Source organism: Xenopus laevis, chromosome 1L (genome assembly GCF_017654675.1).
Source record: "Xenopus laevis strain J_2021 chromosome 1L, Xenopus_laevis_v10.1, whole genome shotgun sequence".
NCBI lineage: Eukaryota > Metazoa > Chordata > Amphibia > Anura > Pipidae > Xenopus > Xenopus laevis.
This window is the reverse complement of record NC_054371.1, coordinates 37,079,795-37,201,690: the sequence shown is the minus strand read 5'-3', so window position 1 is coordinate 37,201,690 and position 121,896 is coordinate 37,079,795. Positions and strand designations below refer to the sequence as shown.

The 121,896-nt window shown below is 38.0% G+C and overlaps 3 protein-coding genes across 8 annotated transcripts; 1 reads left to right on the top strand and 2 right to left on the bottom strand.

Annotated features, from left to right (window-relative positions):
* Nucleotides 1-873: 873 nt before the first annotated feature.
* LOC108698068 (kelch-like protein 5) lies at nt 874-44,054 on the bottom strand. 3 transcript variants are annotated; one of them, XM_018229140.2, is made up of 12 exons: nt 43,397-44,054; nt 24,755-24,786; nt 19,363-19,545; nt 18,093-18,229; nt 15,818-16,014; nt 11,960-12,172; nt 10,079-10,265; nt 9,537-9,761; nt 8,379-8,541; nt 6,643-6,855; nt 2,931-3,102; nt 877-1,253 (listed from the first exon to the last, which is right to left on the bottom strand). In XM_018229140.2, the coding sequence occupies exons 3-12, from the start codon at nt 19,503-19,505 to the stop codon at nt 1,197-1,199; spliced, it is 1,707 nt and encodes a 568-aa protein (XP_018084629.1). In that variant the 5' UTR covers nt 19,506-19,545; nt 24,755-24,786; nt 43,397-44,054; the 3' UTR covers nt 877-1,196. The 3 variants fall into 3 exon arrangements, with proteins under 3 accessions (XP_018084635.1, XP_018084629.1, XP_018084624.1); XM_018229146.2 differs by lacking the exons at nt 24,755-24,786; nt 43,397-44,054 and adding an exon at nt 27,254-27,894 and having other exon boundaries at nt 874-1,253; XM_018229135.2 differs by lacking the exon at nt 24,755-24,786 and having other exon boundaries at nt 878-1,253; nt 43,397-44,053.
* Nucleotides 44,055-58,407: 14,353 nt separating this feature from the next.
* fam114a1.L (family with sequence similarity 114 member A1 L homeolog) lies at nt 58,408-79,116 on the bottom strand. Of its 4 annotated transcripts, none has more exons than XM_018229119.2 (14): nt 78,963-79,116; nt 74,592-74,878; nt 73,870-73,957; nt 73,298-73,405; nt 70,430-70,527; nt 69,605-69,739; nt 67,519-67,671; nt 67,257-67,380; nt 66,894-66,979; nt 66,141-66,296; nt 65,088-65,227; nt 64,470-64,542; nt 64,159-64,212; nt 58,408-62,023 (listed from the first exon to the last, which is right to left on the bottom strand). In XM_018229119.2, exons 2-14 carry the CDS (start codon nt 74,853-74,855, stop codon nt 61,928-61,930), a joined length of 1,575 nt encoding a protein of 524 aa, XP_018084608.1. In that variant the 5' UTR covers nt 74,856-74,878; nt 78,963-79,116; the 3' UTR covers nt 58,408-61,927. The 4 variants fall into 4 exon arrangements, with proteins under 4 accessions (XP_018084608.1, XP_018084618.1, XP_018084612.1 ...); XM_018229129.2 differs by having other exon boundaries at nt 66,894-66,976; XM_018229123.2 differs by having other exon boundaries at nt 78,883-78,985.
* Nucleotides 79,117-91,647: 12,531 nt separating this feature from the next.
* LOC108698066 (toll-like receptor 1) lies at nt 91,648-96,206 on the top strand. The gene is made up of 2 exons (XM_018229111.2): nt 91,648-91,808; nt 93,485-96,206. The coding sequence occupies exon 2, from the start codon at nt 93,527-93,529 to the stop codon at nt 96,011-96,013; it is 2,487 nt and encodes an 828-aa protein (XP_018084600.1). The 5' UTR covers nt 91,648-91,808; nt 93,485-93,526; the 3' UTR covers nt 96,014-96,206.
* Nucleotides 96,207-121,896: the final 25,690 nt, after the last annotated feature.

Below are 121,896 nucleotides of genomic sequence, written 5' to 3'. Positions count from 1 at the left end.
ACCTAACCAACATACCTGTCACTTGCTCTAACAATACATTATGTAGCTGATAACATGTGAAGATACTTACACTGTATATTTATGTCCCGTGTATGCTTTTAGATGATATTCTCAACATTTGGGGGCTTATTTATCAAAATCGGAAAATATCTCATTTTCTGAAAGCTACTCCGACCAAATCCACACAGGGTTCTCCCTTATTAATCAATACATTTTCCCCGAAATTAATTGTTCAGGAAAAAAAACTCGATAAAATCGTGAAAATCTCTGCAGGTCTGTGTTTGAGTACTGTTTTATTCGGCTTTTTACACTGTTCAGGTTTAAAGGGGTAGTTCACCTTCAAACAACTAGTTGTTTTCAGATAGATCACCAGAAATAATGTATTTTTCCAATTACTTTCTATTCTAATATTAAAGTGTAAAGTGTAATTTTTCACCTTCTAAAGTTGCTTTGGGAAGGGGGGGGGGGTCTCTGGAGACTGTTCTAAATTGATAAATTTAGTTGATACATTTCTTATCTTTGTTCCTGCTGAGCAGAATCCCTTAGTTTCATTAAAGGCAGCTGTTAGAATTGATACAATAGTTATTAATACTCCAGAGATGCTGCTGAGAAATGGATCAACTCAATGTTGCACAATTGTAACAGTTCAGAATCTGCACCTGAATTACTGAGCTGTCAGACCCAAACTCCAGAGACAGGAACATTCAACTTTAAACTTAGATTTTGGAAAAACCGTAAAAAATAAATAATGAAAAGTAATTGAAAAAAAGTCTTTATTTCTGGGGAACAATCTGAAAACAACTGAATTGAAAAAAAGTGTTTGGAAGGTGAACAACTCCTTTAATAAATCCAGAAAAATGTGAGGGTTTTTTCCCCCACAAAAAAAAAATGGTGTTTTACCCCTTTAAAAGGTCAATGAGATAAATTTGGACTTTGATAAATAACCCCCAAAATGTCTCAGTGCAATATAAATCATATATTTATGGTTTTGTACATTGAACCTTTAGATGTGAGCAGTCTACACAGTGACTGACAGAAATCTTTGTAAGATACCCTGTAATATAATTTATACAGAAATAAAATGTTACTGTATTTTTTTGTGTGCATTAAAATGCATGAAATACTAGATGGCTGTGGAAGATTAGCATGAATACTAAAATCAACGATCTTTGGGAATGTGAAAGAAAATGTGCAGTTTAAAGTTTTACTGTGACCACACATGCGGCGGCTCTTCCAAGGCACAACGGAGCAACCTGAAACAGAAGAAAAGTTGTGTTAATATGTATCAGTAATGAATTGGAAGGGGATAACTGGGTAGCAGGTAGGATATCCCTGATTTACATACTTTGTTTCTTATGTTGAATTTGAACAGGAGGACTAAATAGGAATAAATGTCATTTTAAAGGGGTGGTTCACCTTTAAGGTAACTTTTAGTATGTTATAGAATGGCCAATTCTAAGCAACTTTTCAATTGGTTTTGATTCTTTATTTTTTTATAGTTTTTATATTATATGCCTTTTTCTTCTGACTCAGCTTTCAAATTGGGGTCACTGACCCCTTATAAAAAACAAATGCTCTGTAAGGCTACAAATCTATTGTTATTGCTAATTTTTATTACTCATCTTTCTATTCAGGCCCTCTCCTATTCATATTCCAGTCTCTTATTCAAATCAGTGCATGGTTGCTAGGGTAATTTTAACCCCAGCAACCACATTGCTGAAATTGCAGGCTGGAGAGCTGCTGAATAAAAGGCTAAGGGGAACATTTACTAAGCTCGAGTGAAGGATTAGAATAAAAAATCCTTCAAATTTCAAAGTATTTTTTTGGCTACTTTGACCTTCGACTACGACTTAGAATCAAACGATTCGAACTAAAAATCGTTTGACTATTCGACCATTCGATAGTCGAAGTACTGTCTCTTTAAAAAAAACTTCGACCACCTACTTCGTCACCTAAAACCTACCGAGCACCAATGTTAGCCTATGGGGAAGGTCCCCATAGGCTTTCCTATCTTTTTTTGATCAAAGGAAAATCGTTCGATCGGTGGATTAAAATCCTTCGAATCGTTTGATTCGTTAGATCGAAGAAAATTCGGTAAATCCTTCGACTTGGATGTCGAAGGATTTTACTTCGACAGTCGAATATCGAGGGTTAATTAACCCTCGATATTCGACCAATAGTAGATGTGCCCCTAAACATCTCAATACAACTACAAATAATATAAAATGAAAACCCATTACAAATTGTCTCAGAATATCATTCTCTACATCATACTTAAAAATATTTCAAAGGTGAACCACCCCTTTGAATGCAATATGCACATTTAAATTAACTTTAATAATGATGTTGAGAGTTATGTTCTGACACAATTTGCAACTGATTTTAATTTTTTATTATTCATGGTTTGAGTATATATATATATATATATATATATATATATATATATATATATATATATATATATATATACACACCATTATTTATGGTTTATTTATGGTTTGAGCTTTTTAAGCATCAGTCAGCTCTACAGTTTTCAATTTCAGCAATCTGGTTGCTAGGGTCCACATTAACCTAGCAATCAAGCACGGATTTGATTAAGAGACTGGAATATGAATGGGAGAGGCCTGAATAGAAAGATGAGTAATAAAAAGTGGCGATAACAATGCATTTGTAGCCTTACAGAGCATTTTTTTTAGATGGGGTCAGTGACTGTTTGAAAGCTGGAAAGAGTCACAAAAGAAATACTAAAAAAAAACTATAAAAAAAGAAATCATGAAGACCAACTGAAAAGTTGCTTAGAATTGGCCATTCTATACTTAACGGTGAACCACCACTTTAAATACACTGGTCATAATTGCCATAATCGTACAACCTCTTTACAGGACTGAAATACATTTTCCCATTGAAAAAGCATGAGAAAGGCATCTGACCTGCGCCCACTCATTGGTCTGGGGGTCATAAGCTTCAACTGTGTTTAGATAACTCAGCCCATCATATCCTCCTACAGCGTAAAGTTTGTCACCCAACAGGCACATGCCCACTGCGTCTCTGCTGATGCTCATAGAAGCCACCGTTGTCCACATGTCAGTTTTGGGATCGTATCTGAAAAGGAGCATAGAGCTGTTATATCAATATTTGGTTTAATTAAATATATGATCCTCTTTCTATAGATCTACAACTTTATGCAAAGGTTCCATGAAGTTATTGAACATCAACAGCAGGAGAGCTTCAGGATGGGCATGTCTGGGTTAAAGTCATAAACACCTAACACTTGTAAGGGGCAGATTTATCAGTTTTTTTATGGTCAAAATTCTCAAATTTGACTAAGGAGTGATCCAAATTCGATTTGAGTTTTTTTTAAAAAATTTCTAGATTTATCATACTCTGGCCCTTTATGAATTCATATTCAACTATTCACCACCTAAACCTGCCGAATTGCTGCTTAAGTCAATGGGAGAGGTCCAGGGATCAATTTGGAGATATTTGCAGCCTTTCTGACAATTAAATCTTTTTGGGTGTTAAAACTCGAATCGAGTTTGATTTAATTTGATTCCAGTTTTCGGGTCGTTTCAATTCGTTCAGTTTTATTAATAAATTTGGAGATGTTTGCAGCCTTCCTGACAATCGAGTTTTTTGGGGTGAAAAAACCCAAATTGAGTTTGATCGAATTCGATTCGAGTTTTAAGGGTCGTTTCAATTCGACCAGTTTTATTAATAAATTTTGATTGGTCGAATTTTGAATTTATGGGAGTTGAAAAAAAGCTCACATGAATTTGAAATTCAACCCTTGATAAATGTGCCTCTAAAAGTTTATTTTTTATGTGATCATGAAAAGTAAAAATAATATTTACACGGAAAAAGTTCAATGAAATCGCTATTTGTACAGTGCCCAAATATTTACCAAGGAAAGAATCAGCAGGACACTCGGTTCCTTTTTTCTGGCTAAAGCCACAATTGCATTTTTGGATATGCCAAGTTTTTCATCCTACATTACTGGCAAGACACAAGCAAAATCTGTTGGCACAGCTGTGATCCAAGATATTTGCTGCCATTGGTGAAAATGTGTTTGAGTTTGCACAGCAAACATACAGTGGTGTGAAAAACTATTTGCCCCCTTCCTGATTTCTTATTCTTTTGCATGTGTGTCACACAAAATGTTTCTGATCATCAAACACATTTAACTATTAGTCAAAGATAACACAAGTAAACACAAAATGCAGTTTTTAAATGAGGGTTTTTATTATTTAGGGAGAAAAGAAATCCAAACCTGTGTGAAAAAGTAATTGCCCCCTGAACCTAATAACTGGTTGGGCCACCCTTAGCAGCAATAACTGCAATCAAGCGTTTGCGATAACTTGCAACGAGTCTTTTACAGTGCTCTGGAGGAATTTTGGCCCACTCATCTTTGCAGAATTGTTGTAATTCAGCTTTATTTGAGGGTTTTCTAGCATGAACCGCCTTTTTAAGGTCATGCCACAACATCTCAATAGGATTCAGGTCAGGACTTTGACTAGGCCACTCCAAAGTCTTCATTTTGGTTTTCTTCAGCCATTCAGAGGTGGATTTGCTGCTGTGTTTTGGGTCATTGTCCTGCTGCAGCACCCAAGATCGCTTCAGCTTGAGTTGACGAACAGATGGCCGGACATTCTCCTTCAGGATTTTTTGGTAGACAGTAGAATTCATGGTTCCATCTATCACAGCAAGTCTTCCAGGTCCTGAAGCAGCAAAACAACCCCAGACCATCACACTACCACCACCATATTTTACTGTTGGTATGATGTTTTTTTTTCTGAAATGCTGTGTTACGTTTACGCCAGATGTAACGGGACGCGCACCTTCCAAAAAGTTCAACTTTTGTCTCATCGGTCCACAAGGTATTTTCCCAAAAGTCTTGGCAATCATTGAGATGTTTTTTAGCAAAATTGAGACGAGCCTTAATGTTCTTTTTGCTTAAAAGTGGTTTGCGCCTTGGAAATCTGCTATGCAGGCGTTTTTGCCCAGTCTCTTTCTTATGGTGGAGTCGTGAACACTGACCTTAATTGAGGCAAGTGAGGCCTGCAGTTCTTTAGATGTTGTCCTGGGGTCTTTTGTGGCCTCTCGGATGAGTTGTCTCTGCGCTCTTGGGGTAATTTTGGTCGGCCGGCCACTCCTGGGAAGGTTCACCACTGTTCCATGTTTTTGCCATTTGTGGATAATGGCTCTGACTGTGGTTCGCTGGAGTCCCAAAGCTTTAGAAATGGCTTTATATCCTTTGAAATTGAACTCAGGTGTGATAAACCACAGTTAAGTTATTTTTTAACAAGGGGGGCAATCACTTTTTCACACAGGCCCATGTAAATTTGGAGTTTTTTTTCTCCCTTAATAACGTAAACCTTCATTTAAAAAACTGCATTTTGTGTTCAATTATGTTATCTTTGACTAATAGTTAACGGTTTTGGATGAGCAGAAACATTTAAGTGTGACAAACATGCAAAAGAATAAGAAATCAGGAAGGGGGCAAATAGTTTTTCACACCACTGTACATCTAGCTGAAGACTAGTTTCTGTTCTGATTTTTTTGGTTCATAATACATATATTTTTATTAGTCAAAATAAAGTGTTAACAAATATAGGTGTATGCCAAAAGATAGTCCTCATAGTGGTGTACTGAATTTTTCAATAAAAAGTAACTATCCTGGCAGGGAAGGAGGGACTAAACACTGATGTTACAAATTGTAACAACTAGTCCATAGCTTACAGACAGCATGCAGGAACTACATAACCCACAATGCATTGCACTGTGATGTTCCTTTCCTTATTAGAAAACACATGTGCAGGGAATTGTGGGGGTTGGAGGATACAGGCTAAGGACAGCTGGCTCTTGATTCACAGTAACAATAGTCAGCCAGCTCAGCAAAGTAGTCAGACAGACCAGCAGAAGAGCAGGGGGCTAGGCTTAGGGAACTGTTCCAAACCTTTAAAAACTCATGAAAAGTCTGCATCCTTGAATCTCAGGAAGGCAATAAACATATTCAAATGGTTCAACGGACAACTGTTTCCATGGTCGAGGTGTGATAAATCTCACATTCAAATTTACATTTGAAATGGGGGATTAAAATTCGAAATATGTGAATTTTGACACAAAAACAATTCGAATTTACTATCTGACCCTTAATAAATTGGTGTAAGCAATATGCATCACAGCAAACTTTCATACTAGGCAGACATGTTAAATGCATTTCTTTGTTGTTTAGGTGATGAAAAAACACAGTATTAAATTGATTCTCCCACTACTGTGTTCCAACATTTCATGCAAACTGAAAAGAAAAAAACTAAGATAAAAAGCTCTCATCACTGATCTGGATCATGCACACTGAAAATCAGGAGACAGGTGGTGTATTAGTGTGTATCATCCTGTTGGTACTCGGCTCACAGAGGCTCTCACAGAAAGGAGGTGGCCAAAATACTGCTTTTCATAAAAATTAATGGAAGATATGCAGTCTGTGTCATTTAGGGACCTGCCTGCAAATGTTTCCTATGTTTAAATCGAAAGAGATGGCAGGCAGCGAAGTGTGTTCATAATTCGTATTTATTCCAAACATTCAAAATTCTTTCCGTGCAGTACCTTGTTTTGTTACTGTTAAACTGTGGTTAAATATATTACCTTTCTACACAGTCTGACAATCGAGATGTCAGGTTGGAAGCGGGTGCATCGTGTCCTCCTATAGCATATAAAAATCCATTCCAAGTAGCAACGCCGACCCCACCTCTTCGCTTTGACATTTGGGAGCACAACGTCCATTTATTGGTGTGAGGATCAAAGCATTCTACAGACTTGAGGCATGAACTTCCATCTCTACCGCCCACTGCATAAAGCCTGAAATGCAATGGAAATAAATCAGTGGAATTCTGGTGAAGCAAAATTCTTGCAAAAAGTAAAAAACGTATTTTATTTAGGACCAACTGATAGAGGTAAAACAAGAAATATCTACAGTAGTTTAGCAAAAGGAAACTTTTGTTGACAGGGCAGGCGTCTAAATAGTGGTCTTATCCATTACAAACTAATGGAGGTCATTTTTTTATAAATACTGAGCAAATTTGCACCTGGGCTGTAACCCATAGCCACCAATCAGATGTTTCCTTTCCTTCTTTTACTTGCAGCTAGTTGATAACTGCTAATCACCAAGGGGCAGATTTATCAAAATGTGAGTTTAGAGCTTAATAAATAAAAACTCACCCACGTTCTATTCATTCCTATGGGGATTTAAGAATCGTATTTATCAAATGGTGTGTTATAACTTTCAACGATTGATAAAGACAATTTTAAAAATCCTATAGGAATGTATAGAACTTGGGCAGGGTCAGACTGGATTTGCTCTCTGCCAAATCTTCCTGCAGAATCTCTGTGTTCCAACTTCCCTTTATCAGGCACGTCGTGGCAAATACAAAGTGCGCGCATGCGCGGTGCACCCGGCAGGGGACCCGGAGTGCCCCCCAATCTGACCCTGAACGTTGGTGGATTTTTATTTGTGCTCTAAACTCACATTTTGATAACTCTGCCTGTTTGTTGAGTGTAATTGCCAGGTGCAAATGTGTCCAGTGTTTATAAATGAGCCCCAATTGTGGTCTGAATGACAGATTGGAAGAATAAGAAGGCCTGAACCTTAAAAGATATGGAAGAAATACAATAATAAACATACAGTCTGTACCTACTTCTTAGGGTCACTGAAACTGAAAACCAGGCAGCTCTAAAAATTCCTCTTCAAACACACAATTGCTCATCCTAGATCTCTTATACAGTATTCCTTTATGAAAACTATAAACCACTGGCATGAAATGAAGTTCAACACATAACCCCAGATATTTAGGGGCAGATTTATCAAAATCAAACGCTGACGAGAAAAAAAAAAAAAAACGCAGACAAAACTCGTGTGACTTTTTTTCTCTCGAATGCTTGCTTATTTAAGAAAAAAACAAGACAAAATATTCCCAGGCTTGGTTTTTCGTGGAAAAAAATCTCAAATGCCAGCGAGAGTCTCATTGTCCCATTCGTTTTCAATGAGGCTGAAAATCTAAAACGTTTTAATAAACTGGGAAAATAAATACAGTTGTCAGAGAACATTTCCCTTGACTTCTATACAACCTCACCAGCTTTCACTTGCCGAGTTTTTTTCTGGTGTATGCAGATCTAAATTACAGAAAGATCCCTTATCCGGAAAACCCCAGGTTCCAAGCATTTTGGACAAGAGGTCTCACACCCATACAGCAAGCACGAGTTACCACTCAAAGGTTAGTTTAGTTCTACACGTCAGGAAAAATACAGGAAAGCATGGGTGTTTTATCCACAAGGGAAAAAAGACCTAAAATGGGTTGGATTAGTAACGAGTCTTCTCTGCTTACTTTCCACTTAGTACAGCCACACCAACTGTGCTCCTAGGAGTTGACATACTGGCCACAAAATTCCACTGACGAGCCTGCGGATCCCATCTCTCCACTGTGTTGAGGTAACTCCACCCATCATGACCACCGACTGCATACATCGGCCCTTCCAGAACTGCAACACCTAACATAATCAAGAGAGAATATTGTCCCATGTTAATTTATTACAGTGCTAAAGTCAATAAATATTTATCAAAATACAGTTATAAGCATGTTATCCAGAATGTTCAGGACTTTGGGTTTTTCCAGATCTTTTAAACATTAAAAAGCAGATTTATCAAGGGTCGAATTGAAAATCCGAATTCAAATTTAAACGTTTTTTTTATGGTCAAATACGTCAAATTCGACTAGGGAGTTATTCAAATTCGATTAGAGTTTTTCAAAAAATTCTAATTAGTTTTTCAAGATTTATCATACTCTGGCCCTTTAACAACTCAAAACCGAATATTCATCACCTAAAATCTGCAGAGTTGCTGTATCAATGGGAGATGTCCAGTGATCAATTTGGAGTTGTTTGAAGCCTTCCTGACATTTGAGTTTTTTTGGGAGAAAAAACTTGAATCGAGTTTTTAAAATTCGATTCGAGTTTTCGCGTCGATCCTATTCACCTAGATTTTCATAATGAATTTAGATTTCATTGGAGTTTATGTGAGTTTTAAAAAACTCACATGACTTTGAAATTCGACCCTTGCTAAATATGCCTCTAAATAAACGAAAAAGGCTGGTTTTGCATCCAATAAGGATTAATTATCTTAGTTAGGAACAAGTACAAGTTACTGTTTTATTATTAAAGAGAAAAAGGAAATATTTTTTTTATAAATCTGAATTAGTTCATTAAAATGGAAATGGCCTTCCCTTAATTTAGAGCTTTCTGGATAACAGGTTTCTTGATAATGGATTTTATACCTGTATAATAAATGGATACATTTTAAGGTTAAAAACATAAAAATGCTGCCCTAGATTTGAAGTAAAAGAACACAGAATTGTAGATGGAACATAAAATACTTAAGAGGGGATTGACAGAGACATAAGACTGACCGGAAAGTGGGGGAGGCGTGGGGCCACTAATTTAAAAAATTAATTTCCCATCTAAAAAAATAAATGAAATCTCATGCTTACCAAGTCCATGTCTATGAGTTGACATTGGAGGCATAACATTCCATGTTTTAGTTTTGGGGTTGTAACACTCAACAGTATTAAGGGTCTTCAATCCATCTCTCCCTCCAACAACATACAACTTCTCATCCAGCACTGCAACACCAAACTGCAGCCTCCTGCCATTCATATTAGCCACAGGTGTCCACATGTTGGTACGAAGGTCATACTTCTCTATACTGGTAGCTCCTATATAAAAAGAGAAAGAAGAGAAATGTGCATATTTTAAGGCTTAGAACTACATGACCAACGCATTCTGTCATTTAACACGGTTTTCAGTGTGCCATGAAGGGAACATTTTTTAAAAAAGGGACAAATGTGGCCAAAATATTCCCAAAATCCTACAGTGTGCCATTGTCCATACAGTTTTTGATGAAGCTAAAATAATTCTGTACTGTAGCCAAAGCAGCCAGTTAGGACTGATAGATCCAAAGATTCACTTCCATTAAAAAAAGAGAGAGACTTTGTCTAAAGCACATGACAATTCTCCACATGACAATAAATACCTTTAGTTGCGTCCATTCCACCAACAGCAAACAGCATTCCAACTGTAGACTTTCTAGGCTTTGTGCGAGGGCTTTGAAGCATGGGTCTTCTTTCAGGCAACAAATGGTATTTCATGGCTTCCATAATAAGTTTCTGACATTCAATGTCGTCTCTAAATAGTGCATTATTTTCCATATCTGCAAGAAACTACAAACCAACAGCGCAAGAATATTTTAAATGATAATCCATCTGCCATCAAATACTTTCTATGAATAATATCTTAAAATTGCAAGTACAGGTATAGGACCTGTTATCCAGAATGCTCGGGACCTGGGGTTTTCCTTTTTCTCTGTAATAAATTAGTACATTGTACTTGATTCAAACAGATATACTGTCATTAATCCTTACTGGAGATAAAACCAGCCTATTGGGTTTATTTACATGATTTTCTAGTAAACTTAAGCTATGAAGATCCAAATTATGGAAAGGTCCGTTATCCAGAAAACCCCAGGTCCCATACCTGTAATTTAAGCTTTAGTCAAGCATGATGTATTCATATTTCAGTTGACTTACTAAACTCCAATCTTTACTGCAATGCTAAACAATGTTGTAAATATTTAAGATAAGAATTGCAAGATCTACAACAGAATGGAACAAATATAGTGCTCTGCCTGACAGCCCGTTTAATCCAAAGGAATAAAAGAATATAAGACATAAGGCATGGGTTTGGTGCAATGCTGTATAGCTGAACAGTTGGCTTTCACAGCTCATAATGGCAGACTGGATGAAGATGAATTAGCAGAAGGCCAAGTCTAAGATGTTAACAGGAACATGTGCCCATTAAAAAAAGTTTTATCTACCGGTACTATTAATTTTCAACTGAACCAAACAGTAGAACATAGCTTTACTGTTCGCACAAAGTATTTTTTATTTGCATGTTTCCATTTACAGATGGGTGTGCAGTTGGCCGTATAATGCACCTCATCCAAGGTAATCTTGATATATCACCAAAGGGAATAATAACTTTACCCATTATTTATGGCCATTAGAGGTACTGTTGTGCAGATACAGAGAACACACCATGAAGGGTAAATGATATTTAAGCCCACGATCCAGTATACTATATGAAATAACTATGCAGAAGTTGATGAGATATGCCACTGTATATTGCATATTAAAGGAATAGATCACTTGAAAATTCACATTTTAGATTGTGTAGACAGAATATTTGAATATGGACTTCCTTTTTTGTTTTTACTGTTATTATTTATATTTTTTTGTTAGGTAGCTCTGAGACTTGGAATTGTTTTCTGTTTTACTAGGGTCAATTATGCTAGAAACCAGGCAGCAGGTTGAGCAGTTGAGGTCCTATCAAGAAAATAAGCAATATAAAATATAATGAAAATAATACTATAACCTTTACAATTTTTTTGGTTGCTGGGGTCTGCAGCTTCAAATGTGATTCTGGAAGCAGACAACATATTTTTCTTTTACTGACCCATGACAGTAACCTTGTCCAGCTGATGATTGGGTCTACAGAGTATCAAGGAGTTTTACAATGGAGAAATATGGTTGTTTTGCAAGGTTTGCAGGATTTGGCTACCCGATTTTTGGCTAGCTTGGACCAATTAGATCCTTAGACTCCTAGGTCAACAACTGCATCACATAAGGGCCATTTGCTGATCTCCCTCTGGAGGACCACATCCAAGATCTGGTGTGACTCTTGCCTAATGGGGGTTTGAGAGCCTTCCAAATGGATATCTGCACCCCTAACAGATAGATCAGTAAACCATAATATTACCCCAGTATACGGGACAAAAACGTGTCCTATGCAACCTATGACTGGCAAAGAATACAAATTCATTGCAAAGAATACAAATACATTGATGTGCTCTATCTACCTGTGGTGCCAGCAGGGGTAACCTAATATAAGCCAGCAGTTTACTGAGGTCTTTTCTCCTCTGTTCCACATCATGCCGAACCCAGGTTAACAGAGCATTTAAAATGGTCTCTTCACTGGGGATATTCATATCATCACTTGCTAAAAGTTTGGCTATTTCCACTCCTGGCAATAAAAGAAACTCCTGGTTCCTGATCACTTCCATAAAATGTTCCTGTGAAGATGGATAAAATAATAAGCAAGTTTCACATTATGTTTTCTTACATGTGTGTCATGATAACTATCATACCCTCCATGCAAAGATTTCTAAATCTACTGCACATACAGGCTCTGTAACATATTTGGCTCTCTTTCACTCTAAAAGATAGATGGTGGTTGTAGGTTGTCAAGCTAGAGAGCTGCAGACCTGTACTTGACACAAACACTGTATAATAAGATATGTACCAGGGCAAAGTTGATCAAATTTACACATCTATTTTTATTATAATCATAAAATTACTTCTGTTTCAATAAAATAACTCCATTTGAAACAAATATACTTTGAGAGCATGCTCCTGATTAAATGCTAAGTTTCAATTCAAGCAAAGGTTTTAAAAACAAAAGTGTAAAAGTTCACTTATAATAATGATAAAAATACACTCCTTTATCATCTACATAGAATAGAGTGATTTAAAAAAAAATGTATAATAGCAACACTAGGTTCCTTATTACGTTATTCTATTTTAGACTTTAGTTCCCCTTTAATACTAAATGGAAGCAAACTACATACATTTAAAAAGTTTTCTAAGTTAATTTTATTACCCATGGGAATGAGATGTTGGACAGACAGCTGTTCACCTTTTCTTGTATATTTCAAGATCCATTCCTTATCTGAGATATATAAGTTTGGGAACTCCTCTCGGCCTGCATAATAATTTACTCCACTTTCAACAAAAAAGATAACAGTGGTATGTCTTTCATTTCAAAGGAACATCTGAGTACTGGGGTGTTTTCTGAACAAAGATTTTAAGTGAAACAGTGTTCAGTTGTATGAAATTAAATCAAATGTGAAAAAATTTGGGTACCGTAGTAATTTTGAATGCATGTAACTGTTCAATACTGATTACTGGCAACACCAAATTAATTGGATTAGCTTGTTTAAGACTTGAACTTCATAGACAGGTGTGTCCAATCATAAGAAAAGGTATTTAAGGTGGCCAATTGCAAGTTGTGCTTCTGTTTGACTTTCCTCTGAAGAGTGACAGCATGAGATCCTCAAAGCAACACTCAAAAGATCTGAAAACAAAGATTGTTCAGTATCATGGTTTAGAGGAAAGCTACAAAAAGCTATCTCAGAGGTTTAAACTGTCAGCTTCAAATGTAATCAGGAAATGGAAGGCCACAGGCACAGTTGCTGTAAAATTCAAGTCTAGCAGGCCAAGAAAAATACAGGAGCGACATATGCGGAGGAATGTGAGAATGGTTACAGACAACCCAAAGATCACCTCCAAAGACCTGCAAGAACATCTTGCTGCAGATGGTGCATCTGTACATCGTTCTACAATTCAGCGCAATTTGCACAAAGAACATTTGTATGGCAGGGTGATGAGAAAGAAGGTCACTCACACCACAAACAGAGTCGCTTGTTGTATGCAAAAGCTCATTTAGACAAGCCACAGTCATTTTGGAACAAAGTGCATTGGACTGACAAAAATGGAGTTATTTGGTCATAACAAAAAGCGCTTTGCATGGCGGAAGAAAAACACCTGCTACCTACTGTCAAATTTCGTGGAGGTTCCATCATGCTGTGTGGCTATTTCAGGGACTGGGGCCCGTGTTAAAGTCAATTAATTCAACACAATATCAACAAATTCTTCAGGATACTGTTCTAGCATCAATCACAAAGTTATAGTTATGCAGGAATTGGATATTCCGAAAAGACAGTGACCCTAAACACACTTGGAAATCTACAAAGACATTTATGCAGAGGGAAAAGTACAATATTCTGGAAAGGCCGTCACAGTCCCCCAACCTGAATTTCATGGAAAATCTATGGGATGCTTTGAAGCAGGCTTTCCGTGCTCGGCAGCCATCAAATTTAACCGAACTTGAGAGATTTTGTATGGATTAATGGTCAAAAATACCGCCATCAACTTTATGTCACTGCTGAAATACTACTGTTTCCATAAGGCATGTTATATATTAAAAGTAAGTAGCTCAGCCAATGATAAACAAAACTCCAAAGAATTAAGAGGGGTTCCGAAACTTATATATATATATTGCAGAAATGTTTTGTCAAATATAAAATTATAATTTTTAGAAAAACACAGGTTGTATTTGTTTAATGTATGCATGTCGTTGAGCTTAATTTATGTTTATTAAGGTATTTTAGCAACCATCTAGATAAATTCACCTATAATAAATCAAAAATCTCACATACATGTAACAGTTTTCCATACACATTCTTCCCATTCCCATAATTATCTTTCAGATACTGTATGTTATACCTATTGCTATCTTCCAAATCTCACATAAACATATTGTAACTGACACATAACCCGTAACTGTCTTCAACCTTAAGCATACGCATAATTATCTTCTCTCTCCCTCACATTCACAACAATTTTCCATCTCTTATGTATCTACAACAATCTTCCAATACATACATCGCTTATTCATAACGTTTTCATCTGGAACATATCCATAGACTTGTTTCATTTCTCAAATACTACTATTTTTCATATCTCATATACCTATAACTAACTTTCAGCTCTCAAATACCCAAGATTATCTGCCAACTAGATATATTCATAACTACTATACAAACTCTCCCAAACCCCAGCTTTAACTCTTATTTACTCCTACGTTCTTATTTTTATATAAATGTTCACTAACTCTTAAATATATACTCACATACTTGTTATGTATTCTATACTTTCAGGGAAAAAGAACACTTTTATGGTTGCCCATGGTTACCCAACATATTACAAATACCAATAACTTTTGGGTTTTTGTAAGTTGGAAATCTTTTTATAGAAAGTATGATACTGCCATTAAAGTTGCCTGACAAAAATACTTAGAAAAAAAACATTCTGAAAAGTAGAATTAAGTAAATTGTACTATTATAGTCTCCATAGAAACAGTTTTCTGTCCAGCACAGCTATTATTCATTATTTCTAAAATTAACTCTGAACAGCACTCAAGTAAATAACATCGCAAGAGATTCAGGGAGATATCCATCTGGAACTGCTTATTAGTTCTAAATGTGTCTCTCATATGAGCACATTTAAATATTCATGAAGAAAAAATATAAATAGGAGTAGTTGACAGCTGGGTGTTCATACCAAATAACTTTTATATGCATAAAACACCCTTTAAATTAATGGAAATCATTCAACTCTGCTCATCTTTACTTATACATTAGGTTGCTTTATCTTATCCTGGTCATTCGCTCTAAACCTTATACCTTGCAAACATCTTCACAAGAACACTCAGGGCTCATATGCATGTGCGTGTTAGTAACACTAAACTATGATATGTCTAACTTGTATATATATATTATTGTACATAATAATGTTCTACACATTCAATCTTCCTGCAACGTTGCAGGTGCTGCAAATTAGACAATGCACTTATTTTATAGAATATCATTTGAATCCCCTGAGTCAAAGTTAACACAGCATGTGAAGCATGTGAAGGCTATAGTAAAACATTCAGATCATTCACAGCCCAAAAAAAGAGCACATTTAGTTATTAATTAAACAAGAATAAATGTTCAAAAGTACATTGCACAAGATACAAAATGCTAGACGTTTTTCTTTAAAGGCATGATCTTATTCAATCAAAGACATGCCTAAAAGGCATAGATTGCAGCGCTTACCATTGTGTAGTTATGAGCCACTTTATGGAGATCGGTGCAGCCTTGAGCATCTGCAAATGAGCGAATGCCCAAACAGTTGGAGGGGTGAAGCTGTTTCATCAGGAATTTGCAGCATGCTTCTACAACCTGAGATAGTTGCAGAAGGCAGGCAGCAGAAAGCAAACATTCTATATTATCTTCTTTTAATTCAAGGCGACCTAGAGCGAGCATCAAAGTTATTGTACAGAACATATCACAACAATATCCATATTAAAAGCAATAGTTTTTTATTAATGGCAGATATATACACATATAGAATTTATTAAAAATATTAAACTGAAAACAAAAACACCAAACAAGAAACACCCCATCCACTCTTAAGCTGGCCATAGATGTAAAGATATTTAAATGATCTTTTCGTTATCGTGAGACCACGATTATCTCGCAACGATCGTTTAAATGTATGATTTGTCCATCAACTAAAAAGACCATTTCAGACATATTGCCAGGAAAACCAAGGGTAGCTGCCTGCTTGGCCCTGCAAACATAGATAGATTGCACTGGGACCGATAACATTTTTTTAACCTGGCCAATCAATTTTCTGACAGATGAAATCGTAAAATGTATGATCGTTTGATTCCCACTTCACGATAATTTGACGGATTGGTCGGATTTCGATAAAATCGATAAAGAAAAATCTTTGCGTCTATGGGGACCATAAAGCATCCAAATTATTGACCAATTCTTCAAGTACTCTTTTTTGTATGGGTCATATTCATATACAGCAAAAAAAATCCCTATTTCCCCTAGGTACTCTCCTGGTAATAGTTGCCTAGTGTTGGCTGGAGGGGTCGGCACCTCTCCCAATGGTATAAGCACAAAAATTTTCCAAACACAGAAGGCTAGTGTAGCGGGAATATCCCTTGCACGTTTATTCATATACGTCACAAGACTTCTCCCCTGTTAGTGAGCTAACTCTTTTTCCTGTGAATGAAGATTCTGTCTTTTCAATGGTGGCTCAACAGGGGTTTCAGATTTAGAGACTATGGTTTATCCAGCCTAAGAAACTGGGACATTATTAAAGATGTTTTAAACATTATTTGATCTTGAAGCTTTACCAAGTCAGTCTGGATATACACTCTGATAAACAGTTACCATATTGGAGCGGGACATGAATCTGGAACTGGGGGAAGAATCTTGGGAGACAACTTTGGGCCTACTGTTCAGTTAACACACCATTACAAGAAGATACTTATAAAGTATTACTAACCTGATAAATGGTTTCCAGACATTTACAAAACATAAACAATGAGCCAGTGGTCTACAACCTTTTTACCCGTGAGCCACATTCAACTGTAAAAAGTGTTGGGAAGCAACAAAAGCATGAAAAATGTTCCTAGAATGCCAAATAAGAGCTGTGATTGGCTATTTGGTAGCCCCTATGTGCACCGGCAGTCTAAAGGAGGCTCTGTTTGGCAGTACATCTGGTTTTATGCAACCAAAACTTGCCTCCAAGCCAAAAATTCAACCTGCTTTGAGGCCACTGAAAGCAACAGCCAAGGGGTTGGTGAGCAACATGTTGCTCATGAGCCACTGATTGATGAGACCAAGGCTGCTTTAGAGAATGTGGAGATGAGGGCTTTCACATCTGGTGGGACTGAACTCAAAATATTCTTGTCTAGAGTTTATATAGTGAATAAAGTACCCCCTTTTGTAAAATATAAGGATATTATAAGTTACCGAGGAGTTTCATGACCATATAAAAACACGAGGCCGAAGGCCGAGTGTTTTTATACAGGTCAGGAAACTCCGAGGTAACTTCTAATATCCTCATATTTTACAACTGGGGGTACTTTATTTATTATAATACACAAGTTTCGGTGAGTCATGTGACAGAAATGACATCAGAACTCACCGTTTATAACTGATGACATCAGAACTCACCGTTTATAAGGATATAATTTACAGGATATTCATGGCTTTTGTGTATTATACCATGATTTATTCAGAAACACAGATAACTATGGGTAACACCCTCAGTAAGACTTAAAAAAAAACCCTCATATTAACAGAGTCTCCACATTTTTTATATCTTTCTGGCAGCTAAAATTACAATTCCTAAGAAATGGCTGTCCCCCACCATCCCAAAGGCAGTGGCAGTATTCAGAAGTCACTGTTTTCCCACTGGTGAAGAATTCATCATATCTGGCCTTAGGGTGGGATAAGGCTCAGACCTTGTACAGAAAAGGAAAGATAAATACCACAAATGTTTATTATATTTACTGAAAGTTAATACCTGTGTATGAATATTGCACTAAGGCCCAAAGAGCATTTGGTTCAACACCTTCCATTTTAATTTCTTCCTGTCTTGCCTCTCTTACATCACTAGTGAACATGGCAGCAAAGTAGTCAGAGACAGATGAAAGAACCAGCCTGAAAATCAAAATTATTAAAATAATTTATATAATACATCGCTAAAATATTTCACAGTGCTGCACCACAGGAATCATGGACATAGATTTTACAACCTAATAGGATAAGAATGCAAAATTGTAAAAGTGCCACAAAGACCCAGACTCTAGATTTTCTAATTAAATGCTGCATGGAAGTGCACTATTGAAGAGTGCTTGAACATGGCTCTGTATCACCAAAAATGTGAGCTGGACCAAGTTGTGACTTGAAGACTGACAGCAGTGCAATTCTAGGTAAAGGACAGGTGACCAGAGTGAGTTGTGCTAGAGTACTGTATATCAAGTGTAAATATGGGGAAGCTTAAAGGACTCTCTAAAAAGATGGAATTAATAACAAAACAATTTTCTATAAAACAGAAATTCAAAATGCCCAACCAAAGGCAGTGATAAACAGATGCAAGACTTTTCTGTTCGTACATTTATTTAGTTCCCTCCTCAGTTTAATAATCTGATCACAACCCACTTCTTAATGTCTGAATTAATATGCAGTTATCTTCTCAGTTAGTGCAAAAAGCTATAAATTATGCAAGCCATATAGTTCCCAGAAGACTGTTGCAAATTTAGAAAGTGGAGCATTTCAGTGGCAGAACAATTTTCAGTAAAGTTAAGAATGTAATGCAAGCTACTATACAGCCGCTAATTGCAGCTGCAACAGAATGGAATGACATACAGTGGAACTTTACATCCCCTGATTTTAAGTTTTCCTTCATTTTACATTCTTGTTTTGTGGTCCCACCTATATATTATGCATAAATACATTTCCCTGATTTTATATTTTCCTGAATTTTACACATTTTTTTCTTGTCCCCTGAAAAACTTAAAATGGAGGTTGTACTGTATCTAAAAAGGCCTAGGACAAAAGAAAGGATATTGCAGGTACCTTTCAGTAAGACTGAAGCAACAAAACTTTCCCTCTTTCTAAAAAATAAATAACGTAGTTATAGAGACAGATTTTTAGGACATCAAAAGAAATATTTAAGCTAAGAGCGTGGGGAAACTACACAGGTTGTTGTCATCTGGAAAAATACAACTAAGTAAATATATAGAAAAAAACAAGTATATATTTGCAAAAAATAAGGAAATCTTGCGTTGTACCTGTGGGCTGGGATCCTGCGATCTCCTGCAATTAAGATGACATCACACAGCTGCTTGTGCCTAAGATAGTTCTCCATCCTTTTAAATGTCTGTTCTGCATGGTTGAGGGACTGGTAACACTCATCTGCTGTGCAGGATTCCATTGTTTGGTAGGATGATAAAGTCTGGTTGCTGTTTGAAGTCCTAAATGTATAAAACAAAGAAAGAAGTTTAGCTGAAGGTCTGAAAGTTCTGTGTTTACAAATGAAAACAACAAGGTAATAATGTGGAGGGAGAGCATGGAGACTTCGGTTTGGAGAGGCTTCTTGCATTACACTTACTGAGCACTTTTGTAATTTACATACATATTTTAGTGTTTGTGGTTTTTGATAGATTGTCAGTTGTAGACTGCCAATAGCAGGCCAGAGTGTTGTCAATCCTAGTGATTTGTACACTTTCTCCTCTGCACTGTATTCAGTTAACCCTCTGGTTGCTAACTCGAAGAAGAGCCACAAACCTGGTATTAGCAGTCCAAAGATGCAAATATCTTGGAAACTTCTAAATAGTATGAATGCAAACCACAAAAGTGCACCAAGTAAGTTTTCATCAATTTGTTTATTGGTCTTAGACCGCCTTTAACAGTGCCGTGATCTTTGCATAAAATGTCTGATCAAAAACAGCTCTGGGGAGAACTTTATATATATATTTACATTCATAATTAAATAAGACTTTTCCTCCTGTTTATTTTCTAAAACTTCTGCTGAATAGAATGATTTTTGCTTTAATCGGCAAGCCTTTCCACCCCATAATCCAGGCAGTTTCCATCTAGTCCTAAATTCAATCCTATTTGAAATCTTTCAGACATTTTTACTGGATTCAATTGAGTACATATTTGTACCAGATGGCAACCTTACCCTATTATTCCCTGCTAAAGTCCTTCTGTCAGCCATGCTGACACACTGGTGCCAAAGAGTGGCTTTCTGGAGATGTAGGGCTGACAGCTGGGCCTGTCACACACACTGGATTCCCAAGGAGCAGAGATTAATTCAGCAATGAAGGGAGCAGAGGAGGAGTTCGAGTCATTTGAGGTAAGTCCTGTATTTAAATGTGTGTGCAGCTAAGCAAGGTTAGCATCTGATTTATTAATGAACTCCACTTCAAACAACAGAAGGCTCAGGATTGTGTCTGGGTTATAGTTAATAAAAATAAAAAACTGTTCTTCATACCATATACGAAAGACGTGGAAATCTGTAATATGGTTAATTAAATATGGGGGACAGCAACATTTATTAAAACAAATGGTAGTTCATTGCTCTTCTGCTTTTTATGGCAGAACGTTACAGACACCTAGAAAAAATGGTTTTCACTTAGCACAGAAGCGCTCGGGTTTCACTGTTCAGGTTCTTCTTTGTGCTGCCGAATCCCTTGAAATAGGCAGCATTCTTATAAGAAGAGCACAGTAACCGAAATGTGCAAAAGAACAGCACAACAAAGCATGAAAAAGATGTCTCTTTCTTTCAGTAAAACAGTCATTAGTCCTCCTATGAAACCACAAGCTGCTCTTATCTGAAAAAGTGTGGAATGTAGCATTTAGACCACGCAGAGCAAGTTTCCCCTAAAAGGTTAGAGACAGTGGGGATATTTACAAACTGCATTTCACAAAATATTTGCACCAGCTTCACATCACTCCTGCCTCCCCCCCCAGTCTCTCTGGATGGAATGGATAAGCTACGGGTGGCACAGGCACATGCAGGGTGTACAGCATGCGTGTGGCTGTTACAATAAATGTGCTTTGTTACAGTTTTGAGAAGGGGTGCCACAGTTGACATGTAATGTGTTGATGTAAATACATTTTCATTATATTTAGATTTTCTATACAGAACACAGTATATTGTGAGCTTTAATATAACAGCTTGTGTGAGCAATACTGCAGCACATTGTTTGGAAGAGGTCCTAAACAAGAGATCTGGAAAACCCTATCCCCCATGATGCTGCAGTCTGGCAGGTTTCCCCAAAGCACTACAGTTACTAATGCCTAATACTGTACAAAATGTATTTATAGCAATACGGGAGTCTCAAGAGGCCAACTGCCGCTTGTTTGAGCAAAGTTTAATAAATATACTTTTTGCCTGTTTTCATCATGAAGAATTTTTTTGTTTCTTCTTGGGCTAAACAAGGAACACTACTCCATGTTTGGTAATTCTGAGGTAGAGTATTAGATTAATAAATATTAAGGAAGGGTCTCGGAATAGTAAGTGATTACTTACCACATAATGGAAGAGGCTCAGGGCACGGGAAGCGGACAAATATTCTTTGGAGCAGGCACTCAAATGAAGGCAATCTTCCACCAGGCAGTTGAATCAAAGTGAAACAGTTTATTGTGTCCACAGCCTTACGCATTTCGTGTTACAAACACTTGCTCATACATTATTCGATTACCAGTAGATTATTAGATTGCCAGTAAGCAATCCCCTCCCTTTCCCCTTTGTTGTGATTGTTTTGTTAGAAGGTGTCCACTATGCAAGGGGGTTATTTGTGCACTCATAATCTACCTCACAAGGACCAAACATGGAGTAGCTTCAGTTTCCCTGTTCATTTCAATAAATAAAAAAAAAACTATACTTTCTCTGCAATTAAACGATGTTTAGCACCAACCCTAATCACTGAATCATGTTGAACAAGGAGATATTCTGTCCCTTTAATAGATTATACCACTGCCTTTCAGTAAGTGCTAACCAATGACTGAAGTCGAATTTCATCTAAGCGTCACCACACAACAATAAGGATTTATTTTAAGGATTTAGTTGGTGTTAAAACTACTTTGCACTTCAAGAAATACTGGGACCTATTTGTAGACCATTTGAAATGTAACATTTCACTAAAAAACACCTTCAATTTTTCTTTTTAAGAAGGTGACTTATATGACCAAAACACTTGCTTAATAGCTAAAACTATTAAAATATGTATGGGGTCAATAAATCAATACGTATAATTTAGAAAATAAATGTTTCCGGCATCAGCCCCCCCCCATCATAATGCGTATTTAATTGCAAAGCCACTTATAAAATATCACAGGGAATGTTAATAAATAATCAAGGCATCAATGATTCTTAGTTGTTAAAATGTTCATACATTTCGATTAATGAAGCAGCCCTTTGATGAATAATACATTACATGCACTTATTGTTCATAATGCTTGAGAAAAATGAAGAGAATTTATTGACAAAAGTGCTCTTTTGAGCTTCAGAATGACTCAATGTGCAAAAGACAAATTGGCAAAAGATATTGCTCTTCAGAGTGAAGGCCTTCAGTAGAAGTTCAGCAATCTGACTCAGATATTTTCTGGAGAAATTGCATTTCTTTATGTGTATGTATATTTTTATTTATATAGGGCTACTTATGTACACAGAACAATACATTAATAAAACAAACAGGGATCATTAAATTAATAAATTACGGTTGCATAAATGATTAATAGCCTAGTGTCAAAAAGACAAGACAATGGAGGCCCCTTTCCTGTAGAGTTTATAATCTAAGTGGGAGGGTAATTTACAGACACAAATATGAAGACATTCTGCAGGTTACAGTGGTTGACACTGCAATGTAAGTGCCAGTTAAATGTTTGAAATACACAAGTGCAGAAAACCATTTGTTTGGTAAGCAAGGAACCTATACGATTTGATTATTTCATTTGAGTGTACATGTTTCAGGGTGGCATTCATATATGGACTTGACCATTTGTTTTGCTCCAATAAAGCTGTTAGAAGCTCTGACCAGGACTCTGATGTGTGTGGGGGTCACATTATCCACAATGGTGGTAACCCTGGCTGAAACTCCACTTCCTAACAACCCCACCTCGCAAGCCACACAGAAATACCATTTGTAAGGTCATCCAACTGCGAATTCATGCTAAGGGTTTGGGTCTGTTGTAGGTCTTATACAATTACTGCTGTTGATGTTGTTGATCTTGATATCTTGCCTTTACCGGACCATTCCGACAACTGTCTGTTCTAACTTTTACCAGAACTTTGAACACTTTTCTAGTTAATTGTTCAGATACCTCTCCGTCGGACTTGCTGTTTCCCGGAGTTGATTTTCTACTAAACACTGACAATCCCAGAGCCATGTGAATTTTATACTAAACTACTGCTGGAAAAACATTTTATACTAAACTACTGCTGGAAAAACATTTGGTGAAAATATAGTGTATGCAAAATTATTTCCAAGTAAAGGTATTTTACCATGTTGTAGGGTAAAACTTTGAATAAGGAGTATAACAAAAGCAGTGCAAAGGTGACACCTCTATTGGTTAAGTAAGACAATAATCACAGCAAGCTTTCACTTCTTTTTTCAAAATTTCAGCTTTGATAAAGTAGCGGAAATATTTTAAAAGCTTGCTTTGATTATCATCTTAGTTTTCCAGTAAAAGGTATCACCTTTACAATACTTTTGTTATGTTTCATATCAAAAGTTTTACACTATAACATAAATACATTTAGGGGCCCATTTACTTAGTTTGAGTGAAGGAATAGAATAAAAAATACTTCAAATTTCGAACTAATTTTTTGGCTACTTCGACCTTTGAATCGAACGATTCAAACTAAAAAGCGTTCGACTATTCGATAGTCAAAGTACTGTCTCTTTAAAAAAAACTTCGACCCCCTAGTTTGTCACCTAAAAGCTACCAAAGTCAATGTTAGTCTATGGGGAAGGTCCCCATAGGCTTAGCTATCTTTTTTTGGTCGAACAAAAATCGTTCGATCGATGGATTAAAATCCTTCGAATCAAACGATTCGAAGGATTTAATCGTTCGATCGAAAGATTTTCGTTCGATCTAACGAATATCGCTAAAGCCTTCGATATTCGAAGTTGAAGGATTTAACTTCGACAGTCGAATATCGAGGGTTAATTAACCCTCGATATTCGACCATAAGTAAATTTGGGGGCCTAGTTATGATTACTTAAGAAAATCATCAAGGAAACCGGCTGTGAGTTTCTGTACTCATGCTGGGTTTCAGGCTGAAAACGCTAAGCGATTTCCGTTGTTTTCCATGAACGGGATTTTGTTACAACAAAAAGCTTCTGCATCTAAAAGCGTGCTTTTTTTTACCGGAAAAGCAAACAGCTGAAAGTTAGTTTAGGTAATGTGCTGATGGGTCATGCATAATATTATTTACAGGCACAGTACCATAAAAGATTTTAGTGAAGGGCCTTTTCATCTTTGCATCAGGTAAGAGAAAAATGTAATGAGAAATAAAATGATGGACTTATAGATAGGCAATTAGGTAGATTGGCCTGCCTTAGAAAAGTGAGGGTACAATCACAAAGGAAAAGCCTAATCTATGAAAAAGCTTTTACTTGGAGTGCTATTCCTTTGAGAATACAGAGGAGAATGACAAATGAAATAACTGACCTGCTGACTTGTCTTTATATAGATAGACTTCCCTAGGAGAACGGAGATGAGAATGACAAATGGTAAAGAGATGTTCTTTGTTATTCTTACAAAACAAAAGCTAATCTCTTTGATAGTGCTTCCCAGGTGACTGAAAAATGTATGTAAAAATGTGGAAGCAACTAATGCCTTTTTATAATATAGATTATTTATATTTTTCCCTGTTACCAACGAAAGGAAAATTAACATTGGCCTGTTGGCCTATACATCAAACATGTGGCAATTATTTGATGGTGTGCTATTATGTAATGAGTACTCTTGGGAACTAAAAATCATGTATACAACCACATGGTAAATGTTCATGCACACCTGTGTTGTGATTATTCAATTTAATAACATAACTCTGCGACTTCCTCCAAATGACAGCAGCAAGGGAGTTAGTGACTAACAATAGCAAATGATTTCTGCCAACTGGAATAAATACAGTTCTTCCAGCGGTTTCTACTATCAATTCAGGAACATGTCCCTAGCTCAGCCTTTAGGTCAAATATCCTCCATAAATAAGTTTGTACTGTCATTGTTCCAATGAACAAAGCCGAGTAACACAATTTACACCAGGGAAAAAGTAATATCTGCTTAAAGATCTATAGAAAAATTAAGTTAGAGCAACAATGTAAATCTTCAGAGGCACACTGAGGGGCACAATTACTAAGCTCGAGTGAAGGGTTAGAATAAAAAATACTTCCAATTTCGAAGTATTTTTTTGGCTACTTCGACTACGACCTCGACTTTCGAATCGAACGATTCAAACTAAAAATCGTTCGACTATTCAACCATTCGATAGTCGAAGTACGGTCTCTTTAAAAAAAACTTCGACCACCTACTTCACCACCTAAAACCTACCGAGCAGCAATGTTAGCCTATGGGGAAGGTCCCCGTAGGCTTTCTAAGCAATTTGGGATCGAAGGAAAATCGTTCAATCGATGGATTAAAATCCTTCGAATTCGAAGGCTTTAATCATTCGAACGAACGATTATTCCTTCGATCGAACGAATTGTGCTAATTCCTTCGACTTCGATGTCGAAGGATTTAACTTCGAGGGTTGAATATCGAGGGTTGATTAAGCATTGATATTCGACCAATAGTAAATGTGGCCCTGAATGTCAGAGAGATTATTTTTATTGAACTAGTTCATATATAGAATAAAATATGTATTGAAAAATACATTTCATATTCATACTAAATAAATACTGTACCATACTACAGTGATCAGCTTTTTACATCAAAGATATATAATTATCATTGTGGTTTCCAAGTAGAACAAAATGATCACAGTTAAGGCATCATTCATGCATTGGATGTAATACTTTCTCTCCAGAAATGCAATTTCCTTCCAGTCATCATGTGGGTGTTGCTGAACAACAATTCCCTGAACCCTCTGCATGTTGCCAGTAACCATTTGGCCGTGCACAAAGAAGCCTTGAATCGTAGAATCTATAGCACTATGGTACTTTTAGAGCTATACTATCCAAACTAAGTGGGCAGCACAAAAAGGTTAAATCGGCAGCTGTGATATAACAAATAATTGTATATTACCAACATTCCATTTCCTGACACCACCACACCCATTTACTCAATTGTTTACTGTTAACTGCTAAAGACACATCTGTTTAGCACTACATTACCCTAGGCAGCAACTTCAGTCAGCCTACAGAAAATTTATAACAGATGAATTCAAACTTATTATTCAACGTATCATTTATTTCTCAGATAGAGATATATATATATATATATATATATATATATATATATATATATATCTATATATATATATCTATATATCTCTATCTTCGGAATCATTGCAGGAATACCAGCAAACAGTGCAGCTCCATATGTAATTATAATAATTGCAGTTCTTTAATCTATTCCATTCTAACATTTGGCAGTATGTTAATGTTGTGATAAACGTTTTCTGATATGTATGTTAAAAACTTTATATAACCAGTTTTTCCCTATGGTGAGATGGCTAAAGTTCTGCTGATGTACTCATTAGTATAAACCAGAGGTAGAGATGGTGGTTCTAGTTGGTCTTGCAGTGATATCAGGAGGGCATAGATTATATATGAACTTCAAGCAGAGTTTGAATAGAAGAAACCTGAAACCAGTTGAACAAACATAAGCATGATAAAAAAATAAAATAGCATCAGATGAACAGTAAGTTCATATTAGAAGCAGTCAGAGTTCTATGACCTGTATAACAGCATAGGAAGGGATAATTCAGGCTATCTATATATTTATATCTTTATCTATTTATTTTCTGAATACAGTAACATTTCCCCATCTGTTAAATAACACACCTATGTGGAAATATAGGTACTTATATTAATTTAGAGATGAGTACCGGATGTCTTAGAGGATGTCTACTGTATATAAGTAAATGTATTTTCCTCCCAACCAAAGGCTTGAATGAATACATACTAGTATGACAAAGACTAACTTGGTACGGAGTCATAACCTAACCTGCACGAGCTGCTCTCAGATTCATTGTCTTCCTCGCTAGCACCATCTTCTCTGTCTGGTTTGCCAAGCCAAGGTGTTCCGTCTGACGCCTCGGTGGTGAATTCTGAAGAAGGGACCGGGAGCTCGGGGGCTGATGCCATTGGACACAAAGGCAAATTCTGCAAATCCTGGTTGCTAGGTCTTCTGTAACCAAGCAAAGGCAGTGGGAGGTCACACGGATGCAGAAACTTTCTCTCTGCGCTTTCAATATCCTGATCCCTGTCCACGAATTCTTCCTGATGGAGGATGTCCACTCTGCTTGCAGGTGCTGTCTGATGACCGAACCACCTCCATCTGATTTTTAGTATTTGTTTCACATCAAAGTCTTTGCGAGAGCCAGACATTCTCTTAGAGAGACAGTTATTGTCTAGGCAACAGCATAGAAGCAGTCACGGCACATACAAAATGTACATGCTCTAACTGTCAGAATGAAAAGCCAGCTGAAATTTAATAAAAGGATTGTATTTGAATGCTGGCGCTAAAAGTCATTAGGATATCACCTGTCTAGTGAAGTGCAAGAGCAGATGTCCTGTCTGCTTTAAAATAAAGTAATCGGCTTACAGAGAGAAGTGCTTTCTTCCCGTGCCTCCGACTAGTTGCTTTCTAACACACTGACAGCGTTCATTAAAGTCATTCCGATGTTCTCTGCCTCCCCCTTTACTTACCCACAAATGACAGAACAATTCACGTGCTGGTTTTTTTTTTTTTTAGGTTTCATAGGTTTTTTCCACCGACGTTTCTAACACATGAACAAAAACAGAACCAAAAAATGTGCCTTTTTTTAAAATCCAAAATAAATATTTACAAATATTGAAAAATAGTTTAATGATTTGGGGACAGAACCAAAAGTCCAACACAGCTAATGGGTTGGACATATATATATATATTTACAAAAAAGTGCCCAAGTACAGACATTTCTAAGAGTAACAAGTCTTTATACTCAATAGCACAGAAATCAGTTTTTATTAGTCTTAAATCACATCATAACTTAGGTTATTCTGAATGTGCTCCTATTTTCATAATAAAATGATACTTGTTATGTAAACTTCTTCCTCAGACTTCGACTCATGCATTACACTGAAACAGAGTTAAAAAAGGCAAAGCTTTTAATTTCCAAGTGATATTGTAACGGTTTTAATGTTAGCACATCATTATACTGTAAATACAATCAGATTAGCTCCACAACTAAATATATTATTAAAAAAAGGCAAACACTGCAGAAACCATATTTGCTCAAACTTTTAAGAAGAAACAAAAACTTCATTTAAAGCTGTGTTAATGAGGCATATTTTTTTAAATTAAGCCCTCCTTGAAGATCCAGCCTTCGTTAAGGGCCCCCTTTGAGACAAGGTTACAGGTATAGCAAAAGACTGACATTTCAGCCATAGCCCGAATAATATCTAGTACAGTTATGGGAGCTGTTATCCAGGATGCTCGGGGTTTTTCCGGGTAATGGATCTTTCTATAATTTGGATCTTTATACTAGAAAATCATGTAAACATTAAATAAACCCAATAGGCTAGTTTTGCTTCTAATAAAGAATAATGATATAGTACAGTGCTGTTCAACTTCTATGGTACAGAGGGCCGGAATTTTTCTAATCTACATGGTGGAGGGCCGATAATGGAAGCCAGTGTTAGCCACTCCCTGTTTTAGACCACACCCACTTTAAACCACACCCATGTTACCGCAAGACCATGTCCACATTAATAGCACACCAAAAACCCAAATGTTGGTGCTCACTGCAGGGATCAGGGCCAGAAATAGGGGTAAGCAGAGTAGGCGGCTGTCTAGGGCGCCATCATTGAGGGGCGCACTTTTAGGGGGATTTTTTTCAAGCGTTTATTTAATAATTTGTTTCAGTAACCATGGTCACCCAGTTGGGTAAAATCCATCTCCTTCACCTTCTCCCTCTTGCCAGCAAGTAATAGCTCCTTCTGTGCAGTGCGACGTGCGTATACGTGTCAATGACATCACTGATGCGATTGTGTGTCAGAGAGAGGCAGAGAGCTGGCAGCCTGCTTGGTCTGGCTCCCGCTGCTTTCAGCCTTGCACAGTTGCACTGAACTGAAGACATTCTTTCTATTACTGTAAAGTGTGAAGCTTGCTGCTGGCACAGCCAGGTACAGATTTGGACCGGGGGCCATATGTTTGCTGTTGCTGCTGGGCGCTGGCACAGGTACATAAATACTTGGGGGCAATATGATGTGATCAGATTTATTTTTGGCTGCTGCTGACAAAGGTAAAGATTGGGGGCAATGTGATGGCTGCAGGAGGGCTGTATGATGGATGGCTGCTGGCACAGGTATGTGGGGTATATTATGGAATATAAATGTAAAAGTGTTGTACATTTTCTTGCTCTTTATTTAAAAACCATCATGGTAAGGAGGGAAATGGTAATGCAGGAGAGGGGGGCACTGATTGAAGCTCTTGCCTAGGGTGCCGAACTACCTTGTGCCTGCCCTGGCAAGGATGCCACTCATATGTGAAAAAAGTTAAGTCATATTAAGACATACCCATAAATCCATATGCCTCCTCCTCCCCTGTGTATAATACAGTACCCCAGCATATGATTAAACACTTTAGGGGCCCCTAACAATAATTTCCAAATGCTAACAAACCCCCAGAACAAATACCTAAGTATGACACACACAGGGAGCATAGGGCGGACAGAGTATGATACACACAGGGAGCATATGGAAGGCAGAACAGAGCAGGAGACAGGAATTAGGACCAGTCTAAAATGTTCTACATACAGTGACACAGTGCTGGTGCCCCATTAGCATTTTGAATAAGGTGTGAACAGGTGAACAATGTGGGCAGTTTCAGTCTGGGTTTCAGGTGTGAACAGTACAGGCTTTAGGATATAAACAATAGAGGTGTCACAAGTGTGAACAATGCAGGGGATTAGTTTGAATTTGAGGTTTAAACAATGCAGGGACCAGTTAATCTCTGTAGTGATACATTTTAAATGTTACACATGGTAAGCAGACACAGCAGGCAGACTTTGATGTGGAGGGCCACATAAGGGGGGTCCAGTTGGACAGCCCTGATATATTAGTTTGGATCAAGTACAAGGTACTGAGTTATTATAAACAAAGAAAAAGTAAATACTTTTTAAAATGTGGATTATTTGGAGAAAATGGAGTCTATGGGAGCTAGATTTCCAGATAACGGATCCTATACCTGTACAACAAATAGTTTTCACCCAAAACCTTAGGGCTCTGGGCCTTCGGGTGTATCTAGGAGATTCTCCACAAATCTTCCCCTAACTAACCTACATGCAGAGCCCCTCTAGCCATTACACAATGCCCCTAGCCCTCCTAGGGTTGCAACCCGGCCGGTATTTTACCGGCCTAGCCGTTAAAACACCTGCCAAGGCCGGGGCCGGTATTACAAATTAACCGGCAATTTAGCTGCCGGTAAATTTGTAATACCCTTCAAAAAGACCCCTCGGCCTACCCCCAATCCCCTGTAACTTATCTTTTCTGACTTTGACCCCCGTCTGAAAATCTCGAGCCGTAGCCACGCCCTCTTTTACATCACTGTCCCGCCCCTTTTACATCACTGTCCCACCCCTTTTGACATCACTATTTTGTTCCCGCCCCCCACCGGCTGGTAAAACATTTGGGAAAAGGTGGCAACCCTAACCCCACCAGGGGGCAGCCCAAAAGTTTGAGAATCACCACTATATGGCCAGAGGCACACAAATCGGATCATCCGGATCATGTGTGCCCCTGGCCTTAGAACACATGCTCACAGTTATTTTATATAGAGAGAGCTACTTGTATACAATAAAACATGTACAAAGCAATAGCTGTTTATGAGCACTGAGACTCTTCAGTGCCATTTTCATATTCAGGTACCTGATGACTGCCATGTTTATCTAAAAAATTATTGCTTATTAGTACGGTTGCCAAAAACCACATAGCTTTCCAAAATAAGCTTAGCACAACAAAAATACACATCCCTGGAACGAAGGCACTGCTAAATATGAAAATATTAACAAGTCCAAAGTCTGATGGCATAGTACACTTCCATTTATACAAAAGAAGCACATTCTACCATGCCTCTATCACATTTTACTTATCAGAACTTCATGGTTTCTTATCTTACTTCCTGTAGCATGTTTGTACTAGGAAAGAAGAAGCTCTTGAGCAAACACATTTCACATTTCCGTACCTGCTGTTAAAAGAAACCTCAGCTAAAATCAATAGGTGCAAAGATGGAGCTGTACTGAGGAATTACTGTCCTAGACCTGGACACCTCCATGTTCAGATCCATTCACATTTATCTTTGACATTCACAGACAGCAATGTCAGACAGAGACTAAGGGGGTTATTTATCGAAGGTTGAATTTTAGAGTTTTTTTATACCTCAAATGAACTCGCAATTCGAATGGTTTCTAATTTTTTTTTTTAAAATGAAAGTTTTATTAAGCAATTTCTCATATGCAACAACATACATAGATATATATCCAGGGAATAGGGGGAGTGGGAGTGGGAGGGAAAGAAAGAAAAAAAAAAAAAAAATGAAACACAAGCGTTTTGGCTGCAAGTCCTGAATTCAAAGAGCAGAGTCCATAAGTGAAAGTGTCCATCATAATCTATGGAAGGGATAACTGGAAAGTGTCCATCCTTCTTTTCATGGAGGCGTGCCTACGGATCGAGGATTCCCCCCAGTCGGAGTTAAACATGTAGAGCCAGTAATAGTTGTGGATCTTGTTCATGGGCCAGCCAGGGTAGCCAAATTGCGTCGAAAGTTTCCATGTCTTCTTTAAGGAGATGTGTAAGTTTTTCGCTTGCTGCGATGTACATTATTTTAGTTCTCAAGGTTGCCAAAGAAAGTGTAGGCTTTTTCCAGTGGCTAGCAATGATGAGCCTGGCTGCCATTAAGATGTGTTGGCTCAGTTTATGAGCGGTATTCTGAAATTTGTCTGGTTTTTTCCCTAATAGTAAGGTAGACGGGTCTTTGGGGAATGTGGTATGCAGTATCCTAGAAAGGAGGTGAACAACTGAGTCCCAAAATCTGGAAACCGTTGGGCAGGACCACCAAATGTGTTTCATAGTTCCAATTTCGGAGCATCCCCTGAAGCAGTTCTGATCACAGGAAGGGTAGATTTTATGGAGACGTGCCGGTACCAAATAGGTTCTATGTAGCAATTTAATGGAGGTCTCTCGAATCGAGACACAGGTACTGAATGGTTTCTAATTTAAGAAAAAAACAACCCGAAAACTCAAATCGATCAAGTTTTCAGCGATAAAAAAAACCTCAAACCACTCAAATTAATTTGAGTTTTTGGGGTGAAACCCTCTGGAAAAAACTCAAACATCATGAAAAATATTAACATTCACATGGTTCAAGGGACTTCTGCCATTGACTCCTACATGACCTCAACAGGTTTTAGGATTAAAGCTATTTCCAGGGTCTGGGTATATTAAATCTAGATTAATTCAGTTCAATTCCAGTTTTTTTTAACTCAGAAAAAAAAATTTGACTCAAAAATAACCTTGAAAACTTAAATTTTTTGTGGAAAACACAACTCGGACCGTAATAAATTGGCCCATAAATGTATAATTTGATGGAAACCTCAAGTAACTATATGTAGATCATAACTGAAGGTTTTTAGGTTACAAAAGATCAAATTCCTCTAACAGTATAAATATTTAATGCTTGGAGGTATTTACAGCCTCAAGCGTCAGTGTAACATGGGGTACACATTTCACTCAAAGCCAGTATATCTGTCAGTATACAGGAGGTAGCTCATATCTGCAGAATTATCCTAGAAGGAAATATTACTGATTCAATATCTATATTTTATTATGCCATTTGTCCTGGAATCTATACCTAGGGGGTTATTTATCAAAGAGAAAAATACGATTCATAAAATTTTAGTAAAATAGCTCTTTAGTGTTATAAGGGAAGATTTGTTTGGGTCTGAAAACAGGTTTCTTCTGCCATGTGAATTGGAATTACTTTAAAGGATAATTAAGCCTGATTTTCCAATTATGTCGATTAATAACGGGAAAAATTAACACTGAGTGAAAGGTCTCTTTAACATTCAGATTTTTTTTCTTCTTTTCTCTGTATGTGGTACAGTGCTCAACACCATCATGGAAGTAGCACTGAACATGATTTGTCTTTTATTGTGAATGTTATATTGTCTTTATAGCATACATGTCCAATGAGCCATAATAAAGACAGAAGAGATACTTTAATGCACTAAACATGAGCCCATCCTTAAAGGAACATTAACACCAAAAGATAAAAATGTTTGAAAGTAATTAAACTATAATGTAGTGTTGCTCTGCACTGGTAAAACTGGTGTGTGTTTGATTAAGAAACACTACTATAGTTTATATAATCAAGCTGCTGTTGAGCCATGGGGGCAGCCATTCAAAGCTGGAAAAGGAGAAAAGGCACAGGATACACAGCAGATAACAGATAAACTCTTTAGTATACAATAAGATTTTGCACAATTTATCTGTTATCTACTGTGGCTCATGTGCTTGAATGGCTGCCCAAAAGAAAAAGACCACCAGCACACCCTGACCTCTAGAAGTATATTAGTCCGGTGCTCAGTAAAAAGGGTTCGGCACCCTCAATTGCAATTGGGTAAAGAAGAAAATTACCGGCACTCAGGACTTAATGCAAGCGGGCCAATAAACACTGCAAATAAACACGCAGGGCTTGCCCCGCTTGCATTAAGCTTGAATGGCTGCCCCCATAGCAGCTTGTTTATATAAACTATAGTAGTCTTACTGAAGCAAACACACCACTTTTACTAGTGCAGGGCAAGACTACATTATATTTTCATTAATTTTAAACACTTTACATTTTTTTGTGTTACTGTTCCTTTGAGTGCTGTGTATGCTGAGGGGTGCTACACAAGTACACATACATTTATACTATCACATCTTATGCCTAGAGTCACAAGGAAATCACAGGAACATGTAATGTCAAAACAATTCTTTCATTATCAGTATTAGTGTCATGCATGGGTTAAAATGAAACCACCTAAATTATAACAGTCACATGAAAATGATGCAAGACCGGGTTGGATCCAATTTTTATTACTGCCGTCTCTTTCCCACACTGATGGTTCCATAAAGCAGTCCTACGTATTAATTTAAAACAGATTTAGCAACTGTGGAATAACTCGTCTCCCATAAGCCCTTTGGAAATAAAGTTCTTCTACACAATGCATTACTAAATGATTTATGGTAAGTAAGGGAGTTTTTAAAAGCTCTGCAACTAGTTTTTACTATTTCAGGGGCTAACTAAGCAACACATTACATTTTGTTTTGAATATTTCATGCAGATTTTGCCTGACAGTAGCAAGGCCATCTTTATACTGTATGTTCTAGTCAGTGATGAGCGAGGGGAAAGTGTTATACATGTCACACTTTTACCACAAAGTTTAATCATCTTTATATTTAAGCACTCGCAATTGTATGCATTCAAGAGCTAATATATGTTAATTGTTTTATGAATTAATTATGTACTTGGGACCTGGGTTTTCCGGATAATGGGTCTTTCTGTAATTTTTATCTTCATACCTTAAAGGAGAAGGAAAGCTACTGACAGTTTATTGCCAATAGATTAGCCACAATAGTGCAAGCTATAACACTATATTTATTCTGCAGAATGCTTTACCATACCGGAGTAAACAGCTCTAGAATCTCTCTTTGTTTGTTAAGAATAGTAGCCGCCATATTAGCTTGGTGTGACATCACTTACTGCCTGATCTCTCCCTGCTCACTCATATTTCTGGACAGAGATTACAGCAGGGAGGGGAGGAGGGAGGGGGAACAAACTGAGCATGCTCAAGCCCAAGCCCTGGAGGTTTAAGCTGAAATCAGGAAGTCTGATACAGAAGCCCATATGTACACAATAGAAGGAAAGAAATGCTATGATTCTTTTGACACAGGACTCAGAGCAACATTACTTGAGGGTTTAGTGGTGTATTTATATAGACCTTTCTGATAAAGCTTACTAAATTTTAGCCTTTCCTTCTCCTTTAAGTCTACTAGGTAATAATTTGAACATTAAATAAACCCAATAGGCTGGTTTTGCATCCAGTAAGGATTAATTATATCTTAGCTGTGATCAAGTACAAGGTACAGGTATGGGACCTGTTATCCAGAATGCTCGGGACCTAGGGTCTTCCGGATAATGGATCTTTCAGTACTTTGGAGCTAAAGTCTACTAGAAAATCATGTAAACATTAAATAAACCCAATAGGCTGGCTTTGCTTCCAATAAGGATAAATTCTATCTTAGTTGGGATCAAATACAAATTACTGATTTATTATTACAGAGAAAAAGGAAATCATTTAAAAAATTTGGTGATTCTGAGCTTTCTGGATAATGGATCCCATACCTGTATTCATTTGTTTCTATAAAAGTTTTACTGGCTACACTTGCAGCTAAAAGGTTGACTAAGCTGCCATTGTCACAGGTTGGCACACCCTTCCTAATCCTATTTCTGTAAGGCAGCACAAAAATGATATAGTGTAGTACGCAATATACAGGACAACCCATGTGCATGAGTGCTACAACAAGCATTCTTTTCATATGCAGGCATGGGATCTGTTTTCCAGATCTGGAAACCCGTTTTCCAGAAAGCTCCAAATTACGGAAAAGATGCCTCCCATAGACTCGATTTTTCCAAATATTACACATTTTTCTCTGTAGTAATAAAACAGTACTTAGTACTTGATTGAAACTAATATATAATGAACCCTTATTGGAAGCAAAACCAGCCTATTGAGTTTACTTAATGTTTACATAATTTAGATCCAAATTACAGAAAGAACTGTTATCTGGAAAATTCCAGGTCCTGAGCATTCTTGATAACCTGTATTCACCTATAAAACCCTCCATCTGGGCAAAAAGTGCAAGCCTGTGGAGTCGGTACATAAATCCTTCAACGCCAGATAAAACACCAAACAATAAATCACAGTGAGCCCAACTACTCATGAGAAGGAATGGTAATAAGAGCCAAAAATGGTTATATATATATATATATATATATATATATATATATATATATATATATATAAAGCATACACATTACCAAGTCCAGCTTTTTAAAGTACATAGAGAAAAAGAAATCCCAATAGTGTAAATAACTTTATTAGCGTAACTTGCACTCAGCAAACTAGTCTACTTCCATAGATCAGAAGACAAGCTGGCACATAAAAGGTGAATTGGCTCCTAATACATTTGCTCTGAGTTAGGGTGTGCGTGTGTAAGAATTATGAAGAATTTGTCAGTGCTATATAAAAAATATTCTGTAGGGTTCTAACAGTTGCTGTCAGAGGCATTTACTATGGATTACGGTCTAGCACTATAATCAGCCAACCGGGATCCATGTTAATAGCTTAAAAAAGCAGCATAGTCCACGAGTCAGTTAATGGGATACTCAGTAACAGAAGAAGAGAGCTTACAACCCTGAATATACACCTTTTGCGGTATCAGGCGCTAAAGGACCCACGCCAGCTTCAAGGGTCAAACAATCCAATGAAGAAACTGTCAGCAGCACACTGGGGGTTATTTATCAAGGTCCGAATTTATCTCAAAATACGGCTGCTACTCCGATCTAACCCGCTTGGGTTTTTAACGCTTATTTATTATTACATTTTCCTGAAAATTACCTTTCATTATTTTTTCATGAATTTTCCCCTGGGAGTTTTCACCTGACAGCTCCGAAAACATTGTGAAAGTGCCCGAAACCCCCGACACAACCAAAAATCAATGGGACTGTTTCCATTGACTTTTATACAACCTCGACAGGTTTGAGATGCCATGTTTTTATATTCTGGCATTTTAGCCCTCGGGTTTAATAAATTCTGAAAAATGTGATTTTTTTTTTAAAACCAATTATAACAAAAAATATCACAAATTTTTCGGATTTCGGGGAATTTTGGGTATTCGGGGCTTAGTAAATAACCCCCTAAATGTCTGAAAAAGTGTGAGGTTTATTGAACCCAAAACATACAAAAGAAAGAAGCTTTTTTTTGGGGTTCAATAAACCTCACACTTTTTCACACATTTTCTTCCCTTAAAGGAATCCTGTCATGGGAAAACATGTTTTTTTTCAAAATGCACCAGTGAATAGTGCTGCTCCAGCAGAATTCTGCACTGAAATCTGTTTTTTCAAAAGAGCAAACTGATTTTGTTATATTTCATTTTGAAATTTGACATGGGGCTAGACATATTGTCAGTTTCCCAGGTGCCCCCAGTCATGTGACTTGTGCTCTGATAAACAGTCACTCTTTACTGTTGCACTGCGAGTTAGAGTGATATCACTCTCCTTTCCCCCCAGGCAGCTCATCAGCAGCCGATCAACAGAACAATGCGAAGGCAACCAGATAGCAGCTCCCTATCACAATATAACATCTCCCTGAAAGAACAGCACTCAATAGTAAAAAATCCAGGTCCCAGTTACATTGAGTGAGAGAAACAACAGCCTACCAGAAAGCAGTTCCATAGTGCAGCACTGGCTCTTTCTTGAAGCACATGACCAGGCAAAATGACCTATGATGGCTGCCTACACCAATATTACAAGTAAAAAAATACACTTAGTTAGTTAGCTGAGGAATTACATTTTATATTGTAGAGTGAATTATTTGCAGTGTAATTTAGAAATAAAACTACACCATAAAAATCATGACAGAATTCCTGTAAGAATAAGAGCAGGATATGAAAAACAAAATATGTTTTAGGTTTAATGCACCTATCATCACTTATTTAGTTTCATACAATTTTACCCCAAAATCCACATTTATAACACACAAATATCTGAAAAACAGCCTACTCCACCATTTGACTTTTTTTTTTATGAAACTTAACTTTTCTCAAAACTGAAATATATCAAGTGTTTCAAATGTAACATTTTAGTAAACCTGAGCACTGTCTCTGGACAAAGCGAACACTTTTTATTTTATTGATTGTAAAATTACAGTAATTTCATACTTATAATAACCCTGGTGTTAATGTATGTGTCAATATATATATATACTAAAATCTAATTCTGATGGTAGTGAAATCACTGTTATTTTGTGCAAATGCTGCTACCCAGTGTCTCCGAAGCACTACATACTTTTGTGTGATATGCAGTTAACAATAAGGGGGTTATTTATCAAAGGTCGAATTTTAGAGGTTTTTTTTACCTCAAATGAACTCACAACAATGTTTGCTAATTTAAGAAAAAATTAGAATCAGCGAGTTTGGGGTTAACCAAATTAACCGGGTTTTTGGCAAAAAAAAAAAAACTCGAATCGCTCAAATTGATAAGAGTTTTCAGGTAAAACCCTTAGGAAAAAAATCTCGAACATCATGAAGGCTATTAACATCTTTAAATGGATCAAGGGACTTCTGTCATTGACTTCTACATGACCTTGACAGGTTTTAGATGGTGTATATTCGGATTCAAGCTTTTTCCAGGGTCGGGGGTATAATAAATTTGAGTTTTTATTAAACCCAAATATGCGATTTTTTGACCAAAAATAAATACATTTTAATGTGGAAACCACAACACAATCCTTAATAAATAACCACCAAAATGTTACACTGAGTATCTTAACAAATGGCATATTTAAACTATATGTTTAAATATGTTATACAGGTTTCAAACAAAACAATATATCACAGTCATTGCAAACTTCTTTTTGCAAAGCTGTTGCCCCTTGTTTAACATAGTATAAACTTTAAACACTAGAGGGAGATACTGCCCACGTATAACACTGCAGGGGTTATTTACTAAAATCCAATATTATCTAATTTCTTTGAATTAAAAAAGCTTGACCAAACTCCCATCCACGATTTTGCCTTATTTATCATTAAAATAACTCTAAAAAAATTGGATCGGAAAAAGAAAATCTACAAAATCGAGTGAAAAACTTAACCTATGATTTATTCTGACTTTTCTCCAGAATTGCTAGATTTTTCCGGGTTATTCCCCGAAAACCCTGATATCTTCAAATTGGGATAGGGATATTTGCTATTAACTAATAGATGACCTCAACAGGTTTGAGATGGGAGATTCAGATATTTTCAGGGTATAATAAATCTCTACAAATTGTTAGGTTTTGCCCCAAAAAGCCCAACCAGAAAAGAAAATCTAGTTTTAGTAAATAACCCCCCTGCATGTCTGCATATTGAACATAAAAATGTCAATACATATATCATTTTGGTTTAATTCTACCAATTTATAAATAATATCAAGACTAGTGATGGGCGAATTTGAAATTCACGAAATGCCACGGGGCGTCCGTTTTTTGGTGGCGAATTTTCACAGCAGTTTCAAATTTGCGCCTGGCGAAAAAATTTGCCCATCACTAATCAAGACATTTTTCAATATATCGGTTGCAAAGCAGAAAAGAAATGCCAATAAAACCATAATAGATTAATAGCAAAGACCAACTGTAAGCTGCATTGCATAGAGCAGGTGAATGTCTAACATTCAAAGTTGTTCTTCCCCTCTTAAGATCACTGACATACCCAGTGGGATACACTTGTCTTAATGTAAATATATATGTTGTTGAACATTGCACTATTACGGTACTTTAGTTTCTAAGAAAGCAAAGTGTTCATGGCTAGCAAAGAGTGTAAGTTGGTAGTAAGCATAATACACCTATAATTGTGGGTTAATAACTCACTAATGGCTAGCAGTGTAAAATGTGACCTGGCAACTACAGTTCATATAATTAAAGAAGTGGTTCACCTTTCAGTTAACTTTTAGCTTGTTATAGAATGGCTAATTCTAAACAACTTTTCAATTGAAACATCAATTTTTTATAGTTTTTTTTGTTTAATTACTTGCCTTCTTCTTCTAACTATTTTCATCTTTCAAATGGGGGTCACCGACCCTGTCTAAAAAAACAAATGCTCTGTAAGGCTTCAAATGTATTGTTATTTCTACTTTTTAGGACTCATTTTTTTATCCAGGTCCTCTCCTATTCGGATTTCAATTTCATATCAATCCATGGTTGCTAGGGTAATTTGGACTGGAACTGGGGAACTTCTAAATATAAATCTAAATAACTCAAAAACCACAAATAATAAAAAATTAAAACCAATTGCAAATTGTCTCAGAATATCAAACTCTATATCATACTAAAAGTGAATTCAAAGGTGAAAAACCCCTTTGAACAAATACATTAGTAATAGCCAGTGGAAAAGTACAGAACTCTCATAAAAAAGTGGTAAGTCTATGTTGCTAGGTAGCCTAATTTACCTACAGTCATGGGATGGTAATGACTAGCAATAAGTGTAAACAGGCAAGTAGAAGTATATAACAATGACACTTCGCAGGGCTTGCAGTAATTATAAGTTGGCAAATGATGTACACCCACTAAAGTTCAATAGTAAAGTGGTAATGGCTAGGAGTAAATGTAAGCTAGCAAGTAGCAGTGTATACCAATTATACTTCAAGTAATAGGGCTAGCAATATGTGTAGACTGGCAAGTAGTGGTGTACTTCAACTTTAGTTTCTTAGTGAAGTTGTACTGGCTAGCAAACCATGTATGTTGACAGGTGGTAGAATAATCCAATTACAATTCACAAGTAAAGTAACAGCAATAAGGGGCAAGTTGCAATGTACTCCAACAATAGTTCATTAGTAAAGTGATACTGGCTAGCAATAAGTTGTAATTCAAGTAAGTAATGAAATAACGGGTAATGAAATAATGGGTAGGTAGTGCAATACAACTCCATTCATGGGATAATACAGTAGTAACGGCAAACAGTGCGTTACAAATACAGAGAAATTAAAATGTTATGGGGCAGGTAGTGTAATAAACCTACAGGCACAGGAAAAAAGGTGTTAATGGGTAGGTAGTGTAATACATCTCCAGTTATAGGCTAGTGAAGAGTTAATGGGTATGTACAGTGTTACTGTATAGTACAGTGTTATAGGTTGGAGCAGCACTAGCATGTAGGAAGTAGGAAGTAACAGGACAGGATAGGGGCATGATAAGGTACAATTAGCCAGCAGGCAGAGCAAAGCAAAGAGTTAATAGGTAGGTAGAGTAATGCACCACCAGTTATACACTAGTGAAGAGTTAATGGGTAAGTAGAGTAATGCCCCACCTGTTATAGGCTACTAAAGAGTTAAAGGCTGGGTTCACCTTTAAGTTAACTTTTAGTATGTTATAGAATGTCCAATTCTGAGCAACTTTTTAATTGGCCTTCATTTTTTTCTTTTTTATAGTTTTTGAATTATTTGCCTTCTTCTTCTGAATGTTTCCAGCTTTCAAATGTACAGTAGTCATTGCTACTTTTTATTACTCATCTTTCTATTCAGACCTTCTCCTATTCCTAATCCAGTCTCTTGTTCCTAGCAATGCATGGTTGCGAGGGTAATTTGGATCCTAGCAACCAGATTGCTGAAATCTCAACTCCAGTTAGAGGCTAGTGAAGAGTTAATGGATAGGTAGTGTAATACATCTCCAGTTAGAGGCTAGTAAAGCGTTAATGGGTAGGTAGTGTAATACATCTCCAGTTAGAGGCTAGTAAAGAGTCAATAGGTAGGTAGTGCAATACATCTCTAGTTAGAGGCTATTAAAGAGTTAATGGGTAGGCAGTGTAATACATCTCCAGTTAGAGGCTAGTGAAGAGTTAATGGGTAAGTAGAGTAATGCCCCACCAGTTATAGGCTACTAAAGAGTTAAAGGGTGGGTTCACCTTTAAGATAATTTAAGTAGTGTTATAGCATGTCCAAATCTAAGCAACTTTCCAGCTTTCAAACCGGGGTCACTGACAACATCTAAAAACAAATGCTCTGTTAGGCTGCAAATGTATTGTTATTGCTACTTTTTATGACTCATCTTTCTATTCAGGCCTCTCCTATTCCTAATCCAGTCTCTTAACCATAGCGATGCATGGCTGCGAGGGTAATTTGGATCCTAGCAACCAGAATGGCAAACTGAAGAGCTGCTGAATAAAAAGCTAAATTATGGAAAAGCCTCAAATAATCATTAAAAAAACCAACTGGAAATGGTCTCAGAATATCACTAAACATACTAAAGGTTAATTTATAGCTGAACAGCCCCTTTAATGGGTAGGTAGTGTAAAACATCTTCAGGTAGAGGCTAGGGAAGAGTTAATGGGTAGGTAGTGTAATACATCTCCAGTTAGAGGCTAGGGAAGAGTTAATAGGTAAGCAGTGTAATACATCTCCAGTTAGAGGCTAGTAAAGAGTTAATGGGTAGGTAGTGTAATACATCTCCAGTTAGAGGCTAGTAAAGAGTTAATGGGTAGGTAGTGTAATACATCTCCAGTTAGAGGCTAGTAAAGAGTTAATGGGTAGGTAGTGTAATACATCTCCAGTTAGGCTAGTGAAGAGTTAATGGGCAGGCAGTGTAATACATCTCCAGTTAGAGGCTAGTAAAGAGTTAATGGGTAGGTAGTGTAATACATCTCCAGTTAGGCTAGTGAAGAGTTAATGGGCAGGCAGTGTAATACATCTCCAGTTAGAGGCTAGTGAAGAGTTAATGGGCAGGCAGTGTAATACATCTCCAGTTAGAGGCTAGTAAAGAGTTAATGGGTAGGTAGTGTAATACATCTCCAGTTAGAGGCTAGTAAAGTGTTAATGGGTAGGTAGTGTAATACATCTCCAGTTAGCGGCTAGTAAAGAGTTAATGGGCAGGCAGTGTAATACATCTCCAGTAGAGGCTAGTGAAGAGTTAATGGGTAGGTAGTGTAATACATCTCCAGTTAGCGGCTAGTAAAGAGTTAATGGGTAGGTAGTGTAATACAGCTCCAGTTAGCGGCTAGTAAAGAGTTAATGGGCAGGCAGTGTAATACATCTCCAGTAGAGGCTAGTGAAGAGTTAATGGGTAGGTAGAGCAAGAGAGGCCCAGTTGTAGAACGGTACAGTATTATGGGTTGGAGCAGCACACACACATGTAGGAAGTAACAGGACAGGATAGAGACAGGATAAAGTACAATTAGCCGGCAGCACTGTACATTTAAGCAGACAAAAGTTTTGTGGTGCAGCAGATTTATGTAACCCCCCCTGAAACATGACGTTACAACGTTCCGGTCCCAAGCCCAGTGCCATGTGATGATGCCCATGAGCCCACCCTTGCCCTGGTACCTCTCCAGTTCTGTGACAGGAAGCAGGACGAATCCTGGCTGGCAACACGTAGCAACCGGCAACAAGAGGACAGCGGAGGGACTTGTCTGTGTTTGGCAGCGAACTGAGCCGCAGAGCCTCCATGCCTCGTCCCCCACGGCTGCTTACAGACCCCAGGCTGACAACATCACACCCATACCCCCGTTAGTTTTCTGGCAGCACAGGGAGAGGGGCGGGCGGTAGTGACATCAGAACAAGGGCGGAGCTACAGAGCAACAAACATCTGGGAGGCGGTACTAAGACGTGTTGGTGAGGGAGCTGATGTGGACAGACCCTTCTGAAACCGGTTGCAAATGGTCTTTTGTTTTTATTATATGTGCAGCTGTCAGATTTGGATTTTTACCTGCTGGTTGCTAAGGTTTAATTATCCATGTAACCAGAGTTATGAAGCCAGAATGGAAAATAAAAAGGAGAGTGTCTGAACAGAAAGATAAGCAGCAAAAACACCATAACATAAAGTGACACCTCAAAGCCAGTGACCCAGTGACAACCAGAGCCAGAGAGCATTTACAAGCTGGTTGTAACCGGTATAATCACAGAAAACCTTCCATACCATTTTCGGGCCATGTGTTGGCTACGAATTATCGCCCCAACAATTTTAATACAACGGCGATCTATTGTTTAAGTCGATCGGACAGATTCGAATATTTCTTACGACAACATCTCTGCATGTATTGCCTGTCTGACGATATCCGTGGGTGATTGTCACTACTATTTCGGGGACATAACTTTTGTACGATTGTTGCCTTTCAATTAAATGGCCTGATTGTCGTTCGATTTATTTTTCCTACTTTAAATCTGATTGTTTGAAAACCATAAAATCGAGGGCCAACCGAGACGTGACTAAGAATAGGTCCATAGAAGTGATACTAAAAGATTATATAAAGGTGTACTTCCCTTTTTAACTTGCGCCATTAATGCGCTTGTAAATAGAAGAAAATTTGTAATTCATGGTTTTCATAATTATACACTTGATAGTGCCTCCCACACAATAACCCCCCTAAAGCCTCCACCTGCACCCCCCTGCACACTAGGGTTGTCACCTCACCCCTGTAATATGTGGGTGGGGTGGACTTGGGATGGGAAGTGGGCAGGCGAATGGGGATCGGAGAGTGCCGGGCCCCTCTGAAGATTTTTTTGCAGGGGGGCCCAGCACACTCTAGTTACGCTACTGCACTGGGCCCTGGCATTTCAGGTACACAGAGGTCCAAACAGCCCACACAGAGGGACATAAAGCCACCAACCAGAAAAACTGATTGTCCAAATATAATCATTCAGTATGCATAGGTTAATACTTACAAATCTTAGTAATATCCTGATATTCTTTGGCTTCTGTATGAGCAGGTCTTAGCCACCTGTGAGGAATGCAAGCAGCCACTGAGCCATTCCAAATACTCTCTCCCAAATGTGTTGATAGGTATTCAAGAGACCTGGGACCAGGGCCAGACTGGGGGTAAAAAGCAGCCCGGGCAAAAAAAAAATCAAAGCAGCCCACATGTATTGGTTTTTGTACACACTCATATATTGGGGTAAAACTGCAAAAAAATATGTGCATAAAGAGCTGCCTTGTAAAATATGTTTAAGATTCTGCAGCCTTGTGCCTTTATATACCTTGATAAATATAGTGTACGGCACAAGAACCATGACCGGGCCAAGTAGTGTTGGACTGAGGGCCCCCCCAGCCGCAAAGTCCAATCTGCCGGGAAACCACCTCCGTGCGTGTGCACACCTTTTCCCTTAGTGACTGGGGTCCGGGAGGTTAGGAGTAAGTACAGGGAGTGGGTCTGGGCTGGCAGGGGCCCCACCGAGTGTACATACCTTGTGGCGGCAAAAAACCGCCTCTTGTAACTTTAAGAGCCGAACTTCCGGGTTTTAACCCGGAAATTCGGCTCCGCTAGTGCAAAGAGTGCTATTGCGCTCAATGCACTAGCGATACTGCCCCCTGAAACCCGCTCCGACGCTAATTTTTAAGCGCGGAGCGGGAGAGGAGGGGGGCGGCATCTGGGCTGCTGCCTCAGACGGCAGCAGCCCCAGAATCGGCGCTGCATGTGCCTCCTTTGAACAGGGGAGGTGACAGGTCCAAAATACTTCTACAGAAGGAATGTTTTTGGATTCGTAAGCTAAATAACCATGCACCTATGGGACTCAACGAATATTGTTCATTTAATTGTTTTTTTGGATTAACGCTAATATGAGGCTAATGTAACTCCAGACATTTCACTTTGCAATTACTAAATGCTTTTCTTATTAAAATGTTGCTGTTTGGTGGAAGTTAGGTTGCAACCTTTTTGAAACTATGTTTTGTGTATTTACTCCACACATTAATTGCCACTTTCTGTAATTTTTCCTCTTGGTGCAGGGCTTCACCTGGTCATGTGACCTTGGGGGTGTGCACCTGTGGTGAGTGTCATACATTTTATTTATTTAAGCAATCAAATCCGCTCAGGTTTTTTACGCTTATTTATTAATACATTCTCCTGAAAATTTGCTTTCTAGGGAAAAAAAAATTCCATCCGATTTTTAAGATTTTTTTCGTAATTTTCACCAGAAAACTTCGCGATATTGCACGAACCCCAGCGAACATCAAAAAAATCATTGAGACTTCTCCCATTGGGGTATATTTATCAAAGAGTGAAGTTAATAGTGAAGTTCCGCCACTAGAGTGAAATTCCGCCACTCTCCATTCATTTCTATGGGATTTTTATAGGCATATTTATCAAAGGGTGAACTTTCAATTCACCCATTGATAAATACGCCTTTCAAAATCCCATAGAAATGAATTGAGAGCTGCGGAATTTCACTCTAGTGGTGGAACTTCACTCTTTGATAAATTTACCCCATTGACTTATATGCAACCTCGACAGGTCTGGGATGCCGGATTTTCTGATTCTGGCTTTTCCATCCTTGGAGTTTAATAAATTACGAAAAATTTGTGATTTTTTTTATAATAAATAATCACAAATTTTTCATGATTTTTGTATTCAGAGTTATTAGTAAATAAACTCATAGTGTATGGGTACCATTCTATTCCTGTTTCCTATTAAAAATAAAGGGAAGCACAGCCTTGATTTTCAGCTCTACTTAACCAAAATACAACAAATATTAACTACGGAAATAGTGAGATGGAAATCTAGGTTCTCTCTCTTTATGATTTTCTATTATGACACACTATTGTATTTTTTTGTATTTACCATTATTGCCTCCCCCTGTAAAGAGGAAATTTTGTTTAAAGATATTGTGGCTGGTCTCCCACTACTTAGTGTCACGGTCGGCACCCTAAATTCAGAATTCAATGCTAAGCACCCTGTTCTCGGCTCTTGCTTCCGCCTTTAACAGCCACCTTTCACCTCGGGAGGAGCCATTGGCTAATCGGATGCCGCCAGGTCTTATTAAGAGGGGTGCCAAGTGAAGGGTTCTGAACAAGCAAAGGGGCACGACGGTTAGTTTTTTGAGCAGAAGGTCACAATGTAGTCAAATCAGGCCGGGGCAGGCAGAGTACTAGAGGAGTCAGGCAGGCAAGGGTCAAACAAGGAGATCAATCAGAAGGGATACGGATACAGCAGAGTCGTTACCAGGCAGGGGTCAGAATACAGAAGTCAGAATCGCCAAAAAACAGGCAGGGGTCACAACAGGTAATCAGTCAGAAAACAGAAGCTTAAACAGCACAGAAGCACCAGGAACTCACTAGGAGAAAACCTATAACGGGCAGTGAAAAAATACAAATTGTGCCTTTAAACATATTTGAATTTCGCGCCACTGCGCACTGGCGTCAACCTATACAAACAGCAGAAGCGTGCCGCGTGCGTCCTAGTGCACACAGAGGAGAGGCGTGGTGGGTGGCGGGCTTCCCCACCGATGGCGTTGTGGGCGTTCCTGCCGATGGCGCGCTGGGCGTCCCCGCCGCATCACTAGACCACCACGTTACACTTAGGAGGTGTTCAATATACAGAGGGTTTATCTGTGGATTGGTAATTTGCCTTTGCCTCATCAATTTTCAAAATGTCAGCACATGAATGTTACTGTTTGCCCTTTTTAGTGCAATAAATTGAAAAAAAAAATAGATATTTCTTCATTGAAACAATAGTAAAAAGTATTTTTTAGTGCAATCCTGGTCTTTCAGTTGACTGTTTAGGGTACATTTTGAATGCTTTTCAGTGGCAGGAATTAACATAAATGTGAGTGCAAATGACAGGGAGTAGGTGACTGAGCTATTTCTGTTGATGACCAGATGAGGGAAAGCAAACCAGGGTGACTCTTAGGGGCAGATTCACTAAGGGTCGAATTTCGAAGTTAAAAATACTTCGAAATTCGACCCTCGAATTGAAATCCTTCGACTTCGAATATCGAAGTCGAAGGATTTAGCGCTAATCCTTCGTTCGATCGATCGAAGGATTTTTCGTTCGATCGAACGATTAAATCCTTCGAATCGAACGATTCGAAGGATTTGAATCCAACGATCGAACGAAAATCCTTCGATCAAAAAAAGGTTAGCAAGCCTATGGGGACCTTCCCCATAGGCTAACATTGACTTCGGTAGGTTTTACCTGCCGAAGTAGGGGGTCGAAGTTTTTTTTAAAGGGCAAGTACTTCGACTATCGAATGGTCGAATAGTCGAACGATTTTTCGTTCGATTCGTTCGATTTCGTTCGAATTCGAACGAATTTAACCAATTCGATGGTCGAAGTACCAAAAAAATACTTCGAAATTCGAAGTATTTTTCATTCGAATCCTTCACTCGAGCTTAGTGAATCTGCCCCTTAATGAATCCAAGTAGACATGTCTGCATTGTGTAAAGCACTGCGTATCTTGTCGGCGCTATATAAATAAATGATGATTGTGTAGCGACTTCTAGTAAAAAAAAGTACGTCTCTTTGGTAGTTGTGTTAATATGAGACACTCTATTGGATTGAAATAAAACATGGGCTAATTTAGCTCAGTTCACGCTGTCTGTAATTTTCTAACCACTGAACTACTTGAAAAAATGTGGGTAAAAATAGGGGAAATGCTTATATGCTAGGACTGTTAAGATTGCTTTAGCTTGGTTCATTGATTCTATTATGAATGCAAAAACCAGTAGCTGAACTGCAGGAAATGACTACTTGTTTCAGGTCTTGTAACGGAACTGCTGAATGTTTCACAATGCAGTGACAACCCACATGGATGAAGATGTCTAAATCTGCCATGGTAAAATTACTTATGGCAATAATAATCATATTTATTATTTGCATCCCTGAATTATTCAAGACACTGAAAGGTAAGTTATCACAACGTAGTTACACAGGCTTTAGATCTCAGTACATCTCTTAGGATAGTGCTAAAGATTGCAAATGACTATAGCGTACCTTGTTTTTCCTATCATGCCGGGATCATAATTAGGAGTGAATCTGGGAGAATCCAAGATGAATATGGTCAGTCAGTGACCTGGTCTTTCAGTGCACTAGATGCAGGGACCCAATAAATAACACAACGTTTGGGAATAGAACCCAAGACCCCAATACCTGAAGACAGCAATACTAACCCCCGTGCCACTGTTCTGCTCACATGTATACATTATCATTGTTTCAAGATGTTTTCTCACTAAGCATTTGATGTTACATTCATCCAGCTGATAATTTTAATCACTTTCTTGAGTTAGCCTGTCCCCCCCCCAAAAAAAAGATAAAAATGTAGAAATTTACAGACCTGTCTTACCCTCACTACAATCAAAATATAAGATCTTTGTACTTCTTTTACTCTGGCCGACATTCACGACTCCTTGTGTGGGTAAATGTAAAAGTATTATATAATGTAAACAGTGATATTCTGAGACAATTTATTGGTATTAACTTTTACATGTTTATGTTTTTTAATTCGTTTTTTACTGTAGAACCCCAGTTTGGAATTTCTGAAGCTAGCTGGCCACTTCATCCGAGGAGGATGAAGTAGAGGGCTCGAATAGGAGGATTCTAAATTGCAAATACAATGAGTAATGAGGTCCTAAGAAAAGGAATGCCTTGTGATGTTGTTCTGCATAGAAAATGAAGTTAGTGGGCAGAGAAGAATCATCTGAAATTTCTCTGGCCAATTCTAAACAGAGCGAGATTTATTTTTTTAAATCATTTTTTGATTGGTTGCTTTTTGTATTAATGCTCATTTCCTGTGGGTGACATCATAGCCCATGATTAAGTGCCCTTGTGGGTACGAAACGCGTGGGGCGGATGGAGATGCAAGTATACTTTTTAACTTTGACTAATAAAGATATATTTTTTTAACTAAAATATTTTGGTCCTGTGGATCCGTTTGGGTGCCAGACAGCCCTGCTCTTTTTTTCGAATTCTCTGATTATAAGAGAAAGCCTTGTAACTCTAGAAACAAAGGAAGGTAGAAAGAGAGTAGCGTTGGGGTACCCTGTGATTAGGGTGCCAAACTTCTCAGTTCTGGCTCTGAAAACATATAATATAAATGCAAACATCTATTCAAAAACAGATCAAAATCAATTTTAGCTACCGCATTTTCCTCCTATAAATGTGATAAAATCTTGTTGATACATATTCTAAAGGTTATCTCTTTTGTAGGAAACTCGATGAACTTGTCGTGTAGCGATACATGTTCCAGTGACACTACCCGAACTACTTTAATATGCTTTCTGCAGCAAAGGGATGGAAAGAACTTTTTGGAAACCATCTCAACAAACAAACAAAATATATCAAACATAGTCCTGAATGTGTGCATTAATACGTCTCATGATCACCCGCAGAGGTTTCGTTGTGATCCAAACAGATATTGGGATCATTTGCATATGCACATGAACTCAAGTGGTAGGTAAAATGTCAAATTTGGAATAAGATATCTCAATTTATAGAGTTTTTTGTTTAAGAAGCTTACATGACAACAATGTGCAGTTAAATTGATTTTGATATTTTTACTTAAAGGAGAAACAAACCCTTAATGAAAAAAACCCTACCCCCTACCATACATAGACCCCCCTCCCTCCTCCCCCTCAGCCTAGCTGCCCCCAGGAAAATGCCCCTAAGTCTTTACTTACCCCTCCGTGCTGATTCTGTCCAGCTACGTTCACGGCAGCCATCTTCTTCTCTTCAGTAATCTTTGGAATGAGACCGGCAAAGCAGCGCATGCGCAGTTGTGGCAATTTTCTGTTTCTCGACAACTGTGCATGCGCCAAAACTCACGAAAATTGCTGAAGCGCCGGTCTCATTCTGAAGATTACCGAAGTGGTTGAACATGGCGCCCATGAACTCCGCAGGACAGACTCTGCACGGAGGGGTAAGTAAAGAGTTAGGGGCACTTGACCGAGGGGGGGGGCAGCTAGGCTGGGGGGGAGGTGGGCCTATGTAGGGTAGGGGGGTAGGTTTTTTTTATTAAGGGTTTGTTTCTCCTTTATGTCTGCAAAACAGCTGAAATTCTAGCCATTTTGGAGTCATTGTTGAAATGCCTTCTAAGGTAAGGTTATCACCTTTAGGTCAGCACTATGAGGCACAGCACCGACATTGGTGCTTTGCAGCCCAAAAAATGTCCACTATAAGAAAAACCAGTCCTTGCTTGTTGTATATAACAAGCTACAAATCCATGTTGTCAACAAAGCCACTTACAGAAAACCTCTAGGCTGTTTAGGCTGTGTCATTTTTAGCCATATTCATTTTTACGGTTTAGTTCTCCTTTAACTTTTTAATGAAAGTATACATGAATCTCAGTGTTACCGGGCAGAATAACAAATAGTAAGCATCATACTATGTGCAGGGACTTGGGGCTAGAAAGATGAGGGGGTGAGTAAAGGCTAAATGGAGAAAACCAAGGAAACCAAAACAATAAAACATTTTTTTACATAGGTAACAGAGCACAAGTATCATTTGAAATAAGAGGAACATATCTTGTCCACCCCTACAAAGAGCATCATTTCCTTCTGGTGAATTCTAAAGAAGACGACAAAACTTCTTATAGTTTCAGCCTAGAAATACACCCACTGAATGTCAGTGACCGGGAAACAACAGACTCTTTTGATTCTCCTTTCCTCGGACAAGAAATGAAAGGACAGAATGGTCACATCAGTGTATCTCTACAATATGAGCTCTATGTGCCATGTAAGTTATAAGCTCTATTTACCTGTTAATAGTAATAATAATAATGAATATATTTGATGTAATATGATCTATTAGTGAATCTTACATTTTCCCTATGTCTTAGAAATGCAATCATTAAAGGGGTGGTTTACCTTTAAGTTAACTTTTAGTATGTTATAGAAAATACTATAGAAGCAACTTTGCAATTGGTCTTCAGTACCTTTTTTTTACAACTTTTGAATTATTTGCCTTCTTTTCTTTTAAATCTGCTCAGATTTCAGATTAGAGTCACTGACCCCATCTAAAAACAAATGCTCTGTAAGGCTACAAATGTATTTTTATTGCTACTTTTTATTACTCAACTTTCTATTCAGGTCCAATCCTATTTATATTCCAGTCTCTTATTTAAATCAATGTATTGTTGCTAGGGTGGGACCGTAGCAATTAGATTGCTGAAGTTGCAAACTGCAGAGCTGATGAATAAAAAGCTAAAAAACTCAGAAAACCAGAAATAAAAAAAAGTGAACAACCTCTTTAATAGTTAAATAAATTGCATTGTCTTCCAACTCACTGCCTGAATTCCTTGGGTCTGAATTCTGTATGGCCTGCTATTAAGGCTGGCAAAAGCTAAATGAGCATTGGTTACTCTGACTCTGGCATATTTTGCACGTTACCACTGAGTATCTGTAGATAAAGATAATGGGGCAAATTTACTAAAGGGCGAATTTTCGCCTGGGAAGGCTTTGCCACACTTCGTACCACTTGGTTAGGCGCAATTTCGCTACACTATACTAGTTCTCTGAAAAGCGAAGTTGCGTATCGCCAGCCAAACGCTGGTGCAGCATTTCAGAACGAAGTTTTGCAAACTATCATTTCTGCCTAGCGAAACTTCATTAATACACTTACATAAGTCCCAGATATTACAATGTCAGTTAGGGACAGGTTCAATCAAATTAAATTCATTAACCGGGATTACATAACACCGTACAGGCTGAATAAATTGTCTAAGCTCTGGCGAAATGGGTAACAGTATGGAAATTTCGCACGTTAGTGAATTTGAGGTGTAACGATCGTTCGCCTGAGCGAAAATTTACCTGACAAAAGGGCGCAAAACTTTGTTAGCGATGAACTCATTCGCTAGAGAATTGTCCTCTATGCCTGTTTCTAGCGACGGCCACTTCACCCTTTACTAAATTTGCCCCTAATGATGGTGCAAAATGTATGATTGAACTAATATCAATTTCAATATATCATTACATAATAGATACCATGTCTGCCTAAGTAGGCAAATTGACTATAAAGGTCTGACCACACGGGCAGATTCGGGGAGATTAGTCCCAAATCGACAAATCTCCTCTTCTTCACTGCGACTAATCTCCCCGATCTGCCTTCCGCCAGCTAAAATGAAAATTGCCTAGGGACAGGCACACGGAGCACTTCGTTTTCTGAAGTCGCCCGTCCGTGCCTCACACAGAAACTTCTGGCGACTTCGGAAAATGAAGCGATCCGTGTTCCTGCCCCCAGGCGATTTTCATTTTAGCCGGTGGAAGGCAGATCGGGGAGATTAGTCGCCTCGAAGAAGAAGAGATTTGTCGCCTGGCGAAAAATTACGTGATAAACAGCTTTATAAACATTTCAGAATGTGAGATATTACTTCCGGAGCATTTCTGGCCTTCCATACTGTCTCCAATTAATATTCCGTATAGACAACTAAAGAATTTTGCAGAGGCAGTTGTTATCAACTCTAAAATCTGTGATGTGTTATTGCTGCAATTTAATTATATTTTGTTTACTTTAAACAGATTATTTGGACACTCTTGGAATTTTCTGGCTGGTTCTCATTTCAGCGGTGTTCCTGCTTGCGCTCTACAGTGTTGTATTTAAAGTGAGGAAAATGTCTGCAGCTAAGATTTGTAAGTAGAAGGACACTAACTTTTGGCATCCCCAACGATTAGTAAGATTCCTTCTCTTTTAAGCCCCTTCATTAGCGACGAGCGAATTTTTTCGTCAGCCATGGATTTGCAGCGAAATTCTGCATTTCGGTATCTGCAAAACTGCGACAAAAATTTGTGCAGAACAATTAGCCAAAAATGCCACCAAAAGAAAAAAGTTGCCATACGGAAAAATGCCCATTGACTTTAATGCAAAGTTGTGCTCACCACTAATTTTTAAAACCATTAAGTAGGGGGTGCAATTAGGCTGTGACCACAAAATACATACAGACAGATACAAGAGTCCTCGGCACTCAACCCATTATCAATTTATTCAAGACATTAAAATATTTAGTGCATACAGCTTCTAAAAAATGTCTTCCCCTTTAAACAAAACAGGGATTGTTTGTCCATATATTGCAATATATTTAAGCTGGCCAACTACATCAAAGTCATCCCATATCTGGCCAGTCCTATGCTCAATTTTCATCTGATTCATTACGAATTCTATTGCTTCATTATACAATTTACAAAGGGACTAGGTTTTACCTGCAACTTACTTGCTGCTTTCAAAGTAAAACTCCCAAACTTGGCTGCCCTTTTATTAGACACCAGTGGGATCACCTGACTATAGCTGGGAAGGGTGGGAGCTACAACATGGAGCTGGTCACTGCTCCTGTATAACTATAACAAACAAGGGAAAGTTGTGCTCACCACTAATTTTTAAAACCATTAGGCTGGGGTGCAATGATGGTCCTCTCTGCACTCAACCCATTATCAATATATTAAAGGGGAATTCAACCCCCCCCAACTAATAAAAAGACTGAAACACTTGGAATTGGTGCTGAAAGAAGGGTTCTGGGTTTTAAGAGAACTGAGCCAACTTTTATGAGCTATGGCCTTTTATGAGCTATGCACCTCAGTAAAGACTGAGCATATTTAATGGTAATAACTATAAGGATAAAGAATATTTTAATTACATTTTCTAAAGGGAGATGTGCTGGAGTACTTACAGTATAAAAAAGTAACAAGGAGGGAGTTGAGGTTGGTATTAGTCTTGAAAATAAGTAATGTATTTGAAGTTGATATCTACTGTATATATGATTAATGGAGGAGAAGCAGCAGGTAATCAAATATAATAAGATATATGTTGTTAGACTATATGATCAGAAGTTTAAACACAATATCTATAGGTGTATTTTCTTAATCTTCATCTGAAGCCAAGTATAACAGTTATGGCACATAGAGCAGACCATACAAACATGGCTACTCCTCACCCCAGAATACAGCCTGTTTGACTGGCACTTGTTACCAGCATTTAAAAGCAGGCCTGCAAACTTTTTCCAGTAGGGGAAACTGAGCAATTGTGAAGTGAGTGGGACAAACCTTAGGTTTAATCAGTGACGTAGGTAGCTCTGGTGGTCAAAACACTGTTTGTACCATAACTATAAAGGCTAACGAGATTGAATAAATCAATTATGTGGCAAAATTTAAAGTTAAAAGTATACAGGGAAATAATAGTAATGTGAGTTTGTTATCTAATATTAACCTCCCATATACTGGGATGCTGTCTGGCTGTTTTATGGTGTAGTTTTTATTTCTAAATTACACTTACACTGCAAATAATTCACTTATATAACATTTTAGTCCTGAACCAACAAGTGCATTTGTAATATTGGTGTGCCATCTCAGGCAGTGGCGGAACTACCGTGGGAGCAATGGGTCCAGCCCGCGCGCCACTGAAATGCGGGCCATACGGAGGGGGGCGGTGGCCCGGCTGCGTGTCACGCATCAAGGCCCGTCCCCCTCTAGTTACGGTACTGATATCAGGTCATTTTGGCTGCCCATGTGCTTTCATAAAAAGCCAGCACTTCATGATTTAGCTGCTTTCTGGTAGGCTGTTGTTTCGCCAACTCAATGTAACTGAAGGGATCAGTGGGATTTTTACTATTGTGTCAGGGAGCAGTTATCTTGTTACCTTTCCATTGTTTTGCTGCTGGGGAGAAACGGAGGGGGTGATACCACTACAATTTGCAGTGTAGCAGTAAAGAGTGACTGAATTTTATAAGAGCACATGACCGGGGCAGCTGGGAAACTGACAATATGTATAGTCCCATGTCAGATTTCAAGATTAAATATTAAAAAAATCTGTTTAGTCTTTTGAAACATGGATTTCAGTGCAGAGTACTGTTGGAGCAGCACTATTAACAGATGTGTTTTGAAATAAAATATGTTTTCCAGTGACAGAATTCCTTTCAGCTTAAAGGAACAGTAACACCAAAAATAAAAATAGTGTTCAAAAGGCACGACAATATAATGTACTATTGCCCTGCACTGGTAAAATTGGTCACGGATCACCCCCTTTTGTTCCCACACCCCACCGGCCCATTCATTTTTTTTTAGAAAAGGTGGCAACCCTATGTGCAGGATACACGGTAGATAACAGGTAACTTCTGAAGAATCTAATACTAAAGAGCTTATCTGTTATCTGCTGTGTATCCTGTGCTTTTTCAGCTTTGAATGGCTGTCCCCATGGCTACACAGTGACGTATTTATATAAACTATAGTAGAGTTTCTGGAGCAAACACACCAGTTGTACTACATTTACATTACTTTAATACACTTTCATTTTTTGGAGTTGCTGTTCCTTTAAGCAGGTTCAATTTATAGGTTGCTGCCCTCCTGTGCCCAAACCATAAAATTACACTTACGTCTAACAAAATGGTTGAGTCCTTTTTCACAGTTTCTGTCACAATATGAAGAGTTATGTAGTGGTGACTGGATTTAGCTGGAGTTCTAGACTGTGTGTAACCATGTGCCACCAATAGCAATATCAATAACAATATATACGAATAAATGAAAGTAAAGGAAAGAAAACAAAGTTGTATACATGATTTGACTTAATTTTTCTTACCCTGTTTTTAGAGGACAAAAACAGTAAGGGCCATGTGTCAATGTCTCGCTCACTGTCCATAATCCAGGAACACTGAATGAAGTTAGTGCCAAGGACAAATGGACTAAGCTCAAGAAACGAACCCACTCTTGTTCAGTCTGTGAGAGATCTGTGGATGCCAAGAGAAACCAGGTCGAAGCTGGGAAGGACTTTGGAGAATCCAACAGACAAAGAAAAAATGGTACAGTAAAATGACTGGCACCCCAACATTGCAAATGTGCATGCTCAGCCTCAGCTTCACAGGTGCCATAATGACTGACACACCATTGAGCTTCAGTGGTATATCCAAAAAACAAATGTTTATCTGCTGTGCCCACTGCAAAGACTCTTCTTTCCAGCCACAACAACTTCGCTGCTTACCTGTACCTGCTGCAGAAGAGCAGAGCTTTGCTTGGTGGGCATCTTAATGTTTGGCTGCATCCCTTCTGGTCTGTGAGCTCTGTTCCAATGTTCTATCACACCAGCAAACTCACCCCAATCGATATGCCAATGAATCTTTTTTACAGATATTTATTATTGTTTATTGTTATCATATGACTGTCTGGTCTGGTATTATGAAAAAACAAATCAAACGTTTTTTATATCATCCAGCTGCAATTCCCTGTACCGCCACTCAACAAGCAAAATATTATTTTTTGGCATTCTTTTCGTTATAATTACAAACAATGTTTCACACTCACAACTTTTTAACTTGTTGTAAATGGGGTAAATCGTCTGCTTCAGTAACAAAGAATGCCATCTTCCGAGCAACAACGACACAAGCATTTCTAATGAAGATATTAAAGAGCAAACAACTTATTGGATGCCATGGGTTACTGCACATGGGCAAATGTAATGCCTTTTATTACAAACCATTAATTCTTTGACACAACCACACTCTGAAGATAATAGAATCCATGTAACCAAGATTGCCAACAAAGACTGCCTGCAGTTATTACTGTAGTAAGTGTACTTTAAACCTGACATACCTCTAGCTGAAACCCCTAATTAATTAATTCTCTTAGCATGCGTTTACTTGGGACAGTGTGCCAATAGTAGAACAAGAACCTCTGCTTACAAATGTCTCTGCTGAGGAACACACCTTCCCTGTATAAACTATGCAACGGTGTGATCTAGTATCTGGAATCCATTTTCCAAAACAGTAATGCTCAGGCTATTCTCTGCAGTTGATGGTGATTTGCTATAAGGTAATGCATTGTACTTGATGTTAATTAGCCCAAGATATATTCACTTTGATGGCAAAACAATTACGTTTTAAGTTTAAAGGTAAGCTTAAAGGTATTTTAGAGTAAAGTCATTATGCCTCAATAACATAAAGCTCGCAGATGCCAAGAATTTATTCTTGTGGTTTAGCAACAGTGGATTTCCCATTTGTTGAACAATAAAGCCATATAGACAAATACAAGAGGTCCTCTGCACTCAACCCATTATCAATATATTTAAGACAGCGACATTTTGTGCATACTGCTACTGAAAAATGCCTTACCCTTTAAACAAAACAGGGATTGTTTGTCCATATATTGCAATATATTTAAGCTGGCCAACTACAAAGTTAACCCTTTGTAAAATGTATAATGAAGCAATAGAATTCTTAATGAATCAGATGAAAATTAAGCGTAGGACTGGCCAGATATGGGATGACTTTGATGTAGTTGGCCAGCTTAAATATATTGCAATATATGGACAAACAATCCCTGTGTTGTTTAAAGGGTAAGGCATTTTTCAGTAGCAGTATGCACAAAATGTCGCTGTCTTAAATATATTGATAATGGGTTGAGTGCAGAGGACTCTTGTATTTGTCTATATGTATTTTGTGGTCACACCCTCATTGCACCCCAGCCTAATGGTTTTAAAAAAAACTGTGGTGAGCACAACTTTTCCTTGTTTGTTATAGAACAATAAAGCCACCCATATATTTAAAGACCCACTGGTTTACCAAGGTCATCATAGCCAGCCTTTTAGAATGGCCAGTGGAAAGTGGTTCTATAATGCACATGCTGTAAGGAAAGCAACAAAAAAATAGACGTCATATATTTTTTTGAAATATTTTTGTTTAATAATGTATTAAATTACAGAATTAACAAAATAGCAGTTTTTTGTGTAGGATATGTTCAGACAAAAAAAAGCTTTAAAGGGGAATTAGTTACTTTCTTTTTAGAATGCATCTCACTATAAGATGACAGACCTGATGAAAATATATTGCATAACAAATACAGAAGATTCCTAAAGTTAGAAGTCTTAAAAGGACCTAATACTACTGAATTATTGATTATACAAACTATAAAATTATGACAATCTTTTCTTGATTAATACAACAAATGTTTAGTAGAGCCTGTGTAGAAAAGTAATTAGATCATTCTGCATGATAATTTGTATTCTACAGGGATCGTTTCACTGGAATTTTTTAGATCAGATTCAAAATGGTCGCTCTACTGCGAAACAAAATGCCACATACAGATGGTATGATCCAGTGTCGAATTGGGCTGGTGGAACACCGGGAAAAACGGTGCAAGGTTGGATGCCGGGTCCATGACTCAGTCCAACCGGATATGATTCAGCTTTAAAATGCACTACACAAGTGATTTCTTAAACATTTTTTAGGATAATATAGTGAATGTAAACTCATTTTATAAATATGACATATCTTGCCTTAAAATAGGTTTTGAAATCATCACAATTGGTTTTTAATATGTTGTTACAAATATTCAGCCTCGATTCTAATACATCAAATTAGAAACTAATAAATTACATTTTTATAATTCATTTAATTGTGTTAATTTACCGAATTGCACTTTACATTGCGCTTTTCACCAACTAAAAAAAGGTTTGGCTAAAAAAAATGAGTTTTTCACCCAGCAGAAGAGTGTCCGAATCCTGCCTAGGAGCCTGTCATTAATTTTAATGCAAACATTAGCCTGGAGGAGGTGGTTGTCATCAGTTTTAATAATAATCTCCAGCAAAGGTACCTCCCTAGTGCAATGAGCCACACAGTGCTAATGTGTCTTCTTGCACTTATGGAGCTGGTTTAAAGAAAATATTTTGTCATCTGTCGAAGTCAACGTGAAGCTATTTCTATTTTATTTACATTTTAGGATTTGTAGTAGAATGTGCAGTTCTTATGGTTCTAATTTCTTTGTAAATATGCTGAAAGATGAGAAAAAGATGCATCAAGATTTTTTGGTAAATCTGTCTTTAAGTTAGATCTTGTATACTAACAATACGCTTACTCAATCACTTTGTTGTTGTAATTTCTGTAAATGGAGTTAGACGTGAACAGTGGAATGCAGAAATAGCTGATCCTGCTCTTTGTAAGATATTGGTTCTAACTTAATGGTTTAAACCTTTAGTAAATTGACCCCAAATTATATTAGTTTTTGTGATTTGCCATAGAGAATAAGTCTGGGAAGTGAACATCAGCTAATCACAGTAGAGCAGACAAGCTCCCTGCTTTCTGTTATGCTAACATGACATCAATTCTTTCACAAGTTAGAACATGGCTGTCCATCGTGGGGCCTGCATGCTGGATGTGGCCCTGCCAAAGAGTTTCAGGTACCCCAAATTGCTCAAAAGCTTGACTAACATGTTTGGATGGCTTGATTATTTTAATCTGGCATCCTAAACATAGTTACAGTACCAGCCCATTATATGGAAAAAGCAAGGCAGCACTGCGTTAGGGTCTTACTTTCATACTGCAACATAATGAGGTGCTAGATAAGTATAAGTAAATTATGATGAAGTCCCTGTTTTATTACTTAGTTCAGGTATTTATACGAACAATAAAGCACCACGCTAGAAAGCAATATTACCCTTGGGTAAATTAACTGGAGGTAGGACCCTCCCCTGACTCAGCCAGTTCAGACTCCACCCACTTTCTACGATGCATGCCATTCTTTAAACTATGGGTTTTGGGCAACCAGTTCCTATGGATATATATTTACACAGTAAGGTCAGATACACACCGTTGACATCCTTTGGTCCGGGGGCTACTGCTGTACCAAACATTTACAATCTCTTTGTTATATGCAGCACTACTAACAGTACTTACAAAGCACAGAATTCATTTCATAGCGAGAAAGACTGTATCAATGATGCATGTTCAGAGATGATGATATAGTATATTATAACAAAAATATTTAAGGTAATGATAGTTTGCAAAACTCGCATTTTACCCTGCACTGCTTTATAAATTAATTAGCGATTATACCTTTATAAAGGAAGCACCCTGTCCTTTCTGATCCACTTGCCTCTGTAATTTTAACTCCACTGGACAGAACAGGGCCAATATTTGATTTATTTCATATGTAGTGTTCCAGCCTTGATGAGCACCAAAGGTAAATGTTATGCGTTACAGAGTAATTCTGCCACAATGAGAGCCCCCTACAGTAGCCTCACCTCCAGCACTACGTTGTAATAGTTACAGAGGCTTATATTGAGGCTACTGGATGTTGTTAGGGGAGACTCTTAAGCAATAAAAAAATATTCAGTTTGTGGGCTGAAAGACACCATTTCAGATGCATGGCTTTAACATCCATGTGACTGGTTACTGGTAGTATTGTGGTAGATTGCTCCACCAGGGGGTTTTCAGAAATGTGCCTTATGGGTATATAACTCTTTTTCAAAAAATTTGAATTATTTGGATAAAATGGGAGTCTATGGGACACAGCCTTTCCGTAATTCTGAGCTTTCCAGGTAAATGGGTTTCCAGATAAGGGATCCCATATATATGAATCCAAAATCAGTGGCTGCACACCAGGAGCCTTCAAAAGAGTTTTTTATTGAAGCCATTAAAAACAGGGCAACGTTTCCTTGATAAAGGTCTTAGATGGAGACTAAAACGTTGGCCTGTTTTAATGGTTTCAATAAAATAAGGCTCCTGGTATGCACCCACTCATTTTGGATTTCTATTAAGTACAACATATGTGGGTAGCACCCGTGTCATTTTTTGTCTTAAAATGGTGTGCAGAAAAGAATGATTGTTTGTATTTATATAGTAGTGTGGGGTGATAGAGACCTGACTTTTAATTTTTAATCATGGAAGAATAAAACAAGATCAAGCTGAAAACCAATTACTACAGTTTTGTAAACAATTTCCCTTCTGAACAATGTCAGGAAGGATTATGGATACATCCCACAATAAATCGATTTAAATGAAATGAAATATTTGTAGTGTTTCGAAGAAAGATTGTAAAGCTGATATTTCCTTTAAAACACTGAAAAGCAAACTTTGGCTTTCCAACTGGTGAAAAAAAATACAACTCCCAGGACACCTCATCAGCTGGGAACGCGAAAGTTGTAGTTCTGCAACAGCTTAAACAAGATGGTTCCCGTGTGCTGGTTTGTTTTAAAGGATACCATGTTAATACATCTTACTTCGGTGCATGTGGTTTTCACATAAGGAAACTTACCAGTACAATAAAAAAATGTCATATATCAAAACGTATTTGGTTCCTTTTATCAATGTGCAAATTTGCTTACAACCAACATAAACGCCTATACAGCAGCTCAAGCTCATTCTACTCTGTGAGTGCCATGGTTACTCTCAGAGAGGCTTCTATGATTTGGAAGAGCTGGCTTGAATCTGTGAGAACTGGAGAACAGGAAGCAGCAGTCGGAATGCATCTTGGATGTAGGTGGAACTGTTGCTCCCCTGAGAACAAAATAGATTTCATCACCACAGTTATCTCTCAACTCAAGGATAGAGTCAAAATAATAACATACAGGCACAGTAACTTATGTAACCCATGTTATAATATGAAACCAGAATCATGTGCATAGATCTACCTTGAATGAATTTTAGGCAAGAGACCAACAGCCTCAGAGGGAGTTCCTGAGCTATGTATGTATATTTTTTATTTATATAGCGCTAATTATATAAGCAGTACTGTACAGCAGTATAATAAATTAACAGAACAGATATGGGTCATTACAATAATAAACACAAATAAATAGAATGTACACTTACATTATAGATTGAGTACTATGTGTTAAAGAGGCAAGCGTAAGGAGTAGGGATGCACCGAATCCACTATTTTTGATTCGGCAGAACCCCCGAATTCTTCGCGGAAGATTCGGCCATATACTGAACCCGAATCCTAATTTGCATATTGACAAAAAGTCACATGGTTTCCCTACCAACCCTAATTTGCATATGCCGGGCAGAAGGATTCGGTCGAATCCTGCTGAAAAAGGCCGAATCCTGCCTGAATCCCTGATTCGGTGCATCCCTAGTATGGCGTGTCATGCCTCATAGAGCTTACAATCAAAGGGGCTTTAATTATAGTGGGTACAATTACAGATCATATATAATTACATGTATAATTATAGTTAACTAAATATTAGATTTTTTGCCAGGGGTTTACTCGTCTATGCTGCTGGGATATCAGTCAAAGTGAGTCAAGAGCTTGTGAAAGTCACAAAAAAAAAAAAAAGAGGCAAGGGCATCTTTGTGGCAACTATTATAGAAACGTTACACCGAGCTTAGTATGATGGTTTGTTACCTGTAAGCAGGTAATGTGTCACATTTAGGAAATTTTATTATTACTAATACAATCATCCCCCAGATATTTTTTTTTAATAATTTTTCTATTGTATTAGAATTATTGGACATAAGACTGTTAATAAATGTATGTAAAGGGCCATTTACAACTTCTTTGTATTTGTTGGGGTAACTGCAGCAATTCTTCATTCAAGGAAGGCATTGTGCACACTGGTTTTATAAAATATAACACAAGTGAAAAAATGCCTTAGAATGGTTTCTTATCTCAATCACAGTGTCAATTATTTAAAGAGACAGTTCACATTAAAACTCACTTTTTTTCTACGACTTGGAGCCATAGGGCACACTGCAATAATCTTTATATCTGATGCTCATGCACCCAAAGCACTGTGTGCCATTACCCTTAATTGTCAAAATTCTGCAAAGATACTCTTATTAACAGAACAAGAATTCTCAACCATAAAAAAGGAAAAACACAATCATTTGATTACACTTACCTACACAGTCAGAATAGCCGCACAAAGGCACAATACATACTTTATTATTAATAATATAAATTCAGTATAACAACAAGCTAGAAATAGAAAGGGTAATTTACAACTGTAAAGGCAGTATACAATGTTAAAAAAATGGGTACAATCTGCCATTTTTTGCACTTTGCACACTGCCTTCCTCCCTTGAGGAATGCTGCAGGTCTCTGGGCTCTATTTCGGAGCAAGTGGCAACAGGACCCTGTCTAGGACTAGCCAGGGCCGGAACTAGGGGTAGGCAGAAGAGGCAGCTTCCTAGGGTGCAATGATAGAGGGGCGCTGGGCAGATACCTCTAAAATTGTCTTCTGCCTACCCCTAGTGTGTGTTTGCACCCCTCAGTCTTACACCCCTCCTCTTCCTTCCCTCTGTCACCCACCCCATTCCTCCCTCCTCTTTGTCGCTCTCCCCTCCCTCCCTTCATCTCTCACTCCCTCCCTCCTGTCACCTACCCCTCCCTCAAAGTCCCCTCACTGCTGTCAACTCCATTGCTCAACCCTCCCCTCCGTCGCTGTCCCCTCCCTCCTCTCCATTGCTCACCCCTCTGTCTCCGCTCCCTTCCGCCTGCGCAACGGGGGGGGGGGGAGTGGTGGCCGGCCGGGTTGCCTACGGCGGCCGGCCGGTCTGGCCCTGGAACTAGCCTGCACCTGCACCAGCTCTTGCCTTTTGCACCTTTTTACCCCTATACTTCTACCTAGGGGCATAGTCTTGCTTTAATGAGAAAGAACATTAGGACAAAGTTAAAGTAGTACTATTACCTCTAGCTGTATACTGTTTACCAATGGATTCAGGACTTCGGCTTTTGTCTTGCTCTGTAAAATAATCAAATATATTGAAGTCTTTGGGACTCATTTACTAAATCAGTACAAAATATGTGTGTACATCTGTGCAAATAGTGCAACAACAAGCGCTTATAGTTGGAAAATGAAACAAGTGTTAGTTACAGGGTTCAATTGCACTGGAGCATGTTTTGCATTGTGTCTAATGCACTAAAATAAGTACAGCCAGAAATGATGTGCATGAGACGAGTATAAATGAGAGCATGCCAATGACTCCGACTGATACTTACCGCAGCTGAAGTCAGGAAGTTGGAAAACTTCTTTGATAAAGAGGACACCTCTTTACACATAGCACTGGTAAGCCTGAAAAAAACCCAAAAAAACAAATGTCATAATGCAGTCACTACAATGCGTGCTCACATAAATATAGCAATAGTGTTACTTGGGGTAAAGTTTTATACTTGAAAGGACCAGTAACATCAATTTTTTTTATTACAAAATTTGTTAGTGTAGAAAGAAAAAAAAACCACAAAGACATATTGCTAAGTCTTTATTAAGAAATAACTGAAACTACGCTTGCGCTCCTCTTCAGAAAAGGCGATCCGGTGATCCATCGTGCGGCGCTCAATTTCTCCACCCTGTTTTCCTTATAGGAGATAGCCAGGGAGGAGAAATCGAGCGCCGCATGTTGGTTTGTCGCCGATGTTACTGATCCTTTAAGTTAAGATGCCATTTGTGGCTGAAATTAGTGTAGTGTAACATCTAACCCATATTAGTAATACAGAAGTGGTAGCAGCCATCTTAAAAGGGAACCCGTCACCCCAAAAAATTGTTCAAAATCCTATTTTATCACATTAGTCAAGCAAAATGAACTTTAATTACACAATATGAATGATATGAATACCTACTTAGTTAAGACAACTGCTTGATCTTTCACCGGCTTTTCCACTTCTTGCCCATGTAGAATTAACTCTGCTACTTTATGGAGCTGCTCAATGCAGCGGGCAGTGATTTCTGCTAGGCTTTCAATAGACCGCATGTAGACTTCCTGTAGGAAGGAAGGAATGAGGGTAAAAAGGTTATGGCTTATTTATTGAGTAATTTTTATAAATGTTTCTTTTACAGGAGCTAGTAAGTTAGGGATCATAGGGGAATAAAGGAACCTGTAGCATACTTTTTTTTACATCACCCTGGTTTACACCTTTCTACATAAAGAAGTAAAATCCATTGCACAGAATAGGGGATCCTGCTTACAAGGAAAATGCTCCCTCTTTTCCCAAGAAAACACTACTGTAGCTCCCACTTTTACACTAAGCAACTCCCATAGTTTAATGTCTATTTGAGAGGGAATATATATATACCTCTCTTTTACATATGGTGTATTTGCCTTTAGGCCGGGTCCAAATAGACACAGTACATTACAAGGCCTCTGTAGCTTCTGCCAGTAAGAAGCTTGTCTCTTGCTGCACCCCATTACATCACTGCTATTCTAAGAAATGGAATGCAGTCGCCTATCCCAGCCCTAGACCAACAATGGGCAACAACAACTCAATCTATGCTCTGGGCAAAAGTGTGAGATAGCCCTAGGGTTGCAGGTCTCTGTCGTCCAAAATACTGCGTCTAGACCTTCAAGCAACAAGGAAGGCAGAGTGCAAGGTGCAAAAATGGTGGATTACAACAGTTTTTTTGCACTTTGCATACTGCCTTCCCTAATGTAAACAACCCCTAGTGTTTTCTAAGATAGAATAAGCAGAAGTGGGAAAAAGCTGCAGTTTTCTTGAAGCCAAAGTGGACCATGTATGATAAAATCCATGCATAGTAATTGTTGCAACTACCTCCTAAACTTGTTCATAGCCTACACAGAGCGGCACAAAGTACAATTCAGCAGCTCATATTCAAGTGTTAAAGATTAAAAGGGGAAGAGAAAGTATACGGAGATTAAATGACCTGCTGGAATTCACCTCAATATTCTGCCTTTTCTTAACATCTACTGTTGTTTCTTCTTTGGCATCTTCACTGGACTCTTTTTCCTCCTCCATCTCTGATTTAGGAAGTGTTGGCTCCTCTTCTGAGCAAAAGCTTTGTGAGGACAACCAGTCATGAGCTTTTTTCCTAGCCTAGGTAACAGACAAATACAGGTAAAGCAATGTATACTTGTACAGTATATTTCCATACAGCATGTACTGTTAAATAAAATTTGCCTTTATTAACCCAATGTGACGTCACTTCTGGCTTTGCATGTCCCTCGGATCAGAGGGTAAGTTGGGCTATTACAGGTCGGGTTGGGTAGTGGATTAGTGGGGGAAAATTGTGAGTTGTGGGTCAGGGGTCGCAGGTATGGGTCAGGTACAGGTGTAAGAAAATGGACCCGCACAGGTCTCTACCACATGTACTTTCCAGCTGACAGAACACAAATCACATCATACCACCTATCGTTGACTACAATGACATGGTTTTGGGCTATAGCTCTAATTGCGGTTACTACATATACCATACACATTAAAGGGAAAATTAAGGCTACAATAGCATTATAGTAAATGTGCATTATACTAAATCACATTTGCAATTTACATTGATTTCTAAAATAAACAATTTTTGAGAAAAAGATGCTTTAAAAGTGCTTTCCTATGAGTACCGTGTCCTTTCATACCACTAACAGTTAAACAGTACTAATGTGTAAAGTACTAATGTATGCAGACAGCCGAAACTCATACCTTATTAAGCTTATCAGGGGTAGCTGCAACATGCAATTCAAAAAGCAACTCCGTAAGCATGGTGGCAAATTCTTCTGTCTCATCTTCTACAAGGATAAAAAAAACATAAATGACAGACCACTCAGTATCTTTCTAAGAAAATACTTGCAGGCTTACTAAAGTTAGAACTGAACGGACTGAAGTCTAAGAAGAACACGTAATTGACAGAAACTCCGATTTTTGGTTAATATTTTGTACAGCAGTAAACTTACAGGGAAAAGAATGGAGCTGCACTTGCACACTAGACAGTAAATTTAAGTTGAAACAAATAAATGGTGGCTTTGCAAGCTCGTTAAAAGTCACAGTGGAAGAAAATGCCTTTACCATTCGCACTTGTCTCAGAATCATCTTCAGACTCTTTCTGGAGAAATATCTCTTTAATTGCTATAAGATCTGATTTTAACGATTCCAGCTCTTTTTCTCCCAGTGTAGATAAATAAGACTGAACCTAACATGGAAAGACATTAACAGTCAACATACACTCCAAATCTTCATCTGAGCATAATAAATATACTAGTTTGTGAGGGTTGCTTCATCAAAGGAGTAACCGTGTCCCAGTATAAATGACACTGGAATTCCACAATACCTTGGCTTCACTTTCATTGGAGAGAATTTCCAGAGCCTCCAGATGAGACAAACCTTGGTATTCATCAAACAGTAAACCAAAATGTGCTGTCCTCTCATCTGTCACTTGCTCTGCCAGCCTCTGTTGTTCTTTCTCTTTAGCTTCCCGTAACATCTGAAACCATAGCAAAGTGGTATTGCAGCATACAATATACATATTGGTTTAAAATATATTCATATTTGTACAGTTATGGTATCCGTTATCCAGAAAGCTCCAAATTGTGGGAAGGCCATCTCCCATAAACTCCATTTTATCCAAATAATCCAAATTTTTAAAAATGTTTTCCTTTTTCTCTCTAATAACAAAACAGTACCTTGTACTTGATCATAACTAATATATAATCAATCCTTACTGGACATAAAACCAGCCTATTGGGTTTATTTAATGTTAAGATCATTTTTTAGTAGAATTAAAGTATGAAGATTCAAATTATGGCAAGATCCTTTCTCCTTAGAATTCTGTATAAAAGGTCCAATACCTATATTATGAAAAAATATTACAAAAAGACAGAGGAATGTTTAGAATACATTATGAGACATACTAATAACCATGGTCACATAAGACAAGCAAAATAAAAATCTGCCAAGGAGTAAAATATAGAGGCCCACACAAATGCTTAACAGTATGGTAGTTGTGTGATTCTAATGTAATATTTTTGGTGGGTGGAGATAAGGAAGAACTATTTCAATTTCAATTACGGCCTCTTGCAACTTACATGACATGTATATAGAGTGCACATGGCTGCATTGGATTAAGATGTATATTGTTGGGATGTCCATCATATTTATTTATAATATTTTGTTGTTATTTCTAATTGCTCAGTACAGCCAGACTGTAAACCAGTTGTCCACCTCTAATTTGTTTGTCTACAACAATCTTTCCTAAAATCAAGTTCTCCGGTAAAGATGGCCGTACACAGGGAGATACGCTCATTTGGCAATGTCGCCAAACGAGCTGGTCTCTCCCCGATATGCGCACATTGAAGTGGGCGATATTTGGCTTCTCGGATCACGGGGCCGCGTCAACGAAAAGATGTGCCGCAAACCGACGGCATTTTTAACCTGCTTGATTGGCATCTGGCCGAAAGTCGATCGGCGACGCCCGTCGGATGGCCCCACACACAGGCCAATAAGCTGCCAACTTGGTCTGTCGGCAGCTTTTATCGGCCCGTGTATGGGGGCCAGGCCTCGACTGGGAGTCAAAATATGCCCTGCCATTCCAAGTAAAAAGAGGCCAAAACAGCCCCCTACCAGCCCACTATATGGTAACTTTCTATGGAACCATACAGCAGCCCCTCTGGCATTTGCCAGAACCCACAGATTGCCAGTCCAGGCCTGATGGGGGCCTAAAGTCATACCACACATTATATGATCAGCGTAGCTGAACTTTACATTGTCAGCAGGCAAGCTATAATCTCCTCCTGAATCCAAATTTGAAAATATTAACATCTCTTTACTAAGGCATTTCATATACTGGGGTTTTAATTTGCAAGACAACTTTCATAGTCCCTTTTTTAAAAGAATATCGCCACGCTTTCATCCACAACAGTGGTTCATTTACCAGCAAATGACTCCAACCCACTGTAACCAATTAAATAATTTCTTTAATTATTCTACCATCACCTGGAACCACTTATTAGTTGCTATGGGCTACTGCCTTGGTGCAAATCTGTCCAGTGTTATTGAGCACAGTTTATTCTTGTAAGATTTTAATTCTGCATCTAAATAAGGATTCTCTAGTCATTACATTACACCTGTGTGTTTAAGTCCTTTTGGGTTGTAAGAGCTTCTAGAGTTTCCATGTGTAGTACAAGGAAAATATTAGTTATTTATAACTAATAAACAAACTCTGTGCCTATCCGTCAGTGGTCTTAATCTGAAAAACCAAGAAGTAATATTAAAATGGCATTTATATTAAATGTTAAGTCACAGAACGGTCTGTAATTAATCCCAGGATATTAAACGATCATGGATTTCCTTTTTCATGATAAAGTATAAAATAAACACATTATTAATGGCATTTGCATGTGCCAAGTAACTGTTATTACCTGTGATAAAGAAGCAGTCCTCTCCATTAGTATTTTTGTTCTTTTAAATCCAGGATCGCTTTCTGCCAATACATTCATTGTCTTTTTACCAATAAATTCTAGAGCATCAAGGCCACCAGTCAGAACAGTTTTACCCTGTAAATCAAATGGAAATATATGAAAAGTTCTTATAACTAAATATTACATGATAGGTTATTTACTGGACATGAATGCTCAGTATATAACATTGTGAACATTACATTAGTTAAGTAATAAAAGGGAAAGTTCACTTTAACTTCTGATTTTCTGTAGCCTGTTTCATTCTGCATTTCTCTAAAAATGATCTCTCATTAAATGAATTCTAATTAAAAATTATCTGGTTGCCTTGAGTCTCTTTTACCCTAGCAACCAGGGAGTGTATTGAATTACAGATATGGACATGAGCAGGAAAGAGTCTGAAAAGAGATAGCAATAGTAAATATTCAACTTCAGGATTAATCTGCTAAACTTTCAGGTTAAAAACATAGAAAGACAAATGTATACTGAAAATAAGAAACGTGAAATTATATTTATTTATGGCATAGTACAGGGATTTTATGGCCCTGCCCAATGGCTTTAAAGGCGAATTGGTATGACTTCCCATAGCAATATATATGAAAATACTATGCCTATGGCAGGCAGAAAATGCTTGTTGTGTGTTCTTCCCTTGTCACTGCTTCTGTCTGCTCGGGGCACTGTACTTTCAACATATTGGGAAGATGTAATTTCCCATTTACATCGCTTACATTTTGTATCAATTACTTTTAGGAAACAAGTGGTAGGCCTGACAGACTGTCAATTACTTACAGTGCTTTGTACAGCATTTGTTAGGGCTGAAAATACTCCACGGGGACCAGATGATGGTGAAAGTTCTTCAGTGGCACCCTCTTCTTTCTCAGATGTTCCTTTGGCAACAGAAAAACAAAAACAAATCCTTTTGTTCAATAGCAATTAACAGGTTAAATGTGTTGTTCTACTGTGGACTTATTAATATTTACAGTTGACAATGCATGGAATTTTCGACAAATAAAAAAAGTAAGAAATTGTACGTTTTGTGTATTCAGACCTGCCCTGGAAAATGTGTTTTGGAACAAAAGACTGTTCACCACATAGTGGAACATATGTTTCACAAAAAAATAGCGTTTAGTTCCTGTGTACATCCTGCATTCTGCTTTAACTGGTCTGGTAAAGTTACAGCAGGCCTAGGGACTTGAGGATTTTTATGCGCCCCACTGACTGCAGGTTTTGGTAAAAAAAGATACAGTTAATGACAAGTGACTTGATTTCCCCAGCTCAACCCAAAGGTGATCTCACCACACCCATTTTTATCCCCCCAAAGGTTTTTTATTTATTCTCCTATCCTAGTTTTGCCTATAGCTCCTGCCTTTATACCTCACCATTTGGAGGTGCCTTCTCTGGTATTTTCTCATTTGTATAATGTACATTAAAAACAAAAATAATAGAATACAAATACTATAATGTTTACCCATGGTGTTTTAGTAACTTTGGAACTCTATAGTTTCCTTAACTTAAATAAAACTGGTCATTGAGGATCAGCTGAATAATGCCCCCTGTAACTGGCATGCTTCCATTGTAGCAAGTCTTAGTTGTCTTCTAATAATACATTTTAAAGACCTTTCCAGGGGAGTATATTGTCCCTGGGAAGCAACGGTGCAATTGCATTATGGGCCAGAATAACCCATTTACTTGTGGGATACTCCATTGTCTGTGTCTCAAAGGGCAGCAGCTGCTCACCAGGTCAGAAGTGCTATGTTATTTGCATCCATAATTTTTATATCCACTCTATGCCACACTAGTTTTGAAAGAACAGTAAGTAAGTCATAATTATTATGACTACTCATTTTGTAAAACTTTTTAAACATCATTCTTACCTTGAAGGCGGATTGCGGCAGGAATGGAAGGTGAGAGTCCATGTTGCCAGTGCATCAGTCTTGGTTGTCCCATTTTGTTTTTTTTTTGCAGTGCTCCCTAAACTAGATTAATTGTTGCGGCTCCCACTCCAACATTCCTTTAATCAACCATGGTAGATTCTGAGCCTAAACCCCAAGATTTTGCCTTTACCATGCCTTCCATGACAATGTGTTAGAGAGCACAATCTGTAGATTTTTTTTAGCAAACTCTTTATTGGCACCCCAGCATAAGGGACAGACAGTTTCGTTATTCTTTCCTCTTAATGGGGCTTACTTGTCCCTATGAGCCTGGTCCTTCCTTTAGCAGCAGCTTCAATTACATATTTGGACCTGTCCCATATATACACACAATAAATCTGCTCTACACCCTAATGTCCTATTGGTTGCTATGGGTTACTGCTCCTGGGCAAACATAGTGCCTTTTATTACATAACCCTTTAATTGTTGTAGGAGAAACATAAGATAACTTCATATATAACATCCATGCCAACATACAGGCTAATTTTTGGGGTCTTTGTCAATGTCTCTTTTGAGAAAGTTCCTAAAGAGGAGCTGAAACTTTAATGTGCCTGATTAATGGTATTAGTAGACCCAGGGCAAATATGTTATTGTTAGGCCACCACTTCCCCAATAAATATGTGAACAAACCTCAAGCAAGTAAACCTCAATATAATAAATCAATATTATAATACCTCAATATAATAAATATCTGATCATAAGACCACTGTCATGGTGTACCTTGGGCAAATGGCCCTTTTGTTAAAATGGTCCTGGCTGTTTTATATGGAATATGCTCACATTTAATTACAAAATTTGCAATGCAGTCTTGGTTTTTTGCATGTATTCACTTTAAAGGGATACGGTCATGGGAAATTTTTTTCCAAAATGAATCAGTTAATAGTGCTGCTCCAGCAGACTTCTGCACTGAAATCCATTTCTCAAAAGAGCAAACAGATTTTTTTATATTCAATTTTGAAATCTGACATGGGGCTAGACATACTGTCAATTTCCCAGCTGCCCCAAGTCATGTGACATGTGCTCTGATAAACTTCAATCACTCTTTACTGCTGTACTGCAAGTTGGAGTGAAATCACCCCCTCCCTTTTCCCCCCCAGCAGCCAAACAAAAGAACAATGGGAAGGTAACCAGATAGCAGCTCCCTAACACAAGATAACAGCTGCCTGGTAGATCTAAGAACAACACTTAATAGTAAAAACCAATGTCTCACTGAGACACATTCAGTTACATTGAGAAGGAAAAACAGTAGCCTGCCAGAAAGCATTTCTTTCCTAAAGTGCAGGCACAAGTCACATGACCAGGGGCAGTTGGGAATTTGACAAAATGTCTAGCCCTATGTCAGATTTCAAAATTGAATATAAAAAAAAAGTTTGCTATTTTGAGAAATGGATTTCAGTGCAGAATTTTGCTGGAGTAGCACTATTAACTGATGCGTTTTGAAAAAAACACGTTTTCCAATGACAGTATCCCTTTAAGCTCTTTTCAACTTTTAGGCAGCATCATTAAAGTGATTTGGGTTTTTTCCACAGCATTACTAAATCTTGTAAGCTAATTCCATAAAGGACAAAGTTCTTGTTGACATTCCAAGAGATTTTCTTTATTGTACTAAAACCCCCTGTCTGACATCAGCCTTATGACATAGGACAGTTCAGACACAAATGTGAATAACAAATATCATGTACCCTACTTCTCTCTACTATATTTCCACTTCCCCAGAGATCCTTACCTTGTCCTTCAGTGTCTGATGCATGAGGAACAACATCGCTCTCCTCTGATATTGAGTTTCGCATTCCTAAGGTGGCTGCTTTCTCTTTTACTGCTGATATTCCATGTCCTTAAATAAAGAAAAAGAAACACAGACTAGGAAAACATAATCCGAAATGAATGCACTTCTTCCTCCCCTGAAAAGTTGTTTTTCCAACAGTTGCCTTTTATCCTTCATCCTCCAAAGTACAGTATCCATATTGCATCTCTGGCAAAGAGTGGCGCTATTCTCTTTGGGTATGTCAGCTTATAAAACAAAAGGTTAGCCATAAACAAAAAAAAGTAATTTATTAAATGGACACTTGTCACTTATACTGTATAGGGCACATTCTTAGCTTATTACAAATCATGTGCCTGATGGTAAATTCTCGCACCATAACATTATAGCCAGTGTCTTTGAATAAAAATATAATAGGCATGCAGTATGTGCAGGTATTCTGCCAAAGAAGTACATCAATTAGACGTTTATTTATATAAAAACCTGTTACCAAAAGCCCAGGTAAAGACATTCAAAGGCTTGGAGTCAATTCTCACCTACTGTTGCACTCGCTGAAGACAGGATGGATTTGCCCCACGAACCCCAAGCACTCCATTTACTGCTTTTTGTAGGAGATCCTGACTCCTTCAAGCAAAAACATAGCATGGGAAATATTGTGAGATAAAATAAAGAGTCTTTAGTCATGAAAAATATTAATATCCTTATCTTGATATCACAGCTCCTTAGTAATAGTTACATTTTAAAAATCAAAGACCTCCAGTGGTTATTTAAAAAAAAAATGCAGTTTATGTGAATGTATTATGCCTAAATTGGTGTGGTCGGCACAGAGGAAGTTAATACTACTTAGTATTGAGCATTATAATGCTGCACAACTTCATTTTGTTATACAGGACAGTAATACAGTACAATTACAGGTAAACAACAGGAGGGCTGAGAGTGGCAAAAATATTAGTTGTGTATAGACAGGCAGTTCCATTAGTCAACAAACTTCTTAGAAGCTAATAAAAATGAAATAAGAGTAAAATAATATACATTATATTCTTATTTATGTTAAGTACAAAGGCTAAATAAAATTTCACATAAATGTTGCTTTAGTATGGGGCTATGTATTTATTATATCTTATTTATAAAACATTGATACTTTTATGCAGTGCTTTAGAGAGATTATATATTATTCACATCAGTTACCCATCTCCCTTCAAGAACTGAACAATAATAATGCAATGTTTTAAATTTCCTGTGTACATTCTGAACTTACGTTCTCTTCATCCGGGCTGATTTCATGCTCTGCTTCCAAGTTCACAGCTTCACAACATTCTATTGGCGTTGCAGCTGTGGGTACTTCTCTTTCAGCTGAAGTTATCACCTCACTGCCCAATAAAATTCCAACATCCGAGGTCCCCTGCTTGACTTCCTCACTCATCTCTGTCTCCAAGTTTTCTCCAGGTAAAGATCCTCCATCATCACTTACTGCAAGATCTGCAATCTTTTCAGTTATCGTTTCGGCACTATCCTCATCCATATTGAAAATTGTAGATATTTATACTAAAGTTAAAAAAAAAGATAGTTAAAGAAAGCCTGGGGATTTACAAAATGCTAGTTCCTACATTTCTTCAAACATACAATAGGAATATGTATTCTTGGCATGCTTACACACCAACATTTGTACATTTAAGGTTTGTTGCATTCTTAGTTGGGAACTATAAATTTAGATTTTGCCAATGACAAAAAAAGATAAAAGCTGCTTTGTTATCATCTTCATTTATTTATATAACGCCGACAAGATATGCAGTACTTTACCTTACTTATAACAAACAGGGAATAAATGGTGGAAAAAAAGGGTTTTGAGAGTACAATAGGATTAGAGGGCCCTACAAATTAGAGTTTACAAACTAAAGGTTAGGGTACAATTGAGACATTAGGATTTTAGAAACAATTTTGTGATTTATGATACAGTAATGATTGATTAATGTACATTGAATAAGCTTCTTTTAACAGGTGGGTCTTTAATGAGTGTTTGGAAGGAAGGGGAAGTCTGACAGTTAGAGGCAGAGAGTTCCAGAGAAAAGCAGAAGCCCGAGAGAAGTCTTGTAGACGAGAATGAGCAGAAGTGATGAGAGGTGAAGCGAGCAAAGGTCAGAAGCAGAGCGAAGGTTGCATGAAGGAGAGTATTTGGAGATCAGAGATGAAATATAGGGAGGGGCTTCATTGTTAAGGGCCTTGAATGTGAGTGTTAGTAATTTGAATTTGAGATTGGGAGCCAGTGAAGAGATATGCATATGGGAGCAGCTGATGTTGAGTGGTGAGATAGATGAATAAGTCTAGCAGCCGCATTCAGAACAGATTTGAGTTGTGAAAGGCAACTTGTTGGAACATCTGTGAAGAGTAGGTTGCAGTAATCAAGGCGGGAGACAATAAGAGACTGAATAAGTGTTTTGGTTGATTTTGAACCGAGATATGGTCGTATTCGAGCAATGTTGCGCAGTTGAATACGACAAGATTTTTCAAGTGTTTGGATGAGAAAAAGACAGATGTGAGTCTAGGATAACTCCTGGGCAGCGTGCCTGTGTGGTGGAATGAAAGGTAGTGTTGTGCGAGTGATATCTGAGGGACAGGGGAAGATCTTGGCGGAATTATAATGAGTTCTGTTTTTGAAAGGTTCAGAGTTTCAGGTGGCGCTGTGACATCCAGGAGGAGAAGCAGAGAGGCAGTCTGTAACTTGGGAAAGGACAGAAGGAGAGAGGTAAGGCGTAGACGAGTAGAGTTGGGTGTCATCAGCATAAAGGTGATACTGAAGCTCAAACAACTGAATACGTTTTCCTAGTGAAGTAGCATAGAGTGAGAACAGCAGGGGGCCTAGAACAGAGCAGAGGGAACGTAGTAGAAGTAGATTTAGAGAAGGCAACTTTAAAGGAAAGGTCAGACAGATAAGATGTAAACCATGAAAGAGAAGTGTCACAAATGCCAGCTGAGTATAGAATGTCTAGATAGAGTGGGTGGTCAACTTTGTCGACTGTCTCTTCCAACGGTCTTGAAGTTTCTCGAATGTGATGTAACAACTTGTAGAAACTTCTGATTGCTAAATTGTCTTAACTACACCTGCGGCAGTATTTAAGGATCTACCGAAGAGCCACTTCCTGTTTGTCAAACAATTATACACAAATATAAAAATCTTGGAACACAGGCACTGCATTATTTAGGAGTGCTCTCAGTTGAATACCTTTGATTTTGCTCTCAATTGAATCCCAGAACGACATTACTGGAACTGGTGAATGGGATGGAGGCATTAGGTACCAAATAATTAACTCACCCAAGACCAAAACTGTGGACCTCCGCAAATACAGTTCCCCCCGTAGGACCAATACAAAAAAAGCTGAAGGTCCCACAATAATCTGTGCAAACAATTATACGCAAATATAAAAATCTTGGGACACAGGCACTGCATTGTTTAGGCGTGCTCTCAATTGAATCCCAGAACAACAATACTGGAACTGGTGAATGGGATGGAGGAATTAGGTACCAAATAAAGACCCTATTCCTAAACTGGAATAAAAAAGCCAGACTGAAGATGATCACCAGGGCACAGGCCTAGCTTTTTGAGGAGGGTTCTCTGGTTAGATTAAAAAAATTTGAACTATTTGGCCATAATGATTATCTCCACATATGGAGGAAGAAGGGTGATGGTTTTAAAGGGGTTGTTCACAGTTCCGCTAACTTTTAGTATGCTATTCTGAGACAATTTGCAATTGGTTGTCATTTTTCATTATTGGTGGTTTTTGTGTTATTTAGCTTTTTATTCAGCAGCTCTCCAATTAGCATTTTCAGCAGTCTGGTCTTCAGGGTCCAACTTACCCTAGCAACCATGCATTGATTTGAATATAAAAGAAATTCCGCTGCAGCAAACCTTTTGAAAGCTGGAAAAAGTCAGAAGAAAAAAAGGCAAATAATTTAAAAAAACTATTAAAAATGACAATATGAAGACCAATTGAAAAGTTGCTTAGAATTGGATATTCTATCACAGCTTAAAGGGGTAAACAACCCCTTTAAGCTGAAAAATAGCATCCCAACTGTGAAGCATGGGGTTGGCAGCATCATACTTTGGGGTGTTTTCTTGGAAAAAAAGACAGGTGCATGTCACATGATGGCATCATGAGGAGGGAAGGTTACACATTCCATGTGTAATGTAAAGGCTATGGCACACCATTGTTACTACTAATATTGTAGGCGAACATAAATTTGGTTGATTACAGAACGGTGAATGTTCCGTCTTTGTAGAAAGGCTCTTTTTAACGAGTGATAAAATCAAAGGTTTACAGTGAATTAGAAAACAAGCAGACATACGGAGAAATTCAAAATGATAGGTATAACTGTATACACACGGGAAGAAACCCCTAGCAAACAGCAGTTTGAGATAATATGAATAGTCAAAATATTATTTATAGTAATATGAAACCAAACCTTAACCTGACACCCAGGGCCACCATCAATGGGGCACAGGGGGGGGGACAATCTTCCTGGGCCCGATGGCTTCTATATGTTAAGGGGTGCCTGGCCATGCTGAGCCATGCCGAACCTTTGGGCACTCCTTTTTTATTGTGGCAGAGGGGGCAAAAAATAACAAATAAAAAAACAAACATACAAAAAGTATCGTAGAAATGATACTTATAAAAATACAGAGGGGGCAGAAATTTATGTTGTATGTTGCGAATTCTGATGGTGGCCCTGCTGCAGGTCCGGACTGAGAATTAAAATAGGCCCAGGCATTTCAGGTACACAGAGGCCCAATAAGCCCACATAGAGGCCCAATGCGCCCCCACCAGCCCACTAAATACTGACTTTCTATGGCACCTTATAGCAGCCCCTCTGGCATTTGCCAGAACCCATAGATTGCCAGTCTGGGCTGCCCTGCTGACACCAGTTTAAGGAAGGAAAATGCAATTCAACAAAATCACTGCCAAATTCAAGCACAACCAATATGCCCTGAGTAGCCTGTACAACAGAACAGTGAAGTTACTGGCCCCACAGCAAATTCATTTTAGGGCCCCCTACATACACAGAGGTTAACCTGTTTTACCAATATATTTCGAAATTGCTCTTAAATTGGGCCTCGCAGGGCTCCCTATAACTCCTGTCCCCCCTGCAGCCGCAGGGTCTGCTTCCTCTGTAGTTACGCCCCAAGTAACTGAACATAACTAGGGTTGCCACCCGGCCGGTAAAAATGATGGCTGATCCCAATGTTATTAATAGGGAAAAAAAGATAAATATATAGGAAGGCCGGTATTTTATTTCCATTAAAGGTGGCAACCCTATTCATGACACATAATGGCAAATTGCTGGCACCAGATGTAGGCTGCTAAAGCAAACCATTTAAAGGGTAAGTTTGCAAGATGTATGTATATATCTATATCTATATATATATAGATATATATATTCCTCCAAGCCTCAGCTAGACTGTGTTAGGCGTGTCCCTGAGCTTCTGTGGGTACCAAACCAATACACGAAAATACATCCAATTGTCCCATCTACAAACCCAAAAACGTGTGCCCTACTTTATCCCTGTGAGAAACCCATTGTTCCTTAGTTTTGCTGATGTTTCTCTTCAGTTGTTTCCCTGACATACACAACATACCTCTCAGCGGCTGATACTGCACTAAATGCAACACCAGCCACTGCCACGCTGTATCCTCTGAGTTTAACACATTCCCTGCTAGGGACAACAATCCCAATGTCGACACACAAGACAAAAGTATAATTTATTAGGCGGGGGGACTCCACACATCAGACAAGAGTATACACTGAGCATAAACAGTCGCGGTGTAAACAAAGTGACGTTCACGAAAACGTTTATTACATGCCAGCAACTAATCGTCAGCTGTGCACGAGTTAACAGATGACGAAACTCTCTCCATCCCGCCCACTCCGTCCAGCGAGCATGCGCACTACCAATCAAAAGTTCTAAACTTCTAAAGAAAAAAAATGACGACAGCTGACAACTTCGACTGGTCATCAGCTGGGGTTCGGAACGAGGCGGAAATCAACGAGAAGTGACGCTGCTTTGATTGACCGCCGGCAGCGTCCAATCGCTGCAATAGAAAAGTTGTACGTGATTGGCGAAGGCACGCAGGGAGGAGACGCGGGCGGGGTAAATGCCGCGTCACGCGCTCATTAGTTTTAGTTTGTGAGAGGCTTTAGACAGGGAAGGGTGGGAGTGCTACCGAGGTTGTCGTTTAAATGCGTATTGCTAAAACATAGACTGGAAAGTATATGGCCTACATTGTGTGGGTTGGAAGGGGTGGTGGTGCAATTGCATTAAAGAATTTGTTGTGGCGGTATAGACCGTGTTTACTAGGCGGCAATTTGTGAATACGTGGCCGACCTTTAGTCGTGTACTAGAATTCTATTATACTTATTGACTGGGATTGTTTTTAAACGTTTTGGGGTCGAATATCTGATTTTGTTCCAGAGCCTTTAAACTCATGGGCAGTATAGATGAAGGCCACGAGAAGAGGCTGAGTGCTGTAGTTCACAAAAGGGTCGAAGTGAATTAGAGGGAATTTTTGAAGTAAAAAAAATTGGAAATTCAAAGTAATTTTTTGGATACTTCGACCATCGAATAGGATACTACGAATTCGAATTGACTTCGATTCAAAGTAAAAATCATTTGAATATTAAATCATTCGATAATCGATGTACTGTCTCTTTAAAAAACTTCGACTTCAATACTTTGCCAAATTAAACTTGCCGAAGTGCTATGTTAGCCTATGGGGACCTTCTACAACCATAGTCTTTAGAGGTTGAAGGAAAATCCTTTGATTGGTCGCTAAAATCGTTCAATCGTTCAGTTTTTTAATTCGATGGTCGAATTTTGACGTTTTTTGTACTTAATGAAATTTGATCCTTGATAAATCTGCCCCTAAATGTTGAGGGAAAGTGCCCTAGGCAATAGATAATTATAGCTTTCAAGTCAGGACATGGAGTGGCAATATGGTTGCTACCTGGCTGGTAAAAATGATGGTTGATTCCAATGTTGGTAATAGGGGAAAAAAGATAAATATATAGGAATGCCGGTATTTTTTTTCTAGAAAAGATGGCAAACCTAGCTGGTATTCATTTGACCTAGCAGGTGAACATGGTGCTTAAGACCAATGTTCCTTTTTGGGATGAAAGATGGAAAAAATAGGAAGGCCTGCATTATTGTTTAGGATAAATAAAGAAAAGGTAGCCTGTGGGAACAAAATGGCAGCCGCTTTTCTATAGGTAGAACTATGATTATTTATTTTGCTTTATATAGATCAGGCAAATAGAGCTTTATAGAAATGATACATTTACACTATTTCCTGCCTCTGTGTATTATCCAATCTGGGATATTTTTTTTACATACACTATGGGCAGGTGCCGATAACTATTAATGTATGATTTTGGAGCGAGGGAGAAAACTTGAGTATTCAGAGGAAACACACAGAAAATACCAACGCCTTACTGGCTGGATCTAAACCTGCTTTTATTGCTTCCCATAGTGATATTGTGCTGCCAGGAAACTCTACAGGTTGTTTTTCATATAAGCACAGTTAAAGAAAATGGTAATTGCCAGCAGAGTTGGGGTCCCCAACTTTTGTTACTTGTGAGCCACATTCAAATTTAAAGAGTCAGGAAGCAGCACAAAAATGAAAATAGTTCCAGGGGTTGCCTGATAAGGGATATGGTTGTTAATGTGGTAGCCCCTATGTGGACTGGCCTACACGTGGCTCTGTTTGGCACAACACAAGGTTTTTAATGCAACAAAAATGTGCCTTCAAGCTAGGCATTCATAAATAAGCAGCTGCACTGGAAGCAATATCCCAGGGTTTGGTGAGCAACATGTTGCTTACGAGCCACTGGTTGGGGAACACTGCAGTAGAGCTGATAAATAATGTATCTTTGCTGATAAATAATGTATCTTTTTATGGCACCAACCCTACTCTATACTCTGCTGTCAGTTAATTATTTGCCCAGGTGTGAAAACCCTTTTCTGTAATCTTAGTGATTATCGTGCTTAAAAGGCTTTTGGATTTCCCTGTACTATATTTAGCACTTTTATACTCTACCCTAATTTTCGTCCGGGCTGTACTTTGAGCTAAATAAACAATCAAAGTTTACTCAATATTTAAAAATTGGTGAACAGTATAAGACCTTGTTTAAAAATAGGCTTGGCTGACTTATGGGATGAAGAAGGAGACTGATAAAAGCACACAATTTCCAATATGCCCATGCTTGAATGTATTAAAATAGAAGTACAAACATAGAACTGGAAATTTATATAGCACAGCTTGTTCACATTGTTATAGTAGAAGAATAAATACACAATATTTTCAAATTTATGTGCAAAAGCACAAGAGGAAGGAGGTCGCTGCCCCATACATCTTAAAATCTAGGTAATGTAAGCTGTCTTTCTGTAATACAAAGCAAAGTTCTTTATCCATGTCCTCATAATCCTCCCAAATACAATAGAGTCAGTTACAGTTTTGGGTGCAGAATTGATTATTTATTTGTGTCTTCTGAGTAAGAAACTGAAACACCTCCTTAAAGCTTCTGAAAATGTAAAAAAAAAACTAAACAAAAGATTTTTTTGCCATCAGCACACATACAGATATGCTACATATAACTTAGTGAAATAGCAGTTTAGGTTGAAAGACACAGTCAATTAAATTCAGCCCTTTCGTCTAAATTATACTTTCCTAACTGCTAATTGATTTAGACTTGGGTAAAAAAAAAAATAAAATGTCTAAACAGAGGAAAGCCTTCCTGACTGAATCAACATTCCGAACTTGGCCAGCCTGTCTTTATAAATTAGATCTTCCTTATTATTTACAATCTTAGCCACTCTTTTTTGGACTTGAATTGATTGAGTTATCAGCTAAAAAAAACCTGAATACCTCAAACTCGAGTTTTTGAGCAAAATCCACAATAAACAACCCAAAATCAGGAAGGCAAAAAACATCTTCAAATGGTCATGACCTCAACAGGTTTTAGCTGGAGTATTTTTGGATTCTGGCTTTTAGAAGCATCTGGGCATAATAAATGTCAAAAAAGTTTTTTTATCCCGAAAAATTACAGTTTTTATTAAAACTACCCGCAAAAAACTCAAATTTTTCAGGAAAAACACAACTCAACATTTAATAAATAATCACATGAATGCCATTTACCACTTGCCTGCCGCGATAGACATTTTGTTAATATTCCTCTGCAAGGTTAACATATTTTGGATTGAATAATAGACCTGCATAGTTTTATGTGATTGGCAAACATATACTTTGCTACAATTCCCATCCTAAGTGAATATTGCAGAACCCTCCAGCAGCCCTCTAAGAATCATACTCCAAGCTAAGTATATACCATTGACAGCCACTCTTTGTACACAATTCTTTAGCCAGTTTTCTATCCATGTATGAAAAGTATTACTAAGACCAATGGACCTTAGTTTAAAAAGAAGATGTTTATGTGGCAATGTATCAAAGATTTGGCAAAATCCAACTAGATCATTGTCCCAGTTTTTAATAATAAAAAACAATTAAACTTGCTGGACACCAATTGTCCTTTATAAAGTCTTGCTCTATTGGTACCAATTGAATATATACAAAAAATACCGCTCAGACTCACCGCAGGTGCTTTCCACATTGCAGGCTGCCCATGAAGGTATTGTCGGGTACTGGAATCCCTTGGCGTCCCACGCCATGTTGAATTGCAGGAAAAAGGAAATGGTGTTTGCCGCACACCAAAAATCTTTATTAAACCATAGTCATCGGCACACACAGCATCACACTTGACACGTTTCGGGCTTCATGCCCTTAATCATAAGCATATGCTCTAGTGATTTTTTCTTTTCAACCCTGTTGGGAAAACATTCAAAAGATGGGAAAAAGTTGGCTTCTTTCCAGTTTGTACCAGTTTGTAGTCCTGGTGATATTTTAAAGAAGATTTGCTTCCCCCGGTAAATTACCTTACATGCTTTTCTAGAATATTTGAGGACCTTGGTATAAGAGGACTTTATTTAGGAGACCATGCAATAAAATTATTTGCTTAATGGAACTTCTGAAGTAGAGGAGGTAGAAGAGCCAGAGCGTGTTTGTTGAAAAATATCTATGACAGCTAGAAGAAGATAGTAAGTATATATATATATATATATATATATATATATATATATATATATATATATATATATATATATATACATATATTTATTTATTTAGTAAATCTTAAGAGGTAAGTCATCATTCATCCTGTCGAGCCTCGATAAGAAAATAAGCAAACAAACAAACAGGAGGGAGCAAATTTTTATGTTTTAATATGATAAAAAACTTGCAGTATAGAAACTAATCTAATATAGTTTCATATAGTATTTTCACCCTCCATCCTCAATTCACCCTCAAACCATGGATACACATATTAATCCTTAGGGGCAGATTTACTAAGGGTCGAATATCGAGGGTTAATTAACCCTCGATATTCGACCAGGAACTAAAATCGTTCGACTTCGAATATCGAAGTCGAACGATTTAGCGCAAATCCTGCGATCGAACGATCGAAGGATTATTCGTTCGATCGAACGATTGAATCCTTCGAATCGAACAATTCGAAGGATTTTAATCCAACGATCGAAGGAATATCCTTCGATCAAAAAAACGCAGGCAAGCCTATGGGGACCTTCCCCATAGGCTAACATTGAGTTTGGGAAGCTTTTAGCTGCCGAACTAGGGGGTCGAAGTTTTTCTTAAAGAGACAGTACTTCGATTATCAAATGGTCGAATAGTCGAACGATTTTTAGTTCGAATCGTTCGATTCGAAGTAGTAGTCGAAGGTCGAAGTAGCCCATTCGATGGTCGAAGTAGCCAAAAAAACACTTCGAAATTCGAAGTTTTTTTAATTCGAATCCTTCACTCGAGCTTTGTAAATGTGCCCCTTAATGTATCAATTGCTAATAGATCACAGGGATTACGCAAAACACATGCGCTATCACAAAAAAATGGATAAATGTGAATCCTTCAATTCTTCCCATTAGGGTTCTGAATTGCAATAAGTATATCCATCCCCGGTTCTCTTTCTTCGCAAAAAGGGCAGGCCAGACAGGTTGCTCATTTAAAACACTTTAATAGGTTGTGTCAGCCAGTATAGTGTTTTGGTGCCACGCAATGACTGTGAACCAATTCATCTCTTGTGTTATGACTGGCTTTTTTTGTCAAGATCTGATTAAATTATCTTGTTTTACTGTAAAATGTTCCAGTTTTTATTCAAAATCTCTCCTTTGCTTTGATGACCTGTGTAATATTTGCCAGTCTGAGACATAATGTTTTTTTCAGGTGTTAACTTTTTTGTGAAGTTTTCTTTATTTGAATGAAAGCCTCACTATAGGTCTTCTTTAGAATGTTATGGCTGTATCCACTCTGTTTAAAATGTAAATATAATTTCACCGCCTCTACTTTGAGCTACAAAATAACTATCCTTAGGTTTCGGTCTACAAGGACTCCCCTTATGGTTCTTCTTAGTTGCTTACTATAGAACCAGATCAGGACCCACATAATTGATGTAATGTAACTTCAAGTTTACAAATAAATGTAGCTTATCAGCAAGTCTCAGGGTAGGTTCCCACTAACCCAGATAAATGTTCCCATGGTGGTGTGCAGGTACTTTGCTTTGCTGGCCCTCTTAACTGATATTCAAACATCAAATGTAAAATACTTGTATTTACATTAGCGTAAATTAATTCTAACCCATTCTCATGGTGGATGTTAGTGTATAATAAGCCAATATCTAGACATGCAAGGAATTGATCATTCTTCAAATGAGATTCATCAGGTTGTCTCACAGCACCAAAGAATCTGGTATAAATGAAGGTATAGTGGGAACAAAAACCTGAAGTATCGAATCAACATACATACTACATGGTTCAATAATGCTACCAATATCTGACACTGTAGCATGGCCTAATGCAGGGCTGCCAAAAAGGTAGATCGGGATCTACAAGTAGACTTTAGCTGGAGATAATGGATCTCAAGACTCAACAAATATCTTGTCTAAATCACTCTCCTATTTCATGCTTTTCATTCATATATTTATTATGTTAAGGTTACATAAGAAATAGTTGTTAAATATAGCAATATACATGTTCCCATAAATCAGTATTTAAGTATTGTTTTCCATGGAACAAAATGCTAACAATGCTTTTATGGATGTAGATCATAATGGGACAACATCACTAAAATTAGACCTCACATTAGTAAAGTATGGGCACTTCTGGCCTAATGGTCTTTTTACTGATTTATGAAGGTTTGGTCTCAACTTCAAAATGTAATATTCCTCTTTACCAATCATGCCCTCCTCTTTACCCTACTATATCAATGGGATCAGTTCCCTCTGAAAGTGGGATTCCTTTTGAGTACCTGGTTTTTAAAACCATGGTCTCACCTAGATAGTTTTGGTGGTGGTTTTTAGTTCAGTTATTTAAAGTCAAGTATTAGAACACATTTCCTTATAAGTGCACTCATGTTTGAACTGGTCCACTGAGATACCGAAGCTTTGGAGTGACCAACTGCTTTCAGTCTTCGTTATCCACACCTAATTTTTTTCATCATGGAATTCTGTTAATGTAGCTTTTATTGCTGAGTCTGTTGCATTATAGTTATTCTCTGAAGAAGAGAGTCTTTGAGAAAGAATAACCTTAATGGTGGTCTCGGATGCATCCATGTAACCCATGGTAATCCCAGTTGAAATGCTTAAATGTTATAGGTTTTCAGTTGCTTAAGCATCACATCCCCACAATGGACTCTACACAAACAATAACATAAAGATTTTTAGCCCGGTTTTATTGAAATTACTTTTAAACAGTAAATCCTGCTTACTGGCTCACTGGCACATTTTAACAGGAGAGTTCCCTGCAACTGATTTATTAAACTCATCATCCATACTTAAAATTGCCCAATATTTCCTTATAATTTGTTCAGATTTATCCTGTTTATCATGAATTGTAATAATTTGTTTAATTTCTTGTATAGTCAGGGCAGGTGTAGTGACTTCATGTTTTTGTTCATGCTATATGTCCAAACCAAGAGATTTGTTGTCTCGCCATGAGTAAGGTCTTTTTTTGTCTTTAAGGTTCCTCAGATTTATCAAGTTCCATTCTGAATTTTCTGGAGATTTAAATGGATTTTAAAGTAATTCCAAGAACTTGTACTAGGTGCATACTTTGCCCAAATATATTAATTTTTGAGGATGGTTTTATGAAGACATCAACCTGCATTAAATCCTCCTGTATGAAAATACCAAATCTAAAAATACAAGACAAGTATAATCTTGATAATATTTGAATTTCACTTTATATTCACTCCTGTTTAGTAGTTCAACAAAAATTTTAACTGTTCTGCAGTCTCTTTCCATAAGATAGTATTTCTCAAGTATTCATTTCTGGGTTCTGACCGGTTTAAAAATTCCTGCTGTAATACATCATCATCTATGTAGCTAAGACAGATGATAAAAAAGGCTGGTGTTATTGTGTATTACAGCTAATATCAGTACAATAAGTAATGTCCTTTTTTTGTACACATACCACTTCAAATAGGTTTATTTGAATAAAATGGACTAGTAGCGCACACCGAGATATTAGGTTAGAATAGTTAGAACATACATTATCAATAAGCCTTATATGTTGTTTGCTTCCTTCATTATTGGTTTTGATTTACATTGTGATAACTAGTAATTGTACTAGTTAATTGTGGAAAGAATAAACTTTTATGTCCATAAATTACCAGAGTCCTTTTTATGTTGTCACAAATATAGAAATATATGCTGGTCCAGAGTTAAGGGAAAGCCTTACAAGTTATAGTGTTCTCTTTATTAAACATTGTAATGCTGTAAACGCATCAAAAACATTATTTGGTATTACGGGCAATTTGCTATTTTTATAGTTAGTTTCTGTTTGAGATATTACCCATGTGGCATTTTTTTTAAAAATGCATCCACAAAAACATCAACCTGTGGCTTATATTCACTTTTTATGCGGATGCTTTGCATAAAAAGTGCCAACAAATACAGAGGCAATCTTTTCCCCCACATCAACAAATTCTACCTTTAATTTAATATTGTGGAACAACCTATATAACTTACAGTCAATCTCAAAACAATCAGGTCCAGAGACCAAGGAATACTTTGAAAGTCCCTTTGGAAATACTTTTATTTGCTCCTCCGTCAGAGGTACACTGGTGATATTCACCACCGTTTGGGATGATGTTTTCCCACGTTCTGCCCCTTGTGTTTCATGCCCACCATCTGTGAGCCACTTAAAAAAGATAAGGAGACGGCAGATTATGGGGAAGTGGATGTGGAAGTGTTATGTGTGCGATCCTTAACCTGGGTCTATGTTGATCTGGAGGAGCCTGCTACCTCTCATTAGCCGGTTCTCTTTCTTCGCATGCCCAGTTATAGATGCTCCCGATGTAGTAGTTAGCTGCATCACGCTGAAACCTGGGCTGCTTCCTCACTTGTACGGTTAAAATCTAAATTTATCCGTAAATCTAAACCCTGTTATTTCACTACTCAAAGCCAAAACTGAGGCACCGTCTCAGCTCCCACTGACTCTCATGGAAAGAATAAACTTGTTTGAAATTATATAGAAATTAAATTATAATTACAGACCAAGGTGGGTTGGTAGCAACAAACACCCTGTGTACTATATGACAGCACAGTTAGTAAATGCCTAGAGGTGAGCAACACTCCCTGAGACCCATGCAGCTACAACCCTACAAGGAGCCAAACAGATGGCAAGCTAATGCAATTTCCCCTCCCTAACAATATGCTGTTCAGGAATCTGCAGCTTCGACATGCCATGGTTTCCCAATTTGGTAACCAAACCATTAACCCCATGAGGTTTGAGACCTGGATACACAATCCTGAATTATTAAAACCTTTATCACTTTTCTATAACTGCTTGGCACTGGTGAGTGGCCCCTCTCTGGGTAAACTCCATAACAAACGGCTAAGTGACGTTCCCATATCACCAACGAGGTTTGGCAAGAGGTACTGGAGACCACAACGCTAATATGTTCTAAGGATAAACTGTGCCAGCTAAAATGTCTCCACCGCACCTACCAAGCCGCCTACACAAATTTAAGCTGGTCAAAAGCAAGTACTGTTCCAGATGCCAGGGGGGTCCAGCAACTTTCCTCCACATGACAACTTTTCCCTCCACACACAGATTCGGGTCTATGATCTGGGGCAGACTAGACATACCAATTCCCCTAGACTCGACAATACTTCTGCTTAATCAGGTGAAAGAACTGTCCCACAGAAAAGCTGTCTATCCCTGCTCTGTACGTGTGCCAAAAAAACAATTGCATGGAAATGAAACACTCCCGAGGGCCCAACACAGGCACTGTGGGAAGATCTCATCCACAAGGCCGTATGATTCCGGTAAATGAATGACACAACAATGTAGATTGATTATATGTTTATTTTATTGGTTTTGATTTTGTTCAGTTACATATATGCACACAATTAGCATCAGTGGTATATAAACCTGTTCATGTGTTGAGTCAATAGATTAGTCAATTATTCATGATACATTTATAGATGTAAACAATGATAATAATCAGACCACATGTAACATAAACCATAAGTTAAACAATGTACCAATATGAATAGAAAGAGGCTGTGAAATGGGCCAGTATAAAGGCAATACCGTATATACTCGAGTATAAGCCGTCCCGAGTATAAGCCGAGGTACCTAATTTTATCTCCAAAAACTGGGAAAGCTTATTGACTCTAGTATAATCCGAGGGTGAAAAATACAGCTTCTGGTAAGTTTCTATCAAAAAATTGAGGGTTTCTGCTCCCATTGGAGGTGCCGGCGTCTCGTTTTTGGATGCCAGCAACCATTCTTGGACGCCGGCGAATATTCTTGGAGACTATTCTTGGACGCCGGCGACTATTCTTAGGCGCCGGCGACTATTCTTAGGCGCCGGCGACTATTCTTAGACGCCGGCGACCGTTTTTGCGCTTGACCCGAGTATAAGCCGAGGTAGAGTTTTTCAGCATATTTTGGGGGCTGAAAAACTCGGCTTATACTCGAGTATATACGGTATGTACATATTCTGTACACACATTACAAACTCAAAAAAGCTTTACATTCCGGTAAATGAATGACACAACAATGTAGATTGATTGTATGTTTATTTTATTGGTTTTGATTTTGTTCAGTTACATATATGCACACAATTAGCATTCAATTCAGTTCACATTTAAAGACCACATTTAACAGCCGTGTCAAGAAAACTTGCTGAAAATTATCACTAATACAGGGTTTCTTGTGTGAAGGATGTAAATGATGTTAAGTTGACCAGAGGTATGGAACTAACACTGTTCTCCCCAAAAAATAATTAGACCCAGGTGCCCAGTCCCAGGTTCATAACATGGGGAGGCAATATTTTGTACACATGTAAATTGAACATCTGTAGTGAATTCATTACATCCAACCCAGACCCGGGAACACAATCTCAGGTTAGGGGTAGTGGTGCAAACCTTGCAGAGTTCCAAGAGGCATTAAGCTAAAGCAGGGAAAACTGAAAATGTCGTTTACCAAACAGAAAGAGGACCCATGTACCAGATTCTGGGGTCAGAAGCAAGTGGAGTGGAATCAGTGCTTAATGGTTACAGCTATAGTGTGCAATGTGAGGTCTTGTCAGCTTGTGTTCAAAGTGCTATTCTAACAGAGTTCATTGGCAGGCATTTGTGAAAGTCATTGGTGAAGCTCGGCAGCTGATTGACTATATAATGTGTCACTGAGACTCATTAATAAACACTGGGCAGATTTGCTCATTTGCTTTGTAACCCATAGTAACAATCAATGATTAGCTTTTTTAAGCCAGGTGCAGGTTGAACTCTTAAAGCAATCATCTGATTTGTTGCCATGAGTTACTGCTCTGGGGCAAATTTGCCCGATGTTTATGAATGACCCCTACCTACTATGACCCCCATCTTTGTATAGGAATCATTGGAAATCAGTGCCAAACCCAACAGGCGATTGGCTGTATTGGATGATGCCATCCAACTTAAATGAGCCAGCATGTTCCCTTATGCAAATTCCCCAACATGCTTCCTGAAACGTACCCATTGTACGCCACATGAAAAAATTTTTGGGTCTCTGAGGAATGCAGCTGTTTTTTTAGTGGTCTTCAGCCTTATCCTTATGTCCTTATAGTGCCACTGAGGGATGAACAAACATGTTTCTAAAATTGCACATAAAATAACAGCTAAGAGGTGCACCCATACACCCTGTATTCCTCTCAGATTGTATCCAAATAGCAGAATAGGCCAAAGCAATGCTGTGGATTCTTCTCTGTTATGCTTCCTAATATGGCAAATACAGTCAGTTTAGAATATTACCAGTAGGGATCAGCCTGTACCTATGATTGTCCTCTTCATTTCTGTGCTGCTTACCCATCTCCCACTATTCTTTATCACTTTGAACCACTCATGTGGCAGGAGTGGTAATATGTCTATGTTTTTCCTCTTCTATGTCTTTTATCACACATCCCTGCTGGTGCTGTTTGATCTATTCTCCCATGACCTCCAGCAGCCCTTGAACTGTGTCCAGCACTACCCTCTATACTCCCAAGTATGGGCAATATAGTAACATGACTTGCCATGCATTTGATACTCATGGAGTATCAAATGCCAAAATTCAGTTAAAGAAAAAGCATGCCTGTCTCTTTGATCTTCGCTTTTTCTTTAACATTTGAAAAGTTTGTAAAGTAGTACCTGTCATTTCCAACAATCCACCCAATTTATCTAGTCTCCCCGTGTTTGGTCCTAGCTAAAGGTCCTCTAACCCAACAATTTATGTCACAGTTCCCATTTCCCGCTCAATGCATTGAGTTACTCTTAGCTCTTCAACAGTATGTCTTTGCTGATCATAAATCCCTCAAGGTAATCAGAGAAGGAAGCACAGTGCCCACTGAACCACTACTGAGCTTACAGTAGTGTTGTAAAGTAATGCTTTGCGTTAATTAGTGTGCTACTTGAACCTTTACTTGTAATATTCTTACGATCTGTTCATTTACTCTTAGAGCATAGGCTTTTCTGGGGACAAATTTGAACTCCCCCCCATAAAAAGATGTGTAATATATTTGTATCTTAACCATAGCAAACACTAACACAATTATAAAATATGTAGAAAAATAGTGAACTGCAAACATGTCACTACATTTCTCATATTTCTAGGGCTGCCAATAAAACCACAAGCATTATTGTGTTAGTGGCACAGATTACAATAAACCGGTTAATCAACTGCTACAGTAAGCAGCCAGCCAAGAGCGCGAGAGAAATAGCTGGGTGACTCGCACTTCCTTGTTTATGAATACTGTGATGGAACAGGCAGAAGTCACAGACCCAGAGGCAGATCTACATTTCTTACTTCTATCAAGGCAAAAAATCTAGAATTGCAAGTAGTATTGTAAGTATAGTTTTACACCATGAAAAACTGCAGACTTCCCTTAATAGAGATGTCAAGTATCACTGCTACTTTCATTGTAATGTATTTTTGTACTGTGTAGCAAGAGGTTTTAGCATAGCATAGCAATGAATTTTTGCTTTCATTTCTGAATATGTACAAACGTAGCCACATTATGCAAGTGAAAAAATATGCCTTTAAAAATGAAGATGTTTTGCCTTGATAGAAGTTAGAAATGTAGATCTGCCTCTGGGTCTGTGAAGTATAATTTTAACTGAACCTTTAAAAGTATTCTAAAACAAACGAAATATTTGACATAGTTGTTTCTGCTTGTCCAGTTTATCATATGTAGAATCCATAGTAACACTGAAAAGTTTACACATCCCGGTCAAAACAGATGCTGTAATTTTTGGTAGATAACGGATGCCGTTATTTAAATTTTACTCCTTTCCAGAAAATATAGAACCCAGTTTTGTATTTATAAAACATTTTTCGAAATTCTGCATCTAGGTGGGTATTCTTAATGGCATTGCTGGAAAGATTCCAGTCAATATTAAACATCCCATTCAGCATTGTTGTTATTCTTCTTTTAATCAGTATAAAGGAGTAACTGGAAGTCGATTGCAGAAAAGAAATAAATGCTATGTTAACATGCAGCTAGGCTACTACTTAGGCAAGGAAATCCCCTCAAGAAAGAAAATACTTTTTAACAAGTATACATTTTGTATTTCTGTTTATGTTAAAGGATAAAACATTTAGTGCATTAAAAAGCACCTTGGCAGTAACCCATAGCATTTAGTGATGTGTGGGTCGAGCAAAACTCGAACCACACCCGACCCTAACCCGCTGCTCCTCCACCAGTACCTGACCATAACCTGCTGCTCCTCCACCAGTACCTGACCATAACCCGTTGCTCCTCCACCCGTACCTGACCCTAACCCGCTGCTCCTCCACCCGTACCTGACCCTAACCCGCTGCTCCTCCACCCGTACCTGACCCTAACCCGCTGCTCCTCCACCCATACCTGACCCTAACCTGCTGCTCCTCCACCCGTACCCGACCCCAACCGGGCACATTCCCTCTTTATATACACAAACCCGTCCATGATGTCATGAAAGAGGACGTGGCCTGAGCAAGTATATAAATTGAAGTGTGCAGTGGGGCAGAAGAAGGCGGGGCAAACGGAGGAAATAAGGTAAGTAATGCTATTGTCGGATCGTGTCGCAGCATTGATGCGACGGGACACGACTGTCGGATGCAGACGCTGCACACTGCTTCTGCATCCGACAGTTGTGTCGCGTTACATCAACAATGCGAAACGATCCGACAATAGCATTACTTACCTTATTTCCGTCGCATCCAACGTGACGTCTGTTTTTTTTGTGCAGCGCGTCATATCACGCCAGAATCGTCCGTGGAGTCCTGCCCTTACTGAGACATTTTGCAATTAGTTTTAATTTTTTATTATTTGTGTTTTATTGAGTTATTTAGCTTTTTATTCAGAAGCTCTCCAGTTTGCAATTTCAGCAATCTGGTTACTAGGGTCCAAATTATCCTAGCAACCATGCATTGATATAAATAAGAGACCGGAATATAAATAGGAGAGGATCTGAATAGAAAGCAATTTTGTAGTGATTTAAATATTGGTCTTCAAAAAAAAACATTTCATTTTTTTTCAGGATGAATGCTTAATCTGAGTTAAAGCACCAAGACATCATATAATGGAATTATCAAAGGCTACCCAGTATAAAATACAGGGTTACATTATGGCTGCAATATTCTTTCTACTCATTTACATTTGTTCCAGTGCACTTTGTGCCGGACAAGAAATGTTTGAAAGCCATACAGCAAACTACTCACACAAATCTCTTGCTGCAGTTCCAAGGAATCTTTCATTAATGACAACTGTACTGGATATATCATTTAATAATATAGCTGCAATGGAAACATCAGACTTCAACTATACCTTGGACCTAAAAGTTCTGAATGCATCTCACAATCAGATGAAGTATCTAGATAGCAATATTTTTAGATTTGACTCAGAACTGGAATATCTTGATTTGTCCTACAATCAACTAAGAAATATCTCTGGCACATTTCCCAATAATCTTCACCATTTAGACATTTCTTTCAATGATTTCCAGACTATGTCTGTATGCAGAGGATTTGGAAACATGTTGCTACTGGAATATCTTGGGCTTGGTGCGAGTCAGATTGTAAAAAATGATTTTGAGGGGATTGCACATTTGCACCTGAAAGAAGTGTTCATTGAGTTAAACCCTCTTCTCGATTATGAAAATGGCAGCTTACTTTCATTAAACACAAAGAAACTTACACTTGATCTTGGTTTACTATCAAATAAAGACCGTTATAATGTTTTACTTGATGCTGTCAACACAACCAAGATTCTAGATCTGTCGCATATATATGAATGGAATATCCACACTGATCCAGAGAAATATATATTTGACATTGTAAAAAATTCTAAAGTAACCGATTTAACAATGAGGCATGTTAATGTTGACTGGAAAATGGTTGTCCTGGCACTTCAGTATATCTGGCATTCTTCCGTTGAAATACTGAATTTTTATGATTTCTCCCTCAAAGGAAAAATTGAGCAAACATCCTTTGATTATTCGAATACATCAGTGAAAGTGTTTAATCTGCAAGGTGTGAATGTAGGAGTTTTCCAGTTTGATCAAAGTGTTGTATATAGAGTTTTCTCCAATATGAATATTGAAAACCTGACTTTAAACTTTGCTAACCTACTATTTATGGTATGTCCTCTCAATTTCAGCACCTTTCAGAATATTGATTTTTCAAACAATGCGCTGACAGATGACCTTTTCCAAGATTGCTCGACATTAATAAATCTAAAATGTTTAAAACTAAGACAAAATAAGCTTGAAAAAATATCCAAAGTGAGCATTATGACAAAGAATATGCCATCTTTGGAGTATTTGGATGTTAGTCATAATTTATTGACCTATGATGAGGAGGACTGCCACTGGTCTGAAAGTATTGCCAAGCTGAATTTGGCATCTAATTCCTTGACAGAGTCTATTTTTAAATGTTTGCCAATTAATATTGAAATTTTGATACTTAAGAACAATGATATCACACATGTTCCAAGAGATGTAGCCCATTTAGATGGTTTAGTAGAGCTTAACCTTTCGTTCAATCGACTGGCTGATATACCTGACTGCAGTAACCTTAGGAGCCTCAGTTTACTTAGCGTTGAGGCTAACCAGATCCTTTATCCATCATTTGAATCTATTGAGAGTTGTAGTAGAGTAAAACACATAAGCGCTGGCCAGAATCCATTTCAGTGCAATTGTGAATTAAGAAGGTTTATAAAACAGGAAAGAGAGGCACCAGGGAGACTGATTGGGTGGCCAGAAGCTTATGTTTGCAAGTATCCTGACAATGTCAGGGGCACCATGTTGAAAGATTTTGACTTACCAGAAATAACTTGCAATGTTTTCATTCTGATACCTGTCATTATCTTGCCAATTATTTTTTTCATAGTTCTTATTATTGGCCTTTGTAAGTACCTTGATGCACCATGGTTTTTGAAAATGATCTGGCAGTACACCAAAACCAAACAGAGAACAAGAACTAGTAAACAGGGTTACCAGTCGCTCCAGAAAGATTTGGATTTTCATGCATTTATCTCTTATAGTGAACATGATGCATCTTGGGTAAAGAACATATTCTTGCCAAGCATTGAAAGAAGCAATGAATGTATACGTATCTGCCAGCATGAGAGAAATTTTGTCCCTGGCAAAAGCATTATTGAAAATATTATAAACTGCATTGATAAAAGCTATAAATCGATTTTTATTTTATCTCCAAATTTTGTTCAGAGTGAGTGGTGTCACTACGAACTCTACTTTGCTCATCATAAATTGTATACTGAAAACAACGACAACCTAATCTTGATTTTGCTTGAACCTATCCCGCAGTATCTGATTCCATCTAAATACTACAAACTGAAAACTCTAATGGCACAAAGAACATACTTGGAATGGCCAGTTGAGAAAAGCAAGCATAGCCTTTTTTGGGCAAATCTAAGGGCAGCCATTAGTGTAGATTTAACCCATGCAGTGAGTGAAAATACTTGCTCAGTTTCCAGTGAAAATTCTTGCTCAGCTTCAAGTAAAAATTCTTGTTCAACTGAAAGTGAAACTACTCGCTTATTGTCATAGTTATTTTTGTAATCATTGATATTATGGTCTAAAATGTTTAATTTTTGCATGTCCTGTTTTGTGTTGACTCATAAATTAAAAGATGGCAATATTTGTATGTTAGTAAACATTTTTCACCGCGCAACAAATTTTTTTTGAAGCCCATAGGGGCAAATTCACTAACATTCGTAGTTTCGCCAGGCGCAACTTCGCCGCACTTCGCCAGGCGTAGTTTCGCCAGCGCTCCGCAAATTCACTAAAATCCGAAGTTGCGCTCAGGGGTAGCGTAAGGTTGCGAAGTTGCGCTAGCGTTGATTCGCTATGTAAAGCGAAGTTACGCTAGCGAAGGCTAATTTGCATACGGCACGAAATTCAAATTTCAATGGAGGAATACGTATCAGCACTACAAATGCCTAGAAAACCTTCAAATCAGCAAATAAAAATTTTATTTTGCCCTACATATGTGCCCACTCTCTAGGTAAGTTGCCATGAGTCAGGAAATGTAGGGGGGAAGGAGGGGAGCCCCAAAAAATTTTTCAATCTTTTTCAGCCTATCACCCATAATGTAGAAAACACGCCAGCGTTTTTTGGGACTTAGAAAAAATTGTGACTTTTTTTCAAACAATCCCTATCTACTCTATTGCGCTTCGCCTGGTCTGAGGTGGCGAAGGAAGTCTAGCGTAAAAGGTAGCATTCAGTACACTGTGCAAGTTAGTGAATTTGCGTAGTTATGTCGCTAGCGAAAATTCGCCAGGCGTAAGGGTGCGAAGTAACACTAGCGAAACTACGCCAGCGTTCATTAGTGAATTTGCGCAGTAACGAAAATGCCAAACGCTAGCGAATTAACGCTAGCGTTCGGCGCTTCGGCGCTTACTGAATTTGCCCCATAGACTTTAATGGGCGTCGGCGACATCGCCGGCAGCTAATTTTTGGCGAAACGAAACAGGTCAAATTCGCCCATCCCTAGAGGGCAGTAATTTAAGCTGTTTAATGCATGTATTGTTTCCTCAGAAAATCACAGTAATTACAGACTCCTGCAAGAATGATGAAAGATAAAGTTCTACAATGCCTGGAGAAGGTATGACATTGTTTGGTCTAAAACAGTATCTAGTTTGAAATCACATTTACAAATTAAAAAAACAGTTTTAAGCAAATGTACTTGAGTGCTGTATATTGCCTGAGTTTGCTTTTCAGTATATAATAGTAAAATAATAGTATAATATTCTGACAATAAGTAGGTTTTACAAGAAATTGCTTAATAGAAGTAATGCTAAAAGTTTTAGCATTTCGCAGCCATAAATAGTTTCGAAACAATGATTGCTTTTCATTTCTGCATTTCTGGACAGCTATTCCTTTTTTAAATAAACACTTTTGTAAATAAAGAACTGAAAATGCGTGTTATGGTTTTTGTGGAATTTTACTGTAAGTGAAACATTTTCTTCGTAATTTTTTGAAAAACAACCCTAAAAAAAGTGTTCATTTGTTGAGGATCTCAAGCAGGCATTTAAAAAAAACCCCAAAACCTTGAATATTCGAGATTTATTATACTTTGAAGCTGGAAATAGCTTGAATCCGAAAATACCGGTTGAGGTCATGTAGCTTTCCAGTGACAGATTTGATACATCTCTTCAAAATAGTTTTCCAAAAATATTAGCCCTAAATCACCTTTTGTTCCATGTAGAATTAACTAAACTCTTTGCCCTGGCACCTCAGTTGTGCCCCCACCCTAAAAAGAGGGAACCAAATAGAATGATTGATTCTTGCTTCCTCTTTTTGCTACTAAACCAATAATTAGGTGAATAAGTCACTGAGATGGACAATCCCATGGCATCTATAATTTTGCTGGGAATGCTTGGTCACCACGTCCCGTTGTGGTGCATTTTTGTCACTGAGAAAAGTGCCCCTCTCTTTCACTCACTATGGTTGTTGTAGCTGTGCCAGTCCTAAGTGAGTGTGTACAAGTACTGACACGTCTGCACCAGTAGGCTTCCAAGCTGCAGTGTAGTTAATGTTTATGATTCTGCTTTGTATTTGAGACAGTGGTGCTAATCCTTAGCGTATATCTAGATTCTTTGTCCAAAAAAGGTTCTGTTATGTGTCAGAAATGGTGAGCTGTGAGCAGGTCTGGACTGAGAATTAAATTAGGCCCTGGCATTTTAGGTACACAGAGGCCCAAGCAGAGGTCCAAAAAGCCCCCCATCAGCCCAATAAATAGTGACTGTCTATGGCCATTTACGGCAGCCCCTCCACAGATTGCCAGTCCGGGCCTGGCTGTGAGAACCAAGAAATAATTTTCCTAATGCAAATAACTGCTATAACTTTTTAGAACATTAACGTAAAAACATTTGATTCACTATGTTTGTGAAGCTTCTCATTCACTACTACACTATTTTAATCAACCTCTATTATTTTTTACAGCCAGGTTTGGGAAGGCTTAGCCTCCCCTGGCCTTATTGAAAATCTGTCTATGTTGTCTGGTCCACAGATTATAACACATGGACATATATTAACAAGGTAATTAGCTTGTGTAAGGGCAGGGTGGGCAGATTTGAATTAATTGTTATTATATTGGTAAAATGGTGTGATGGCTGTGCAATTATTGCAGAGGGTGAAGTTCTCATCTGTACATTCTGTATTATCATTGATTTATCATCATCATCATCATGGATTTTTAGACTTTATTGCACATGACAAATATACAGTATAAATTATTCACATTTAAAGCATCAGCATAGTAGTATGTTTTTATAGGCTAATGGGATAGGAATGGATAGAAAATGTGGCTGATTTGGCAGTAAAAGTAAAAAGACATATGGGGGCAAATTCACTAACCTCCGCAAACTCGCCAGCGGCGGCTTTGCTCACATCGCAACACTTTGCCAGGCGTAGATTCGTCAGGACAACGCTAATTCACTAAAATCCAAAATTGTGTCCAGGGGGCCAAACGCTGGCGCAGTTGCACTAGCGTTACTGCTCATACAAAGCGAACTTAGCGTTGGCTAATTTGCATACGGCGGGAAGTTACAGTTCAATGGACGTATATGTTGCAGCAAATACATTACACTACACAAGCCCAGGGAACCTTAATAAAATAAAATAGAGTTGTTATATTGCCCTACACATGAGCCCAGTGTATAGTTTATGTGCCATATGTTAGAAAATGTAAGGGGAAAGTAGGGTACCCCAGAAAAAATGTACTATCTTTTGCAGCCTATCACCCTGAAAAATGAAAAGTTGCCAGCGCCTTTTGGGACTTAGAAAGATTTTCAACTATTTGAAAATTGTCTCAAGAGGTAACGTTCAATATAATCCGCATCTTAGTGAGTTTACGAAGAGCGAAACTTCGCCTGGCGTAAGAGTGCGAAGTAGCGCTAGAGTCTATCTCCTTCGCTATCTTTGCTAAAAAATAATTTTATTTTATAAGATTTCCTATTTTATATATTATCATTCTAATAAAGTAAAAAGCAAGTATAAGGGGTTGGCTGGTAGTATGCTGCTGCAACAGACTTCTCTGCAGAATGTAATTTACTTACAAATTATTGCTGCTGGGTGTGCTTAATTTTGTAGAAAATGTTGCTGTAGACACCGGTGACAACAGAAACTCTTAAATACAGTTGATTAAAGGCAAGTAGCATGATAACACCAACGTATTTTAAATAATTTTATTTTATAACTTTTTTTATTTGAAAATAAAATAAAAACATTTGAGACTACAAACAAAGCTATTTACAAGCAAGGAAATGTCCGAAAACACAAACGTGACACAGTCTCATCAGGTGTATCAGGAATTTTAAACTAAGGGAAGCCATTTTTGATAGATTGAAGCCTATGGGCACACATTTTTGAAAATTTAAGCAACAAAAGATATACTAGAATAAAGAAAATCATTGGGAAACACTAATTTCTCATACATGTATCAATTTAAAATTCATATTAAATTAATAATTTTTCAATGTTTGCTTACTTTTTACCCTTTCTAAACTTGGCACAAGTACTTTCTGGGTACTCTTCTGGTTGCTGAGAAAAGGAGATTTTGTGTACTCATCATTAAATCTTTTCTCTCCAGTAGCTTGGGGGACACAGGAACAGTGGGTATAGCTTGCACTACTAGGAGGCAGGACACAACAAAAAAACAAACAAACAAACTAGTCCCTCCTCCTCCTGCTATACCCCAGCTCCCAGGCGGAGCCAGACCAGTTCGTACCAAAGCACGTAACAGGAGGTTAATAATAATAATAATAATAACAAGAACCCTTAAATAACTATATACAAAAAGGTTGGTTGCCTTAGCGACCATGTCTGAGATAGCACAGTTGAAGGCCTCGACCAGGGAGGGAAGTCCTGTGTCCAGAGCTGGGCCAACCTGGCCAGGCGCCCTAGGAAACCTGGCAGGCCACTGCGCCGGCTCAGTGCGCGCTCGACTGCGCATGCGAAAAACTTCGCTCCAGTGCGCATGTGCAAAATGTGTGCGCTCATGCGCAGAAGCACATTTACGTGAAAGACACCAGCGGCAGTCGGGGAGAGAGTCGGGACCGGACACGGGGTAGGTTACAGAGCAGGTATGTGCCTGGCGCCCCCTCAGCTTTGCGCCCTAGGCACGTGCCTACTCTGCCTACCCCTAGTTCCGGCCCTGCCTGTGTCCACCAAGCGACTGGAGAGAAAGAGATTTAACGGTGAGTACACAAAATTTCCTTTTCTCCTTGGTCTGCTTGGGGGACACAGGAACAGTGGGGACATACCAAAGCTGTCCCATGAGACACGGGCGGGAGGTAGAGGCTTATGTGGAACTAGCCCTGATAGAGAAGATCTAGAATGGCGGGACAATAAAGATAAAAAATTAAAAATCTAACTCCTGAATAGGAGTTCTATGTCCTAACCTCCTGAGGCCACAATGAAAACTGGTCTGGCTCTGCCTGGGATCTGGGGTATAGCAGGAGGAGGAGGGACTAGTTTGTTTGTTTGTTTTTTTGTGTCCTGCCTCCTAGTGGTGCAAGCTATACCCACTGTTCCTGTGTCCCCCAAGCAGACCAAGAAGAAAGTAACATAGTGAGGCTTCCAAAGGGTAAACTCTTTATGGTGATGCAAAGCATGTACATTTAATAGCTATCAAAAGTCACAAGAAGACAAATATAAATTTAATTGCACAGGCATCTGAATTGGACAACTATTATTGCCCCTCAGTTTCTCCCAGCTCATGCCCATCAATGCCTTTCACTGAGCAAAGCCATCACAGCTCAATAAAAAGGAAAACACACAGATGCTATTGAACATGCCCCCAGGTTTTCAAGCCAAGTTACTATCCCTGCAATGAAAGCTTGATTATCACAATTCAGCTGCTGAAGCAGGGATATTGCTGTCCCTCAACCGGCTGAAGATGCTTGAGAGTTAATGTTAAACCACAGCTTTTAGGGAAACTTTTTTCTTTAGAGAAAGAAACAATATGAGATCAGATCCAGTATGAGCCACGCAAAGAAGGAAGTGAAAATCAGAAACATTCACTGAACTGAGGAACATTTAAAGCAGAATATATTTGTGTAAAGAACAGTGGCATAACTAAATATTACTGGGCCCCATAGCAAATTCAATTTAAGCTCCAAGAACATTGGTAAGTTGACTTTTTGTACCAAGATATATTGACATTTCTAATTAATCAGGGCCGTAATGGGCCCTCTAAACTGCTAAGACCCCATGAACCACCTAGTCTTAGTCTTAGTAGTTATGCCCCTGATAAAGAACCTAATTTGACTTGGCTTACTGTTTTTCAGTGAAGAGGGGTAAAGCAAGGCACACACTATGTTGGACACATACAAGATTGCAGGGAACAGAAACAACATAGTGAAGGGAGTTTCAGCACAGGGGAGTAGCTTAAAACAGCATTAATATAGAATGATACGGAGTCAGAACTTCCTCTTTCCAGGAAAACTGCTTTATTAAGGAGTTCAACAGTTCCATATTCCAGGGCACACATACTTCCTGGCCAGCAGAAATGTTACTCTCAAAGTTTTCAAACATTCCAAAAAATATTTATTCACTCATGAGATGAATGGACCCCCCCCCATTAAAAGGGGTTGCCCATCTTTTTGCCAAGTCACTGGCCATCATTTTTCTCCTGCAAAGTCCTACCACTCTGGTAAGACTTTGCCAAAAGGTAGACATCCCCTTTAAGTTTAAGATGAAAAAGCATCTTCTCAAAAGTGGTAGTGGAAGGTATTCACATCTCATGTTACACACATAGCATTGCTTTAAAACCAGATATTAGAGCCCTTAACCCTTACTTAAGGGGTTATGGATGGAGACCTGCATTTCTTTCTTTCCTGTTTTAGCAGCACATCATTGCTTCATATGCACAAAAGTATTCATGGTATAAGGATTCAAGAATAAAAGGGTTGAATAAATACATACATTTAAGCAACAGTAGTTTTTTTATAATTTGGCTTGACGCTTTCGAAGAGTTGCACAGTAACTCATTACTGCTGGGAGTAGCTGTAGTACTAGATGAGGAGACAGTTATAGCCATAGAGATGTGCTTGGTTAAAATGCTCTTGAAAGGGAGCTTTTCTTTCATTAACCTTTGCAACTCTCTTGATATTCAGATTTTATCTGTTAATTGCTGATTTTTCAGGCATCCTTTTTTATGATTGGCTATGGTACATATCTACCACTGCCAACTAGATCTGTCTTGGGACTGGCTGTTGCCTTGTATAATTAAAATAGAAAGTTATGATTACAGAGATAATAATTTACTTAAATTTGATGCACTGCATCACGCAAAAAAAAAAAAAAATGACGCCCTTGGGGGAAAATTTACTAAAGGGCGAAGTGATTAACGCTGGTGAAAATTTGCCAGCGTGACGTCATTTGGGAACTTCACCAATTTACTAACGGGCGCAGGTGAAAAATTGCTAGCGAAAGAGACATACACTAGCGCTCATTCGCACTCTATCGCCAGGCGAGTTTTGTTATAAATAGCTTGTCAATGTTATTTTTGATCTATAACGCTAATTTTATTTAGTGTGACTGTTCTTACTGCAGCTGACAAGTGTGTTTTTTTTGTTATAAACCTGTTTTTCTTTTTTAATAAATATCCTGAGACTGTCCAGGGATGGGCGAATTTTACCTGTTTCGCTTCGCCAAATGTTCGCCGCCGGCGAAATGTCGCCAATGCCCATTAAAGTCTATGGGTGTCAAAAAATTTTTGTTGCGCGGTGAAATTTTTTTGACGCGCGTCTTTATTTTGACAGACAATGCCATACAAGTTTATGGGCGTCATTTTTTCGGCGAAACAAGGCGAAAAAATTCGCCCATCCCTATGTATAACAATATCCAATAATGTGAACATTATTTCTTAGATGTATTTAATGTAAATGATTTAATTGTAATAAAAAACTTTTATAACAACAAAATCCTTTTTCAGAATTTGCTTACAAATTTTTTCAACTGAACTTCGCCGATTTGCTAACAGGTGCAAGCGAAAAATTGCTAGCAAAAGAGACATACATTAGCGATCATTCGCCAGGCGAATCTTCCCTCTGGAGAATGGATGTAAGTCTGCTAATTCACTAAGATGCGCATTTTACTGAACGTTACCTGTTCCTCCAGACTTGCCTTCCCCAGCTCAGACCAGTTGAAGTGCAATGGAGTGTATAGGACTTCCTCAATTATTTGTTCAAAAATTTTCTAAGTCCCAAAAAACGATGGCATCATTTCCCTTTTTCAGGGTAATAATAATTTTTTTTTTGGGTACCCCCCATACATTTCCTACCATATGGTACATAAACTATACACTGGGCTCATGTGTAGGGCATTATAACAGCTCTATTTTATTTTATTAAGGTTCCTTCGGCTTGTGTAATGTAATGTATTTGCTGCAACATGTATGTGCTTTGTACTTTCACTTCCTGCCGTATGCAAATTACCCACGCTAGCACAACTTCACTTTGCTCGCCGAAGTAACGCTAGCGAAAATTTGTCAGCGTTCTGTGCCCTGAAAGCAACAAAGTCTTAGCGAATTTATGATTGGCGAAGTGTTGCGATGGCTGCGAAGCCGTCGCTGGCGAATTTTCACTGCTTAGTAAATTTTCCCCATAGACCAATGCATTTTTGTTATAAACCTGTTTTTCTTTAAATATCCTGAGAATGTATAACACCATCCAATAATGTGAACATTATTTCTTTAAAAGTAAATTATTTAATTGTAATAAAAAACTTTTTTAACAATAAAATCCTTTTTCAGAATTTGCTTCCAAATATTTTCAACTGAAATATATTTTATTTTAAAATATAAACAGATTTATACATAAAAACATTTACTTTTTTAATTTTCGTTTGTCCAACATTTAAAAAAAAAAAAAATGGAGCTCCTGCCATATTTGGGTAAGGGTGGGCTCCTGGCTTGCTCCCGCCTGTCTGGTCTCCTGGCTTGCTCCCTCCTTCTTTACCTTCACCAGTCTCCAGCACCTCTACATTTTTCCCATTTCTGCCTCTGGGGCACTAGGTGCAGGCTGATTCTCCTCAATTTTCTCCTCTTCACTAGCTCCTTCTCTGTAAGGGCAGCTTGTCTTCCTTATATGAAAAATAAATTTTTTGTAGCACATTCCTAACTGTAAAGCATAAATTATTTTGTATACCAATAGCTTACTTTCTAGGCCCCAGTGCACCTGCATCACATAATCTGGGTCACTCCTCTTCATATCACTCCACATCCTTTGAATAATGCGGAGTTCAAAGCTGCACCCAGACTTTCTTCTCGGCCCTCTGTGCAGCCTTTGCATTATTTGCCTTTTGTGTCTCTGCCTATGCTATAGGCAAGTGAAGATTATGAGTGATCAAAAAGCTGACCACTTCATAAGCAGATGTGATACGTGAGTGATGAGTGGCCCAAGTCCCAGAATCTTGTCACATCTACAGCATGGCGAACAATGGAAGAGCAGGACATGTGACAAGGAAAGTCAACCAATGTAACATTCATGGAATATTAAATTTAAGATTTTAATGTGTTAATGATATTTTTTTATTGAGAATGTAATATTTATTTTGAATTACAAAACATAATTAGCTTTCCCAAGTTCAGCAAAATCGCACCAACAGAACATTGCTGACAAAAGTTTGCTCAGACGTGATCATGCATTTTCGTCAATACTTATATTCGCACAAAATAATGTTTGACCTAGTTGCTCAAAGTATGGCGGCAACTTCCAAAAATTTGCATGTAAGTTAATGCGCCCCAATGAAACCATGTATTGCATTGCCTATAAATCAATGGTTAAAGGCAGCACCATTAAACAAAGTGCCATACAGTAAGGTATCATTGAATCAGTAAATAGGTAAATCATCACAGTTTTGTAAATAGTTTGTCTTACAGTTCATAATTCCGTTTCTAATGGCAAACTTCATAATTATATTATCATAAGTTATTGTCATGACTTCCTCATAATGACATACAGTCCAATTCTCACAGCTTTTACAAATCAGTCTTTGTCATTAAAAGCTACTAAATAGGGCACTAGAAAAGTGAGTGGTTGGTTCTAATCTTTAGGTAGAATGCAGAACGGGAATGCCATTAGAATGATGAAAAACATTTCATGTTATGTCTTTTGTCAGCCACCTGGCTGGCTTCAAAGTTTCAGTTCTGCTTTTTGGTTGCAGCTACATTTTTGAGTTCACCAGTAACCTTTTAATCGCAGCCTTCATTTATTCCATAATTTTCTCTAAATTTGTATTTTCAACAAGGCTTGTGAAGTTTGCATGGCTTATGAGCTCATATATGTTAACACTTCATACCGGCTGCTTACGGCAGAAAATAGGCAAATTGTGGTTTACCCACCCCCTGGAATGAATTGCATGACAGAGAGATAATAACAACCTTCTTCTCCTAATTTATGACAGGTTTGCTTGTAGACAAGGAGGCGTTCATTATGCAAAAAATTGGTTTTCCTCTCATGATTGTTGTGAAAGACTGGGATCAAGTATTAAATCAGAACTTTCAATAAAGTTGAAGTAGCAGATAGTGTTGGTTGCTCTTCATCCAAACTTTTCCTAGAAGGCACCATCCCAGCATCCAGTTCTTCGTTCATCCAATCCCTTTCTTACCACTGGAATGCATATTGCAGCCCACAGCCATCTTTGAATTGACAAAATTGCTAAAGAACTGCTAAAATCCCCTTGCAGGAGATAAGATTGACGGCTAAATGGTTTGTTCAATTTTAATATAGTTTAAAGGCAGTTTGAATGTGTGTTACGTGATTGAAATATGAGAGTGATAAGAGGAGGTCATGTTGAGTGTCTATTCAGTTGGGTGGTGCACACATTTTTTTGGATCCTGGGAATTTAAATCCCCCTGTTTTTGCTCTATAGTATAATAAGACACATCTTGCATTTATCCTGGGTTATATTTATCAACAAAGATCTGAGATTTTACGTAAATGCACTTTGGTCTTGTAATAATTGACTTTGTTGTACGCTACTGTGTCATAATTGGTGTATGTTTAAATGACCACCCACATGTCATGTTTTTTATTTTGAAAACTCAATATTTACATTATATACCAAAATCATTATAAATTAATATCACCATGGGGCAAATTCACTAAAGGACAAATTTTTGCCAGCGAACGCTCTACCACACTTCTTGCCACTTTGCTAATTCTTACTACTACGCTAATTCACTAAAATGGAAAGTTGAGTCTGGGCAGCTAGCGTTCATTTCTTTTTTTTTTTTTCAAACTTGTTTTTTATTATCATTTTGTTTGAATCAAAGCCATTGATACATAATATTCATCAGAAAGAGAGTGTACATTAAACATCAGATGACATTAAGGAAGTGTAACAAAAGTTCTTGTGTTCAATGTATTATCAATAAAATCGTATGCAGTAGAGTCACAAGAGAAAGATTGGTTACAGTTAGCCATCTGTAATATACAATAAACAATTGAATACATTTTCCCAATAAACTATGCCTGCTGTTGTTTCTCAGTAAGGGGGGGCGAGTTGAAAGTGGAGAAAAAGAAAAAAATAAAAGGAAGGGGGGGGGGAAAGGGGGGAGCCGGGACCCTGTAAAGTTGTAAGGATTATCTATTGCGTGTGGTCGCTCTGATTTAGTAGTGAAGGAATATGTTCAGTTAACCATGGGGACCATACCTTTACAAATTTTTTTGGACAACCACGGTTAAAATAGGTTAGTCGATAAAGGGGGATTGAGCTGTTTACTAATTCTATCCATTGCCTTTTTGTTGGAGGTTGGTCAGACTTCCATTTTAGGGCTATCAGCCTTTTCGTTTGTATAAGTAAAAAACATATCAATGTCCTTTCCGCCACAGTAGGAGCAGTGTCTACAGTTGGGTGGTATAATAAGCGCTAGGAGGGAGCTAATCTCCTGTGCAATCCTACTCCAGAATCTTTGGATTTGTGGACACTGCCACATATGGATAAACCCATCGGGGGAGCCTTGACATTTTGGGCATATATCTGGGATAGAAGGCTTAATAAGATGTAGCCTATGTGGGGTCAGGTAAGTTCTATGGAGGTATCTAAATTGGATCATTCTGTCTTTCGAGCCAATTAATTCAGAGTTGTACGTTTCAAGTATTTCTTGCCACATTTCAGGGGTTAAGAGAGGGATATCTACCTCCCATTTCTTGTAAAGTTTATCTAAGACTGGTTCTTTGGGGTTATTCAGGATAGAGTAGAATTGAGAGACTGGTTTTAGTAAGGTAGGGCTAAAAATTAAGGTCTCCAGTTTCCTGGGGGTGGTGTCCACTTTATCTCTGCCTAGTTGAGATTGGAGAGCATGTCTCAGTTTGAAAAAACGGAAGAGCATCTTATTGGGCAAGTCAAAGGTGTCTTTAAGGGCTGCAAAGGTAAGTATTTCACCCTGTACTAAAACCTGACCTATGTACTTGATCCCTTGGTCTGCCCAGACTTTGGGGTCTGGTACTGTCAAGAGGTGAGGGAGGTAATGGTTATGCCATAGGGGTGTATAACTGGACACATGGGTGTCACCACTGGGAAAGTGGAGCATTGCTGATTTCCAGTTGTACACAGTTGCTTTCATTAGGGGGGATAAATTAATCTGTAATTTGGTCCCTCTATACAGCAAATTTTTAAGGGCTTCATAGGAGGTAGCAACTTGAGCTTCCAATGTTGTGACAGCAATGTCGGGGGATGGCGATGCCCATCTCCAGACAGTAACTAGTTTCGTAGCCAAATAGTAATAGTACATATTTGGCGTAACCAGGCCCCCCTTGTCAGACGGGTGTTGCAGTGTCATTAAAGCAGTCCTAGGGGAGGTTGCACCCCAATACATGGTATTTAATAATGACTTTAGTTTACGGAAAAAATGTTTAGGGACCTGAATAGGGGCCTGTAGAAATAAGTATGTGAATTTGGGTAAAAGAGCCATCTTAAGGAGGGTCAGAGGGAGGTTGCTCCAATTCCTAGTTTTCTTTTCTAGCAGTGAGAGTAAGGGGTTAAGATCAGTAAATTGGTTTAAATCCCTGTGAATGAGGACCCCTAAATATTTAAAAATGGAGGCCCAAGGAAGAGCTGCCTTATACCTTCCCCCAATTTATAGTCAATCCAGAGTATTCTGTGTGTCTATTAATTACATTCAGAGCTGCGTCCAGGGCATTATAGGGGTTTTCTTAAAAAAGTATGGTGTCGTCAGCATACATAGCAACTGTTTCAGTGATAGGACCAATCCTTAGTCCCTGGACCTCGGAATTACAGCTAGCGTTCATTTCTGCCTATCGAGACTTCATTAGTACTCTAACTCTTTGGTCAATTTGAATAGGGAGGGTACATATAGGTCGTATAGATGTCTTTATTAGTGATGTTGGTGCAAATGCTTGAAGTGGCCACTTTTTATTATAAATGTCCAAGGAAGCAAAATAAAGACAAAAGAGATCCTCTAATGACCAAGACATGAGCCCACCCTAAAACAAATGTTCATGCCCCTCAAATGGTTGGGATAGAAATGTTAAAAAAAAATCTTTAATAGTTATGACTTTTGAAGGCAATCCCGCTTTAAAAAATTTAAAAACGCCAGCGTTTTTTGCAACTTTTATAACTTTTCATCATACAGAATATGATGTTACTGACATAAGATTGAGGTGGATGCAGTTTCCTCTGATCAGTTCGCCTGGTCTAAGGTGGTGAAGGAAACTGGCGAAAGAGGTAACGTTCTGTAAAATTCACACTTTAGTGAATTTGCAGAGTAGAGACCATTCACCAAGTGAAAATTCGCCTGTTAGTAAATTGGCAATGTCCCTGCGGATGAGATTTCTGTCTAATTTTGTAGCACATAGTAAAAATGGCAGTATTAAAAATCCAGCCAGCCAGTCATCTGAAAACCATGTACTGAATTATAATATAGTATGGGGAGTTATTTCAGTGGTAGAATTATGGCATCTAGTGGCTGACTTTAAACATGACATGTTGGGTATAAAATACTTTATAATGACATCACTTGTTGCCTTTTTATAGGCTTTGAAACCACTGGAGAAAAAACTGATGCTGATGATAATTGAGATAAATCTAAATGCTTACCAGTTCCGTTGTAATTCATGGAATTTGGTCAATTGCTACATGTAATGTATTTTATATATATATATATATATTTATATAGTTCCCCAAAATCCCTGCACTTTGATAAATTAACTCACGCTGCCTGGGTGCACGCTTCACAAAACTGCATACAATCCTCCCCGGAAGAAGCCGCACTTCTCAGGACTTATCACAAAAATATAAATGTTTTTTTTTTAGAAAACTAACGATGCAGTTAGTTAGGCATAGACACTTTTGTTGACCTGTATACCTACTTAGTGAGCCCTTTCTGCAAATAACTGGTATATTACTTAAATACAGTAACGTAACTTGGTGGGGGCGGGCCCTGGTGCGGGCCGTGCAGACGGGCCCGTCCCCACCCTCGTCTGCGCGATTTTTCTCTGCCGCTGCAGCCAACTGCAGCGCGCACGATCTTCCGGGGGGGGGCCCTGCGGGGGTGCGGGCCCTGGCCCATTTGCACCCCCTGCTCCCCCGGTAGTTATGCCCCTGCTTAAATATTTTGAAAGGAAGCAAGTGATAAGGATTCCACGATACAATTGTCTCTTGCTTTTATGTTACACTGTAAATGATATGTATAATTGGGGGATGTATTGAATTTGAGTAAATGCATGGGAATACGTCACAGGGGGAGGGTACTTGGGAAATTCGTGCCACTGCTCAGGTATTTAGGGGTAGCTTATTTGAATTTGTGTAACTTTGACAATGGCTGATGTTGCAGCCGAAACGTTAGTTTTCTAAAAAATTTTTTTTATATTTTTGTGGTAAGTCCTGAGAAGTGCGGCTTCTTCCGGGGAGGATTATATAAATATATATATATATATGTATATATATATATATATATATATCGCTACAGGACTGTGATCAAACAAGTGAGAATATTGATGTGGTTAGTATTACTGCACATAATGCTGTAAATGCAGTTGTCCCTGATATCTCCGGTGATGTGACCAAAAAATTTAAATCAAAAAGCACATTTGACCCCATAAGCACAAATGCTTCCATTAAATCCTTCAATCGTATGCTTAACATTGATATGGCAGCATGGTATAAGACTGGATACAAGCGAAGAGGTAATCTGTCGGTGGAACACAGAAATGCACTCCAATCACTCAAATGCAATAAAGATATAATAATCAGGAAAGCATATAAGGGTGGTGGTGTGGTAGTGCTAGATTATAAGTATTACAAGGAGGAATTATTGTCTCAATTAAATGATGTGAAAAATTATGAGAAATTGATGTATGCCCCCCATGGGCAATTTCCATAATGAGCTTGAGGCCATGTTGGATATTGGAGTAAAAAATGGCTGGATCACTAAAACAATGATGGATTATTTTTTGCCTAGATATCCAGTCAGGCCTGCCATATACACTTTACCGAAAATCCACAAGAACCCAATTAAACCCCCAGGGCGTCCGATAATTTTGTTTAATGGTTCCTTAAACGAAAATATAGCTGAATTCGTAGATTACCATCTCCAACCATGTATACAACAAATGGGGAGTTATTTGAAAGATACCACCGATTTTTTGAAGGTCATCAGAAGTATAGATATTCCTATCACTGACTTTCTGCTTGTAACTATGGACGTTCAAAGTTTATATACATGCATTCCACATGAGGGAGGTATTGAATCAGTGCGCAGAATGATTATTGGTAAGGAGCACTACAAAGGGCCCCCATGTGAGTTTTTGTTATCATTACTTCGATTTATCTTATACAAAAGCTGCTTCAAGTTTGAAAAGCAATACTTTTTACAACGCACTGGGACCGCGATGGGGAGTAAAGTAGCCCCAGCGTATGCCAATTCCTACATGCATGTATATGAAACAGAATGTATATTGAACCATGACCTTTTTCGGATGTATGGCGCCTTCTATAGGCGCTATATTGACAATATTTTTTTCGTTTGGTCATGCTCGGCTGACACATTGGAGAAACTGGTGAATCATCTTAATGCTATGGACACCCCAGTAAAATTAACATTAAATTATAATGCTAACAGCATAGAATATTTGGATGTCAAAATCTATAAGGGGGAGGACAAATTGCAAACTTGCATCTATTTGAAGCCCACAGACAGAAACACCATATTGCATTACCAGATTAATCACCCAAGACATTTGTTAAATTCATTCCCGAAATCGCAAATGCTTAGGGTGATACGTATTGATAGCGAAAAAGAAAAAATGGTGGAAGATCTTGATAATATGTGTAGTAAATTTCTTGCTAGAGGTTATCCGTATGATCTGATAAATACCACTAAAGAATGGGCTTTAAAGCTCGGTTTGAAAGAAGAAAATGTAGAAGGAGGTAGAAAGGCGATCTTAGTGGACACTGCGGAATCAAACAGAAATTGTAACACAAATGATATATATTATGTGAGCCAATACAATCCAAGCCCTGGATATACGCGTAAATGCGTATTAAAACACTGGCCCTTGGTTAAAAGCGACGATAATGTATCCAAAAAATTGGCGCTAAAACCGAAATTCAGCTATTGAAGAGGGAGATCTCTGAAAGAAATCCTAAGCCCCTCTGATCCTGTTGATAAGTATATAAGAGTACCCCCACAGCATTTTCTTACACAACAACCAGGGGTTTATAGATGTAGCGGATGCATCACCTGCAACAGTTTGATTGTAGGTAATTACTTTTTACACCCTAGAACAGGCAAGAAATATAACGTAAAACAAAGAGTGACATGCACCACCACTATGGTGATTTACATCATTAAATGTCCTTGTGGTTTAATTTACTGTGGGAAAACCATCCGGATGCTTAAAGGGCATGTAAAGTCTAAAATAGAAAAAGGCTAGAAATGATGTATTTTGTATGCTAAATATAAACATGAACTTACTGCACCACAAGCCTAATCAAACAAATAATTTATGCTTTCAAAGTTGGCTACAGGGGGTCACCATCTTGTAACTTTGTTAAACATCTTTGCAAGACTAAGACTGTGCACATGCTCAGTGTGGTCTGTGCTGCTTAGGGATCGTCATAAACAAAGCTGCTTGAGTTCTGCATGGCTGGGGAGTAAGGCGGGGGCTCCCCCTGCTGCTCATGATTGTTTCCCTGCTCAGCAGTTAGGGACCGTCTGACAATTCCTATCCACAGCAGTAAATGAAGGGAGAATTTCACTGCATACAGTCAGGTTTCTTATAAAAACAGTACACATTTTTTAATTAAAGTATATTGCATTTATAGGTTTCTTTTTCATTAAAGAAAGTAAAAATGAGATTTTATTTTTTTTTGCCTTTACATGCCCTTTAAGGAAAGGATGGGGATGCACAGGTCTAGCATCAGAGCAGCCCTAGACCCAGAAAGAGAAGAGAAAGCAAAAAATAAGAAGCAAGACATCTCAAAGCAATTGGTGGCAAAGCATTGGGCAGAGGCGAAGCATAGCCCAGCCACGTTTAGATGTATGCCCATCGAACACGTACCTGCAAGAGCTAGGGGTGGCGATTTCGATAATGCCCTACTAAAAAGGGAGGCTTATTGGATTCATGAGCTCGATTGTGTAACACCTAAGGGATTACATGGTCAGCTGGTGCTTAATTGTTTCTTGAACTGATAAATTATTCTCCCTGAATAGAAGTACACAAAAAGTACACAGACAGATTTATATGATATTCCTTTATTGAAAGAATGACTAAGAATTTTAGATACATAAATGTTATTTGAAAAATTGTAACGATTACTGATGTATATCTGTCACAAAGAAAGTAAGTATCTACTCTGTATAAATTTGCAGGTTTCCTTGAATGGACATTTCTCTATTTTAAATGGACACTTATTTGTTACATTGAATATGGACACGTGATTCACTTGCACTGCAATGGCACCGTGTGGTGAAAAGCAGGTACTGCAATTATATTTATACAACACGTTAAAAGCTTTTTTTGTACAGCCTTTACTGCCTATGATGTCATACTTGGCACCAATTTTGAGTTGTATTTAAGTATGCACTTATTCACATGCACTTCATTCTTGAAAAAGGCCCTAATGTGGGCCGAAACGTCGGATATGCATTGAAGAATAAAGACACATTTATTCACTTGATTATGGAGTGCGAGTCCATTTACTGATATGTTCAACAAAGTTGACTAACGCACACGCATTTGCTTCAGTCCGGTAAGAGTGCATACGCTGAATATAAGTTATATACATATATATATATATATATATATATATATATTGAAACCTTCTAGGTTTCACTTTCATCCTATCAAAATATTTAAGTAATGTTAGATTTATAGAAAATACTAGATCTTACTCCTTAGAGAAATATATGATGATACTATGTATGTATTTGTTGAAAAAACACAATAAATAATAAGAAATAAAAAAAAAATTTAAGTAATATACCAGTTATTTGCAGAAAGGGCTCACTGAGTAGGTTTACAGGTCAACAAAAGTGTCTATGCCTAACTGCAACTGGCAGAGGTGACAATTTGGTTTGTGTGCAAGCTCACCAATGCCTGTGATAGTCAAGGGATTAAGGGTGGCAGATCAGTGGCGGAACTACCGGGGGAGCAGGGGGTGCGAGCGGACCAGGGCCCGCACCCCCTCAGGGCCCCCCGGCCCGCTGCCCGCTCGCCAGTGAAATCCGTTGTGTACGGAGGGGGGGCGGGGCCCGGCTGCGCATAACGCACCAGGGCCCACCCCCCTCTAGTTACGGCACTGTGGCAGATGCTTGAATGCATATGTACAAAGGACCAGGCACCCCCTTTTACCAGCTGCCCATCTCTTCTTCGCCCAATAACTGTTCACTAGAGCTCATGCACACAGCCCCTTAGATGGACCTTATGGATTGTGTCTATAAGACAAATATTATGTGCCACTACATATGCAATCCATAATCTTATAACAAGAGATCTGCATATTTCAGTAGTCAATAGATATGTTTAAAGGGGAAATACACCAAGTAAAATGGAAATGTATAAAAGCATAATTCAGTATAAATATCATTGTTACTATACACAGATGTCATTGTTAAATATCAATCTAGAAAAGACCCACATGGGTATTAGAAACATATATATATATATATATATATATATATATATATATATATATATATATATATATATATATATATATATATACACAAATAATACACAAAATGTATCAATTTAATATTAATTTATTAAAATTAAAGAGCTGATAATTCTATATCTATATTGAGGCCATGGGGATGTAACATTTTTCATTTAAAAATCCAAAAGGTTTTTCATCAAAGTTCAGTGTACACTGGGATTTTGTGTCAAATCTTTATTCACTGTCTTGAGTAACTTTCCACAGTCGTGGATCTGCCTTTTCTCTCCTATCAGTAATATTAACCATTAACAGCTCACAGTACCTGCCAGCCCTTGTTTAAGTTATACCCTGCAGGCTAGCTTTTGAAGCCAGAATCTCTAGTTTAATACAATAGCCAGGATCACTCTCATCCATACCAAGGATATTTAGAACTTTAAATTGGCCATGGCCAGTTTCAAATATTCAAGAACTTTTTTAATTGCACCTAGGAATCCTATGTTCAGTATCTAATCCAATCTTGGATAGATGAATCGTGTCAGCCCTATGAAGCCCGTCACCATTTCATGATGCATATGCACCAATATGTTAACTGTTTTTAAAAAAATTTGAAATAGCAAAAACACTTTTCTTTTGCGACATCTCTCCAAGGGGTGTTGGGTAAAACTTGTAGCTTTAATAATCTCGAAATCACCTCTGACCAACACACCATGGTGTTTGACAATATGAATTTGATCTGGGCTATGATCTGGGACATGAATTTTGATCTACAATCCCTCTTCATGGTACGAACCAGGTCAATGGTTCTATCCCCAGTCATGTCATTAAAGGGGACCCGTCACCCAAAAAAAAATTCCAAATCCTATTTTATCACATTAGTCGAACAAAATGAACTTTAATTACACTATATAAATTATTTGAATCTTTTTTCCTTCAGTCTGGGAATTCATAATTATAAGAAGCAGGCAGGAGCCATTTTGTGGACACTGTTATTAAGACAAGTCTTGTTCATCTCAGAATCTTGTTTGTGCACCAGAATGGGGGACCTGATGTCCATTTCCTTCCCCTGGCTACACAATTAAACAGTAAAGAGATTGGGGGAATCCGGGGAGGGCAGTGACATCTAGGAAGTGCTGAATGGAAAGTGAAAGTAAGTGTCTTCCTGCCTCTATGCCACTGGCATAGACGAAGGGCCGACAATATTTGATTGACAGCTGAGATTTTTAAATGAGTTTACAACAGCTATGAATGCTTTAATAAAAAATAGAAATTGGATTTCATGTTTAATTTGAAAAGGACTTTTATTATACAGATTTTTGTGTATGGATGACAGGTCCACTTTATCTGCTAAATGGATACTATAACTGCTGGGAAGCCCCACCACCTTTTACATGAAAAACTACTGGGACTTAATCCACTCATTTAAGACCCCTTATTCTCATCTATACGATCTTAACATTTTCGGTGCCTAAGGGTAAGGTCACACTGGGCATTTTCCTCATGAGTCAACTTTGGGCGACTTCGGAAAACGAATTGCCACGTGTGATTAGTGCCGGCGATTTTTCATTTTAGCCAGCGCAGAGTGAAGGAAGGCATTTGGGGAGATTGGTCGCCGCGAAGACGAGGTGATTAGTCGCCAGGTGACTAAATCTCCCCAAAACGCCCAGTGTGACTTTACCCTAAGTATGTCCAATAAGGTCACTAATCAGATCTCTTTCTTGCTCAATAGACAAACAAATGTCTGTGACAGACTTGACAAAGCTTTTGTAAACGCGCGTCAGCGTGGTTCACTCTCACTATCTCTATTATTGAATTTTAAATAGATCTCTTATGCTTACTCTTTTAAATTAATTACAGGAGTTACCGATTAGCAAACTCCTTTTTGTCCTTTCTTCCTTTTCACAAGACGTGGGGAATTTGTGTTTTTTTAGGAAATACAGAAAACAATTCAAGTTAGAAAAGGTATTATTGAGACCACAGTTCCCCACATTCTGCCTTCTTTACTTTACTACAAAATGACCAGACAGTAACAAACGGGATGACTCCACCACTATCTATTTATTCCAATTCTAATCTTAATATATTACAAGTGTGAATGTGATACAATTCTTGAATCTGTTGTTACATTGTATATCCTGCCAATAAACTGATAAGGTTGATACAATTTATCCTTCACAGGAAGTCCTGTGAAAGGAGCATGTGTTTTTCAATAATTTTACCTTAGCTATTGTGGAACTTATACACAGAATTTATTTATTTAATTATTTTTGTTAATTAAATCCCCTGGGAGTTATTATGGTGGTTAATTAATTAGCACTCACGCACTTTAGAGGTTTGTCTCTATCTTTAATACCTTGTATTATAACAGGCCATAGGAGAACTGAATTAATCACATAGGTAATAATTTTAAAATTGGTCTTATTAATTGAATTCAATTGGTGTTTTTTTTTATAAAGTATCACTATTAATTAAAATTGATGTATTAGAATGTTTAATGAATTGCAGTCTATTTAATTTGACTGTATAATATAATTAAGCACATAACACTTTGGTGATCTTTATATAGATAAGCACAGGCATTTTAGAGGTTTTTAGTTAATTATTGGCAGCAGTGTAAACTCTTTTAAGTGATTCTAGAATACAAAGACACACAGAGTTTTATTTTTCTTTTCTCTTTTTAAATAAATAAGATATTATAAATAATGATATGTAGGGTCTAATCTATATAGTTCTTCTAAGCTTTGATGGGGCATAGCATCTTTTACCTAATTGAAAAACACCTCCCTTCCTGAATTTTTAAATTTTTGTTCTATGCAAAATTTAGTTTCAGAGTGATTTACCGACCCAAAGTGTTGCAAAAAAGGAAAGTATGAACCGCAAAGAGAACATATGGGTTCATATTCCAAAAAAAAACACACCTTAGATAAAGGACCACTAACATCAAAAAATGTCATTGTTTTAAAGTAATAAAAATATAACGCAGTGTTGCCCTGCACTAGGTAAACTGGTGTGTTTGCTTCAGAAACACTACTATTGTTTATATAAATAAGCTGCTGTGTAGCAATGGGGGCAGCTATTGAAAGGAGAAAAGGCTCGGGTTACACAGCTGATAGCAGATAATCTCTGTATAACATAATGTTATCTGTTATCCACTATTTATCCTGTGCCATATTGCCTTCTTTCAATTTCCGCCATTGCTACTCAGCAGCTTGTTTATATGATTAGTATAATAATAGTATTAGTATTAGTTAGTATAGGTATGGGTATATACAGTAGAATTTAATTAAAAGTAGAGAGGGGTGTGTGTATGGATGCTGGGTTTTCATTTGGAGGGGTTGAACTTGATGGACCAATTTAACTATGTAACTATGTAATGATAGTAGTGTTTCTGAAGCAAACAGATCAGTTTTACCAGTGCAGGGCAACAGTACATGATATTTCCATTACTTTAAAACACTTTCATTTTTTGGTGTTACTGTTCAGGTAACAGTAATTGGCCTTTTTACATCAGCTCATTTTGTAGTCTTACCTGTGCTCTCAAGATTTTGTTTTAACAAAACGACAGTGATATCTGGTTTGCCTTAAAAAGATTCCATCTATGTTTTTATGTATTGCTGCATAATTTCTATTTTTTTTTTTATCTAGTCTTAGTTAAATTTCCATTTACTAAGGCAGTAAGGAAAGCATATTCATGTAATCTTTCTTGCCTAGCCCACCAGGGGTTAACAATGTCAGGAAAGACTGAAATGTCTGTGCTATAATTACCGATCACTTGGTTGGGCTCCAGCTCCCCTTCTGTGTTGTGCTTCTGCTTCTTGCTGTCACTGAAATGCTGTTCTAGCTGCGGCAAGTGATGACCCCTTTGATAGATTTGTCTTTGGTCTTGCCCAGCCTTGAACACTGCATTGCTTATAAAAAGCAAAGCGCAAAATGAGGGATTGGGAGTTTTACAGCTTTTTGTAGCATGGATTGACCTACCCCCTCTTTAAACAGAAACAGCAGCAGATGTCCTTCCCTGTTGTGGGAGGAAGGATGAGGCCCAGACCTTACTTCAGCATCACTTCACTTTTTCCCCCTTAGCGCTTGTTGTTACCACCGCTTGAGGTTTCTTCACCACACTCTTCTTACAGGGTCATGTTTACTTGGCTCCACCTCTTCCTGTGATTAATCGCTGGAGGGCGATGAGTGGCACAGCCCAGGGGCGTGGCAATGATGCGTATGGGGAAAATCTCTGCTGCGAAGATTTATCTGCCTGTTATACTTGTAATATAATACTTGTATTGTATGCCACAAATTTTAAAGGCCTTATTTATCAAAGTCCAAATTTTTCTGATTATTTTAATGAAAATAGTACGACCAAACTAGAATCCATGAATGGACCTTATTTATTATTAAAAAAATCACATTTTAATTGGATCGGGGACAAACGCGATAGATATTTTTTTAGGATTTTTTTCCGAAAAGTCAGAAATAGATGGATTTTCGGGCTAAGTCCAGAGACGACCACAGAAACTTCCAAATATGATAGGGACCTCTCCAATTGATTTATATACAACCTCGGCAGGTCTGAGATGCTGGATTTTCGGATTCAGACTCTGATATAGTAAAAAAAAATTGAATTTGGCATTCGGACTTTAATAAATAACCCCCTCAATGTGTTTCATCTTTGTCTTTATTATTTTACATTTCACTGCTTATTATAATCAAACTAAAATAAAACCTTTACATATTAAAAAAAAAATATATATATATATATATCACAAAGAGGACAAAATATGTATTATTAAACACTGCTTTGTCGATTGAAAAAGTTAGTCAAGGTATTTTGCTTCACATGCAGGACTCTCCTGCAGCATTGTAGACATTTTAAAATGTATTTGTAGTTTTTTAAGATATTCCCTAGGAAAATGAACAACAGTTCTACTAAAAGAATAAAAATAAATTTGTTTGGATTTGCATTAGAACGGCTTTATCTCCTTACAGTGACCCCTTCACCTGATCATAGACCTTATGAGTGTGGAACAGAGAAAATTCCAGCATTTGTTATAAACTATAGTTAAAAGTATATCTTCATAGCAGGATAATTATAGAAGCAAATATTGTGACTTTAGTATTGCTGTGATTATGGTTTAGCAGATAGAATCTATTCTAAATTTAAATCTGGGTCACAAAACCACCTTGTCAAGTTGTAGCTGTACTTTAAGCTTGGGTGTGGTAAGGATACAGAGGAAGGAATGCAAAACAGAAAGACTAATATATTAAACATTGCCCACGGGGAGAGTCCCTATCACAAATTAGTGTTAAACACAAAAAATGTTTTATATTGGGATTGAGATTAAAGAAGAGAACCAGTCGTGCGGAATCTGTTAACCTCAAGGAGGCATTATGCTTTAACAGGTGCTCAATCTATTATTTTTTTTAAAGGGTGGTTAACCTTCAGATCAATTTTTAGAATATTATAGAATAGACAAACTTTTAATTGGTCTTTTAAATTTTTTTATAGGTTTTGAATTGTCTTCCTTTTATGTTGCATTGCAAAAGTTCTTAGAATAACACCCTCTATTTTACATTCTTATTTTTAAGGTTTACGTTTGGTTTAAAGGAACAGTTCAGTGTAAAAATAAAAACTGGGTAAATAGATAGGATGTGCAAAAAAAAAAATGTCTAATATAGTTAGTTAGCCTTTATACATTACATTTTTGGCTAACTAACTATATTCGATTTTTTTTTTATTTTGCACAGTCTATCTATTTATCTAGTTTGTATTTTTACGCTGAACAATTCCTTTAACAACTCCAAGCAGCGCCATAATGGCATGAAGTGTGCTAGATATAACTTGCTCTGATGACCACTATGTGTTTGGAAGTAGAGACCCATAACTGAATTTCAATGAGGATTCCTAGTGTCACAAGCAAAGCATGGTATACATGACCACCAGGCTGCCACCAACAGAGTCTTAAGGTGGCCATAGACGTTACAAATACAATCTTTCCTGGAAAAGATCTTTGCAAGAAAGATCATTCAGTTCAACACACACTTATAGAGCTGAATTGTCAGATATACAGGTAGAAACAATAGAATTCTACCTGTATCTGACAATTCTGTGGCATATGTTCAGTTGCCTTCAAAGGCACCCAATCAAAATTTTCCTCCTGGGCCGATCGACAGGCTGACCAAAATCCAAGCCTTCTGCCGATATCAGTCGGCTCATCTCATTTCCTGCCATGCAGATAAACAATTGCAGCAGCACTCCGATATGTGAAAAAATCTTTATTCGTGCAACAACGGCAACGTTTCGGACTATTCCAGTCCTTTATCAAGCCATGCCATGCAAGCACCATATATTGTACGAAAATTAGTTTCATACGATATTATAGGTGCGTCTATGGCCATCTTAAGGGGCCACTGGTATATTGTTTATAGGGACTAAGGATTGAGCGGACTGGAAAACGACAGATGCCTTAAGGGAAAGGTTCAAAGTAGCTAGATTTAAAACGATACTGACACGTTCCTATAAAAATGATATCCATATCAAGGGGGTGCTGCACGCCGAATATTTTCCACTAAAAGCCCCCCTCAGAGCCGTCCCCAACATGTGAACCTTTGTGCAGTTGACCCGTTGACACTACTAATGAATTGTCTGCATTGCTTCAGTGACACTGGCCTGGGGGTGGATCAATCATTCAATAGGCTGAAGTCCTGTATTCAATTGTGACTAGCCTATGGAAGGATCGCCCCTCCCCCAGCCCAGCGTCACTGAAACAGCACAGAAAATCATTTAGCAGTGTTGGAGGGTCGGCTTAACAAAGGTTCGCTGGGCTGGGGGTGGCTTTGGGGGGGACTTTAAGGGGAAACTATTTGTGGACTATTTGTGGACACATTCCTATGATTTTTATAGATACATGTCGGTATCGCTTTAAGGGAGTTATTTTAGGCAGGATCAGGAATGCCTACTATGGACAGTGTAACCATCAGAAAAGTAGATCTAAGCACAAGGTTATAATGCAAGGCCAATATATATATATAGGCAGTCACTGCTGGGTAGTCTGAGAATTAACTGCTCTGAAAATTAATATAGAAAAGCTTGGAGCAACTTTCAGAACTTGGGCAATAGTCTGGAATAGGTAGGGAAAGCTGATTTCAGAGAGCAAAACAGGTTATCATTCCTTAAACTAAGCAAATTGAAACCCTCTACAGAAGAAGTAAGTCAGCTGCTGTGTCAGGGTTCGCTCAGTAAGGTTGTTTGTAAAGCATCTAGACTGAGTGTGAAAAGTTTGCCTCTGATTTTGATGTAGTTTGTATAT

Excerpts from the sequence above, each read along its gene's own strand:
- LOC108698068 (XM_018229146.2), bottom strand. The coding sequence starts at position 27,636 with ATGTCTGGCTCTCGCAAAGACTTTGATGTGAAACAAATACTAAAAATC. Across the intron at positions 9,762-10,078 it reads TGGAATGGACGCAACTAAAG|GAGCTACCAGTATAGAGAAG; the intron begins GTATTTATTGTC and ends CTTTTTATATAG. Across the intron at positions 1,254-2,930 it reads AGACCAATGAGTGGGCGCAG|GTTGCTCCGTTGTGCCTTGG; the intron begins GTCAGATGCCTT and ends CTTCTGTTTCAG.
- fam114a1.L (XM_018229119.2), bottom strand. The coding sequence starts at position 74,855 with ATGGATGAGGATAGTGCCGAAACGATAACTGAAAAGATTGCAGATCTT. Across the intron at positions 70,528-73,297 it reads ATCAGACACTGAAGGACAAG|GAACATCTGAGAAAGAAGAG; the intron begins GTAAGGATCTCT and ends CTGTTGCCAAAG. Across the intron at positions 67,672-69,604 it reads GGACTGCTTCTTTATCACAG|ATGTTACGGGAAGCTAAAGA; the intron begins GTAATAACAGTT and ends CTATGGTTTCAG.
- LOC108698066 (XM_018229111.2), top strand. The coding sequence starts at position 93,527 with ATGGAATTATCAAAGGCTACCCAGTATAAAATACAGGGTTACATTATG.